The 144,179-nt window shown below is 38.2% G+C and overlaps 3 protein-coding genes across 11 annotated transcripts; 2 read left to right on the plus strand and 1 right to left on the minus strand.

Moving 5' to 3' along the window:
- The first annotated feature begins 11,133 nt into the window (after window positions 1-11,133).
- On the plus strand, window positions 11,134-15,296 carry PSRP5 (plastid-specific 50S ribosomal protein 5). 3 transcript variants are annotated; one of them, XM_039123431.3, is made up of 3 exons: window positions 11,135-11,339; window positions 12,114-12,485; window positions 15,092-15,296. In XM_039123431.3, the coding sequence occupies exons 1-2, from the start codon at window positions 11,228-11,230 to the stop codon at window positions 12,461-12,463; spliced, it is 462 nt and encodes a 153-aa protein (XP_038979359.3). In that variant the 5' UTR covers window positions 11,135-11,227; the 3' UTR covers window positions 12,464-12,485; window positions 15,092-15,296. The 3 variants fall into 3 exon arrangements, with proteins under 3 accessions (XP_038979362.3, XP_038979359.3, XP_038979360.3); XM_039123432.3 differs by lacking the exon at window positions 15,092-15,296 and adding an exon at window positions 14,258-14,276; XM_039123434.3 differs by lacking the exon at window positions 15,092-15,296 and having other exon boundaries at window positions 11,134-11,318; window positions 12,114-12,683.
- A 4,005-nt stretch (window positions 15,297-19,301) lies between these two features.
- TERT (telomerase reverse transcriptase) lies at window positions 19,302-82,458 on the minus strand. 7 transcript variants are annotated; one of them, XM_039119973.3, is made up of 13 exons: window positions 82,042-82,458; window positions 74,383-74,460; window positions 73,847-73,912; window positions 73,569-73,757; window positions 69,746-70,694; window positions 69,573-69,652; window positions 46,737-46,863; window positions 44,574-44,712; window positions 37,707-37,845; window positions 29,223-30,524; window positions 28,047-28,732; window positions 27,651-27,923; window positions 19,302-19,505 (listed from the first exon to the last, which is right to left on the minus strand). In XM_039119973.3, the coding sequence occupies exons 1-13, from the start codon at window positions 82,333-82,335 to the stop codon at window positions 19,436-19,438; spliced, it is 4,392 nt and encodes a 1,463-aa protein (XP_038975901.3). In that variant the 5' UTR covers window positions 82,336-82,458; the 3' UTR covers window positions 19,302-19,435. The 7 variants fall into 7 exon arrangements, with proteins under 7 accessions (XP_038975901.3, XP_038975900.3, XP_038975899.3 ...); XM_039119972.3 differs by lacking the exon at window positions 19,302-19,505 and adding an exon at window positions 19,527-20,012 and having other exon boundaries at window positions 69,573-69,640; XM_039119971.3 differs by lacking the exon at window positions 19,302-19,505 and adding an exon at window positions 19,527-20,012.
- A 41,195-nt stretch (window positions 82,459-123,653) lies between these two features.
- Window positions 123,654-125,075, plus strand: LOC120106871 (uncharacterized). Its single transcript, XM_039119970.3, has one exon. It carries the CDS (start codon window positions 123,654-123,656, stop codon window positions 125,073-125,075), a length of 1,422 nt encoding a protein of 473 aa, XP_038975898.3.
- Window positions 125,076-144,179: the final 19,104 nt, after the last annotated feature.

Raw genomic sequence — 144,179 nt, forward strand, 5'->3', positions numbered from 1 at the left:
ATCAGCGGGATGCTGGGGGCTTCACGGGTGGCTCGCAGGAGGATAGGCTGCACACGGACGCTGTGAAGGAGGCGGTGATCACACAAGTGGCTGGGGAGTCTGATGCGGGTCCGGAAGAAAGGGGCGTTGATCGTTGGTGCTGTGGAGGAGGCTGGAGACGATCACGGGCACAGGAGCGTTGATCGGGTGCGACGCTGCGGACGAGATGGATGGCTGGGAGGAGCGTGAGATGGGCGCAGGTCACGGGTGAATGCTGAAATCTCGGACACGAGGCTGATCGCGGAAGGCTTGGAACATGGGAGAAGCTGATGAATGCCGTGGCTCACTCGCGGAAACGGGAGAATGTAAGCAGGAACCTTGGCTCGGATGTGCGAGAACCCGGAAGAGGTGGACGCTCTGGGATGATGGAGGAAGCTGGGAGATCTAATTGCAGAATTTGGGAAGTTGCTCGGGTGCGCGGAAGAAGAGTCATGGACTTTGTTATGCAGTTAGGAAGATGCGTCCTTTTTAGATGAATTCATACAAAATAATGATATAAATTATAATAAGTGCTAAGGATAAAATATTAATCCTGCAAATGCTAACACCTATTATTTATCATTATTTTGCTAGCATTAGGCTAAGTTAATTGGTACTTAGATCGCACTTTTATGCTCTCATCGGCTGCTGTGACCCCTTTTGTCCTTTGGATCTTCTCCGCTTGATGAATGTAGGCCCTTGGATGTTCCATTGTGCGTTGCCTCCGGATAGTTGCCATGTGTCGCTCGAGTGCAAGTGCACTTGACGAATGGTGAGTTCGATCATACCATGGCAAAGTTGAGCGTGCGCGGCCTGAGTTGTGCATCTTTCTAGACCCAATCTATACTAAATACGCATTATAATTTTAATTTATACTAACCTGTGCCAAACAAAAATATAATATTAACTTAGCAATTTTATCGTTATATGTTAGTAATAATACTAATTTAAGCAGCATGTAGATTGCACTTTTGTGCTCTCATCAAGACATACCTTTCTTCATGCCAAACTTCTATAAGAATATTTTTGTGAACTTACTTTGGCCAATGAAGATTCCTTTTCTTGTTTGTCTTAGTTTGAAGTTCGAGAGAAAAGTTAGTTCATCCATTTTACTCATTTCGAACTCACCTTACATGAGCTTAGTAAAAACTTCATATAAAGCTTCATTAGTAGCACCACAAATAATGTCATCAATATATGCTTGAACAATTACGATATCAAAATTTTTTGATACATAGTTTTATCAATATTACTTTCTATCAAAAAGTTACTTAAACTTTCATATCATGCTCTTGGTGCTTGTTCTAAATCAAATGGTGCTTTATCATGTTTGTAATGAATGTTTTTCAAATATAGGTGGTTATTTTTACATAGAACTTCTTTATAAATATAACCATACAAAAGTACATTCTACACATTCATTTGACAAAATACAAGGCTCATAAAACAGTCAAATAAAAATGGTGATCTTTTTGGCTTCTAATCATGCAAGGATTTCATCAAGATCTATTTTATATTTTTTTGAATCTTTTAGTAACCACCAATTTTTCTTCATTAAGTAAATTTCTAAAAAACTCAATTTTTGTTTCAATTATAAATAAGTTTTTAGATTTTTCAACAAGATTTCAAAATTTTATCCCTCTCAAAATGAATTACTTTATCTTAACCAATTATCATCTTGTTCATTCTTCTTAATGTCTTTTAGATTCAGATTGTTATATGCAAGCAAAAAGATTAACTATATACTTAACATAAGATCTTATTTTAGTGTCTTGAGAATGATCATTAAATGATTATACCTTAAGGATGTTGAATTGCTTACATTCAATATATTTACCTTGTGGAAATTGATCCTCTCCAGAGCAATTCTTTAGCATTAAGGCCCTAATTTCTTTATTAAGCTCACCTGCATCAACAATAACATCTATGTCCTTTCTTGATGAAGGATTATTAGTTTCATCAAGAATAATATGAATAAATTCTTCTATAATTAGAGTTCTATTTATTTGAATACTCAATATGCTTTATTTAATGAGTAATATCCAAAGGTAAACATTCTTATCAGATTTGGTATATTTTTCATTATTGAGAGCATAACATGTATAACTGAAAAACATGAAAGTATGCAACATTTTATTTTCTATTTTTCATGAGTTTATAAGGGATTTTCAAAAAAAAAGGTTCTATTAGAAACCTTATAATATAACAAGCTGTGATGATAGCTATAATCAGAATCAATTTGGCAAATTATTATCACATAGCATTGTCCATCACATTTCTTCAAAGGTTCTATTTTTACTTTTTATAAACCCAATATGCAATGATATTCTTAGGGCAGAAACAATTGTATTCAATATCATTTTCTGTGCAAAATTTTACAAGAAATTGGTTTTCAAAAACTGTGCCATGATACTTCTTTATTTTCACAATTTGCAAATATTTTTCATTTGAAACCTTTTGTAAGTTTGTGCCAATACAGAAAATATTTTAATTTAAGTACCAAGAACAAAACCAACGTTAGCTTTGAGAAATCATCCATAATTACAAAATCAAGAAGTTCTTATGGAGAATTTTCAAAGACTATGTGGTAGAAACAATGTTTTCAGATTTAGAAATGATTCTAGTTTATTTTCCTAAATGACATGCATAGCAAACTTTGGCCTTGCAGAAATTAATATAAGTAACCCAATAACAAGGTCTTTTGAGATTAAGTCCATACTAGTATGAGTTGATTTTATATGCCAAAACTAGTTTCTTTAATCTTGGTATTCATAATGCATATATTTAAAAATATACCAAGTACACATTCTTATGTCTATGATCAATAAAAGATAATATCATGGATAAAAACTCTCAATCAAGCATATAGAGATTCATAGAGTTATTCTAGAAGAATTTATTAACCAAATTATCTATCAATAAGTAAAGCATAATATAGAAAGATGGAGTGATTTGGATATATTTTCTTTTTATACCAAAAATATTACTTATATCGCAAAAATAATTAGTACTTGCAAGTTATGTTTTAATCAACTAATAAAATAATTTCAGTATGAGAGGATGCAAGAATTACTAATTTCATTATTTCTTCTATTTTAGTCACTCTTCTTAATTACATTTTAAGTTTCATTTTTTAACACGTGTCTAGAGCACCCATTATCCGGATAACATCTTTCATCGGAATCTTGGGTAGCTGGATACACCTGCTAAAAAATAATTAGGTTTTTAACTTAGGAACTCAAGCTCTTTTGGATTCTTGCAGGTTAGCCATAATTGTTCTTTTTGGAACCCATATTCTTTTGATAACTATTTTGTTTATTAGTTTGTAGATTTTAGGATTACAAGAAATGTATTTTCGCATACTCTTGTTAAATTTAACAAACATAGATTTAACATAAGTAGATGATGAATTTTTAATTTTCTATTTTTGTTCATTAGGTTCATCAGATTTTTGAAAAATTGTTTTAGGATGACCAGTGGAGGATTTAACATATATGTTATTAAGAAAAATTTTTGTGTACCAAGGTTGATATCCTAATCCAACCTTTTCAAATTCAGCTCTTTGATTATTTATCATTAAGTTCAATTTTTCAGAGCTGATAGTAAACTTTTCAACTATAGGCTTAAATTTGTTAACTTCTTTAGTTAAACTTTCATTGTCTTCTAAAAGCAATTCATTATTTTTCTGAATTATATCATGGCTTTCAGCAAGGGATAGATTTTTCTGATTTAGCTTTTTATTCTTTAATCTAAGCTTCTTATATTCTAAGTATAGTTTATAAAAAGCATCATGAAGTTCAACAAATGTAAATCAGATTGAGTTTCAGCATGTACTTCATCTTTGAATGAGAAATTACTTTGTGTTCTAGTACATACCTTATCTTCATGTGCCACAAAGCATAGATTTTCAATTTCAGTTTGCTGCTCCTCTTCTTCATAGCTAGTTTCAGATTTACTAAAAATATTAGTGTATTCATATTTAACTTCAAGCATATTCTAGATTTTCTTAGCAGTTATGCAAAAAGATATGATATTAAGTTCACTATCATCTAATGCACAATATAGAATATTCATAGCTTTAGCATTTTGTTGATCCATTTTTTTATCATGATTAGGGTTTGCGTGTAGCCCATTGACTATGATACTCCATAAATCATAGTCATGTGCTTGAATGAAAATGCGCATGCGTGCTTTCTAATGCGTATAATTTATGCCATTAAATAGTGGGGGTCTATCAATTAATTGTTCCTCTCCTAGAAAACTATCTATTTGAGTTGTCGTGATCTTTGTCTCTTGATTGCTAGATCAACAATCAATACTAGAGCACGAGGCTCTAATACCACTTGTTGCCCAAGATGACAATCCAAGAAGGGGGTGAATTGGGTTTTCTAATTAAAATTAAATCAGATCAATTCTTTCTTTTATTTTAAGGCTTTTCGATTGAAGCTTGATTCCTAATCTCTTGTAGCCAGCAAGCACACTAGATACTACTAATAGCCTTCCTTTGTGTGGCGCCTTGTGTGGCTACAATAAGACTAGTTAGGTATTTCCTTGGATACTACCAGTAGCCTCCCCTTAGAATAATCCTTAGTTAATCAAACAAGATTCATGACATCCAAGTACACTTAAGATGTAATTGATCTAAAATTAACTTATAGTTGTATGATCAATTTTAATCTATGTGAATGGTATGAATGCAGTGGAAGCTAGGCAAGCTCTAAACAATCACATATAAATCAATAGAAAATAAAACTGAAGCTATCACACAATCAAGCATGAATGTAAGGCATGAAACACAAGAGATAAGGCAATACAAACACAAAGATGTATAGTGGTTCCGTACACCCCAGCACCTACATCCACTTCCCAAGACCTCTCGAGAATTTCACTGTAATCCCTTAGATTACAGCCGGTTGTTTTACAAGCTCACAACCTAACTTATTGTTTTCATGAGATCACAACGAACTCGGTCGGTTTTCATAGGCTCACCGACTAGAACCAACCCGATTGTTTTTACGGGCTCACAATCCAATCCAGTTGGTTTATTCCGGATTACCAACTACAACCTACAATGTTGGTTTTTACTGGCTCACCAACAAACCTTAACCCCTTGATTCAATCCCTTGATTGAATCAAGTTACAAGATATTAGAATAGGAGTTTAAAATAAATACAAACTTCTCAAATAAGCAGATATAATAATATAAACAAATAGACTAAAGAGAAGAAACCCTCAAACAAGGTTTGTAGATGAAAGAACTCGGCTTCTCCTTTACTTGACCCTCTTTTGATTTCGTACTAGGTAGAGGATCACTGAGGCAGCACACAGTTGGAGAGGAAGCTTTGGGATACACTCAGATGCTCTTCTTCTCTCTCTTTTGCTTTAAATAGCTCTTTTGTGCTTTTGGGAGGTTTAATCATCAATAGGCTGACGATTGACTTTTAGGATACAATTTCCAACAAATATAATCTATGGGATCACACATATTAGAAGTATTAATCGATTCGATAGTTGAATTGTGATTTAGAATCACAATAGTTCATAATTGTCAAGTTGATTGATAATTGGTTTAACCCACTAAGAGTTAGTGAGTTGAAGAAGAAAATAATTGCAATTGGATTGCAATTTAATTGAATCAATTAGACTTAATTAATTGAGCTTGATCTTATTAGATAAGGTTCAAGAGTCCTACTTGGAGTAGGACTCCTAGAGTCCTAATTAGATTAGAACTTTAAATTATTAGAGTCCTACTTGGAGTAGAATTTCTAAAGTCTTAATTGGATTAGGACTAAAATTATATGAGTACTAATTGGATTAGGACTCCTAGAGTCCTAATTAATTTTGATCTAATAAACAAGATAACTTGTAGTTAGATTAGGATTGAAGCGTTCAATTGAGTCATGATCTAATTGGGTCCTAATCAGATTAGGACTCTTATGGATAAGGATTGGGCCACCTAATCCTTTTTGGAAAAGGAAGAGTGCACACAAGAGGAGGGGCGTGCGCCCCATCTCTCCTTAGTTCTCTTGTGCAGCACAAAGGGAGGGGCGTACGCCCTTCCTCCTTAGACATAAACTTGGGAGCTCCTAATTTTTAGGAGCTCCACACACCTAAGAAAAGAGGGATAGGGGTTGGCCTCCCAAGCCCTAGTGAATCCCCTTCTTTTCAGCCGCAAGGAACAAGAAAAAAAGGAGGTGTTGGCGACCCTTCTCTAACCTTAATCCTTCTTCCAACCACAAGCAAAAGAAGAAAAGGAAAGGAAGAGACGTGTGGCCTCTTCTTCTCCCTTATTCTTCTTCTTTCTCTCATAAGGATAATCAAAGAGTTGATTTAAAAGAGAGGACTTTAGCCATCAAAAGCTATCTTTGCAAGAGAGCTAGCACCCCGGGGAGATTCAAAAGCTTGAATTGACCCTCTACCTCGTGTGGATACCCATAGAGGCCGGACGTGTGTGCGGCTTCAAGTGAGCCTTTCCACATTACCACGATCATTGTTTGCGGTGATCATCTACCCGCACAAGGTGAAGATCTGATCTTCTAATCTAATGCAATTAATCCTAATCTATCTATGAATGGTTAAAATATGTTCATGCGATGAACGGAGCCGTGCGTACTTCTTTCGCTATGGATCTGATTTTCTGCGGCATGCACAGCACCCCAATAAATCAGTCTATATTAGTGTGCCAGGGTCGACTAGTTATATTTCATGGGTTAGCTCTCGAGATAGCCTAAGTTGAAATTTATTGTCTTTGCCTGCGAGTGTTCAAGGATCGATTCTAGGTGTTCCTGGAGTCGATTCTTCTTATGTAGAGTTTAAAATAGTGAAGTTCCATTTTTCCACATTGAGAGTTACAGAAAGATATTTTCGTGACTTCTTGCAAGCATTATAGTATTGTAAGACCCTGGAACTGGGCCCGGTCTACTTGACCGGCCCAGCCCCAAGTTTTCGGCCTCACGTGTTGCACATGAGGGCGCGGGATGAAGGGAGCCATCCCGAAGAAGCCGGATCCCCTAGTTTTTCTAGGGCTTCTTCCTCCTCTTGTGAGGCCATCCGAAGAAGAGCCGCCAGACCCCATGTCCCCTCCTAGTGTGGGCAATCTTCTTCCTCGTGCAGCCGCCCGAGAGAGAGAGAGAGGGAGCTGTTAAAGCCGATCTTCTTTGATCCGGGTGGTCCTCTCCTTCCATTGCCGCCGGAACCTTCGTCGAGGCTGAGGTAAGGGCTCCTAACTTTCCTCTCCTCCTCTTTTGATACTTAGCCATGGTTTATAGCGGTTTTGGAGCCAGCCAATCGCCGGAGCTTGCTTCAAAAACAGGAGCTCTATTTGTCCCGAGTGCTCCACCACTGGCTTTGACCGCCGCCGCCAGCCGCCGAGGGTGGTGGGGTTTGCTCAGCTGCCTCCTGCCGCCGTCAAGGCTGGCCACCACGGCCGCCCCTGTGTTTGGCCAAGAAGGAAGGAAGGAAGGAAGGGGGGTCACGGATCCCCTGTTTTGGAGAAGAAAAGAGGGGTTTATCTCTCTCCTCTCTCCTCTTTCTCCTCCCTCTCTTTTTCTTTCTCTCTCATGTTGAATCTCCTCTCACTGTTCATGGTGATGATAGATTGACCTCGGTGAAGGGTCTTGATCTCGGGATGTCGGGCACTTCTGCATGGTCGGCCCAAAAAGGATGTTAAGATTTAAGTTTTATATATATATTGTGATAAATTTTAAAAAAAATATAATTTTTGGATATTAGGTTCCGCGAGGGATTTGTGAGATTAATTGGATTTGTTGTAGATCGCATTCGATGTAAGTAATGGACTGCCTTTTCTAAACTCTTCATTTATATAATATTATTTTTGCATCGAATAAATTGTTAATAAATTTATATGTGATTTATGATTTTACGACATGATGATTTGAATGAAAAATAGATATGTGAATTAGAATAATATTTTTCGGACTATTGTTATATTTACTATTCTTACATCGTATATACATATTTAGATTGGATTATAATATATCTATTATGTTACAAAAAGAATTTTGATGTGCATCAGATTTGGAACTCTCAGCCTGACTATATTCTAGACCCTGCCAATTGGAGGTTATGCATTGTCAATTATGGCCCACCACAGGGTATAAGTGTGGTATTCTGGCCCACTCCACAGGGTATAAGTACGGTATTATGGCCTACTCTACAGGATATAAATGTGGTATTCTAGCCCACTCCACAGGGTATAAGTGCGATTCTATTTCTAGCCTAGCCACAAGGTATAAGTGTGGTCGTAGTTAAAGGCTGTTGAGTTGAATGTAATTTGTTTCGAATCGGATTTATAATTATATATATGGATATTTGAAAGATACGGATTTCAATGGATTTGTGTTTAAAAAGAAATTGATTATGTCATTATGTGGATTTATTGTAATTTATATTTATATTTTATGTTATTATATAAATTATATAGTTAAGTCATTTATTATTTACTGTGTTGTTTAGCTCATTATACAATTTTTTGTTGTTTTATATATTCCGAGAACTAACCTATCGGGGTTTCAAAATGGGAGAGCGACCAGAAGGATAGTAGCATAAGCTATTTTGGAATTAGGATTTATTTAGGTTGAACTGTCATCTTGGATAATTATTATGATTGTTAGACATTGCAATGTTTTGTTATTTAAAGAATTAAGTTTTGTATGTTGGTAAATTTATTGTTCCGCTGTATATTTAAAATTGTGGAACTTTATAATTTGAGTTAGTTAATGGAATAAGATTGCATTTTTCTTTAGTTGAATTGTTTTACATATTTGAGATATTTGATTAAGATGCCTTGCATGTTCGTGAGGAGAGTTTTCTACAGGTGTGCGGCGGTTGGCGCGACCCCCGGCTCACGATCTCGGGTCGGGAGCGTGATATGTATACTCCAAGTAACTAATTAATGAACTTTTTACTTAAATATTTTTTATTATCAAAAATCAAACCTTTTGTGTCAACAAATACATTCACATAAAAATACATATAAATAAAATAAAACAAAAAATTTAATATAATATAAAAATGTATGGGGTGTTTGCATAGTAACATTCAACAGTGCTACTTTCGTCACATGTAAACTATTGCCATTCATAATAAGCAATTAAAACACCAAATAACTCTATCTTCATAATTTAATAAGTGTCATCTTATTTGCACCTCGATCTCCTTATATCTTCTAAGCAATTGGTCAGATATGATCAAGACCTCCATAAATCTACAACCTTGTCCATACCTCATTCTAATGTACTACTATTACATGATTGCTCCAAGCCTTTTTAAATGAAACTTGCAGCCTCGAACAATCCCATGCTTCCCTTATGCAGTAGAAATATACTTTAATTAATTTAACAGGACACTTAAGGGAGAAGCAAGAGGTGTGCGCCAGCTATGTGGGAATACGGTCAAAACTGACCGAACGCGTTCAGGCATGAATCCCGATCTGAGTCCAAGAGTAGCAGTTCCGGTCGATCAAAGCAGTCAAAATAAAGCAAGAATCCCTACCCTTTGGATCTGCATTGGGACAAGATAGGAAGAGAAAATTCTTTAGGGCTCGTTTGGTTCACGAGAAGCATTTTTTTCCTTAGAAATATGATTCCTAGAAAGAAAATTCCTAAGAAGAGAATGCCTGGGAATGTACTTTTGGCATGTTTGGTTTAACATGGAAAAGTGACAGATTTTTAGAGTGCTTATATTTGGTTGATCATCCACTTTCCTGTAAAAGTTATGTGTAATTTCTATTATACCCTTAATAAAAGTTAGGTCTTTAATGCTTCTTTAATGCTGAAGGGCTTTTTTGGAAAAAAAATAAAGATGGAGTGATTCCCGCCTCATAGGAAAGTAACTTTCCCATGTTTCTCATGGGAAAGTCTTTCCCATGAAATGTAGGAATCATATTTCCATAGGAATACAATTTTTTCATTTTTCTCCTTTGAAAATTCTAACCAAATAAGAGGCATCTTATTACTTTTCCGTTGACCATACTTTTCTCCCTTCTTTTTTCGCAAACCAAACGAGCCCTTAATCATTGGTCTCGGATTTCTAGTCAAAATGGGACGTTTTGAGGGAATTCAACATTCGGCCACGCCACAACAGAGAAAAAAAAGTGTAGGTAGGAGGAAGAAAAAGCCTAAATTATCAAAATAGTGAAAGCGGAATCCAATATCTGTAGCAGGAAAAAACCAATTGCAATTTTTTATATCCAAAGTCAAGTTATATGTTCCAAACCCAAACCTAATTCCAAATCCACTTTATCCCTACACCAATACATTATATTAGGCCTAAAATCAAAGAACATTGATCATTTTTTGAATTGCTATTAGATTTTATTAGTGCTACTCCAATTCGATCTTGCCCATGAGCAAAGGTTTTTGGTTAGTCTATGGTAGACTGGTAAAAGGATGGGAACGGAAACCATAATTATTTGTTGTTTGATTTACTGTACCAATGTTGACCAAAGCACTACAGTTGCATGCGCTACTAGAGAGCATGAAAGAATCCGGGGGTATTCTTGTAGGCAAAAAGACTCGGAGTTTTCTTTTCACCGTTGACAAGAGAATGCAAAAATAGAAAGTGACATTTTATAAAAGTCCCCTTAGTTGTGGATTTTACAAGAAAAAAATCAGATTCTTTCTTTTCTTTCTTTCTTTGTAGAGAGACACATCTATTAGTGGGTTTCGGATATTTTGCCCCTATGTTTTAAGTTCAAGATGAATTGTAGTCTAAACAAATTTGTATCAAATATTTGGAATATGTATGTTAAATATCTATAGATATATCATGCATTCACTAGATGTATATCAGCTATTGTTGTACTTAGCCCCAGGTCCAAACTCATTTTGAAACCTTCAATTCGTATTTTTCTGCAAAAAAAAAAAAATAAAAGCCAATATTTTCTTGCAAAATCAATAACTAGAGCTGATCTGATGAAGTTACTGTCTGATTTTGAGAGCCAGACATGATCTGATAGCTCCCGGGATCTATTTTTGAGATCTGACTTATATTTAACTCTCACAGAGATATGGTTATCAGACAAATAAGAAAATCTTGACCGTCCATCCGTACTTTCTCTCGGTTACACCATGCCTCGCACTGGTGCGGGACAGCTCGGAAGCTCAAGACCTTAGCCTCACCGGATAAGAAAGCGGCGAAGAGGTTTGTCTGGAAGCCCGCCACGAGTGTACGCAAGAGAAGAGGCGACATGGCTCTCCTCCTCCCTTCTCTCTCCTTCCTTCCTCCCTCTTCTCCTTCTTGTCTCTGGGCTCCTTCTATTCCCATCAAAGCTAATCCATGTAAAATCTCTGGGTGTTTCGGTATTCTGCTACCTCTCGCATTATTAAATTGGTTTGTTTGAGTAAAATTTCTTTAGTTATGCTTTTTTTTTTTTGGTTGATTCTTAATTTGCTTGTGGAATTTCTGTCATACGGATTCTCTTTGGAATCTCCATTATAAGCTTATTCGGGTATTCCTGCAAACACTTGGAAAGCTTTCTACTTTCCCTTTATTTTGAGCTTTTTCTCAGCAAGATTATATCTTGGCTTTCTCTTTCTAGATTCTTTCTTGTAGTTGTACTCATGTATCTGGATATATTTGAAATTTTCGTAGAAATTGATATCTCGAGCCGGTTCTTAGCTTTTTCTTAGTGCCGGTCTTGGTGTCTCTACTTTTTCTTTCTGTTTTCAGTTTTGCTTCTTTGCTGTCGTAACATTTTTATCTGTTTTTCTGCATAATTTTGGTTGTGAAGTTTTGGAAAAACTTTTCTGGTTATAGAAATCAGTTCTTGTGATAATTTTGGCGTCTAAAATATGTACAAATAAATCTGGCTTTTGACATGGTTTCTAGAGGTATCTTATCAGGATTGTTGGTTTTAACATTGAAGGCTCATTTCCTTCTTCATAGGAATGGGGAAATGTGGCTAAACCTCATTACTTGTATTCTGTCCTTTTTCTTTTTGAATTCTCTCCCCCTTTTCCCATGATTTTCTTGCTCTTGCATAAGTTCTAAAGCTTTTAAATTCTGTTGGATGTATCTTAAATATAGACTTAATTTTCTAAATCTTAATAAGGTTTCTATTGTCTATGTTCCAGCATTGAGGTTGCACCAGAAAGGCCTCTTTCAAAGGAGGTCTTTAAATGGAGTCAGCATTCCTGCTCCTTTTCCTTTTGGGGAGAAGAGGTCACTGATCACTCGTGCTTCCTCAGAGACTGATGGAAATGATGGAAGTGAACTTGTTCCACCATCTGAAGGGGCAGCAGAGGCTATATCAGTGGAGAACCTTCCTTTGGAGTCAAAATTGCAGATGATGCTTGAGCAGAAGAGAAGGATGAAGCTGGCCAAGAAGATAAGGCTTCGCAGGAAGAGGCTTGTACGGAAGCGGCGGATGAGGAAGAAGGGCAGATGGCCACCATCGAAGATGAAGAAGAACAAGAATGTCTGATCCATGTTGGATCACCTTGCAGGTTTAGAGCTTCCTTTGCCTTCGCTCATTTTGATTCAATACATTGTTTATTGGCCCAAAACCATGTACATCTTAATGCATTTTGCTTCTTGGTTTTTGTTAACACTTCAATTGATGTAATAGCTCCTCGATGAAATACTTTAAGAGTTGTCATTTAGTTCCAGAATCAATCGTTCAAAAAGTGACGATATTAGATGAAGTTAATGTGCTTATTTTGCATATTATTCTTTATATTTGGTTGAGATTTCCACCTTCCAAGTTGCTTAAAGAAATTTTTCTTCCCATCGCTTTTTGTTTTTATTCTTTCCTTAAGCACAACTAAGTATAATCCTTTTGGTGTGTAATCATGAAGCAAGTTTCTTTCTGTTTTTGACATCTAACAGATTATTTGTTTAGGTGTCCCATGTTGTTGATAGTGACTCCCTGTTTCTATATGTAATCTTAAGATTGAAAGACAATATATATTCATTAAAATCCTAGTAATGTTTGAATTCATTTAATCAAAACCCTTGGTGGTTGTAGTACATTAGCATGTGAAGTTCAGTTGTGTTGAACTGACCACATACAAGATTTTGCAATTTTAATTCTACTTATGAGATTCATCCATCCATTGTTATAAGTATTATTTTTACTTTTAGATTAATCTTTATTTGGAGATCTATTCTTTTGTTGAAGTACATGTGTAGTTGTCTCTATTTCACGTTTTTAGAACGTCTACCACCAGCTTTTGACCTCACCCTGGATCCATAACCTCTTTTTCCCTTTTTTGCCAGGTCACTCAAGAAAGAACAAAATGTGTTATGATCATCTCGAATAAAGTCTTATAATTATTAAATCTTTTTAAAATATTAACAAATTCTTATACTATGATTATCATTTAAAAAGCTCGAAAATAAAGTTTTTGTTTGCTTTAAGTATCTATTTAAAATTAAAAGATTCAACATAGGTGTTTTCCTATTAAATTAATACTATTAGGTCTTTAGACTTCATTTAAAGTAACTTCCATATGCAGTGAAGGCCTACTTCTTTCAGAACACATTCATGTATGTGTGTGTAGAGAGAGAGAGAGAGGGAGAGAGAGAGAGGTAGTAATTAAAGCAGAATGTTCTCCTGTGTACAGACAAGGTTGTTTGTTCCAAAACCTTAAGCTAGAAATTTATCAATTCTTCCTGTGAACAGTAGGGAAAGATACTTCTTGCCTTGACAAATTCTTAATCTTTAAACCTTGTTCTCAACTGTACCAAAAAAGAAGTAAAAGAACAACTTGTCCCCAAATAGTGCAAGGATCAAAATAGGGGTTCATCAGCACCTTTCAGCCAAATCTTAGGGTGAGATATTTTCTCCTTTCTGTTTTGTCCAAAGAAGACATTTTAGTTAAAAATTTCAGAAGAAATAATAAGAAACCTATATAATCAAACATTGGTGTTAGAAAATAGAAAATATTAAACATGTAAGGCTATATTAACAGTAGTTATCTTAGTTGTGTATTGTGAGAATATTCAACACATTAAAATTGTTTTTTTTAAGAAGAAGTCATGATGCTTGTTGAAATGCAGTTTTTACAATGCCCTATATTATATACTTTCAGTTTTATTATAATTTTATAATTTATTAAATTTGTATTAAACATAGCTGCCACTATATCTGCTTAGCGTACGCATTTATGACATGGTAACATACCCCAAACCTTTCCTTCGACAACATCACCCAACACACTTCATACACCTACCCTTCTTACGCAACCTTTTCTTTGAACTCCTGCTATCTCTACAGCTCCTGGGTGGACAGCTGACATTTTGGGCCGTCCTCTGCATCCAAGTGTTGGTGGAGTCTAAACTGTTCAGTTTTGTATCACATAAAAACTATTTGATTTAATGCTCCAAAGGAATATGGTATGTCAAAATACTCTAGTCTAAAGTGGTTTCCATACTCGTTCTTTTGTTATCTATTTTTTGGGTTGTTTTTTTTGTTCTTTAACTCTGTAGAGATCTAGCACCTAACCTCGAATAAAACAACACTCTTCTTTTTCCATTTCTTCCTTTTTTTCCCTTTTTTTCAATTTTTGGGCGGCTACTATTCATTGACTCCAATTTTCTGAAAAAGCTAATTTTAAGGTTCCCAAGATCTCGCGTATGTTGTTTTTTTTCCCTTTTCCTATTACAAATATCCCAATCAATCAGATGGATGTTAAACTACAGAAAACCAGAGGCATGCGGATTAGAAGTGACTTCTTTCATTGTCTCTTTGTGAGGTAAGAAAATGAAGGCCATGCTACAATTTAAAATTTTAAATGGGATTTGCTACTCTTTTCTCCGTCTCACTCTTCTTTCCTTGCAAATCCAAGTTATCACAGTTGTTTATTTCAAGTTCAACACCACTTTTGCTTAATATTGCACAGTGTAGTGGAATGCCTCTAATAATGCTGTGATGGATGTTGAAAATAGAGCAATAGTTTTAGATATCTTTTACTTGATAATTTTGAATTGTTTCTATCATATGTTGTTGTCAATGTGGTGCTTGCTAGTATGTGCTGCGCATATTATTTCATTGGGTTTTAACTGATTCTTGTTTCAAGGGAATTTCAACTCCTTTGTCAAAATGGTATAGGTTGAATCTCCAATTAGATTCTTCGTTCATTTGGTGGTGAAAGGAAGATCGCTTCTTTTGCTAAATTTAGAAATATCTGCAAAACCAGACCAAGGTCGGAGGAATCTGTATCGGGCACCGTACCGGTTCTCCGGTAGGACGACTCGGTACAGGCCATGCCGGAACTATATGGAGAGAGGGCACGACACCGTGGGAGAGAGAAAAAGAGAAAGAGAAGCGAGCAGGGGAGGGAGGGAGGGCTAGCGGACGTTGCGGGGGGCTGGTTGTGCTTTCTGTTACAAACTATTGTCAAGAAGCCAAAAGGCAATACCTCTATTATTTGCTTAGTATGCTGTGATTTGAATGCATATAATGAGAACCATCATAGGGCATCATAATGGGAGAATAGTTAGCAGAGAATTTCTCACCCTTATACAATATAAGTTTATCATCCCCAAATATATGGAACATGGCTGTTACTTTGATTTTATTATAATACTACATAATTATTTGATGGCCTAAGTGCATAATGTCTCATTGTAATAGATTTATGAGAGTGGAGCTTCTTGAAGCTTGTAGGCTAGACATCATTTGGATATAACAAAATAACATATCGCTGTACTATAGCTTCTCTAATGCTATAAGTGCATAGATCCAAAATTAGCCAAAATGGTGCCGGGATCTATATCAGTAGCTACCAATTTAGTACCATACCAACATAGTACACTGCAGCATGCCGGTTCCAAACTAGCATGCCATATTTTTTTTTTCAATTTTTTTATGATTAAATTAAAAGTAATCAGTTTTTTATTCTTTCAATGATGTTAAGTCTAATTTGGTATTTTTTTGATGTTTCTATTATCCCAGTAAATCCTAAATGATGTTTCTTGATATTTTTGAGTTTTTTTTTGCGTTACCACGACATTGTGCTAAAAAATGCTACCTTGGATGCAAAAGTGTGGAAAATCTAGGTCATTAGGTTTGCTACACCCAATTTTTTGCGTTAGTGTCAGTCCGAAACCAAAATATAAGGAAAAAAGTAGTGATCCTAGCTTTGCATACTAGAAGAAGCAATATGAGATATCCTAAAATCCATTAATTAGTGTGTTACAAAATATAAAATGATATAATTAATTACATATATTTAAAGTACAACCTACATATCGGCATCTAAAACCTTATCGACTAGCGATATCTCTCGTAAATATCTGGATTATTAATATAATTAGGAGGTATATCAGCCTATCCCACTAACTAAGCAGCGTTATAGTCCTATACATTCATCTCATTGAGTTTGCACTTTAGGTTATAATTAGTCTCGAATACCTCACTAAAGCTTTGGCACTGAAAGATGTCCTCTAGCTAATAATACGACTGTGGAGAGGCCCATCCGAATATGCCAACAAGAAAATCCGATTTTGTAAGGCGCTTCGGGCTGCATAGTATAGTACCCAATAGAAAACAATGCCTTAGATGCACAATATCCATATTAGTATGAATCATAGGCTACTTGTGGCGGTTGGTAATAGGATCCAACATGCAACTTGGAATCTGATATGTCATGGATCCTACTCCATACAAGGTCATCTATAGCTGCATCGTGCCCTCCTAAATAACCTCAAGGAGTCCGTCTCTTATATACAATTGCATCCTTGTGAGCTTAATTAGCTCATGCATTATAATTCCTATCTTGTGTGGCATACGTAAATGGGGACCCACTAGTGCATCGAAGATCATCTTGTGTCTATCTCAAAATAGTGGTCTTACGTCCCCCACTCCCTCTCTCGCCACTTGATTCATGATCATAAGAAACTGTCATTGCTGCTCTCCCAGATTTCTGAATCTGACTGAACTAACTTTTCCTCCACTCTCTCCATTGGGGTTGCAACTACCTTTTCTTTTCCTTTCAGGCTGCGCTAAGTAGCTACCTACTTTTCCTTCATGCCCCTCTCTGTCTGACTATACTGGAAGGATAGATGTCACCCTTTTGACTGGGTTGACCGAACAGTGTGGTGGCCTCATCTAAGCAAGTTTAGGTTATATCTTTAGGAGGATGTCTTGTATCCGGAGTCATATGATGATCAGCTCTTCAATGATCCCTTTGACTGTGGCTGATCAACTAGAAGCATATATGAAATATTGCGAACTGCCCATTGCTCTGCATCCACCATAAGTTCTCTGGCTACGAAGCTAGTTAGTTATGGAGGGGATCCTAGTTCATCAAGCTTCAGCTCTTACTGGTAGCCTACAAGCCATCTGATCATGGAATCATTCTCATCCTGAACAAAAGCATTATGGATCGAAATCATGTACTTCAGCTACACTTCCTCCAAGATGCACTTCAGCCTCAATCTCATATTGCAGTAAACATATATGAGGTTCTTAAGATGTCTCTATATCAAATGGTTCTGCTTGCTTTGAATGAGGTCAAAGGTGGACTAATTATGCTCACAACCACTCGAGAAGACCATTTAGGAGACGATTCGGATGACTAACCATTTAAGATTTCTCGTCAACAAACTAAGTGAATCCACCATTTAGCTACAAAAGCATCGAAGAAAAGTATATATAATATAATATTATATTAGTAACTATCTAAGGTCAAGTAATAGTTATCATTCATATCTAATATATCTGAATTCATACTTTTCTTACTTACAACAACTGTGGAGACTCCAAAGTTGTCAGTGCCCTCCCTAAATGTTTTCGCTTGTGAAAATGATACGTGTTATAATATATTAATAATTGAAGACATCGGTTAACTTATGCATGTCACTTAAGTTAACTTACTTTTCGTAGACATCGGATCGCGACTTCTGAATCAAGCTCCATTTTGTAGATCATATTATGCAAGATGGTTAGACGTTCCTCATCTATATCGATCCTAAGTAAGGTGTACTAGAACCTCGGGTTTATGTAAAAAGGTGTAGATAGAGTTTGTAATTTTTTTAAATAAAATTATATGAGTACAAGACCAGTCAAATTTTTAATAGTCTTGCTTACCTATTAGATGCAAGTTCTTATCCATTTGATAGTCCCACCACTACTCAATGATGTTGATATAGATTTGCCTTATCTGATACTTTGCCTTAAACCATTGGGCGCACGATCGCATCTAAACTTAAATAAATAAATACAAAATTTGGACCGAGAGTAGTCTTAAATTTTATTTTAACTTTTAAATTTTTTATCCAAAAATATATTTTTAATTTTAAATATTATAGATTTAACAAAAATTAAAAATTTTGGCCCCATATATCTACAACATATCATAATATTATGCCAAAATCAAAAATTTTAGTATAACCTATCTTTATTTTTCAATTTTCTTGATATTTTTTATATTGGAAAAAAAGAAGGAAAGAAATGAGATGGGGAAGAACTACCTTATCTTATTTTAGGTCAAATCCTTCTTTCATCGTCAAAATCATGGATTTTTTTGGTGAAAGAGAGGCGGGAAGGTTTGAAAACGAAAGAGAAGAAAGGTCCGGCTCAGAAAGACTTCTCAAACCTCTCTATTATTGAAAGGGGGAGGGGTGGGACAGAGTAGCTCAGAGTTTGGTACAGGGTGAATTGGATAGTTCGGCCCTCTTTGGCGTACCATGCCCAGACCTTTGACCAGGTCAATCTCAGGTCCAGTTTGTATAATTATAGGCCACAGTCCATGAAACCACCACCAAACAAATTCTGAACTAGCATCAGTTTGCTTAGGACTTACATTTTGTGTGTTGGAAAATGCAAACATACTGGTGTTGGTTTGCTTTTGATTTACCTTTTGTACTGTTAAATTGCATAGATATCCATTATGCAATTTCAATAGATACATGACAGTAGGAAGAAAAAGGGAGGAAAAAAACTGGTAGAACAAGATTTCATAGAGGACACTTCAAAGACTCAAACTTCTTCAAGTTTATAAGATAACAAGAGTTCCCAGATGTATGAATATAAATAGCATAATTTGTATATCCAACCATGATTAGAGGCTGCTTGCTATCAGTTATAAGCAGATATAGCTAATGTCTTCCAGTATATAACAATTGAGGACGAACATACTAACAAATGTGCAAGGCATTAATAAAAGCAAAATAACGTCTTCTAAGTCTGACCAAGTAATCAAACTCAGCGGTGATGTCTGCCAGTATATAACAATTATGCAAGACATTTATAAACAACAAAATAACAGTGTTCTAGGTCCGACCAAGTAATCAAACTCAGAGTACAGATTGTAGCTGGGCTCGTAAAATTAATCTCAATTACCAGATTGACAACCATGTTTACTATCTATAGAAGCACAGTCAGCTTTGCCATCTCCAGTCATTCTGCTGAACCTGTGCATCAACAAGCATTAAGAACCATTTAATACTATCATATGGATCCCAACAGATGACGGGAAAGAGTGGTAAGCTGGCCATAACCAATACAAGAGACTGCCCATCTGAAGTCACACAAAATAAGCTTTGTTAACAAAATAGAACAATCATCATACACTTCAAAGATGCGACTCACAACCAGCAAATTTTTTGTAAAAAAAAAGAATGCTGATATTAGTTCCAAGAAATGAGAGTATAGGATTGTCAAGACAGTTCCAACTGTCTTAATTACTTGTACAGATACTAAATATAAGAATTACCAATTAAACCCAAAAAAGGAAGTTACATCCATTCAAACCTAGAACTTCATTTTCCAAAAAAATGATGAATGGGAATCGTCCACAGCATATCTCAAATGAGATGAAGCCTTATCCATCCCCCCATATGTAGCAATCCTGGTCCTCAACAGTGATAGTAGTTCCTTGTGCCGTGACTGTTTCTTCTTGAGCACACGAATATATGCGGACAATCCAAGCCATATAGTTTCTGTCTTCTTTAGTAGAAGAACAGGATGGATATTGAAGCAAAGCCTCATGTCATACATCCGCTTCTTAATGAACTTGTACATATAACTGATGAATAGGTACCCAGATTATTAGCAAAACGAAAGTATGTTGAAATGCAAAAATGTGGCAAATAAATAAATAAATAAATAAATAAATAATAGTCTCAACAACCAGTTTTATGATTACCAGCATAACTATAAAATATAACTCGTGTTCTTACAGATGAGAGAAAGGTGCAATTCGTGGCTACAAAGCTGAAGGGTCATGCTCTAATCTGGTGGCAACAATATCAGCGTAGCAAAGATCGAAGAGGAATCCCAAGAGTCAATACCTGGGCTCAGATGAAATTGAAGCTTGATGAGAAATTTCTTTCCTTGGATTATTCTCAAACTCTCTACCAAAAGTTCCATCAGTTGCATCAGCGTGTGGAGCAAGGTTCACCGGACCGATCGTACCGGCGAGCACCAGCACCGATACGGTTCCGATTCGGTATCGGCTTGGAACCGGTACCGAACCGGAGTCGCGCGCGCGGCCACGCACGCGCGGACATAAAAAAAAAACAAAACAAAAAAAATGCGACAAAAAAAATGCGTCCGCGCGCGCCCGGGACGCGCGCCGACGCGTCAAATGCCACTCTGTGGCATTTAATGCCCCCACACGGGCGGGCACGGTGCCCCGCGCGGGGAACCGCGCTCGGGCGCGATTCCCTGCTGGGGAATCGCGTGCGGGCGCAGTTCCTACACGGGGAATCACGCGCGGGCGCGCGTTCTCCGCTCGCGCGTCCGCGCATGTTTCCCAAAAAAACAAAAAAAAAACATCCGCGTGCGTCCGCGGACGCGTCAAATGCCACAGAGTGGCATCTGTGGCATTTAATGCCCCCACGCAGGCTGCCAGCCCGCGTGGGCACGGTGCCCCACGCGGGGAACCGCGCTCGAGCGCGATTCCCTGCTGGGGAATCGCGTGCGGCCGCGGTTCCTGCGCGGGGAATCGCGCGCGGGCGCACGTTCTCTGCTCGCGCGTCCACGCACGTTTCCTAAAAAAACAAAAAAAAAATGCGTCCGCGCGAACGCGCGAACGCGTTAAATGCCAAAAGCCACTCTGTAGCATTAAGAGGAGCCCGCGTGGGCGCTCTTCTCCGCGTGCGGGGCGCGCTGCCCCGCACGCCCACCAACGGGGAAAGAGTGGCCGGTACCGGCGGGAACCGGGCCGGTTCGCACCGGTCCAAGTACGGCAGCAATCGATTCCGACCCAGTTTGGGTTGGAACAGTTTTTATACGCTGTACCGTACCGATGCCCGTCGGCACCGGTTCGGTACAGGCTAAACTGACCGGTTCCAATCGGTTCAGCATACCTTGGTGTGGAACAATCTGTTGGTGATTATACAGAGCAATTCTACAAGCTTATGAGTCGTGTGAACTTACAAGAATCTGATGATCAATTGGTGGCCAGATATGTTAGTGGACTGAAATATAATCTCAAAGGCGAGCTGATGATGCATTCGCTTCATTCTCTGGAGGAAGCATATCAAAAGGCATTGAAGGCAGAAGAGAATAAAATGGAGTTCATACCGAAAAGGTGAAAGCTCAAAAGGGGTGAAAAAGAAGGGTAAGAAGTTGGCTCCTATCTCTGAAAAACAAACCCAACATCAGGGTGGAGGGAGTAAGGAGAGTGGGTAGTTTCATTCATCTTCGAACAAATATTTTTGGTGTGGTGAATCTGGGCATAGATCCTATGAATGTCCAAAGAAGAAAGCTGAATTGCATCTCGTGGAAGAAGAAGATGAAGAGCCAATTTATGATGAAGAACCAGAGGCTGATCTTAATAAAGAATATTGTGAAGGTGATTGTGATGCGGAAAGTCTTGTAATCCGGCAAGTGCTGACTATTCAAGAGACTGATAGATGGTCGAGGCATAACACTTTTCGAACCTATTGTCTTTCTTATGGAAAGAAGTGCATCTTGATGATTGATTCGGAAAGTTGTGAGAACATGGTGTCAAAAGTAGTGATAGAAAAGCTGAAGCTTTCTTGTGAACACCATTCAAAGCCTTACAAGGTTTTCTGGTTCAAAAAGGGTGGAGAAATCATGGTGACTCAGAGATGCAAAGTTAAGTTTGCTAGTGGCAAGTATGAAGATGAAATTTATTTTGATGTGCTGCCCATGGATGCCTGTCATTTGCTTCTTCGCAGACCATGGCAGTTTGATAGGAATGCTTATCATAATGGGAGGAAGAACACTTACACTATTATCCATAACAAAGTGAAGTATGTTTTGACCCCTATGAAAGACATTCTAAATAGTGTGCCTTCTTCAAACCAGATCAGCTTATTATCTTACAAGGAATTTGAAGAGTCCTACAAAAAAGATGGTATTGTTTATGCTCTAGTTGCTGCAGAAAAAAGTGAAGAACTTGAAACAGAAGTTCCGGACGAAGTTCGAGGCTTATTGGATAGATTCAAAGGCTTAGCTCCTACTGACCTTCTTGTTGGTTTACCACCACTTCGAGACATTCAGCATCGAATTGATTTCATTCCAGGTGATATTCTTCCTAATTTGCCTCATTATAGAATGTCTCCTAATGAGCATGCTGAATTACAAAGGCAAATCATTGATTTATTGCAAAAGGGATTGATTAGAGAGTCACTTAGTCCTTGTGTTATCCCTGCCCTTTTAACTCCTAAGAAAGATAAAACATGGAGAATGTGTGTTGATAGTAGAGCTATAAACAAGATTACAATCAAGTATAGATTTTTCGTCCCTAGACTTGATGATATGCTGGATGAGTTGGCTGGTGCAAAGATGTTTTCTAAAATTGATTTACGGAGTGGTTATCACCAAATCCGAATTAGAAAAGGTGATGAGTGGAAAACAGCCTTTAAAACCAAAGATGGTTTGTATGAGTGGCTGGTTATGCCATTTGGATTATCAAATGCCCCCAGCACTTTCATGAGGCTTATGACTCAAGTTTTGAAGAACTTCATGGGAAAGTATGTTGTAGTGTATTTTGATGACATCCTGGTTTATAGCAAGGATAGTGTACATCATGTGAATCACCTATCCAATGTTTTCAAAGTGCTCCATGAAAACCAGTTGTATGTGAATCTGAAGAAGTGCTCTTTCATGACTAATAAAGTTGTATTTCTAGGCTATGTTGTTAGTGCAGATGGCATGAAGATGGATGACGAGAAGGTAAAAAAGGCTATTCTTGATTGGCCTACGCCTAGAAATCTAACTAACGTGAGAAGCTTTAATGGTTTGGCATCATTCTAAGGAGATTCATCTGATACTTCAGTACCATTGCTGCTCCAATGATGGACGTTCTAAAGAAGAAGAAATCTCAATGGGCCAATGAGGCTGAAAGAAGTTTCCAAGAGTTGAAGTCTAAACTTGTTGAAGCACGGGTCCTAGCACTACTAGATTTCTCTAAGCCATTCCAAGTGGAGTGTGATGCTTCCAAAGTTGGTATAGGAGCTGTTCTCTTGCAAGGGGAAAGATCTGTTACTTATTTTAGTGAGAAATTCAGTAATGCAAAGCTGAAATATTCAACCTATGACAAGAAGCTATATGCAATTGTTCAAGCCTTGCGGCATTGGGAACATTATCTTATTGGTGTCGAATTTGTGCTCTATTCCGACCATGAAGCTTTGAGATTCTTGAATGGCCAAAAGAAGCTGAATTCTCGCCATGCTGGTTGAGTATCATACCTTGAGAAGTTTTCTTTTGTTCTATCTACACCATAAAGCCGGTTCATCAAACAAAGTTGTTGATGCTTTGAGTCGACAGCATAGTTTGTTGATAACACTCTCTTATGAAATTACTGGCTTTGATCTCTTACCAGATTATTATGTTGCAGATCCATTCTTTAAAAGGATGTTGCAGAATTTGAATAATGAGAAGAGTAAACACTATTTGCTGATCAATGGCTATTTATTCCAAGACAATCAACTTTGTTTGCCAGAGGGATCTTGGAGATTATTTGTTATTGCAGAATTACATGCTGGCGGACTTGGTGGATATTTTGGAAGAGACAAGACTGAAGCTCTTGTGAAGCTGCGATACTTTTGGCCTACCCTGAAGCGTGATATTTCTCGGTTTGTGCAAAATTGTCTTGTATGTCAAAAGGCCAAAGGGGGAGTCCAAAATACTTGTTATTATCAGCCCTTACCAATCCCTAATGCTCCTTGGGAAGACATATTAATGGACTTTGTTCTTCGTTTGCCTAGAACACAGCATGGGTTTGATTGCATTTTTGAGGTGGTGGATCGATTCTCTAAGACGGCTCACTTTATAGCATGTAAGAGCTCTACTGATGCATCTCACATGGCTACTTTGTTTTTCAGAGAACGGTGTTCCAAAGTCCATAACTTGATATCATGATGTAAAGTTTGTTGGTCACTTCTGGAGGATGCTGTGGAAACTTTTGGGAACTCGATTGCAATTCTCCAGTGCTTACTATCCTCAGACTGCGGACAAACTGAAGTAGTGAATAGATCCCTGGGGAACTTGCTGAGAAGCTTAGTGGGAGAGCACCCAAAGAAGTGGGAATTTGTCATTCCTCAAGCTAAATTTGCTTATAATAGTTCAGCCAGTCGATCAACGAAGAAGCCTCCATTCGAAGTTGTCTATGGCAGAAATCCAAGTCATGTTCTTGATCTCTTGCCACTACCAAATCAAACAAGAGTGAGTATGGAAGCTGAATAGTTTGCTGAGCACATAAAGGAGGTCCATAAACAAGTTCGACATCAACTGCAGCAATCTACTCAAATGTACAAGTCACAAGGTGATGTTCATCGAAAGAAGTTAGAGTTCAAGAAAGGAGATTTGGTCATAGTATATTTGAGGAAGGAAAGATTTTCTATAAGTACTTATAATAAGCTGAAACAGAGAAAGTTTGGACCTTATCGGATTTTGAAGAAGTTGGGTCCAAATGCCTACTGAATTGAACTGCCTGAAGGATTTTCAACCAGTCCTACCTTCAACATATGTGATCTTTATCCTTATTATGGAGATAAGGAGAAGATTGTGTTTCAACCGAAAGACTTCGAGTGTCGCCTCTCTAATCCTCCGCATGAGTCTGTTGATGTTTTGAATGTACGTTCTATCACGACTCGGCATAGCACTTATACACAATACTTGGTCCATTAGCAAGGAAAGCCAAATTCTGTGGATGCATGGATTTCAAGTGAGGAGCTCAAGAAACTGGATCATCTGCTTTGGGAAGACCTGAATTCCAACTCGAAGGCGAGTTCTTTTCAAGCTAGGAAGAATGATGCAGGAGCAGCAAGGGTCGACTCATTGCTTTCAAGAGTCGACTCATGTGTAGCGGGGGTTAACTCATTTCTTTCAAGAGTCGACTCATGTGTAGTAGAGGTTGACTCATTGCTTTCATGAGTCGATTCGTATTTAGTGAGTCGTCCTTTGATCCTGGCAGCATGACAAAGTTGGTTTTAAATTAATTCTGGGAACAATATATGGTTAATCAGCTAGCATGCCATATACCATTGGAAAGCTCTACGCCTCTAGTTTCCATGCACCTGATCTCGTGCCATTTGAAAATTCCTAGAGAAAGTTATGGCATTTTTACTACAGCACGTCTGGACTAGCAGCGCCCAGCGAAGTGCATTTAATTTGGTCTTTTTCCAGCACATAGTTTCATTTCTCTAAGTGTCTTTTGGTATTTCTAAATATTGGAACATGTAACAAGACTCCCATCAATGTGTTTCAGCACTGTTTTGTCTTACCTATGCTTGGAGGGATGTTCCAAGATAGCATAAAACTGGTACATGAATGAAATGAAAAACAGAGTTGTTATTTTCAGAATTTCTTTCCAGCAAGCCTTTCTTGCTTTTGTGAGTTGAGTGGCATCCTCCTACCAATCAAGCGCGTGGCTTGGTCGCATCGAGTGGCATCTGCAATTAGTAGCGTCGAGTGGCATCCGCTACCCCTGGTTGAGTGGCATCCCAAGATCATCTTTTTCCTTGGTTGAATCATTTTGGTTTGGCAAAGACTTGCAGGTTTCAGCCTGCATCACTCTCCCTCTCTCTTCCTCCCTTCTTTTCTCCCTCTCCCCCTCCCTCTCCTTATTTTTGGTATAATCCGGAGTAATACAATACGGACCCATACCATACCAAACCTATCACCAGCTAGTACAACCTTTGCTGCTAGTTCCGCAAGCCTTCTTACAAATAACTCTTCAAAATCATATTTGAAATATTGATTTAGAAAATGATTTGCATATGACTGTAAGGAATTAGATGTATAATTTTGATTATAAAATATTATATTTGTTAAATAAGTTATTTTGTATTGTGCATCCATAAATTGTTCAAAGTTTATTTGTTATACTTGCTTGATCTCTTTGATTATGGTTATTGGTTTCTTACTAGGCTTTTAGCTCACTCTTCTTCTGTCTCTTTTTCAAAGCCTGAGGCGTAGGAAGGGATAGATAGAGGTTGGACAATGAGCTTAGAACAAGGTCCGAGACTTGGTTGGGCCAACCTAACATTTATAATTTCATTTAAATCCCTCCTTTATGCGTTGGTTTTGTAGAACTAATTAGACCTTTAAAAAAAATTTGTAGTTATATTGACAAAATTATAGTTTTACCTTGATGTTTAACTTGTCGTTATTTAGTGAATATTGGAAATGGTTATCCTGCCTGTGTTATTGAACTATTGTTAGTTTGGTTGTATTTATGATGTTTGATAGGTTGTCACCTTGCATGCTCGTGGGGCCAGCCCTATATGTATGCGGCGAGCTGTTGCATCCCTCAGTGTGTGCTTTTGGTCAGAGGCATGACAATGACTTTCTTTTCTTTAAATTCATTTAGCAAAAGATATAGCCAACAATTGTTAGATCAGCTTGTTGGCACCTCTCTTAAAGGCTTGCCCTTGGGGGAGAGATCCAGGTTCCAAACCTAGAGGTGGCACATTACCACCATGTTGATTAAAAAAGGAAAAAACAAAAGAAATAAATAACGAATGATAAGAAGCATATAATAACTAAGATTGCATCATTTGCCTCTTTGCAATCATTCTCTTAAAGATCACATAACATCATAGCCATGACACTAGCTAGGAATAGTGAGAAACAACAGAACTTGAGGAATCCCCATCTCCACTGAGCATCATGTCGCCTCAAAAAATTGTTATACCCCGATGAATTTCCCAACCTCTGGTTTACAAAACTCATGAGGTGTGTGCAATTAAAGGTGTGGGATCATTATGCAGGTCTCCATCCAAATGTTGGCTACATATTATGATCAAAACATCTAGTAGAGTTTGGATCATCTCCAATTCAGCACTGAACTGGAGATGTACAGTCTTCCAATCACATCCATCCATCTACAACATGATAGCCGTGATTGCCTGGATTCCATATGGTACATGGGACATTGCACTGCATGCACCATGTGAGGCCCATGCAATTGACTGTCATGCAATACACAGATGGTTGTGACTGCAAAACTGGACTTCTCCAGTTCATCCACAAAGTGGAGAGGATCCTGATTCTCTATGGTGACTTCAGTCATTTTCAGTTATCCCACATTAAACATGCCAAACAGCAGGACCTTCTAAGGAAAAAATTCAAATGGCAGATTTCGAGATTGCTGACAGTTTTTTTTTTCAAGTTGGCTTTTGCATCGTGTTGATCATTTCTTGTAGTGATGAGATTAAATTGCTAGAGGTGGTGATGGGATCCATACCTGAAAGACCACTCAAGTATCTTGAGAAGGTAACTTGCACTAGGATTGATTATGTCCGAAATGCTACAAATATAGCAGTGGAACTTCATTGCACCAAGTAAGAAGGCCTGATATGCATTCAATCTGACAATGGCAGGCGAATTGATGTTGGAGTCGTACAGTATAGGATGGCACTTTATCCGCACATGATCACACAACTTGGCTTTCAGATGATGCATTGGTTTAGCACATGCATTAACTGTAATAGTGGAGCTTATAGTAGTTCTGCAGTACCTATAACACAGTTTTCAAGATTGGTTAAATCTGATAAATGAAACACATGAAATGTTTGAAACAAATTTGCAAAAGGTCCCGGTGACAAGTTGAGTAACAGAAGGGCATATATGACAGATTTACCTTGTGTAATCTGCTTGAATTTCCAGAGTGCGACAGTTGATAAGCAAGCCACTCCAGGGAAGAAATGATATACCATCTTCACCAGTATACACCCTGTTTACCAGATGCCTGTTTTGTCCCAAATCAAAATTCACCCCAAATTTGTTATCATTCATGTAGCAGTTGTATTCTCTGAACCCTCTTCTCAGCCTGTAGAAGAAATTGCTTGCCTGCTCCTTCGAGGTAGATATAAAAAGAATATCATCAGTGAACCTCAACAAAAGATGGTCTAGCAGCAAAGATGAATTCTCATTGTTTGCTCCAGCGACACAAACATTTGCTGCAAGATCATTATGGCGCCAATGCCTCTTATCTATAACCATACCACACTCTTTGCCCAAATCATTTGTACAAGATTGCCCTAAAAAGGTTGCATCATCTTTGACAGGTTTTATGCCATGAAATAATTTTTCATCAACCATAGATTTACCATTCAACAGCCTGTGTGCCTTTTCAAGATATGGAAAAATCACGTTCCTTTCCATGTGACCATAGTAAAATGAACAAAGAAGGGAAGATAACAAACTTCCCTGAGATATGCCAACCTTTTGTAAATAAAAATTCCGCCCAACTTGCAACACATTGCGCTTCAAATGTTCACCAAGAAGACTACAAAGCTCCTTTTTCTTGATCCTTTTATATGTCCCCTAAAATTATCCAGCCAACAAAATATCTCAGATGTAATGAACTTCTTCATCAACAAAAGAAAATGAGTAATTGAGATTATGCAGTACTTGTCATCAGTTGCACGCAGGTATTTCCAATAAGCAATATATTGCATATCAGGTAAAATTATAGGCCTTTTGAAAATTGGTAAGACAATTAATAACACTCAACTAAGGCAAAGGCCAGTAAGAAGACAGGAGGGCATGCGTGTGCTCTTGGATATACCTGTATTTTTATTTTTCTTTAACAGAGCAATGACTCCAGTATAACATATCGATTATATATATATAATTGATATAAAAAGCACGAGAGAAAATTATTCACATGATCATGTATGATGATACTGCAGATATTTTTTTATGATTTTGGACAATAACGATAACTGTCTTAAAATTTGAATACAAGTTTCTTTTGACATTATTTGCTTGAGAGTACTGTAGACAAAAATCAAAAGACGTATTCAAAAAATACCTGATCAATGAAAATGTTGTTGGATGATGACAACCGAATGGAAGTCTCAGAATTTGAGCAACCATTTTCCTTGGTACAAAAATCAGAAGATACTTGGTCATAAAGGGTCCTTATGGACGACTTCTTGCAAACAACCCGTGCCTGTTTTCTCAGTATGTATTCATCATTTCTTATAACACCTCTCATTATACGAATTAGCATATCCAGATCAATGGAGTCGAATGCCTTCAGTACATCAGCAACAACAATGAATACCTCAGGCATCCTTGTTGATCTATTTTTCACTTTACAAAGAAATTGATGTACTTTCTGGTAGACATCATTGTAATCAAACACAGAAGATCCTATTAACTGTGGATGTTCAACCTTTATTATTCTCAGGATCGCATGCAGTTCACGTAGAGCAGAATTCACAGACTTGTAATGAACAGGCCTACTCCTACCGCTCATCTGTTTGCAATGCATTCCTGCTCTTTCCTCCATTGCAGTAAGTTTTAACGAAGATCCATGATTACGAAGCCTTACCTTAGATGGTGCTCTAAGGTTTGCTAAAGGCCGGACACTAATCCCTTTCGGAACATATCTAACCTTTGAAAAACCAAAAGATCTTCCTCTCATTATATGTTCGAAGGTTGCAGGATCAAGTAGGCTGTAGTTCTGGTCATTCAAGTGATTAGTGGATCTTTCAGTTAATATTCTCCACACTGGCTTTGGATAATAAAATACATCATTCTTTCTGGACTCTCTTTCTGTTACGTAAAAGTTGGCAGCAATTATGGGTACCACCATATAAGAAAAGAACCAATGAATCCATCTAAGGAAGAAATTGTTGTGAAGTATCATTATATCACTGGGTTTTCTGATCTCTTTCCATAGGCTTTCACTATTACCAAATCTGAATTCGGCCTTATTATTGCAGCAGTGAGAGTCTCTAACTTTTGATAAAAATGGATAGCATGAAGTTTTCAGTCCATGAATGCATTGTTTCAGCTGAAAGTTTTCAAATCTATGCAAGCTGATAAACTTTGAAATATTTTTCCGTAAGGATCTCCAAGTTGAAGAATTTCCAAGCAGAAATGGAGGAACTATGCTCCGTGCAACAGCCCACACAAAGGAAACCACTTCCTGATGTCTACAATAAGATTCAATTGGATCAAACTTTAGATCAAAAACTTTCGGCAAATGTTCACAAGGCCGCTCTTTTTGCTCAGAATTTTCATGATGCATAACGCTTGATGGGCATTGCAACCTAGAGTAGATTTCCTTGAACATCTTCAGCGACGAAAATGTTCCTTTTCCCACCTGCTTGTGAAAGTTCAGGAAAAAATTTCACAACTATTAAATATTGATCTTTTCTGTTAGTAGCCAACCAGAAAATTGTAAATCACAAGGTAAGAAACTAGCATGGAGGCAATAGAGTAGCATATTATATAGCTCAATCATATGAATTATCAACATGCCCAGCAACCTTTTTCCATCATTAATTAAGTTCCGACCAGAAGAACATGAGCAAAGATGATGATAGGCTAGTAATTCTTTTAATGTTCTAGAAGCTTGTGGGCAGTAAACTGGTGGGAATGGCCTCATGGGGCTGACTGATGCTTAGGTGTTAGGCAAACGCCCAGAGGTCAAGGCAGCCCAAAACCAATAAATTCATAAAAATATATTTAAAAAGAGAAATTTAATAACATAAAATTGGAACACATCAAATAACATATAGTTAGTCAATGAAATACCAACTTGGCAACAATAAATTATTAATAAATTGATCCCACCCTCCATTCATACTCAAACGTGACAGAAAACATTGACATTTGCACCAAAGCAGCTGCTAGATAACACTATTTAGGTGGCCAAGATGGCAATTTTCTGAACGTTGTTAATATTTTGATAAGGTACTTCAGATGACAATGAGGGGGAAAAATCTTTTAACAACTCACAACTTCTATACAAACTAACACTTGACCAAAGAAAAAGAGGAGGAAAGAAATAAACTGGACTAGATTAGATGAAGCTATTATAGGAATTGATTTCAGATTAATATAAAAAGGTATCAAAAAGCCATGTCACAATGTCCATCTTCCTTTCAGATATACATTTGTTTTTAGTACCCAGCATACATATACAATGGCATAGACGAGGACAGCCCATCAACTGGATCTAGGATACATGCGCCCAGACTCCCTAGTTCACCATTGCTTTTGTAAACAATTTCATGTCCATGAAAAGGGAAACGATCCCTAAGTACCACCTAATTGTTTCCATTTGATTTTTCTTTGGGATTCTACACTTTTTGACCCATTGTTGCAATCCACAAACCATTCCCCAGCAAGGTCATTCTGCTGTAATTTCTGTGCTCAAACCATATGATACAGATTCTACAATTACTTTTATAAGCAGCAACAAGAAAAAGAAAATATCAGCAAAAAAGACAAAGGGGTGAAAGAATAAAGCCAAAAAATCAAAAGTACATCTAAAGACAAGGAAATGAATTTGCTTTATTCATGAAAGAAACATCAGTGATTATGTTCCCCGTATTTACCATGTGTCTCCCTTCACTTTAGTTTACCGTATACTATAAATTTAACTTTCTGTACCCCTCATTGCATAACCATCTACCATGTGATGAAGTAAAGAACCTAACCAAGCTCTTAAATGGTTTACTCTTAATTTATACTCCACTAGTGCAACTAATAACAACCAGAGCCATCAAGCTTGTCACAACCATTTAGGAGGCCAGCTTTGTGAAACCCTTCATGCTTACCATCTTTATTAAGGAAACTTATAAAGTGATTGAGATCTTTTCCAAAAAATTTTAATTCTTGTTAGTTTAGATCTTCCTCAGCCTCTCGCCACAAATTCAGGCACCTTCAAAAATTGCAACTTCCTCATGTATTTTGTTCTTGTCTAACTACATCAGCAAATTCTCCATCACTCTGTCCTCAGTTGCTGCCACTGCTATGTCCCTCCATTGTTTTTCCTGTATCCTTGTTTGACCATATACCAATTTCAACACTCATTTCTACCCCCTCCATCATTGTTACTAGGACTTATTTGCCAGCATTATATTTTTCTTATGAATTTTTAAATCATCAAGGTTTAAGTTGGTCGTGTAGCAAACCAAACACACCACCACAATTTGGTGTCAGGTAGAAAAGTGGAGGGTTTATGTTAATAACTCATTGTAGAGAGAAGTGAAGTAATTAAGCCCCTGTAGTACTGGCATCCCGAGATTTATTTCATTGCACTGACTTCAAAACATGCATCTCAACATGCTGTCAATTGCATATCATTGTGAGGCAGGTTTATACTTTCATCTTCTTTGATCTGCCATTCCAATTTATTAGTCGGTCAACTTAATTTCAAGAAAACTCCTCATCAAGGCTGTCTTCATACACTATACATGAAAAACTATATCGAACAGCAAAAGTTGCCTAGTTGGATTATTCTAGAGGATCATTCAGATTTAAACAAACTGGAAACCTACAGTTAGAGGTCGAGAGGGACCAGAAAGAGAGAGAGAGAGAGAGAGAGAGAGAGAGAGAGAGAGAGGGTCCTGATATAACAAAGAATGATACGAGAGGAAGCAGAAACTGCATGCTGGTTTTCTTCAAGTGTTAACCTCTATTCATTTAGCGATCGGTTTATTACTTATTAGAGCAAAAATGATGAATTCATACCCAAAAATGACAACAGGGAAATTGATGTTAACCTTCAAACATAAAATTAGGCCTCGTTAAAGCACATACAGAATAATGTAGTAATGCTACAAAATGGTAACATATTGCACAAACATGATTACCAGTAAGTAAGACATATTCGATCTGCATAACTCAAAAAAATCAGGACATTTAATTGCTAACACATCGGTCCATCATGTATTTTAACAATCCCCAACAGGTTGTCAGTTGATATGTTTGTGATTTAGCTCGAAAAGTGGCTCATTAAGTTTTGCTTTTCTTGGGCCTTAGCAAACATGTCCTCAGCAAACATGTCCTCAGCTCACCTAAGATGAGATGATGTGTGCAGTGCAGAATTACATGTTATCAATCTTGCAAAGAACGAAATAATGTTACACTCTAATATATTCTTAACGGAATAGCGCTTTCTACTTTTCTTGCTATTGACAACTACCATATTTGTTTCGAGCATAATGGTGGGAGTGCTACCTGAGTCAAACTCAGAACCTCCACTTAGCAAAATTGCTGAGGAGGGTAGTTCCAACCAGCATACTGAAGCCCCACAGCCTCTATTAACATATACTTCAAGAAATATAATTTAGTAACACAAGCTGAACATGCAACTTGACTGATGTAAAGCACTTCATATTATAGAATGCTCTTTTGACCTATCATATTTCAACTATTTTCAGCCAAGAAGCCTGTAATATAAAGCGAGATTCAACTTCTACGGGAATTATATATATATCCCTTCTTGAAGAACCTTGGGAACCAAAAAATTATTTGCTTGTATAATTAGCATGCATGATCTCAGGACATTAACTAACACTATCCACAATCAAAATCAATATGAGATGAAACAAGTATCAAATAGATTAGTTCACCAACAAATAGAATATATTTTCCGAGGACTTGTAAACCTTATCCTTGACCCAAGCTTGTGACTGGAAGCCACCTAGGAGCCTAGATGGTCTCGCATATCCACTTGGACCCACCCGCCTATACACCTCGCTTTTCAAAGCCTTTAGGTGAGGCATCTGCTCAAGCACCTAGATAGGCACCTGAATGCCAAGGGCCCTCCTTTGCCCCCAATGGGTGCCTATTCATGGATTTATTTAAGATTCCCTCTTTTTTTTTTGGTACATGAAGATTCCCTCTTGATGCAAAAAGTATCTAGGAGAAAAAAGTCAAGCTATTTATAATGTCTTTCCATGTATACTAATTGATGCTTGAACATGTAATGTTTCTAAAATGTCTTCTTTAAATTACTTAATACAAAAACTATGAAGACTAAGGTGATTAAATTAAAGATTTTATTATCACATAACTAAAGTAGTTGACAACATTACAGTTTATCAACGATGTTATTTGATGTGCTTTTTTACAAACTATAGGTGATTCTATATACGAAAATATGTAATTCTATCAATTTTGAGGAACACTATTCAGGCGTTTGCCTAGCTTCCAATGCATTCTGCCTTGACCTTAAAAGAGGTCGATTCCTAGGACTGCCTAGCCGATTTGGCAACCTTGCTTTGATCTATCACAACAAATTTAGATTCCTCTAGGCACATTGTGTCAAAGCCGAACATATGATCTTATAGTAACATGGTCATCTTTTTTTCAATAACTTATTCCCATTTGTATTTTGCCAATTCAACACCCAAAAGTTAAAACAATCTCTCAAGTAACACCTTTGGCGTTTCAATACCACAAAAAATTATCTCATATCTCCCAACCCGATGTCACCCCTCATCTTTCGATGCTTGGGTAACTCGATAGCCCTCTATGCTATCATCAACCCATTTGTCTGTGCACAAAGGACTAGAGGCTCCTATGGAATCTGTCAGCCCTCTAGGAGGCAGTTGACAATTGTTGTTAGTCCAAGGCTTCTAAAAGTCTTTTTTATTTTAATTTTTTCATACTTTTTCCTTTTCCTTTTCCACTTCTTTTCTCATGTTACTCTTCCTCTTTCACTTCTCATTAGAAAGATCTTTGTCTCTCCTCCCTATCCTCTTTACTACATCTTCATCCATTTTTTTTTTTCTATTTTCCATTTTTCACTATTTTCTCCTAGCTGAAAATTTTTAATGCAAATATGGGATTTCAATTATGAGTTATGAGCATTAGATTTTTCTTTTGAAGACTCATCACATTTTTTCCTTTTTATATATAACTTTTGATAATGTGATATCATTATCACCGTTTACTTCTACATTTGACTTGGCTTATTCCGGCCATTGTTTTGATTAATCTTAACTCCTGTTATGCTATAATTGTGAATTTCATTTTTTTTATATATGATTTGGAAGAAAATGAGAAAACGAGATTGACTGTTTTATTTTTTAACCTTTAATTTATTTGTTTGCCTATCCAAAAGATTGACAGCCTAAGTCACTATGCGATCCACCTAGGTACTTAGGCAATGCTTAAAGAATTAGGTCTCTACCAACTAGGGATTTGCCTAGTTGCCTTGACAACCTTCCTTTTAATATTTCCAATATTAGTTATTTATCAATAGGAACATAGCACATGCAATGCACTTAAGCCTCATAATAAATTATCTAAATATATTTCTTGGCGAACAGTATTAAAAAAATTAAAATGTCGTATAAGTTGAGAAACAATTTGAGGTAGGATCAAATCAAGATCAGCAATTTTTCATCCAACTGAACATGAGTCATCCATATTAGGATTTTGTATGTCTATCCATGCAAGTTTGCATAATAAATGCTTATTTTTAAAAAACATCAGGGGAACGCCACATTTAAATTTCAAATATAGAACGTATCGCTAGGTTGTGTACCAAGGAGAAAGGTGTTAGGGGTGTATCATGAATTTGGACCCAAAAGGCAGCATTTCCACCATATTTTTCAACTAAGAATGTTACCAATTAAGAAAAGAAATTATAGAAAGAGTGAACCTTCAATTGGATTGAAACAAGGATCGCCGAGCCGGTACCGATAGGCGTACTGGTCGGCCACCAGACCGGTTGGGTATCGGTATCACTGGTTCGGCCTCCAAAAGCCCAAAAAAAATTGGCCTGGCCGGTATCGGCTGGTATCGTTTTTCACCACTGTACCGGACCGGTCCGGTACGGGCTGAACCGGCCCATACCGGCCGGTTCAGCATACCATGGATTGAAATCATGCTAGCCTGGTATAGATAGAGTCATTACAACTAGTTACACGATAATTTTATAATCCAAATTGTCTCCCACTAGGAACTTTAGTTTTATTTGTAAGATGCTGGTAACTTAAAGGGGTATAGTCAGTACAGTCATTATCTCCTTGTGAAGCTTATTTTGGGTTTTTGATGTTGCACTAGGATTCAGCCATTGGATGGGTGTGGGTATTCATGGAGATACCTAGCAACCATTAACTACCTTTCCCTTCGTACACACAAAAAAAATCCAGGAACTTATGTGAATCCTTGTTTCCTAATCTTTGATTTCTTTAGACCGCCTTTGCTTTGTAGATAATGCTTCAATCATTATATTGTTGACAACAATCCCATCTTGAATTCCTTGTAAAGCATTGTAGTTCTTGTTACTTTCTTTGAACTCATAATAAAAGTATCTAATTTTATAACCTCCCTACTTGCATGTCAGTAAGGAGAGTGCAGTGGACTCCGAGCATGGATTAGCAAGTTGGTGAGACAAGGTTGTCTTTATGCCTCAAAGAGTAGCTTCATACAAGAGACTCACTTGTGTGGGACATCCATGAGAGAAAGATGGTTGAGTTTCCAACATATAGGTGGGCCAGCATAGAAGTTTATTGTTTTTGGGACTTCTAGGAAGAACATGCATAATTAACAATTTTTTCATCATTTTTGGAAGTCAGGAGGGATGGCCATTACTTTAGACTAACAGTGTCATATTAGGAGTGCAGAGGTGCAATTTCAGTTAATAAGGTTTTCACATGGAAGAGATTCATATTTTTATATAGTTTTAGGATTTATTATATCTTATCTTAAATTTTTATTATGTTTTATTTTCCGAATTTTCATTTTTTGTGATATATTTTATATATGCATTATATTTTTGATGTACCTATTTCTTTTTAGAATTTTATTTATTAACTCTTTGTTTAACGTGCATTGCACATGCCCAATTGCAAGGTCTGAACATAAAGGATTTGTTTTACCGTTTTTTAGATTGTCCAACCAAATCATAAGTGCATCTGCACCATATATCAAGATTATTTGCAACCAGTGTAGAATGGTGTGGATCAAGGTAAGTATCTACATCAGTCCCATAAAAATCATGGAAATCACATAGTTGAAAATAAAGTTAAAATTAGTGATATCAAGACAAGACCTGTAGAAGCATATGAAGCTATTTCTTTTAGAAACAGTCTCTTAGGTTGATGTTTTTGTCTTCCTCTCCACATTCTTACCACCCTTTCATGACCCACTGGAGATTGGTTTGTTTGCTAGCCAGTTTTTGAGGGTTTTTAGAAGTAGGGCTTTTCTCGGTAAGCAAAAGTAAGGCTTTTCAGTTTGTCACTTCCTGCATGTTTACATAAATAGAATGCGAGAGAGGGAGGAGGTGTTACTCCATCTTTTTCAATCAAAAGGTAGCTACTAGAAATAAAATGTATTTTAAGCATATGTGTTGGCTAAAACATATTCTCAACATAAGCGCAACAATGTGCAAAGAAAATTACCACCAGCAAGTTTAAATTATGAAGGATACTTGGAATGGTAACAAACAGAAGCTAACAGAAGAAGTTTTTTATTTGTATATGATGCTCATATAATTTTAGAATATGGTATTTAAAAGTTGCAATGCAAGTCTGCGAACCTCAGATGCTAATCCATTCTCATCCTTGTTATGCTGTCCGAAAGTTGTAACTGGGCAATGTTTTAGCAGCAACTTCTTATGCTGGCACCTCTGAGCATTTCGTATAAGAGCTTTAAGCGAGCCTAAAAGTAAATGATACCTGGTGAACCAACACCATTAAAATATAGGCACATGAAGAAGAAGATGATGATGATGATGATGATGATAATGACGATGTTGATGATGACATGAAGAAGAAGGTTAAGGTAAAAATCTATGGATGCTAGAACTTGAGTGAGCACTGAGCGACCAAGAAAGGTATGCAGAAGCTTGAGAATGAGTTCCAAGAGCCTCTTTCTAAACAACAACTAGCTTGTCAATTGTGTCAGATATGAATCTGAGGCTGCACAGACAAAGAATTTGTCTCACATTTTGAGAAAGATAGGCAGCATCAAAAGATTCATGTTAGCAGCAAGCCACAAGATGCACCAACAAGACCATCATGGACAACTGACTAAAACTATCATTAAGGTCGTCCTACAGTTCTTCATATGCAAAGGCATTAAAAGAAAGTGAGATTACTGACAAGACAGTCAATTCCTCTAAAATATATTATTCCTAAGTGGTTGAAATAGTAAAAAATGATGGAATAATTAATTGTTTGCTTTATGTTCTTCATGACATGCAATATATAATGTTTCTGTATGCATCAAATGAAACTTGTAGAAGTTTTGAGCTTATTAAACTTAGCTCATTCTTTTATATCTTACTCTCTTGGCAGAAGGCACTTCATTACATACCATGATTTCTGATGTCGTAAGAATTTAGGTTGGGCATAGGTTAAGATTTATTTGTCATCCTACACTTTCAGATTTATTTTTAGGATGATTCGAGGAGTTGTGCAGAAAAATGAAGAAACGATCATTTGAATAACTCACATAAGTTGTCGCTAAGTAAGTTAACAGGGTCTTCTTTAAGGTATCCAATTGAGAATTTGCCTTTTCTTATTAGATAAAGGGAAGGAACACAAGGGCTTGCTGTATTCTAAAATATTTATGAAGCAAAAGCGTTTTTAAGTTTAGGAAAATCTTTAGTAATACTGCTAGAATTTACTTTCATTTCCTTTAGAACAATAAACCACCTAAAGATTATTGCGCACTCTGCAATTTTGAATATTTTGTAGTTCTAAAAGGCATAAGTTTATTTAAAACTTCTCTCTAAAGGAGAACAAAATCAGCTCTTACCAAGGTCCACCGTACTTAACTTACAACCGATTTGCCGACTTCATTTAAAACCCCCCAAATAAAAATCTGTGGTTGCGTCTTTTGTTTCTTTCGAAACAGGGGATGCGGCCGCGGCCGCGGCCTCCGCCGTGCCCTTGCGGGTTCCCCCGCCCTCCGCCGGGCTCTGCCGCCCCTCTACGGCTCTCCGATGAAGGCTACAGGTCTCCTCCCTCCCTCTCTTCCCCACGCTCTCTCTCCTTCTCTTCGTCTTCTTCGTCTCTAGCACAGAACCGGCCTATACCGGTTTTCACGGCTCCAGCGTACTGGTAGCTGGCCGGAACCAGTTCATACCAGCCGGTTCGGCATACCATGGCTCTTATAATATGAACGCCAAAGGGAATAACTCTGCCTTCTAAGTTTTACAATCTCGGTACCAGATATTATATCAGTATCTTATCGGTACGGTATTGTCACGCCCCCGGCCCGAGATCGCGAGCCGGGGTCCGCGCCAACTGCCGCACACCCGTAGGAAACTCTCCCTACGAGCATGCAAGGCATCTTAACCAAATCTCAAAAATGTAACTAAAATAATTCAACTAAAATAAATGCAATCTTATTCTATTGACTGACACAAATTATAAAGTCTCACAGTTCTAAATACGCAGCGGAACAATAAAGATAGAACATTAATTTAAATAAAATCTAATCTAAGATAACTTGTGCCATAATTCTTTTATTCGCTCTTCCATATTGTAAAACCCCGGATCAAGCTAATTCTTCGGATCTGTAAAAATAGTAAGAAATCGTATAATGAGCTAGACAGCCCAGTAAGTAATAAACACCTTAACTAGTCAATTCATATAATAACATAAAATATGAATATAAATTACGATGAGTCAGCATAATACATAATCAGCTCATTTTCAAATACAAATTCATTGAAATCCGTATCTTTCAAATATCCATATACATAATTATAAATCTGATTTGAAACAAATCACATTCATCTCAACAGCCTTTAGCTACGACCACACTTATACCCTGTGGCTAGGCCAGAAACAGAACCGCACTTATACCCTGCGGAGTGGGCCAGAATACCGCACTTATACCCTGCGGAGTGGGCCAGAATACCACACTTATACTCTGTGGTGGGGCCAGAATTGCCAATGCATAACCCCCAATTGGCAGGGTTCAGAACATAGTCAGGCTGAGAGTTCTAAATCTAATGCACATCAAAATTCTTTTAGTAACATAATAGATATATCATAATCCGATCTAAACATGCATATACAATGCAAGAATAGTAAATATAACAATAGTCCGAAAAATATTATTCCAGTTCACATATCCATTTTTCATTCAAATCATCATCTCGTAAAATTCATAAATCACATATAAATTCATTAACAATTTATTTAATGCAAAAATAATATTATATAAATGAAGAGTCTAGAAAAGGCAGTTCATTACTTACTTCGAACACGATCCACAACAAATCCAATTAATCCCACAAATTTCTTGCAGAACCTAATATCCAAAAATCATTTTTTTTCTTTTAAAATTCATCACAATATATATAAAACTTAAATTTTAACATTCTCCCAGGACCGACCATGTAGAAGTGTCTAGCGCCTCGGGTTCGGGTTCGAATTCGGGTTCATACCCGTAAACCACCCTCCTCCCTTTATTTTATTATTATTATTTTTTCTTTATCTCTTTCTTTTCTTTTTTTTCTTTTCTTTTTCTTTTCTTTTTTTTTCTTCTTTCTTCTTTTCTCTTTCTTCTTTCTTCATTTCTCTCCCGACTCCCTTCTCCTTCGGCGAAACAGGGGATCCGTCACCCCCTGCCACCCCCTCCTCTTTCCTCTCGATCGAACCCAAGGGCGGCCGCGGCGGCCGGCCTTGACAGCGGCAGGTGGTGGCGGAGCAAGCCCGGCCACCCCCCGGCGGCTGGCGGCGACGAACACGCGGCGGCGACGAGCTTACGGGCCGAAACCCCATTTTGGACCCAAATCTGGCGCTTGGCCGGCTCCAAACCACCCTACACCGTGGCTAAGCATCAAAAGAGGAGGAGAAGAAGGCGAGCGACTCTTACCTCAACCCCGACGAAGACCGGTGGTTCTCTCCTTCTCCGACGGCAATGAAGAAGAAGACCTGAAGCCCTCTCTCTCCCTCTCTCTCTTTCGGCGGCAACACAAAGAAGGAAGAGCTCCCAATACCGGAAGGAAGTCCGGGCTTGGCGGCTCTATCTCGGTAGCCTCAAGGAGAAGGAGAGGAAGCCCTAAAAACAGGGCTTCCTTCTTCTTCGGGATGGAAGGAATCCATCCCGTTGCCTCACGTGCAACGCACGTGAGGCCAAGGCTTGGGACTGGGCCGGTCGAGTGGACCGGACCCAGTTCCAGGTTCTCACAGGTACGGTATGGTACAGTATGATAGACCTCTATATCGATATAGCTCTCTAACCATTTTTCTTAATTTTTTATCTCGATACACCTCGGTATACCTCAGTACGCACCTCGGTACGGTACAAACTGGTATACTATGGTACGGGGCTTGTACCGACTTGAAGGTATGTTTCCTACCGATTTTCTCCCAATACGGTATGTATGCCTGTACCGGATGGTACAGACAGTAGACCATGCTGCCTTCTCTTTCTTCTCCCTTCAATTTATTCTTCCATCCATTTATTCTCCTCCACCTCCAACTCCTCTCACTCTCTCTCTCTCATGAGATTTGATTACTGTGTTCATTTCTTGCAATATAATGCTGAGTAATAGCTTATGGAATCATACAGGCAGCAGCCTGTAGATGTAACATGAGCAGGGGTAGAGGTCATTGACTTATTGACAACTTTAAAAGCACTTAGCTTAGATCAAATAGAATATGATTATCGCACTTATTTGGCAGGACTAAGAAAGTAGATGAAGAAGACTAGATTCCATGGCAAGTCCATGTTCCTGATGTGATCAACGCTACTCCAACTGTGATGGGCCAGTATGCATCAAACATGATGAGTGAAGACTTGGTAACCAAAAAACAAAAAAAAAAAGAAACAGTTGGTTGAAGATTTGTTAGATGAAGAACCAATATATACGGATCTAGTGGAAGAAAATCCAGAAATCGAATGTATGCCAAATTATTTCTCATTGATTTCGTATTAGCACCAGACGTGTGCATAACAAGTCAACTAAATTGACTATATTCTAGTCTAAGTTATGAAATTAAGACAATTTACATAAGCAAGAAAACAATATTAGCTAAGGAAAACAATTTGAAGGAACACTTCCTTACCTAATTTATTTTGCAGAAATAATGATTAATTTATTAAAGCTAGAAGCCTAGAATTGAACAAACAAACAATCAAAAAATGAGGAGAACACTATCTAATCATGTGATATGCCAAAAATATTAGTTTTTTTCTCAGAATGAACTATCTAGAATGCTCTCAAACTTTGTTCCAAGTATGATATCTTGCATCAAGGGAATTAGCTTGCAATATTATGAAAAATGGTTGTATGCTAAGAAGAATGGACATAGTGAAGCGATACAAATACGACACAATACAAATACACCATAACTACAAATCATGAGGAGGATAAGATAAAGCTAGGATATGTCGATGAATATATATACACACACACACACACACATATGTGTGTGTGTCAGTGTGTGTGTGTATTTTATAATGTGTGGCTATATTTTATACATATGTACATACATTTTAGATACATACATATACGTATATACATCACAAAAGCATTCGCAAAGCATAGTATGATATCTAAATAACATAGTCCATATTTTATATGATAGCATCAACTTTTATAAGCTTATAATTTAGTCATCATTCAAATCCAACCCTTGTCCATACTTCATAGTTTAATATTAACTTATGGCTCCAAAATTGATCATTCACTGTTAAAAAGACATTGGAAAAGAAAGAAAATGCCCTTTTCTCATTTTTGGAGGTATCAGAAGTATCTTAGGTTAAGCGGGATGTATCCAGATTGCCTTCTTAATATTAAAAAATAGGATACTTAACCAAACAAGTATCCAAGAAGTATCCAGCAAGCATCAATATCTGATTCATATCTAATATGGATGTGGCATGTGACTTGAAGTATTTGTGCTTCCAGGGTCATATGCACGAACATGATGGCAAAATCAATAATGGCAAAGATTAGATTGAGGTTAGAGGCTTTATAACAAATCAACTAACAAAAGGTGACTAAATTATTGATTTCATGACCGAGACTATTAGAGACAACAATCATAAGCAACTTGTGTAAATTAGACACATTGACGATAAACATTTCAATGAAATCCAAAGGCTGTAATGAAACTATAGCAATGGAGAAGATATATATGGGTGCATGACATGGAGGAAAGGGAAAAGAGAGGAAATATAAGGAAAAAGAAAATATAAAGTTCTGAAGTCCAAACCACTCATGATTTATTAAGCATTGTGTAAGATTTTTTTACAATATTACCTCCTTTCATTATGTACAAGGTCTGCAATCTCAGTATCGAGTACCATACTAGACATTATCAGGTCAGTACAGTAAATATACATCCATATCGAGACGAGTCCTAAAGCATTTTTCTCACTCTGTCATGGTACCACACAAAACTGGACGATCAAGGTTCAGTGCGATACAGTATGCACCACAGTTTTGGATGGTACCAAGCAGTACATTACGGTTTAACTCGATACACGTTGCTATAGACCCAAGGACCGTACCAACCTGAATCATGTTTACATGTTGGTTCCAATTTTGCATAGGTCGGTATGCCTCGAACCAAGCAACTCAGGATGGTTCGGCAAACATAGATTATGTAAATAGTAATTAAACAAATGTACTTTTAATCTTTAGCTATATAAGACTAACATAATAATGTAGCAATGGATGAACAAGAGAACGTAAGTAAACACACTCTTGAGCAAGGTCGGCGAAACTGTTCCGAACCGGGCGGTTCTGACCGTTCCGAGCCGTACCGGTGGCTCATCGGTACAGTTCTGGCAACGAAAACAAGACCTGTTGCCAGAGCTGGAGAAGGAGAAGGAGAAGGAGAAGGAAAAAGAGAGTGAGCAGGGGAGGGAGAGAGAAGGAGAAGTCTGGATGTCGGCGGAGGCCGGTGGAGGCCACAGGGGGCCAGCAGAGGCTGCGGCAGGCGAGGCCACGGCCGGTTCTCCTGTTTCGAACAAAACAGAGGTCCGGCCGCGACTTAAAAAATTTCGAGTTTGCCGACTTTACTTAAAAATTCTGAAATTTTTTAAGCCGTGGCCGGACCACTATTTCGTTCAAAACAGGAGAACCGGTCACGGCCTCCGCCAGCGTCCACCACTGTCCGCCGAACTCCCTCCCTCTCTCCCCCTTCTCTCTCTCTCTTTTTATCTCTCCCACGGTACCGAACCCTCGTCAGTATAGGCCTGGCATGGCCCGTACCGACTCGTACCGCCGGCAAACTGGTACGGTGCCCGATATCGGTTCCTCAGACCTTGCTCTTAAGTCTAAGAGAAACTAAAACTAATGGATCTTCAATAACAAGCAAATAAGCACTATTATAGATGGTTAATAATAGCATGAAATATTCAATTCAAAGACCCAAAGCATAAAAGTAACTTCTAACTAAAAGAAATTAAATCCATGGAATGTTCTACTTACAAGCATTTGGGTTTGATGGCAGAAAAGCCATTGCAACTAATACATGTCACCAAGTTTAGATGTTCATTACGAAACCCAAAAATATGCTTCATAAGAGAAATTGCACCTGAGTTGTTTGGTTTCAACCTGGTCAAGATACCTGAAGACCATGAAAGGTGTATCAAGTAAAAAACACTTAAATCAAAGCCCAATGTTCCCAGTTCCTATGATATAATAAGGCAATTGGATAGTCAAAACTGAAAAAAAAAAGCGCAACAACCACTTGGAGTGAGTCCTATGGTATAATAAGGCAATTGGATAGTCAAACTGAAAAAAAAAAAATCGTAACAACTACTTGGAGATGTGCAGTGGAGACTAAATATGGCCCTATGTGGACATAGTTTCAACAAGATTGACACAAGGAAAGAATTTTGTATGAAAGGAAACTTCAAGACACTTAAAAGTAGAGGCATTCCCTCAGATAGTAAGAGGAGGCTAATTGAGATTTCTAGCAATTTCAAATTGATGACATAGGGCTTTTCCTACATTTTATATGCACGTGACAAGTCTTGCTATCATCTTTTTTTAGTAGTCATCGAGATTTCACCAAATACACATGAAAGAATTGACAAGAGTGATGCAACTTGGGCTGGGTTCAACATGAATCCAGCCATCACAACCCATTCATCAGGTCAAGTTAGGCTAAGGTTTGGTGAACTTGGGTTGGGTAGTTGGGCTTTTGCTCAGAAATCCAAAGCAAACCCCAAGTTGTGTTAGGTTAATGTCAAGCTTAAACTTTACCAAAACCCAACCCTAACCCCACCAAAACCTGAAGAACTCAATCCAAACCAATAAATATATAGAATTTATATTTATGCTTCATAAAATACTTGTATGCTCCATTTGATTATATTTTTCAGCCTCAGTAACTTGTAGAATCATGTAAATGCACACAAATAAGATCAAAAAAATGTCCAAACCTTTCCCCAATATTAAATTACAGATGAAATCCAACCTAATCCAATCCAACCAATCAAATCCTACTCCCACCAAACCCCAGATTAGCTTAAGGCGAGGTTGAGTTAGATTGGAGAAATCCCAACCCAAGGTGGGTTAGGGTTGGGAGATATAGACTTGGGTCGGGTAAGGTTTAGACCTCAACCTAACCCAACCTGCCCGAGTTGTAGTGCTAGTTCATAAATAATGTTGCCATAAACTTTTGTCGATCATAATGATGTTAATTAAAAGAATAAAAAAAAATGGGGAACCTTATTTGGACAAAACCTGTAGTGAAACACCAATGAACTATATGTACCAACAATTTGAAAAGAAAACACCATGTACCCAGCTGTAGGGCAGTAACTACTAAACAAGATTCAAAATCAATACTCTATTGCTATGCTGACTTCTTTACATGGTAATTCAACATGTTAACTAAGTTCTAAATTCAAATAAATTTACGGGACATGCATATCTGCCCCCAGCAACTCCCATATATGAATGCTTGCCCTTTAAAAAGTACAGTCTTGAAAAACTCCAAAACTTGCACATGCATTCTTCCCATCATATTTCTTTCTATTCTGTCATTTTATATTTAGTTTGCTAACTTGAAAATTTGCAAAGCTTGTTCATGGACTATTTGTCCCTCGATGACATATAATCTTCAAAAGTTTCAAGGAAAGTCTCTAAAACTTTGTATCAATAGTTTGTTTACATTTCACTTTGTTGGTGTGAATTTAATATGACATTGCTACTTCTCGTTTGAAGGATGCTACATAACCCCAAAGGCACCTTGAAGTCATTAGATTTTGTAAGCGCACAATTTCCAGATATTTGGATAGGCATATGTGCCATTGAAGTTTTAGACTTTTAGGACAGCACAATTCCAAGTTTTGGTCTTCTGGAATGATATGAATTTTCGAGCAAATAAGCATATCTATGCAGAAATCCCTAAATTTATCCTAGTATATATAGTATGTAAACACATGCTTAAACCTTAAATATAACTATCAATCCTTGTCCACTATACATACAAATACATGCACAAATACCTTAAATCCAAGGGAGGTGCAATTCTAATGTTGGACCATTCGTATATTATGTGCCTGGTGTAAATTAAGGAAGTTGGCGACAAAAGCAATATTGCATTCTGGAAAGGTTACACAAGATAGCATAAAAGGATACCATTTCTTGGGAAAACAGAATAAGATGAAAATGTATTATAAAAGACATAGTTTCTCTTGATTTGAGTGCCCACTGCAACTTTTGGTGAAGCTCGCAGCATCACACAAGAACAGCACTGTGAAGCAATCTGCATGTGCATAAAAAAGGTCAAAGGAGCAATAAATAAAGTAAAATGTGACCCTGAAGATTATAATGTAGGGTATACGTATATCTACCTACAGTTACATAAAGTGTAAATTGTAGTTTTTCAGTAAGCAGTAAAACTGAGTCAAGAAGAATAAATGAACAAAAGTAAGGAATTTAGATAGACCTGAAAAAACCCATCATAGCATATTTTTTATCTTTCATTATCACAATAAGTTGGGTCGGGAAAATTCTAGAGATTCCTTTACATGGTGAGCAAACACATTCACTTTCTGTGCATATACTAACTTTATGAAAGAAAAGCAAAATCACTAGATGTTCATTCCTCTATGACAATGTTCCATTGTCAGAGTTCAAAAATAAGAATTAGAGAAGAGAATTGTATTTTTGCCCGTCTGTTACAAGGTACATGAGCAGTCTTTATATAGACTAGGCGGCTGAGGAAGTTTGGTAAGGCCGACTAAGTTTGGCACAATCAATCACAAATCAATCAAGGTGAAGTTTGGTAAGTCCGACTAAGTTTGGCATAATCAATTAATCAATGAATTCTAACATCCCTCCCTCAAACTCAAGATAGTAAAGTGGCCACCAACTTGAGTTTGAAAACAAGAGATCGAAAGATGCCAGAAGGATGAGCTTTGGTGAAGACGTCCGCAAGCTGATCAGCCGTGGAAATTAGATCACAAATATACCAAAATACTGACGTACTAGATAAAGAGTAGGAGGAGCTGCTGGGGTTTAGAGTAAGACCGCGCCTGCCAAGTTTACCTTTGCCAATCTTCTGACGATACGGTTTGACGCGCTGCTGCTAGGGTATGGAGCGAGACCGCGCCTACCAAGTTTATCCGCCAAGCTTCTGATGGTACGGTTTGATGCGCTGCTGCTGGGGTTTGGAGCGAGACCGCGCCTGCCAAGTATATGCGCCAAGCTTCTGACAGTACGGTTTGACGCGCTGTTGCTGGGGTTTGGAGTGAAACCACGTCTGCCAAGTTTAACCGCCAAGCTTATGACGGTATGGTTTGCGGTGTTGTTGCTGCTGGGATTTGGAGCGGGACCGCATCTGCCAAGTTTATCCGCCAAGCTTATGACGGTACGGTTTGGAGCGCTGCTGCTAAGGTTTGGAGCGAGACCGCGCCTGCCAAGTTTACCCGCCAAGCTTCTGACGGTTTGGTTTGACGTGCTGCTACTAGGGTGTGGAGCGAGACCGTGCCTGCCAAGTTTATCCGCCAAGCTTCTGATGGTATGGTTTGACTCGCTGCTGCCAATAGAGATGGGTTGAGTCACTTCTTTAGTGTTGGACAGATTTTGGATCATGATTTGGAAAAGTGGTTGCCGAAAAGGTCGTCGAAAAGGAGGTTGCCGGTGTCGAAAAAGAGGTTGCCAACAATGGCAAAGCTGTAAATATGTAGTAAGCTCTGCACTTTTTTTTTGGTGGAGGTGGACGACAATGGCAAAGCTATAAATATGTAGTAAACTATGCAATTTTTTTTTTTTGGTGATACAACTTGGGGCTTCAATTATAGCTTTATCGAACCTTTGGTACGTGAGAAGCCTCACAAGCTTGGGTCAGCTTGAAAGAGAGAACGGAAGGGCTGAGAGCATGGTCTGCCGTACCGGTCCGTACCGGCCGGTACGGGTCGGTACGTACCGGTCCGGCCTGGGTCCGGTACCGGATCAGCGTGAAATTCGGTACCGATTTATTGTTGAAGAACCGGTACGAGACCGGTACGGAGCCGGTACGCCACCGGTTCGAAACGGTACGGGACCGGTTCGGAACGGTCCGGGACGCCACCGGTACGCCGACCGGTACCGGTACGGCGGACCTTGGCTGAGAGGATTGGCTCTTCTATTTAAAGCCTTACAAAACCTTTGGCACGTGAGAAGGCGAGAAGCCTCATGGGCTTGGGTCAGCTTGAAAGAGAGAGGACGGAAGGACTGAGAGGCTTGGAGGGGGCAATTACACAGCAACAGAGGCATCGGTCGTGAGGCCCAACAAGACGCACATAGGAAGAGGAACAAGACGCGCGTAGGAAGAGGAGACACAAGAGGTTGTTGAAGACGTGCGTGGGGGCACGGCCGCTCAGAGACGGGACAAAACAACCTTGCTCTGATACCAAGTTGAAAAAAAAAGAATTAGAGAAAAGAATTGTATTTATGTCCGTCTGTTACAATGTACAGGAGCAACCTTTATGTAGACTAGGACGCTGACGAAGTTTGGTAAGGCCGACTAAGTTTGGCACAATCAATCACAAATCAATCAAGATGAAGTTTGGTAAGGCCGACTAAGTTTGGCATAATCAATCAATCAATGAATTCTAACGGTCAGAAATAGAAAACAGAATGGTTTTCTCATCCCAAGGTAGCCATTCTAGGAAATCATCAGGAGCAACTAATTTTGATTCCTATGTTTAATTCTAAATAAATGTCAGTAATCTCAAGTGAATAAACAAACCTCGTAGAATATTTCAATTCGCATAAATATATTTTGAAATTGTTATAATAACATGATGCAATTATTAATCATATAAACATATTGTAATGCACATTATGACAATAAAATAAATATATTATATTATTAATTAAATATTTTTATATTATAACATGCAACATTTAGTATAAAACATATCTATGATATAAGAAAACTCTTAGGGCACGTTTGGTTCGCGGGAAAAGAAGGGAAAAAAGTATGGGCAATGGGAAAGTAAAGAGATGCCTCTTGTTTGATTGGAGTTTTCAAAGGAGAAACGAAAAAGTTGTATTTTCGTGGGAATATGATTTTCACGTTTTATGAAAAAATCTTTTCCATGAGAAACATGAAAAAGTTACTTTTCCGTGAGCCGAAAATCGAAACATTTTTTTTCCCTAAAAAGGCCCTTCAGCTCCTTAAGACCATCCATCGTTCGCGATCCCTCCCCTCAAACTCTCCATCATACTAACTCAAGCCCTAGCACTGTTCATCTTCTTCGGCTCAAAGGAGTTCAATTTCTTGCCAATGCCCTGGTCTACAAGGCGGTCGTCCTTGAATACATTGCCTGCCGTTGCTTTTCTTCGACAAAAGGTTGTTTGTTTTTTTCTTTGATTTCAGATTTTTCTTGCTCTTCTTCTCCCTTCCACTTCCCCTCACCGAGAATCGTGAGAGAGAGAGCCAGCAAGTGCTCAACCTTGGCCGGAACCCTCCCTCCATTGAGCTCCATCCTCATCTTTCGCTGTCTTCTCGCCTTCCACCGCCCATTTCACTGTCTTCTCGCCTTCCGTCGCCCACTTCTCTCCCTTCATCTTCCTCTTCCCTTCATCTTCCTTGTTTCCGAGAGAGAGGGGGGAATCTTCCTCTTCCCCTCCTCTGTTTCTTGTTTCCGAGAGAGAGGGGAATCTTCCTCTTCCCTTCCTCTGTTTCTTGTTTCCGCGAGAGAGAGAGAGAGAGAGAGAGATGCGTTGCAATCGTATCATTGAGTCCCAGTTGTTACAAGTGGTTTTATTTATATTTGTATATTCAATTCTTCTTCTTCTTCTTTTTTCCTGGAATCAAGTAATATACTGGTGCTCATCTGACAAGTTCAATGTTGAAAAGGCATTTTATTTATATTTGTATATACTGACCTTCCTTTGCCCTATGTGAAGCCATACTCATCCCAAAGTTTAAGTCTATGTTTTGCCTTCCTTGCCAGACAAGGTCTGAGATGTTTTTAAGGGCCAATGCTTATTTTATGCAGACTTGGGTATGGGTATCAAATGTAGGTGCATGTTGACATGTTGGATATTTCTATTCTATAGAAATTCTTCTTCCAAACCCATACCCAAGTGTCAAGCCATGTTGTTTCTATTGGCAGAACTATTTGGGTAACCCAGATGTCTAGAAAACATAGACGCAACCTCATTTGGAGAATATTAGATAACTTTATTAAGTGCACGTCTCAATGTCTGGTCGATCCTTCTAAAACCTATATAGTTTGTTTTAAGTATTACATTCATGTATTTTATTTCATGTAAGATTTCAGACCGTTTTTGACCCTTTTTTTTGTTTGCGAATGCTAGGGCTTTCTATCTCAGTATCCGACTCTATACTGGTAGCTTACTGGTATGGATTGGGTTGGTATGTGTCACGACCCCCGCCCTGTTCCCGGCGGGCCGCCGCGACGGTCCTAGGGTGCGGGTAGGCATAAGGCCACCAGCCACCACGTAAAACCCTACTACCTATCAATCATCAATAAATTCTGAAAATTTTGGCATGATGAATGCACAAAATGATCACCTTTCTTATAGTGACCTGTCAGGATTATCTCAATACATACAACAACATTACCTGTCAGAGCAGCAATCACATAACCTGTCACATAACGAACCTGGACAATATATATCAATACATCATCACAGGCATATAACTCAACTGTATAAAAATCTGGTTCCCATTCCATCCATGGTCAAACCTATATCCACAACAGGATCTATGACTGTAACTATACACTATATACAACAGAAGGTTTATAATACACCAAAAGGGTATAAACCTCTATCTACATTATACTATACTATGGAGCAGCACAGCTAGCAGGCAATCTCTAACCCTGCTCCTCTCTATACAATACCTGCCCTGCAATCAAAAACACCAAACTGGGGAGTGAGTATATAAATACTCAGTGAGTGGAGTAGAGAGTACTATGCACATGAGACAAGATATAATCATGGCTCGAGGTGAAATCTCAAGAGCATATGAGCAGTCGTCAAGAATAGGGTACACATAACTCAACATAAGAAATAAGGAGTAAATCATCACAATCTCAATCAACTCATCTGGAGCATATATAGAATAATCAAATAAGTATGTATGATAACATGAATATGCTCAACAGGTCATAGTACTGAATCATATAAATCAGGTGTCAATAGGCTGAATCATCAACAAGACAGCTATCGGGAGGTGGGTTTTACGCCCCAGGCGAACCAGCAACAACTCCCTACTGTCACATGCATATGTAGGATAAGATACCATACCGATAATATAAATGCTAGACAGCTATCGGGAGGTGGGTTTTATGCTCCAGGCGAACCAGCAACAACTCCCCACTATCACATGCATATGCAGAATAAGACACCATACTGATAATATAAATGCTAGACAGCTATCGGAAGGTGGGTTTTACGCCTCAGGCGAACCAGCAACAACTTTCTTGAGGATGATAGTGTTATTTTGATGATTAACAAGCAATTATCTAGAGTATGTTATAAGTTAAATCGATACTTCATTTATAAGTCTATTACTCTCAGTATATTTGGATAAATTGATATAGATACATTTTCATTGTTTATTTGAATGAATCTAACCTTGAGATGCAGCAAAGTGTGGATTGAGTCGACCCAAAGGATGATTGGGTCGACCCCGGCATATCAAGAAAGCATTTGGCACACTTCTGCAAAAATGGCACAAATGAACAGTGAGTTGGGTCGACCCAAGGAAAGCATGAGTCGACCCAAACATCAAGATCCTCAAACAGAAGACAGAAAATGGTTCTCTGGATTTACTGAGAGGGTCGACCCAAGATATAGTTGAGTCGACCCAAGCTTGAGTCGACCCAAACCCTGAGAGGGTCGACCCAAAGGCAAGACAGAACAGAAGACAGAAAAGGTTCTCTGGAAACCCTGTTAGGGTCGACCCAAGAAGAAGTTGAGTCGACCCAACTGAACCTTGAGTCGACCCAAAGAAAAGTTGGGTCGACCCAAGTGAAGGAAGGTTGAATTTCAAAGTTTCTGTGGATTCTGAGAGGGTCGACCCAAGGAATGTTTGAGTCGACCCAAGGACAGGTTGAGCCGACCCAAACACGGGCAGAAGCATAACGGCTAGTTCTGCAGATGTACTTTTTGTCCTTCCAACAGTGAGTAACGACTAGTTTTTGAATTCTAACCATTGGGGCTTGTCCAATGGAGGTAGGAAACTATTTAAAGGGGCACTATTCATCAGATAGAACATCTTTTCCAAAGAATATCAAAGAGTACACAAGAAAGAGAAAGTGCCCTAATCTTCTTCATCCAAGGGCTTCATTCAAGAATCAAAGGAAAGTGGTTGAGCAGATTCAAAGAGTCATCAAGAGCTCCATCCACCCTTAAAGAGAGAAGCATCCTTGACAAAGAAGAGAGAAGTCACTTCAAGCGATAAATACTTTCTAAACTCTTCTTTGTTGATTATATTGTTTCATATGCTCATGTAGGAGTTTAAATCTTCTTCCATTATTTGTTAAACTACTTGTAAAGGTTGGTTGGTTAGCCCGCAAAACCAACGGAATAGGTTGATTGGTGAACCCGGAAAACCAATTGTAAAGGTTCGTTGGTAAGCCCGAAAAACCAACATAGGTTCGTTGGTGAGCCCGTAAAACCAACATAGGTTTTTGGTGAACCCGGAAAACCAAAGTGTAAAGATTTTTGGATTGTGAGCCCGGAAAACAATCCAACTGTAATCCGCGGGATTATAGTGAATTCCCAAGGGGTCGCTTGGGGAGTGGACGTAGGTGCTAAGGAGAGCACCGAACCACTATATTTCTTGTTGTTTGTATTGTGAGTTGTTTAAGTTTACTAACTCATCATTTAACACAAGTAAGATAATTAAAATTAAAAGAAACCAATTCACCCCCCCTCTTGGCTTGTCACCTTGGGCAACAAGTGGTATCAGAGCAAGGTGCTCCAATAGTACTCATTGATCTCACAATCAAGAGTTAAAGATCATGACAACCCAAGTGGGATGTTCTATGAGTGAGGGTCAATCCACAAATAGACCACCTCTATTTAATGGCACAAACTACACATATTGGAAAGCTAGGATGAGGATATTCATTCAAGCTTCAGACTATGAATTATGGTACATCATAACTAGAGGACCTCACACACCCACACTTAATATAGAGGGCACTATCATACCCAAACCAGAAATGGATTGGAATGATAGTGATAGAAGATTGGCACAGTTAAATGCAAAAGCTATAAATGTACTTTATTGCTCATTAGATGTAAGTGAATTTAATAGAATATCTACTTGCATTACTGCTAAAGAAATTTGGGACAAACTTGAGGTCACTCATGAAGGGACCAATCAAGTTAAGAAGTCGAAAATAAACATATTAGTACACAAGTATGAATTGTTTAAAATTGAATCTACTGAGTCCATAACTGATATGTTTACTCGTTTTACTGAAATTATAAATGGGCTTAAGAGTTTGGGAAAGTCTTACACTAACTCTGAATTGGTGCGAAAAATTCTCAGGTCTCTACCAAGAATTTGGGAGGCCAAGGTAACCGCAATTCAGGAAGCTAAGGACCTCAACTCACTGCAATTAGAGGAGCTTCTAGGATCACTCATGACCCATGAGTTGACAATGAGGCAAAATTCATAAGATGAGGTTAAGAGAAGAAAGCCCATTGCCTTAAAGACTACCACCCCTAAACAACTAACTGAATCGGAAGATTCAGATGATGATGATGAATTTGATGAAGAAGGGATGGCTATGCTTGGAAGAAAATTCAGAAAATTTATCAGAGGTAAGAATAGATTTTATAGAAAGAAACCCTTCCTCAAAGGTAGCTCAAGCAAAGAAAAGGGTAAGGACAAAGAAAAGGAAAAAGAAACTCCTATTTGCTATGAGTGTAACAAACCCGGGCATTATAAGATAGATTGCCCAGATTTGAAATGGATGGCAAGAAAACTGAAAAAGAAGAACTTCATGGCTGAATGGAGTGAAAGTGAGGAGTCAAGTTCGGAAGAGGAAGATCATCAAGAGACGGCCCAAATGTGTCATATGGCCAATGACGATGAGGTAGATTCTGAACTTGACTGTGATTTTACTGTTGATGAATTACATGATGCATTCTTAGAACTCGTGGAAGAACATAAGAAACTAATCAATAAAAATAAAGTTCTAAAAGAAGAAAATCAATCTCTTGTCAAAGATAAGTTAAAACTATCTCATAACTATGAAACATTAAGTAGGAAACTTACAAACGAAACTAAGAATCTAATTGCTGAAAATATCAAGTTAAAAGAAGATGCTGAAAAATATAAATCCTTGGTAGATAAGTTTACACTTAGTTCTACCAAACTAAATATGATTCTTGACAGTCAAAAAGCTGTATATGATAAGGCTGGTTTAGGATATAAAACAAATAGGAAACAAAAATTCTTAAAGAACATTTTTGTAAAAGCTAAAAATGAAAATATTACTTGTCATTGCTGCAATAAATTAGGACATAGAGCATATGAATGTAACTATAGAAAGTCCAGTCAAAACAATTTAAGTAATAATCAAAAGATTAAATTCAAGAAAGTTTGGGTTCCAAAAGGAACATCAAGTACTAACCCTAAAGGACCCAACATAGTTTGGGTACCTAAAGCTCTTTCTTGATCTTGATTGCAGGGGTGTCTTGCAGCTGATAAAGTGAAAAAACGATGGTATCTAGATAGCGGCTGTTCAAGACACATGATCGGTGACGTAGATCAATTTGTCACCTTGGAATCAAAGAAGGGTGGAGTAGTAACCTATGGAGACAATGGTAAAGGGCATATCATTGGAAAGGGTAAAATTTTCATTACTCCATCTATTTTTATAGAAAATGTCTTATTAGTTAAGGGATTGAAACATAACCTGCTTAGCATAAGTCAATTTTGTGATAAAGGGTTTAAAGTCACATTTGAAGCATCTGTATGCATAATCACAAATCCTAAAGATAATAGCATTGTACTTGTAGGACAAAGGCAAAGAAATATTTACTTGGTAGATCTTCATGATTTAGGCAAGAAAAATGGATTATGCTTAATTACTAATGAAGAAAAGAAAAATGAAACAAGTTGGCTTTGGCATCGTAGACTAGGACATGCTAGTATGGAATTAATCTCAAAACTAAGGAATTAATAAAGGATGTGCCAAAATTGAATTTTGAAAAGGATAAAATCTGTGGACCATGTTATTTGGAAAAACAAACTAGATCATCTTTCAAATCAAAGAATATAGTATCAACAACTAGGCCTTTTGAACTTATACACATGGATTTATTTGGACCCACTAGAACTGCGAGTCTAGGAGGGAAGAAGTATGGACTAGTTATTATTGATTTTTCAAGATATATATGGGTTTCATTTTTGGCACATAAGAATGAAGCATTTTCAGAATTCTTGAAACTATATAATAATATCATAAATGAAAAGAAACTCACCTTAGTAGCAATTCGAAGTGATCATGGTACTGAATTTGAAAATCAACACTTTGAAGAATTTTGTACTAAAAATGAAATTTCACATCAATTTTCAGCACCTAGAACGCCTCAACAAAATGGGGTTGTTGAAAGAAAAAATAGGACATTAGCAGAAATGGCACGCACGATGTTGTGTGAGTCAAATCTTCCAAAGTACTTTTGGGCTGAAGCTATAAGCACTGCTTGCCATATTCTAAATCGAGTTTTAATACGACCAATAACCAAGAAAACTCCTTATGAACTTTGCAAGAATAAGAAACCAACAGCTAAATATCTTAAAGTATTTGGATGTAGATGTTTCATCTTAAACAATGGCAAGGAGGATCTAAGTAAATTTGATGCCAAGTCAGATGAAGGTATCTTCTTAGGATACTGCACATCTAGCAGGGCATACAGAGTATTCAATAAAAGAACTCTAGTAGTGGAAGAGTCAGTCAATATTATATTTGATGAGTCTGATAGTGAGTCTGCTAGGAAAGAAAATATTGTTGATGATGATACAGGAATTATTGACTTTGAAAAGTTGAATATTAATGACGTGCCAATTCAAGATAAGGGAGATGATTGCGTGCCACCACAATCTCAAAACTTGCCAAACGAATGGAGGTATGCATATGGACACCCTAAAGACTTAATCACTGGTGATCCATCTCAAGGGGTAAGAACTCGATCATCTCTTAGAAATTTAAATGATTATCTTGCTTTTGTTTCACAATTAGAACCTAAGACTTATGAAGAAGCTGAAAAAGATACTAATTGGATAAATGCCATGCAAGAAGAATTAAATCAATTTAAAAGAAGTATTGTATGGACATTAACTGAAAGACCAAAGCATAACTCAGTAATTGGAACAAAATGGATATTTAGAAATAAATTAGATGAAAATGGATTAGTTATAAGAAATAAAGCTAGACTTGTAGCTAAGGGATACAATCAAGAAGAAGGAATAGATTTTGATGAAACATTTGCTCCTGTAGCTAGATTAGAGGCTATTAGATTACTTCTAGCATTTGCATGTTTCATGGATTTCAAATTGTATCAAATGGATGTGAAGAGTGCATTCTTAAATGATTTTATTGAGGAGGAAGTATATGTAGAACAACCTCCTGATTTTGAGAATCATGAATTGCCAAATCATGTGTTTAAACTACATAAGGCATTATATGGATTAAAGCAAGCTCCTAGGGCTTGGTATGATCGATTAAGCAAATTTCTGCTTAATAATGACTTTAGTAGAGGAAATGTAGACAAAACACTATTTCTCAAAAGAAAGGACAAAAATCTATTAGTGGTTCAAATATATGTAGATGACATAATCTTTGGTGCCACAAATGATACTCTTTGCAAAGAATTTGCTGATTTAATGCATGGAGAATTCGAAATGAGTTTGATGGGAGAACTAAGCTTCTTCCTAGGATTACAAATCAAACAAACTAAGGAAGGCATTTTCATTCATCAAACTAAGTACACAAAGGAAATACTAAAGAAGTTTGGGAATGAAAATCATAAGGGAGTAGGCACTCCAATGAATCCTACTAGTAAGCTAAACAAAAGATGAAAAAGGGAAGAGTATTGATATTAAGCTTTATAGAGGACTAATTGGATCCTTGCTCTACCTTACTGCTAGTAGACCAGACATCGTATTTAGTGTAGGAATATGTGCTAGATACCAATCAGATCCTAAGGAGTCACATTTAAGTGCTGTTAAAAGAATCCTTAGATATTTAAGAGGAACTACCAATATAGGATTATGGTACTCAAGAGACTCCTGTCTAGATTTACTTGCATATTCAGATGCTGATTTTGCCGGATGCAAATTAGATAGGAAGAGCACAAGTGGCACATGTCAATTCTTAGGAAATAACTTAGTATCATGGTTTAGCAAAAAGCAGAATTCAGTGGCACTGTCCACAGCTGAAGCTGAATATATAGCTGCTGGTAGTTGTTGTGCTCAAGTACTATGGCTTAAGCAACAACTAGAGGACTATGGAGTTAAGCTAGATAATATTTCTATTAAGTGTGATAATACTAGTGCCATCAATCTTACTAAAAATCCGGTTCAGCACTCTAAAGCCAAACACATAGAAATTCGATATCATTTTATTAGGGATCATGTGCAAAATGGAAACATATGTATTGAGCATATATGCACTGAAAAACAATTAGCCGACATATTCACAAAACCATTGAGTGAAGATAGATTCTGCACACTAAGGAGGGAATTAGGCATATTATCTAGAGTATGTTATAAGTTAAATCGATACTTCATTTATAAGTCTATTACTCTCAGTATATTTGGATAAATTGATATAGATACATTTTCATTGTTTATTTGAATGAATCTAACCTTGAGATGCAGCAAAGTGTGGATTGAGTCGACCCAAAGGATGATTGGGTCGACCCCGGCACATCAAGAAAGCATTTGGCACACTTCTGCAAAAATGGCACAAATGAACAGTGAGTTGGGTCGACCCAAGGAAAGCATGAGTCGACCCAAACATCAAGATCCTCAAACAGAAGACAGAAAATGGTTCTCTGGATTTACTGAGAGGGTCGACCCAAGATATAGTTGAGTCGACCCAAGCTTGAGTCGACCCAAACCCTGAGAGGGTCGAACCAAAGGCAAGACAGAACAGAAGACAGAAAAGGTTCTCTGGAAACCCTGTTAGGGTCGACCCAAGAAGAAGTTGAGTCGACCCAGCTGAACCTTGAGTCGACCCAAAGAAAAGTTGGGTCGACCCAAGTGAAGGAAAGTTGAATTTCAAAGTTTCTGTGGATTCTGAGAGGGTCGACCCAAGGAATGTTTGAGTCGACCCAAGTGAAAGTTGGGTCGACCCAAGGACAGGTTGAGCCGACCCAAACACGGGCAGAAGCATAACGGCTAGTTCTGCAGATGTACTTTTTGTCCTTCCAACAGTGAGTAACGGCTAGTTTTTGAATTCTAACCATTGGGGCTTGTCCAATGGAGGTAAGAAACTATTTAAAGGGGCACTATTCATCAGATAGAACATCTTTTCCAAAGAATATCAAAGAGTACACAAGAAAGAGAAAGTGCCCTAATCTTCTTCATCCAAGGGCTTCATTCAAGAATCAAAGGAAAGTGGTTGAGCAGATTCAAAGAGTCATCAAGAGCTCCATCCACCCTTAAAGAGAGAAGCATCCTTGACAAAGAAGAGAGAAGTCACTTCAAGCGATAAATACTTTCTAAACTCTTCTTTGTTGATTATATTGTTTCATATGCTCATCTAGGAGTTTAAATCTTCTTCCATTATTTGTTAAACTACTTGTAAAGGTTGGTTGGTTAGCCCGCAAAACCAACGGAATAGGTTGATTGGTGAACCCGGAAAACCAATTGTAAAGGTTCGTTGGTAAGCCCGAAAAACCAACATAGGTTCGTTGGTGAGCCCGTAAAACCAACATAGATTTTTGGTGAACCCGGAAAACCAAAGTGTAAAGGTTTTTGGATTGTGAGCCCGGAAAACAATCCAACTGTAATCCGCGGGATTATAGTGAATTTCCAAGGGGTCGCTTGGGGAGTGGACGTAGGTGCTAAGGAGAGCACCGAACCACTATATTTCTTGTTGTTTGTATTGTGAGTTGTTTAAGTTTACTAACTCATCATTTAACACAAGTAAGATAATTAAAATTAAAAGAAACCAATTCACCCCCCCTCTTGGCTTGTCACCTTGGGCAACATTCCTACTGTCACATGCATATGCAGGATAAGACACCACACTGATCATGTAAATGCTGGCCAGTATCCAGAACAGAAATCCATCTCACATCTATATACTAAACGGCACCTCGCGGGAATTCTACATCCGCGGAAAGCCATACTGCACCTCGCGGGGTCTTACTACGCCCGGCGGTAAGCAGAATATAAGTCGTAGGACCGGCCGATCCTACGCCTAGGGTCGTGTCCCCCCTAGGAAGGGACTGGGCTCCGCCCACCCAGAAGGCTACTATGTGCACAAAAGCCGATGTTCAACCCCATCGACTATAGGTGTCCTGTAGATACTGCCAAGCCATGCATGAATGCCATAATACACCCTCCCAATACTCTACTAAAAAGGAGCATAATTAAGACTACCACTCACTCGGCCACGACCCAATCATAACTAACATCAGGGTTGGAAGTGAGGAATCATGGGAGTGCAATGCAACTCAATATACCACTGAAAAGGGCTCTACAAATCTTTGAAATAGAGAAAATGAAATTAATTTACAAAAGAAGTCATTTCACAATTCGGATCCAATTTAACTACTCATAAAGGAGTATAATCAAGACTACCACTCACAAGTCTTTGAAATAGAGGAAATGAAATCAATTTACAAAAGAAGTCATTTCACAATTTGGAACCAATTTAACTACTCATCTACCTCTTGTAATTCCTCTCAATGTTCCCTCAAATGCATGTACAAAATAATCAAGCATGGAGAATCAAGATTATAGAGGAATCTACTACAATATCAATCAATATGCTCAAGTGGAATCAATTCACACTTGGCGACATTCATGAAAATGAATTAAGGATGCTCATAGTGCAAAGTACATGACTCCCACTCACCTGTCAATCTGGCACAGCCCTGATACGCCTCCAAAAATCTACAGCTAGCAGTGGGGAACTTCTTCCTCTTGTTCCCTAGCTTCTTGCCCAACTGATACATGCATTTACAATACATTTAGGTTTGTATCAAGAGCCATAATCTACGTGCCAATTATAATATAGGAAACTTTAATTGATTCAACTCCCCCGTTCCCTAAATCTTTTCTTTTCTTTCTTTTTTTCTTTTTCTATTAATTAACTCACCATTTATATGTATTAGGGACTCCCTTGCATGAGTACAAGGTCCCCTTAGCTTAATCTAGGCTTAATACCCTATTATGGCATAAAATCCCCTATTTTCCCACCCGGATGAACAGTAATCCGGACCGACAGCCGGTTACTTCATCCTGGGTTTGATCCACTTTCCAAACTCCAAATTTGATAAAATTTTTACCTAACATTCTACACTCATAGGAAATTCCAAAAAGATAACATGCATCACTATCGAAGGCCGTTTGACCCCCGAAATAATTCGCCGAAGTTGGAACTTCGACACAGTTTTTCCGTAGTGCTGGAAAAATTTGTCGAAATCCGATTCTTCCTCTTTTAACCACCTCTACAACCCTTATCCAACCCCTCTAGACTACATCCACCCTTTGTATAGCCTAATTTCATCAAAATACTAGGTAGGGATGGATATTTACCTTTTTCTCTTCGGAAAATCGAGGTCTTTGCGTAGAGGAGAAGGAGACCTACACTTTTCCCTTCTGCTGGCAGCGCAACCGGAGCTTCCTTGCACCTCGAATCCCCTCCCTCTTTCTTCTTCTTCTTCTTCTTTTTCTTCTTCTTCTCTTTTTCCCTCTCTCTGTGTTTCCACCGCCTGAGACTTCCCTTCCTCTCTCTCTGTTTCATTCCGTCTGAGACCAACTCAAACCCTCCAATTAAGTCACATCAAGCACTATTCACCCTTTGTTTAATATTATTAAATTTCCATTTTGCCCCTAACACTTCAACATATCTACAACTATGCCATTATCTTTTGATTCCTTCCAATTTTACCCCTTATATCAATTTTAAAGGACTATTCTATCCCTTTTTATATATAAAAAAATTTTTGGGGTTATTACAGTATGGTACACCCTTATATTGACACATAGTATGTTGCTGGAGGTGTGATAACAACTATACCATGTGTCGGTACAATACCTTATTGAGCCCTACACCATACAAATATCTTATTGAGTCGATCCGGTAGGCCAAGGGAGTACAGAAAACCTTGATGAATATCTCAAAACTTTCTAGTGCCAATCCTTTTTTATTCATTTGACTCTTGTGTCAATAGTGACTTTGCAAAGGAACCAGTTAGGAGGCACTCTAGTCATTACTGTCCTTTTGAAGATAATAACAAATTTCCTTGCATACTCTTCCTGAGGTATCATTTGAAATTTTGCTGTCCTGTTCCCAAGCCTTTTCATCTGCTGAAGCACTGCAGATCATGTAATCTAACATTGCTATAGCCACATGATACTTTTGAGTTCCACTATGTACAAGTCCTCCTCAGAAAAATTCCTGCTATAGTAACAAGTAGAAAACAGATTGTTTTATCTGCTCTGCAGAATTGGTTTGTTCACTTTCCCGTTGCAAAGCAATGAGCTAGAGGTCAGGGAAGAAAAGCTCAAGCATTGACAACAGTTTAACCATAAAATAGCCATTGCTTTTGTAAGTCTTCACAAATAGCATCAGATTCTCACCATTGTCACTCAAGTAGTCAAGTAGCATCAGTATTCAGAAAGCCATACACATGTTTCAGAAAGCCATTGCTCTTCATTCATTGAAAAATTCCTTGATAAATCTTGCGAGTTTCCATGGACGGATGGATCTTTCCCATGTGCCTCCAAGGTCTTCTTCTCCCTTTCCCATTTTCTGTATATATTTTAATACTCTCCATTTTTTGTATATCTTTTAGATTTACATGTGCATTCCCTTATTTTGATCAGTCAGAACCAACATATTTGTAGATGATTTAATTATTTATTGTAATACTTTTGGCTTGCTTATGGCAGTTATGGCTCGTTTATCTGTTTCTAAAAAGAAGAAGATGGCAATTACCATTTTGGTGATATACATAGAGATGAGGTTGATGATAATTTCAATGATGGCCAAGATTCTTGAAACCTTGGCACGAGTAAATGTTAGGATTCCTAGAAAAATGGTGTATGTTTTTGATAGAACACTTGATGAGAGGGTGATGAATAGAATAGCTAATCTTAGGCTTATGATAATGGAGACTGATCAGATTTGTATTGATCAACTTAGAATGGATAGGAGGGCATTTTGGAAGCTTTGTGAAATGCTTAAATTGATTAGCAAATTGGAGGGGAATAGAAATTTTCAAATGGAAGAGATGGTTGCAACATTCCTTCACACCCTAGGCCATCACTCAAAAAATAGGGTTATGCAATTGTACTTTCGTAGATCGGGCGAGACAGTAAGTAGGCATTTTAATGCTGTCTTGAATACTATCTTGAGGCTTCATAGATACTTGCTAAAGAATACTGAGCCTGTCACAAAAAGATCAACAGATGAGAAATGGATGTGGTTTCCGGTGAGTTAATATTACATTTAAGATTTTTAAAAGCAATATTTTGGCATATTAAATTGTTAAAAGTACTGATTATTATATTCATACTTGCATTGTAGAATTGTCTAGGTGCATTGAATGGTACCCATATTAGAGTGCGGGTCTCGGAGAAGGACAAACCTAGATATCGGTCGAGAAAGAATGAGATTTCTACAAATGCACTTGGTGTTTGCTCACAAGATATGCAGTTTATTTATGTGCTACCTGGATGGGAGGGGTCAACACATGATAATAGAATCCTTGGGTATGCTATTTCTCGTAGAAATGGATTAAAAGTCCAGCAAGGTAATTTTAAGTCTAATATTGCATCTTTTTTTTACTTGCATGAGTAGGATAGATAATTTTTTCTGATTTCACTTTTTTTGCATGTTTTTGAATGAGTAGGCTATTACTACCTGTGCGATGCTGGGTACACAAATTCTGAAGATTTCTTAACTCCATTTAGAGGTCAAAGATATCACCTCAATGAGTGGAGACATGGTCATCAACCCACTAAACTAGAGGAGCTCTATAAAGATGCGATGAGCAATCCTTAGAAGCAATACTTGGTACCCTATTAAGACAATGTGTAGGATCATTTCTTTATGTTGTTTGCTGCACAACTACATTAGAAAAGAGATGTCTGTAGATCCTATTGAGGCTTTGTACAATGAGGAGTGCTCTCATGGCAGTTTTCCACATCAGCAGGCTGCATATATTGAGTATATTGAGTCATCTGCATCTTGGAATGCATTCAGGGCTAATCTTGCTGCCCATATATTTGAAGAGTGGCAGCATAATACAATTTGAGGAAAGAATTGTGATCTTTGTTGTGTTTAATATTTGGGGCTCTTAACATTTGTATGAACATTATGAGTTATGTTATAATCCTTGTTTAATATTTCCCTTGCTATGTTATAATCTTGTGTTATGTCAAATTCTTACTTAATAGTTCCCTTGTATCCATTCATTTTGATAATACAAATGTAAGATCATGTTGTGAGGTTGTGAATGTATAACTATAATATATAAGATTGTGAATGTATATCTATAATATATGAGATTGTGAATGTAGATATGAGCACCTCAATAGCTGGAGAAGCATCAAAGAGGAAAAAAGAGAACAAAGTGCAACAGAAAATAGGGTTATGTGGAGGATGCAAAGCTTGTTGAGGCATTGGTTGAGTTAGTAACCCGAGGAGGTTGGAGGGGCGATAATGGAACTTTTATGAGTGGGTATTTGCAGCAATTGGAGAGACTAATGGAAGAGAAGCTTCCTGGGTGCGGACTGAAAGCAACACCACATATCGAGTCTCGGGTCAAGCTCTTGAAGAAGCAATACAATGCTATTGCAGAGATGTTGGGACCTAACTACAGTGGATTTGGGTGGGATGACATCAACAAGTGCGTGACCTGTGAGAAGGATACCTTCAAGGAATGGGTTAAGGTAAATTGGCATTATAAATTTGTTTATTTTTTCTTTGAATACCTTTCATACATGTTGTGTTTTTTTTTTTTAATGCAGAGTCACCCAAATGCTCAAGGTATGAGGAACAACCCTTTTCCTCACTTTGAGGACTTGACTAATGTCTTTGGGAGGGATCGTGCTACCGGATGGGAGCTGAAGCACCTGCAGATGCTGTTGAAGAAATAGAGATGGAGGAGCAACAGTATCTATACACCACCAACTATCAATGAGAGCCAAGAAGCGGATAGCAATTTTGTTGGCCAGAATGTCAACATGAATACTCCCCAGACAGCTACTAATACTGAAGTCGCAGGTCCAAGTAGGCCAACCAAAACTAAGAAAGCTAGGCATGAGGCCCTTGAGGTTGTGAGAGATCTAACATCTGAGATGACTAAGATAGTAGGCATGATGGTAGGTGCTGGGGATCATATTGAGAAATTAGCTCAATGTTTTAAGCATGAGTCTAAGACTGCAGATAGAAGAATGGCAGTGGTTCTGAGGTGATGAAGTTGCAAGGTCTTTCTCATTCTGAGATTCTTAAGGTGGGCAGAAAAATTGCAATAGACCCACTGGAGACTGATTACTTTTTCAGTCTTCAAGAGGACTATAGAAGGGCATATGTTTTAACTCTTTGCTCGGAGTTTCAAAGTGGGATGTAGCTAAGTTAGGTAGGGTTTGTGTATCTTTTTGGGATATTATGTATTGGGTAGCTTTTTGGTGTAGGCCTTATTGAGAAATATGGATGCAAACACTGCTTTTGGATCAACTACAAGTTTATATTTTGCACAGAAATTGTTGTTTCTTGCTTCGTATGTTGCTAGGTGCTTACTTGTATGAATTTGGATGGTTACTTTTATGGATAACAATGGTTATTAATATCCTTCTCTTCATGATTTGAATTTTACTAGTGAAGAATGTGATTTTTTTTTTTGATGTTGATTAGGGATCTTATGGTTGAACAAGAATTATCAAAGGAAAAAAAGAAAGGAAAAGAGAAGAAGCCTTCTTGATCTTATATAGGAGGGGCGGGTTTGTGAATCTAAGCATCAAATCAAGGATCCTTATTTGATCCAAAGCATTAAAGACCTAATTTTTATTAAAGGTATAATAGGAATTACATAATTTTTCAGAAAAATGAATAGTCAAAACATAAGCACTCTAAAAATCTGTCACTTTTTCATGGTCAACTAAACATGCCAAAAGTACTTTTCCAAGCATCCTCTTTGTATAAATCTGTTTCTCAGGAATCATAATCCTACGAGAGAAAATGCTTTCCGCGAACCAAACAAGCCCTTAAGGCCAACCCTAACCCAACCCAATTTGGGGTTGAGTTGGGAATTTTTAGCCCAAGCCCAAGCCCAAGAAATATATAAAAACCTCGACCCAACCCCACCCAATGAATAGTTGGGTGGGCAATTCTATGTTGAAACCAACCCATGTTGCACCACTACCACCTTTTTTTTGACATTGGCACTCTCCTATTAAGTGAATTGTCGTCATATTTCACAGGGGCTTTTTTCACTAATTTAGAAATATCATATGCGAGCAGCTTCTTGTGGTGGTTGTTAATAAAAGCTTTTAAAAAGAAATAGCATTCTCCTATGTAAACAGTTGTTATGGTGTTGGTTGAAAAGGGCCTAGTTTTTATTTGTATATTTTATTTTGGCTTTCCCTATGAGAGTGGACTATTATGGTGGTAGCTAGAAGGACCACTTCTCTAAATCTGCAGTTTCTTTTATGTGAACAGGTTGTTATGCTGCCTTATGTTTTTTCTCTATGATTTTTCATCAATGACTGGTGATGTTTCTATCATCCAGGTCACTTTGCAATGTGTTGCCTACAGATTTGTGCTCTTGCTGTCAGCCATGATGAGTGCTCAAATTTCACCATTAATTCTCGACCATGCCCTAGTTTTGTTTACTGCCCTTGGCAGTTCATATAGTAGCAACTACTTGTACTAGTTACCAATTTGCCTTATGTGGAGGTTTAAATTTCATGAAGATTGGCTTTACTAAGTACATATTGTAAGTAGGATGTCCAGTTAACAATTGTTGCAACTCAAGGGTGAGGCAATGATGACAAACCAGCTCACCATGGTTGACCTTATGAACAGCATGCTATTTCAAGCAGCTAATGTGACACAATGACAATGGTAATTGTTCTAAGCAAGATTCGCCATCTCGGTGCTGAACCCCATACCGGTGCCACACTAGCACAATGTCGGTATAGTATGGAATCTTTTCAGTGTATCGAGTGTCAGTACGCCACCCTTACCAGATACAGATACCGAACCGGTACGGTACGCCCCATACCGTCCAGTTCGGGCAGGTACAACAAACCATGGTTCTAAGCCTCTCTCATACTTATTCAATAGACAATTTCAAAGGCATGCTACATCATGAGATGGATCCTATTCAAAAGGTAATGCTCTATTGCTCAATCTTTTACTTTTTATAACCGTGTGTTTGATTATTAACCGCATATATTGCACATGTTCCAAGGGACCATTACACCAACCCATTATCATTAACTATATGCATTGCAATATTGCATTCAAAAGGGGGGTATCAGGCCAACCCATTATCATGTTCTGTTGATAATTAGCTCTCAACGAGTCCATCACAAACATCCTGATGATGCCCCAGCTAGTTATCACCAACCTTGATTATGCATGTATAGATTATTATTACGATTTGCACTGGGTTTAAGTTAAGCTTAGTACTTAGGAAAGTTTTTAATACTTAAGGATATTTTGTCCAATAGTTGTAAAAAGCAGCTAAAATTGTTGAATTTATCCTCCGACCAAATGGCAATGGAGCCTATTCCTGAGAAAATTACCAAATTGCAACCAAATTGCCTTATCCCTCCACCATGGGATAAGTGACTTTCTAGAGAATGAAAATGGCTACTCTCTAAACCCATTCTACAAGAAAAGACAGCCTTAGAAGAGAAAGTATAAACTGAAAGAAAATTTTGAAGGATGCAGGAGTTATTTTGCTTCCTTTTAAAAGTGTTGCACTTGTCATCAATTAAGTATAATAACAAGAATTCCCAAATCCCACCAGCTCTACAAATTTGAGGAAATCCTGGTTTTTGCATGCACTCCTCTATCATTCTTTTCTTGAAATGAACAAATAAGTAAATTTAAATTGATATTATGTTTTCATGTATTCCCAACATTTTATTGCTCAATAATATTCTTGAATGAAAAATTTGAAGCATAACGTCTTAGGTTTCAGGAATTAAACAAATCAATCCAAAAACTCTTGGTTCTTCTAACCATTGAAATAATAAACTCAATGTGAATCTAAACAAAAGAAGTTCATGTGTTACATGGACTTGGATTCATGTGTCAATAGGGAATGTGTCTAGCATCAGATCCTTTGAAATCTAAGAATTTCTTCTTATAAAGCCATGTTCTAGTGTTATAACAATCAAGGTATGCAGAGCCGACCGAACCGACGTACCGATGGGGACCGGTACCGGTTCATGTGGATAGGCGCGCATCCGCATTTTAGCCACGGAGTGGCATTAAATGCCCACGCGGGGCCAAGTGGGCTCACGCTCGAGTATGGTGCCGCGTGGGCTCGCTACCCAGCGTGGGAAACCGCGCACGGGCACGGTTCTCTGCGCGTGGAATCGCGCGCGGGCGCGAGCGATTCCCCGCTCGCGCCCGTGCGGGCGTGCTGCCCCGCACGCGGAAACCTTTTTTTTCTTTTCTTTTTTTTTTCTTTCTTTCGTCTTCCTCCTTCCCGAACTCTCTTCCTCTCCTTTCTTCCCCTCTCTCCTCCTCTCTTCTCCTCTCTTTTCCCCCTTCTCCCGCGAGCAAAGAAGAGGCCGGAACCGTGAGCAAGACGGGTGATCCTCGTCGGCCCGAGGGAGGAGGTCGGCCCGAGGTGACAGGTAGGCTTCTTCTCTTCTTCTTCTTCTCCTCTCTCTCTTCTTCCTCTTCTTCCTCTTCTTTCTTCCTCTTTCTTCCTCTTCTTCCTTTTCTTCTCCGGTGCCGGTACCAGGCTTGTACCGGTTCGCACCAGTACGGGCAAGGAGCCGTTCGGTTATGACCCCCTGTGGAGTCGGAACCAAATTCAATGGCTGTACCATACCGGTGCTAGCCGGTACCGGTACGGTACAGACTGAACGGTCAATTCCGACCAGTTCAGCAGACCCTGATAATAATTTTTATGTCCGGAAAATAGATTCACACCTGGATTTCCTATAGCCTTTGAGATCAGATTTTGAGGACAGATAAAGAAACTTGTTTCCTTTCTTGAATTAATTAGTCAGCCAAACCTAGACACCTTCAAGCAAATGGGAGAGAAAAAACAGAACAAGCAAAGAGGGCAGCTAGAGGAGATAAGATAGATAAGATAGCAGAGAAGAGCTCATTGATGTACTCTATATCTCTTTTGCCAACTTACTTAAGTCAATTAAAACCAATCTTTTGAATCATGAATAAAGCAGATCAACTAGTGTGAGGCCTTGTAACCAAGATATGGTATCACATGTTTTTCACCCTATCATGGAACACCATAAGAAGATAGGGTTGAAAACTCAGTTTCAGTTTCGATTTCGACTGGCTCCATAGAAGGTATATCACTTCAGTGTTGGAAGGTATATCATAAACAAATGACGAATGTAATAAGAATGAATGCAATCCAGATGATCACTACAGAACATCAGTGAAATGCATAACTCGCTAACCAAGTCAAGAGGAAGTATAAGAACGATGCAAGTGCTGGAGCAGAACTTGGATCCTACAACAATGAATTAAGACAGCATCAAAGGCAGCCACTTGTTATGAAATATTCAACCAAGTTTATTAGGCTAACCTTGTCAGAATGGTGATTAAGTATATGCTGGTTCCTGAAGGACCCAATATAATTGGAAAGAAGCTCATCTGGAGGTGATTCTGTTTACAAATTAGTAAATATTTTGATATTGTGCGAAAACACATCAGCAGTCTCTTGCAAGTACATAGATTGAACTTTCAAGTTAGGCATACCAGCATGAGATCCTTTTTCACATTTATCCTCTGACATAGCTCTAGGCAGATGATGGCTGTTTTCCACAGATGGTGAATATCCTTGGTACACCTCTTCACAACGCACAGAATGAGAGTTTAGATTATCAATTGCTTCAGCATCTCCCATTACTACGGATGCAGGAAAACTATTAAGCTCCTGATCCTTCGCATCACATAATTCACTGGCTATGTCATAGATGAATGGCCCTGCTGATTCTACAGGCTGATGATTAAAATTTGCATTACTGTTTTGCTTGAGATTCATCCTGGAAGGCCCTTCATTATTTCCCATTAGAAGATTTTCTCCAGAACAGCTAACCTTGCATTTTCTGTGGCGCTGCCACCTAAACAATCTTCTGTGCTTTCTGGATGTGCTACTGAAGACATGCAAGGAAGACTTTTCGAAAGCATCTGCAATATTAGGATCAATAGCGCTGCATTTGTTCTGTGAGCATGAGGACACTTCTTGTTTATGATGCATCACTTTGGCATGTGAAGAGAAAAGGTTTTCAGTTTTGATTGCTTTACCAGATTTCGTACAATTTTTAAGGCTACATGCAGATTTCTTCTGTTCCAATGCAGATGTTTGACAAATTACATTACAATAATGCTGTCTTATGAAATCCTCAGAGTGAAAATGTGGATTAGTGTTTGATCCATGTTGAATTTTTGTAGAGAAGATATTGGTATCAGTGATCATGCCAGCAGTTTGGTCCCCCAAAATACATTGTAAATCGGTCTGCCTGCTTGTTCTTTGACTACCCTTTGCATGTCTTTTGTGCTTGGCAACTACGATGCCATGACAATCAGAACCTAAGGAATCAACACCCGGTGAGTTATTTGGCTGTAGAACAGAAGATGAGAAATCCATAGTTGGTCCCTCGTCCAAATCATCTCGCCTTCTCTTCAATTTAGGTCCTAACGAATGCTGAAGCATTTCAAACAAATAATGAGGCGAACAGTGTTCTGGTTGATATCTTAAATAATATCTTAGCGGTCTTAGAAGCAATGAATACTGCGATGTAATATGATTAAAAACAGAAACAAATATAGAACAGATGATGATAAGAAATCTAGAAAATTTTTGCTTTTGTTAGTCACATCTACATCTAGCATTCAAATCATTTTCATGCAGCATAACATTGTGATAAATGTTCTGAACCAGAAGGAAAAGATGTGAGAGAGGCACAGCTAATGGAATATTTGTGTTAGCACGTAATCTGAAAAAACACCTCAACATGATTAATTGCAATAGTGCCTATAGAACTCAGAGACATGGACGGAAATGAAAAAGCATTTTAGATAAATGCATTTCTACAGACTGCACATATTGAGTTGCGATATAGTAGGGGTCTAGCCTCAAATAATTCTCGATTCCAATATTAAACATTCATATGCCCTATTTGATCATTTTTTTTCCAATATCGTCTTCTACCAAGAATGTTTAATTCTAAATGAGACCCTCGTGCCATGAAAGTTCGTTTGTAGAAGCTCAATATAACATTGTACTTTTGTTCACAATCCCATGGAAACAACTGTCTTGCCACCACATGTCATTAACTTGGAGTTACACTTAACATAATTGACAGATTTTAACCAGTGCAACAACAAGCAGTTTTGTCTATATCAAGAAATGTGGAACTGTCCCGAACCGTCTGGTACGGGGCATATCGAGCTATGCTGGCGACGATCTAGGACGGTTCCAGCATTTAAGACGGTAAACTGGCAAGTAGGGGAAGAGAAAGAAGGAAAGAGAAAAATAGAGAGAGGGGAGGAGAAAGGGAGAGGGAGAGGGAGAGGGAGAGGGAGGGAGGGCCGCAAGAGGGGCACCGGAGCGGCACCAGAGGGCTGGAGCAGGTGCTCCGCCCTCCAGACCCCTGTTTCTACCGGAGGGGCGCCGAATGGCACCAGAGGCCTCTAGAGGGGGACCAAAGAGTTGGAGCAGGGGCTCCGCCCTCTGGACCCTTGTTTCGAAACAGGGGTCCAGAGGGCGGAGCCACTGCTCTAGCCCTTAGCAGCCCTCCAATGCCCTTGAAGACTTCCGGTGGCCCTCTCTCCCTCTCCCTTCCTCCCCCTCTTTCGAAACAAGGGTCCGGAGAGCGGAGCCCCTAGTCTGGCCCTCTACGGCCCTCCAGTGTCCTCCGAAGGCCTCCGGTGGCTCTGCCTCCCTCTCCCTTCCTCCCCATCTCTCTCTTTTCCTCTCTCTCTCTCTCATTCTCCCTCTCCTGCTCCGTCACCCAACCTGTTGTGTCAGTACCGGCCCAACAAGGAACGGCACGGGGACGTACCAAACCGTGCTGCCGGCCGACCGGTACCGGCACAGTAGACCTTGGTCTGTATTATGGTAGGTACACTTACCAAGTCTGATTTTCCATTTCATAGTGCACCAATTTGGATTTCTTGTTATACCTTACCTGAGATTAAGTGCATTCAGGTGTATGAGCTGGGAAGGAAGCTTCAAAGAGGTTTAGGGTAACAAAGTACATAACCTTAAGCTCCAAAAATAAAATCCTATGGAGATTCTGAAATGGCCATGGAATTCTGTGCAAAACATGAATTCTTCTGTGAACCTGCACAGCATTATGCCTGATCTATAGTGACGACATTTGCAGCTAAATCCAATCTCTCTCTCTAGTCTCTACCCTACAATCATTTGACTTGCACAGATATACAAGGAATCACTTAATATAGGGTTGTGATGCATATTCTTTAGTTTAGTGTTTTTGTTTTTTTTTTTTTTTTCGTGTGTGTGTGTGGTTCCCAATGATTAATTTGTTATGATACTAAAGGGATGCATATTTCTTAAAGTCACTTAGATTTTTTGACTTTCTGCACCTGAGCCTTCAAATCATTAATGTGTTTATGATCTGAAAATTGATTGGTTTAAGTTCCCATAGTTCATGATCAAAAGGACCCATGTGGATCAACCATGTTCAGAAGATCATCAACCCTGGGTATAAGAATCGAATCAAACTTTGATTTGCAAGAATGGCAGCCTATTTCATAATTACAACAATATAAGATTTGCCCAAATTTCATTAGGTACCTGTTTAGTAGTATTGCTATCATAGGCATGGGATATCTTCCAGCATGGATGAAAGGACAGGGGGGAGGATGCAGAAAGGATGGAGAAGTTTACATGATTCGGAATGGCCATCAATTTCAAAATCACAGGATTTTGAAATGCAATCCCCCCACTTCTAATTTTATGACCTTGTTTACTTAGCCAATTCCCACTGCTCCATCGTCATAGAGCACTGCATGGCCACCCGCAGCGAGGGAATTTGTACCTCGAGCGGGGGAGATGTCACAGAAGTACAATAAACAAGCTCTAAGAGTTTGTATAATCCATCGCTATCTTGGATGTGAGTTTAGCATTATCACTGTCTCCCTAATACTAATCCATTGTGTGCTTAGAAATCATTTCATGTATGAAACAATGCAGTATTGCTCCTTATGTGGTTTCATGAGTAAGCTGTAGGGACATGTATCGCGCTTTGCTCTGCCTGGTTCTCAATTCCAGGTTATGTCATTCACTTTTCATATTCAAGTGAGTGAGTCATAGGGGTATCCCAACATTCACATTCATGTGCTTTCAATACACTTCTAACAAATATTTAGAAAGTGATCCAATGTGTCAGGAAGAATTTGAATACAAGAAAAATCCAATCAGGAAAACGTACTAAAAAGGTAAATGACATCCAAAGTTTTTGCATATAGCTGTAACTTCTGAGAATGATTTAGACCAGAATGTATAATTTGTCATGTAAAAAATTTAATTCAGATGACAAGTCATGATTACCAGATTGGACTTGTTCTTCAAGCATAACGACTGCTGATTTTTTGTTAACATTGATGCAGTACACAAGGACTCTGGACGTTGAAGAATTCTATTCAACGGGGTTCCTGAGACTTGATAGTGATTTTTGTTTGCAATCGGTATGAAAATAGATGAAAACTGTAGAAGAAAAGCCATCAATGGATTGCCAATCTGCAGATTTCACAATGTTTTCTTTTAACAAATAAACAACAAGCTCAATTAAACAGAAAAATTAAGGAGCTAAAGATCAAAGAACTTACCCTAGTCAAAAGAAGATCCCAAGCACGAGTATAGAGAAATTCACCAGTGGGGCTGAAACAACTTTGCTAGCAGGCACAAATGAATAATACAATCATATCAAGTTACTTAAACAAAATAAAGATAAAAGCAGCTAAGAGAATCAACAGCCACTATGCAAGCGGATGGAATATCAACAATGACATACATATATCATGCTCTTAGGTACTTTCTCAAAGTACATCAACTGAGAATGACTTCTAAAATCTTGTAAACAAAAAGCAGATGTCCCTGTCATGAGCTCGTGTCACAACATACACCAAATGCTCATATTCCCTTTCTTATTACAACATTGATCACAGCAGAACAGTCAATCATTATGCCAACCCTTATTTTTGGTCATAGACATTTTATGTGTACATGCCATCAAAAGTATTTATGAACAACCACAGTTCATCATGCTGGACTATATGCAGACAACATAGACTCTTATCTCCAATATGTGCAAATGCAAAAGAACACCGCATTCCATTTCATAACTACCAATTCATCAACATACCTTATCATAATTACTGCATAGCACATTGGTGAACTCTTGTGGCTTGTCAATTATCAACTCCATTGTATTTGCAACAATCTGAATATAAAGTAATTCTTTAAGAATGTAAGGAATATGTGTAGATGTTGTCAAATGTGCTAAACAAATGCGTGTATTCACATATATGTATATGTATGCATATCACAATATTTATATACATGTACATGTACATGCAAACATATAGATACTGAATGGTACGGTTAGACTCATCTTTTATATAAAGCATAACAACCACAGCTAGGCCCAGTGAGTGCATAAAAGATTAACAAATGAATGGTGAAGCTCACAGCAGTAGAAAATAGAAACTAACATACAAACAAAACTTAAACTGCCTTAAAACATGAACAAAACAAAATTAAATAAATCCATCTTAATCATTTATTAAATGATTCAGAATACATACGAAAAGAAAATAGAAGATCTCAAAATGATGAAAGAAACACCTTGCTTCAATTAAAAGTTAACAAAAGGCATATATGCAAGTCTACAAAAAGAATATGATCCTATTCTTCATATCATCAACAAAGATCCGATGCAAAAATTAATTGTCAATCCTCTATGGATCATTATGTACAAAAACTAGGATATTGCTAATACATACATAATTATCCTTACATAGTAGGTGTTCTCAAAGTAGGGTTGGGAATTGGGTTGGTTCGAACTAGATACAGGTCACGTTTGATACAGATAGGTCAAAATATGTCAGCCCAAACCTGTCTATTTATGAAACAGGTCAAAAATCCAAACCCAAACCTGACCATTTTATTAAGCAAGTAACTTAAACCGACTTGCGACGGGTTGAATCAAGTTAAACAAGCTAAATGTGTTAAGCATTACCACCCCTAGCTCAAAGAGACTGAAGATTAATCTCTCACAAGGCACACAATACAGTGGGAAGACTGGAAAGAACAATTTAGAAGAGTTCTTTGATTCCAAATTTTCAAGATATTGGCCTTTAAAGGAACATCTAAACTAAGACTTTATATTGGGATGAGAAGGCTGAGGTTTTTTGTCCTTTTGTTAAGACTACAACAACTCTTCACTAGCAACTGTACATTAACATATCTTTGATTTCGTCATTAGGATAATAGAGGGATGCGTGAAACCATGGTTTACCATAGCAAACCATACCACCCCTTATAAGATCTGCCGAACTAAGCCGAACCACCCGGTTCAGGCAGTACCGAGCCGACCCGGTGCGGAACAGCAAAGAGACCGGCCGGAACCTATACTTTTTGGACCGAAAACGGCCAGTTCGATGCTGACTCGGTGCGATCCGGTCGGTTTGCACCAAGTCAACATGATTTCGAACCGAGTTGATTGCCGCCATTGTGGCATGATTGCGGCTACTATGGCATGATTGCGGCTACTGTGGCACTATGGCAATAACGCCACAGTCCACCTGATGCCTTTAAAAGGCACTAAAGGCATTGGAAAGGCCTTCTCTTGCCCTTCCAATGGAATTTGACACAGGCTCCGCCGCTTTTCTTTTCAAAAACTCCATAAACAACACGTACTTAGGCTGTCAGAAGAAAAAGACGAGGCGAAATAAGGTGTGCTTCCTCTCTCCTATCTCCTTCCTTCTTTTGGGAGAAACTTGAAAAAATAGCTAAAAAATTACAAAATAAGAGATCATGTCAACACAAAAAAAGAATAGCTACAAAACCTAAATGCCATAAAGGAAGAAAAGAAGTAACTATAGCAAAGACATCATTAACATTAAATGATATGTGATGATGGCCTATTAAGTCGCCACTTACTGCACCTATAAAAAGTAATGAAGTCATTCATGGATCACGATTAAAGATGTTGTGTTGAATTAAATCAAATAATTTAAAAATTTGAAAACTAAATTAGTCAACGGCCAAGTGGCAAGCATCCGTGCACAAGCAAGGGAGCAAACATGGAAAAATTCCCAAAGAAAGCAAACCATGACAAGTGTCATGCATCCAGCGCAAGAGCAAGCATGGAAAGGCCTCTCGAAGAAGGAAGGAAACGTGGACGGCTAAGATGCAATAAGCCGAAGAATCAAAGGAGCACAAGAAGACACGTCATCAATCCGCGGGAGGGAAATCTTCTTCTTTTGACGTGCCTGAGCCTATATAAAGGGCTCTAGAGATCATTTCAAAGAACAATCAAAATTTTCTCTTCTCCCTATTCCAAGAGTCTAGATAAAAAGGGCTCTAAGGATCATTGGGGAGAAAAGAAATAAAGAAAATTTTTCTTCTCATAATTTTTCTAAGTTTCTTTTGAGGTATCTGCAAGCGTGAACGTGCTCTTCTTTCTTCCCCTGGAGGCGCACTGACGGGAAAGACGTGGTTCTGTATTGAGTCGTCGTATCTCTAGGAGATCTGTGCCAGCAGATCCGTGCATGGGGGGCATAAACTTTCCTGGGACAATGCATCAGCGTGCTTCGATCCACAGGCCATCTTCTCTCTCTTTCTTCATTTTATTATTATATTGTCAAGTTAATTATTTGCTAGTTTATTCTTCTTATTTATTGTTTTTGAATATTAGAAATATTTAATTTATCAATTATATTTGTGCATCTAGGCTAACAATCCAGGAAAGTTTATGTACTGTTAGCACTAGATTTTAGATTGCAATATTTATTATATATTTTGCTGCATAATTATAAATTATTATATTTTAGCTGTTACACATTTATGCTAGCTTTACTTTAGTACTTAATTTTTCAAGCAAAATATTAGATTGCCTAACCTCCAAGAGATTTATTAATACCTCCATTTGGACTCCTCATGAAGTAATTTCCAGATTCCATTCAAACGAAAATTCGGAAATTGGTTAATTCATAGGAGCTAGCTTAATATTGCACTTAGGATAAAATTGAACAATATCTAGTGAAATTATCTATTGAATAACAGTGTCTAAGAAAAACTTGTCAAAAAGGCATATGTGCTTAAGAAAGGCTGGTACTTAAGTGAGCCAAGTGCTCCACCACTGATCTGGAGTTGATCTGGCTGTTATTCTTTGGATTTTTCAACTAGACATTTAAAGTTCAAATTAGATATCAGTGCAATAATTTGACATAAATATTTTTATTTTCATAGGTGTCAAAACTGTGTTAATTAAGTTACAAATCAATGGCTTCCTACATATCTGAAAACCTTAGTGCTAAACTTGAAAAGTTTAATGGTCAAAACTTTAGGAGGTAGTAGAATCAAATGCGGTCCTGGCATAAGAGAAGTTTGATTTTGAATTTAAATTTTCCCTCATGTGGCTGATTAGAAACTTATTTCATGCTCACCTTCCCCATTTGATTTTCAGCATGTGCCCCGCATGGAATAAGTTTGAATTTGAATTTGAATTTTCCCCCAGGCGGTTGATTAAGAAGTAGTTTCAATTATCCCGCCAACAAGCTATGTATGGCACATAAGTCTTAGGTCTATATAAGAGAGTCATAGGCCTTTTGTGAGAAAATATCTTTGATCATTGTATTTGTTTTTTAATGCATTTGAATTTAATCCCAAAATCAGAACTTAAGAATAATGAGAAATGTGAGATATGTGTAGAGGCCAAATTACCTAAAAGATCCTTCTACTCTGTAAGTAGAGATTCTAATCTTCTTAAACTAATACATAGTGATATATGTGACTCAAGAAGAACCTCAAGGGGTAGAAACAAATATTTTATAACTTTCATATATGATCTTTCTAGATACTGTCACCTTTATCTTATCAAAGCTAAAAACGAGATCTTAAATAAATTTAAAGTCTATAAAGCAGAAGCTGAAAACCAACTAGATAAAAAGATTAAAATCTTAATGTCTGATGGAGGAGGTGAATATACCTCATTTGAGCTGACCCAGTTCGGTGAAGAACATGGGATAATGCATGAAGTGACAGCTCCTTATTCACCCCAATCTAATGGAGTAGCTGAGAGAAAGAATAGAACCTTAATGGATATGGTTAACTCTATGTTAATTAGTTCAGGTACACCAGAAAATCTTTAGGGGAAGCACTAGTAACTGCATCTTATATCTTGAATAGAATTTCATTCAAACATAATGATAAAACTCCATATGAAATTTGGAAACATAGAAAACCTAACTTAAAATACTTAAAAGTGTGGGGGTGCTTAGCTAAAGTAAAAATTTCAGAAAATAAAAGAAAGAAAATTGGACCCAAAACAGTAGATGCAATATTTATAGGATATGCAATTGAGAGTAATGCTAATAGATTTTTAGTGTTTAACTCTCAAATAAATAAAATTAATAACAACACCATAATGGAAGCAAGAGATGCAATCTACTTTGAAAGTATATTTCCCTTTAAAACAAGGATAAATGATCAAATAAATACCAATAATAATTTAGGGACTAGTTCTAGCAGAACCAGATTTAGAGAAGAAGAAGAAGAAACTGAATCTAGAAGAAGTAAAAGAACTAGAGTTGAAAAGAACTTTGGAGAAGACTACTACACATTCCTAATAGAAAACTCTCCTACTTCTTTAGAGGATGCCTTGAAATCTCTAGATGCCCCCTTCTGGAAAGAAGCAATAGATAATGAAATGCAATCCATAATACAAAACCACACTTGAAAATTGGTAGACCTACCCCTAGGAAGTAAACCCATTGGCTGTAAATGGATCTTTAAGAAGAAACTTAGGCCAGATGGAACTGTAGACAAATATAAGGCTATGTTAGTAGCCGAAGGTTTTACTCAAAAATCTGGGATTGACTTCTTTGATGTTTATGCCCCTGTAGCTAGAATCACTACCATTAGGATTCTTGTTGCCTTGGCTTCCATTCATAAGCTGGTTATACATCAAATGGATGTTAAAATCGCTTTCTTGAATGGGGACCTAGATGAAGAGATCTACATGAACCAACCCGAAGGTTTCATTGTCCCATATCAAGAAAGAAAAAAAAGGGGTATGTAGGTTGATCAGATCTGCTATAGATAAATGCAATCAAGAAAATGCAAATATGAAAATGAATAGGCACTTGAAAGTGCGCCATAAATCATTGAGATACAAATTAAAGAAAAACTTGATTGCACTAAATTTTGTAAGATCCGAAAGAAATCTAGCTGATCAGCTTACCAAAGGATTGTCTAGAACAGTGGTTCTAGAGTTATCGAGGGGGATGGGGCTAAGCCCATAAGTAAAGTCACCACGGTGGTAACCCAACCTGAAAAGGTTCAATGGGTAGAAACAAGCTAGATAGGTGACTAATGAGGAGCACTATTTATTTTTTCCATCCCTATGGCAATAGTGCTCATAAAAAGCAAGGGTTAGGTTGAGTTTTTACTCTTAATGGATCCGAGACCCATGAGGCAGGGTACCTACTTGCTCGTACCCTTTTTAGGATTCATCTATATGCGTGTAGTCGTGAGGCCGCGACTGTGGAAAGTGGGTTGTTCCCTAATAACACACATGAAGAGATACATGCGCATGGCCGTAAAGCGCAAACCCGCTTCGAGCATGTTCACACTATATTATGTGTGCTGTTGATGAAATCTGAGACATGGATCAAGGTTCAAGGCATAGTCCACCTTAGCTCCACAGAGGTAATCAATTGTCACTAAGTGAAGGTTCAAACCGAAAGGTACCTACATCTATTACATAATATAAGATACTCAGCATTTTATTTTGATTTTTTTTAATTTTATTTTGACTTTAAATTTTTTAAATATTTAATTTATGTGGGAGATTGTTGAATTAAATCAAATAATTTAAAATTTTAAAAACTAAATTAGTCAACGGCCAAGTGGCAAGCATCCGTGCACAAGCAAGGGAGCAAACATGGAAAAATTTCCAAAGAAAGCAAACCATGACAAGTGTCATGCATCCAGCGCAAGAGCAAGCATAGAAAGGCCTCTCGAAGAAGGAAGAAAACGTGGACGGCCAAGATGCAATAAGCCGAAGAATCAAAGGAGCACAAGAAGACACGTCATCAATCCGCGGGAGGGGAATCTTCTTCTTTTGACGTGCCTGAGCCTATATAAAGGGCTCTAGGGATCATTTCAAAGAACAATCAAAATTTTCTCTTGTCCCTATTCCAAGAGTCTAGATAAAAAGGGCTCTAAGGATCATTGGGGAGAAAAGAAATAAAGAAAATTTTTCTTCTCCTCATAATTTTTCTAAGTTTCTTTTGAGGTATCTGCAAGCGTGAACGTGCTCTTCTTTCTTCCCTGGAGGCACACTAATGGGGAAGACATGGTTCTGTATTGGGTCGTCGTATCTATAGGAGATCTGTGCCAGCAGACCCGTGCGATGTACGATGGTGCTCAAAGTTGATGTACGATGTATTTTTCATTCTTATCCTTTTACATTTCTGATATTTTACCAGAACCAACATATTACTTTTTTTTATTTTCAAGATGTCTTCTAATTTTAAAGCATAATTAGCAAAATCATTGAAACCAAGACCATCTTGCTTGGTTGGAAGTCTTGGAACCAATTGTTTGAGTCTTATGAAAGGCAGTGCTGGCAGTGTGTGGATCATGGAAGTGGAGAGGTGGATGTTGATGGTTGAGTGAAGGATCATTCTAGATCACCGAAGGGCAACTTTTCCAAAGGATGGAATTGGCAAAACCATGATTTCAATAATTATTCATACAAACTAATTATTTTGGTGCTGTTTAGCAATAACTATAGTGATATGCAGTCCTCTTACGGTATAAAGCCAATTTTCATGCCCGAAGGACTCCATGCCCTCTTTGTAGAACAGGAGATCAAAGTTACAAGTATAAGACCATTTAAAGATATGCATATATGCACATGCAGACCTTTATACATGTACATGCATGTGTACATGCATACATATGTACATGTGTATGTATGTGTGTAGGCATGCATATTTATTGTGTATATGTAAAAAGATTCACATATCTTTGTGCATATAACATCATAAATGTATTTATTCCTCAAGTTAGGAATCATACAAATATTGAGTGAAGATTATATGTCAGCAGAAAACTTTCTAAACATGAATCGTTACAACGCATATGCAATACATTTTAAAGCAAAGGTACAACAGTCTCCTCTAGTCTAGCACATAATATTATTGCCTAAGAAAAGCATGTTGTGCAACAATCAGTTGCATTAGGACAAATTGAACTTAAGGCGCCTAAAATGGCAGTATTGTAAATTAGGAAAACAAAGAAGAAGCCTGTACATAATCAGGCAATATTATAAGACACCTAAAATGGCAAAATTATAAGCCAGTGGAAGTTCAATGAGCACCCCACTGAAATCAAAGAAGGCAAAACAAGAAAACCAAACTTGACTTCAACTTTCTTAATCAGGGAATCGAAAGACTAAGTGCAGTAATTTTTATCTATTTAAATAAATGAGCCTGTACATCTCAACATTTTTTATCTCAGTCGGCAAATATATATAGTACATAATGAGTTGAAATATGTTTTTTTTCCAACATCATCGGATAAATTCAGAAAATAAATACCAAGACATAAGCTATCTTTCTTTTTCTGATATCAAGGCAGCAGAAAAACTGTACCCAAACTCCACCAAGAATTACAACTTCAATCTGTTTTTAACAATTCAAGATCCATCCGGGCCGTCCGATCAAGTGGATGGGGCAGATCAACGGCCCAGATCACGCCAGGGTTTATGGTATGGAAATCACTAGCTCACCTGGCGCTGTGGCAAGCGGGGGTCGGAGTACACGACAGGCGGCGGCGGCACGCCGCTGGGCACGACGCAGACGGCGCGGGAGAGGAGGTTCCGGTAGTCCGGCGGGTCGTCTCGCCGGAGAAGGTATCCAGAGCCGCCGCAGCCGAGGCAGCGCTGTCCGCGGCACCGGCATTGGGACGGGGACAGTGGCGGCGGATGCGGAAGCAGGGAGAGGATGGTCTCCTCCAGCGACCGGGCACGGTCGCCGTACGCCCGCCGGAGGGCCTCCGGGACTCGGCGCCTCTTTCTCGCCATTTTCTCGGAAGAACGCTCAAGAGGATGGATGGGTGGAACAAAAATCGTACGAGAGTATAGCGCATCGCCTCTTATTTTACAGCGTTTTCTCTGATACCCATCTTAAAATCAAAACCAAAAATTAAATAGTAGAACAATTTGTTCTACTAATAAAGCTCATCAATCTCGCAACTTTAAAAAATTATAAATATATATGCATAAACTAAAAGATAGAGACAATCTATACATTACCGAAAAAATTATTATTGCCGACACTAAATAGAAATATTGGTAATTTTTTTCAGAGATAAAGAATACCGGCGCTTTTTGGAAGCGTCGGAAAATAATGAGCTCCGCCGGCACTTATTAAGGCCCTGTTTGGGGGAGCTGTTGGCAGTAGAGCTGTTGGAAGTAGAACTGTTATAAAAAGCTGTTTGCTGTTTGGTAACTACATTCGTAAAGTGCTGTGGTACTTTGTTTTGTATTTGGTAAACAAACTGAGAAAGTACTTTTGTATGACAAAATTACCATAAAGGACATTGCATAGTATTATACAAGAGAACATAATAAAACATAACATATATTAGTACATAAATATACGATATAGTATAATATTATTGTAATATAAAATAATATTATTATAATATAGCATAATAGTAATATAATTATTAGAGTAAATTAATATTTGGTAATATAACATAATATTAAATTATTTAACATAACATATTAATGTATTATGATATATGTATATATATTATATTTATAGTATAATACAATAATAAAGATATAAAATATTATAATTATTAGTATAAATTAATTTTTCATAATCTAACATAATATTAAATTATTTAAAATAACATATTAATGTATTATAATGTAATGTAATATAATATAATATTTATAGTATAATATAATAATAAAGGTATAAAATATTATAATTATTAGTGTAAATAATTAATAATATTGAAATATATTTATTTATTATCTTATTTATTCATTCATTCATTCATTTATATAAATATTTTTTTATTTATTTATTCTTTTTTTTATTTTTTAAATTTTCTTTTCTTCTCTTTTTTTTCTTTCTTTTTCTTCTTTTTTTTTCCTTTTCTTTTTCTTTTCTTTTTTTCTTCTCTTCTTCTCCTTCCTTCCTCTCCCCCGTTCTTCTTTCTTCTTCTCCTGCGCGGCCGGCGGCACCGGAAGGGGGCCAGGCCGCCGCAGCCGCGGGAGGGGGCCAGGTCGGGGCCGGCAGCGGCCGCGGGAGGGGGCCGGGCCGCGGCCGGCGGCGCCCGCGGCGGTCTCGACGGCCGCGGCTGGCCCCGTGGGAAGTGCCCTCCTCCCGTGAGGCCGTCAGCGCCGGGCGGGCCGTGGCGGATGCGGGAGGGGGGCGGGTCGTGACCGCCGGCGGCCGCAGGAACTCCCTTCTTCTTCCTATTCTTCGGCCCCTCCCACCGTGGGACCTCCTTCTTCTTCGACCCCTTCTTCTTCCTGTTCTTCGGCACCGCCCCTTTCCGTGACGGGTCGTCGCCGGCAGCGGCCGCAGGAAGGGGAAGACGACCTGTCTTCCTCTTCTTCGGCACCTCCCCACCATGGGGGCAGGGGAGAGGGAGGGGTTGCGACGGCGGGGCAGAGGGAGAGGGTGCGGCGGCGGGGGAGAGGGAGTGGGGTTGGGTGGGAGAGGAAGAGACGGTGAGAGAGAGGTTTTTGGGAGGAAATTTTTTTTTTAAATAGGGGTATTTTGGTCAAAAATACAGCTTTCCGAAAAAACTGAAAACAACATTTTTGGAAAGCTCCAAATTGGAGCTTCCCCCCAAAAGCTGTTTTTAGCTTCCCGCAAAAGCTGAAGCAGCTTTTCGAAAAATTTACCAAACACTCTTTTTTAGCTAAAAGTACTTTTGGAGGGCCAGAAAGTGCTTTTTGGCCCTCCAAAAGCTCTCCCAAGCAGGGCCTAAGTCGGAGGCCAAAGCTAGTCTAGCTAATACAATACTTTCTAAAAGCGTCTTCGGAAATCTAAGCTAGACAGCATGACGCTTGCTAAAAGTGGGCCTTCCACCTATGCTAAGCTAGGAGCCTAGGACGACCCTTTCTAAAGCATCATCGGAGGTACCAGCAGGCGATGAAGAGTAGGAGGGCGCAGGCGTGAGGGCCGCCGGGGCGGAGGGAGCGGCTGCAATAGAAGCACTTGCTCACCACCATTATGATGATCTGGCTCACTAGGAGGAAGAGGAGCGCCCCCACACCATAGCCGGTGGCGATGTCCCTCACCACCATTTCTCTAATACTCGAAAATTTCGAGGGCTTACCGTGCTCCGGCACTGTTCGACGGCGAGGCCAAAGGCGATGAGATCGAAGACGAAGATGGTGACTAGGACCAGGGTGGAGGCCATGGATCCGGAGTAGATCTAGGGATCCGGTCGGTCACCGCTCTCTCTGTTTCTCCCACCGGATCTTTCTCCCGCTCTCTCCGTAATAATTCATTTCTTGCCTTTTTCCTTTTTCCTTTGGTTCGTTGGGTGGGCTGATGATTTATGCATCGTTATAAGTAATGTATTAATCATACTATTAATCATCTTTAGAAAGTCATTGATTACCTTTCGATTCTTGTCTGCATATTGTGGAAAAGCTTTGTTTCTGTCAAGGTGCTTTGTGTTTGAAGTAATGCCTCCAAGAGATCGAGGTTTTGTTTATTTTTTGTTGTGCATTAATCACGGTGTACACCGAAGTTAGCGGTCTGTGGAGGATGATACGGAAAAAATAACATCACTTTTGTTGTAATTGGTATTTTCTTTGTCTTGTGATACCACGGCATGGTATTTTGCTCGGTTGAGGTCGAGGTACCTTATGGATCCAAATTCATAAGTCTGAGACGGAGAAGCAGATAACTTTTTTGCAAACTTGTCCAGCAGAAAATATGTATACATTTCAGGAAAAAAAAAGTTGTTTTTTAAAAAATAATTATATGTTGTTATAAAAAAATTAGTTATAAAAATATCAGTTAAAGGCAAAAACGTCGCTAAAAACTGACTCTTTAGCTACGCTTTTTAAGAGCGTCAGCAAATTTTTTTTTTACTCTCATATGGTTGACGTTTTTGCAACGCTTTTAAAAACGTCGGAAAAAAATTACTAATGCTTATAAGCATCAGTAAAGGCCTTAGAAAGTATCGCCAAAGCTTTTTTTTCTTTCTCATCCAACCTCTCCATATATCTTCTTTTTTATCGAATTGTCTATCTCATCTTGTGAAGTCTTCTTTTCCTTCCGAGTCTTTTTTTTTCTATAAGTTTTTCTCTTTTCTAGAATTTTTGCACCTAAGAGTTCATGGAATCTAAGAAGTAATATGTATATAATTTCATATATTAAACAAAGCTAGAAAATTGTGTATCAATATAATGAGCACTATATTCTGAATATTATATATCGATTTACTTAGAGGTATGTGATGGAATTTAAAAAATGATATGTATATAATTTCTTATGTTAAACAAAACTAAAAAACTATAGATCAATACTAATGAGTACTATATTCTGAATATTATATATCGATTTACTTAGAGGTAAGTACTCGCTTATGAGATAATTTTTTTGCTTGGTATATCACCTCACCATATAGTATGCATAGATAAAAAATATATTCTGAAAACTTTGTATCAATCTACTTGGAGGTGTATATTAGATCAATGCTACATATATATCGAATAAGTTTCCAGTATGTATCAAAAAGTCGACGAGTATGTATCATCAGCTATATAGTATGTACCGGTGAATATGATATTATGAAAACTATATATTAATTTGCTCGAAGATATGTATTTGATTGCTAGAAGATGAATTTGCTAAGTATATATTATCTGTCCGTGTAATGTATACTAGTGAACACAATATTCTAAAAATTGTATATCTTTTTACCGAAATATATAAATTGGCTTGCTAAATAACTAATTTGTTTGATTTGTATTACGTAGTCAAGTAGTATATACAGTGATTTTTTTAAAAAAAAATTAATTACAATATTGATAGCTCTATTAGTAGAAAAAAATTATAATTTTTGAATTTTTTTCGATAAATACTAATAAAAATAGGGGTAATTAATGACCGGTCCGTTTATTGCCCGCTCTCTAATATTTAATCCCTATTGACTGGTTGTTTAACAATCGGTCGAGCCACATTTTAATATTTTATTATGAGACGAAAATGCCCCCTACTGATCTCCCAACCCACTAGAGAAGAGAAAGAAAAAAAGGGAGTCGGGCCTGCCACGGCCGCCGCCGGCCACGGCCCGCCCCCTCCCGTGGCCGCGCCGCTGGAAATTCCCCCGCCCCCACCCCCTCCCGAGCTTCCTCCTGCGGCCGTGCCGCCGGGAATGCCCCTGCCCCCACGGTGGGGAGGCGCTGAAGAAGAGGAAGAAGGGCGGTCGTGGCGTCCTGCGGCTGTCACCGGCCATGGCCCGCCTTCCTCCCATGTCCATCGCGGCTCAGCCGCTTTCCGGTGTCGACTGTCTCACGGGAGGAGAAGAATTCTCCGCGGGCCATACGCGGCCGCCGCGGCTGCCACAGCCGCCGGCGACCCGGCCTCCTCCCGCGGCTGCCACAGCCGCCGGCGACCCGGCCTCCTCCCGCGGCCCTCTCCTGCGGCCGCCACGGCCTGACCCCCTTCCGACTCCAGCGGCATCGCAGGAGGAGAAGAAAAAAGAAAAAAGAAGGGAAGAAGAGAAGAAAAAAAAGAAAAAGAAAAGAAAAAAAGAAGAAAAGGAGAGAAAAAGAAGAAAAAAAGAAAAAAATAAATATATATATATATATGAATGAATGAATAAAGAAATAAATAAATAAATAAATAAAGCAGCCGCGGCTGGGCCCCCTTCCGTGGCCGCCACGGCTCGGCTCCCTTATGGCGTCGCCGGCCTCTCAGGAGGAGAAAATAGAAGAAAAAAAAGAAGAAAATAAAAGAAAAAGAAAGAAAAGTAAATAATGAGTGGGTGACAAATAATCTGATTTTTATGATATTGATAGATACAGTAAAAAAAAAAGAAAAAGGAAAGAAAAAGAAAAAAAAGGAAAAGGAAAGAAAAAGAAGAGAAGGAAAGAAAAAGAAGAAAAAAAAAGAAAAAGGAAAGAAAAAGAAAAAAATGAAAAGAAAAAGGAGAAAAGAAAAGAAAAAGAAGAAAAGAAAAGAAAAGAAGAAAAAGGAAAGAAAAAGAGAAAAAAAGAAGAAAAAAGAAAAGAAATGGAAAAAAGAAAAGAAAAGGAAAGAAAAAGGAAGAAAAAGGAAGAAAGAGGAAAGAAAAAGAAGGAAAGAAAAAGGAAGAAAAGGAAAGAAAAAGAAGAGAAGAAAAGAAAAAAAGAAGAAAAGGGAGAGAAAAAGAAGATAGTTAACTTTTTCTATGCTAAATTAAATCTTCTCTGTACGCAGACTTAATTGTGTATAGAAAATACTTAACTGTGTACAGACAACACTTAACACACAGTTAAGTATTCTTTGTACACAATTAAGTTTTCTCTACACATAGATTTAATTGTATATACAGAATACTTAACTATGTACAGAAAACACTTAACTGTGTGCATTACATAGTTAAATGTTCTCTATACATAATTAAGTCTTGTCTGCACATACTTAAATCTTCTTTTTTTTTTCTTTTTCTTTTTTTTTCTTTTTTCTTTTTTCTTTTTTTTATTTTTTCTTTTTCTTTCTTGTTTCTTCTTTTTCTTTCCTTTTCTTTCTTTTTCTTTTTTTTTCTTTTCTTTTTTTCTTTTTTTCTTTTTTTCTTTTTTTCCTTTTTCTTCTTTTTTTATTTTCTTCTTTTTCTTTCCTTCTCTTCTTTTTCTTTCCTTTTTTTCTTTTTCTTTTCTTTTTCTTCTTTTTTTTCTTTTCTTCCACTGTATCTATCAATATCATAAAGATCAGATTATTTGTCACTCACTCATTATTTAATATTTCCTTTCCTTTTCTTTTCTTTTTTTTCTTTTTTTTTTCTTTTCTTCTTTTTTTTTCTTCTTTTTCTTTTCTTTTCTTTCTTTTTTTCCTTTTCTTTTTTCTTCTCTTCTTCTCCTCCTTTCTTATTTATTTATTTACTATTTTATTTCATTGAAAAAGAAAAGAAAAAAAAAAAAGAAAAGAAAAAAAGAAGAAGAAAAAGGAAAGAAAAAGGAAAAGGAAAGAAAAAGGAAGAAAAGGAAAGAAAAGAAGAAAAAGAAAGAACAAGAAGAAAAGAAAAAAGAAGAAGAAAAAGAAAAAAAGAAAAGAAAAACAAGAAAAGAAAAAAAAAGAAAAGAAAAGAAAAGAAGACAGTTAAGTATTCTCTGTACATAGTTAAGTTTTCTATGCATGCAGACTTAATTGTGTATAGAGAATACTTAACTATGTACAGAGAACACTTAACTGTATTCACACAGTTAAGTATTCTCTATACATAATTAAATCTTATCTGCACACAGATTTAACTGTGTATAGTAAAGACTTAACTGCATGCATCACACAGTTAAGTATTATTTGTACACAATTAAATCTTCTTTGCATATACTTAAATTTTCTTTGCACACAGTTAAGTGTTCTCTGTATCACATAGTTAAGTATATGCAGAGAAAACTTAATTGTGTACAGAGAATACTTAACTGTGTGTATCACACAGTTAAGTGTTCTCTATACACAATTGTCTTCTCTGCACACACTTAAATCTTCTTTTTCTTTTCTTTTCTTCTATTTTTTTCTTTTCTTTTCTTTTTTCTTCTTTTTTCTTTTCTTTTTTTCTTTTTCTTTTTTTTTCTTTTTCTTTCCTTTTTCTTCTTTTTCTTTCCTTTTCTTCCCTTTTCTTTTCTTTTCTTCTTTTTCTTTCCTTTTTCTTATTTTTTTTCTTTGCTTCTTTTTCTTTCCTTCTCTTCTTTTTCTTTCCTTTTTCTTCTTCTTTTTTCTTTTTTTCCACTGTATCTATCAATATCCTAAAGATCAGATTATTTGCCACTCACTCATTATTTACTTTTCTTTTCTTTTCTTCTTTTTTTTCTTCTTTTTTTTTCTTCTTTTTTTTTTCCTTTTCTTCTTTTTCTTTTCTTTTCGTTCTTTTTTTCTTTTCTTTTTTCTTCTCTTCTCCTCCTCCTTTCTTATTTATTTATTATTTTATTTCATTGAAATATATTTAGTTATTATCTTATTTATTTATATATTTCTTTATTCGTTCATTCGTGTGTGTGTGTATATTCTTTCCTTTTTTTTCTTTTCTTTTCTTTTTCTTTTTCTTTCCTTTTCTTCTTTTTTTTTCCTTTTTCTTCTTTTCTTTTTTTCTTTTCTTTTTCTTTTCTTTTTTCTTCCCTTCTCCTTCTATCTTCTTTCTTCTCCTCCCGCGAGACCGGTGGCGCTGGAAGGGGGCCGGCCGCGGCAGACCAGGAGGAGGGCGGGCCGTGGCCGACGACGGCCGCAGGATGCCACAGCCACCCTTCTTTCTCTTCTTCGGCACCTCCCCACCGTGGCTAGCGGAGAACACCTCTCCTCCCGCGAGGCCGGTGGTTTCGGAAAGAGGCCAGGCCACGGCGGATGCTGGAGGAGGGCGGGCCGAGGCCGGCGACGGCCGCAGGAGGGGGCTCGTGAGGGGGCAGGGGCATTCCTGGCGACGCGGCCGCGGGAGGGGGTGGGGCTGCAGGAAGGGGCTCAGGAGGGTGCGAGCTAGGGCCGGTGGCAGCCGTGGGAGGGAGCTCAAGCGGGGGCGGGCCGGGGTCGGCGGCGGCCTGCCCATTTTCTTTTTCTTCTGGAAATGGGAGATCAGAAGGGGCAGGGGCATTTTTGAATTTTTTTAAAAAATAAAAGGGCTCAGGGACCGGAAATTAAACTTAGTAGAGATTTTGGACCAAAAATTTTAAGACCGGTCAATGAGGACTTTTTGTTATAGCACGATCTTTTGAAGAATGGAGAATTAATTACCCGACAAAATATGATAAAATAAAAGTCCGTTCTTTCATTTATTTTTTTCTAGTGCCTCGCCCATATAATGTTTGTTCGGATGGGTAAATGGGGCTTGGGAACTCAGTCCAGAAGCCAGTGTTTGTAATTTCCGGTAATCTTCTCTCAGATTTCCCAGTCATTTCAAGTAACCCAAAAGGCAAGCCAACAGGTATAGAGGAGAAGTTGTTGTCTAGATACCGGCATCACCGAGCAAATGACTACCTGCCACCTCAGCCAACCAAGCAAGCCTGTCTGCTTCAATGAAACAGGGGGATTATCATAAAAAAGAAAGAGGCTAGGAATCAAGAAAAAAATCGATGCATGGAAATCTACAAGAAAATCCTTGACCGTACACCCCCATCCACCGAAGATGACGAACATATTCGGATGGTCGATATCCAACCTATTCCTGCTTCTCGAGGTGGATGGGGTGGCGAAGACAGTAAGTGTCTAGTTGAAACCCTCTAGCCGCTGGCCATTGGATTGAGAAGCAGAAAACAACGAATCAAATGAAGAAGAATAAGGGAGTACACGATGAGAAAATGATGGGATGGTGAGGCATACGAATCCAAGAAGTCCGTCCCAGAGCTGTTGCTGGAAACCCTCATAAATGGGCTTCTCGACCAAAGTGCATGTTCTGGCTAGCGATGGCTATCAAAGGCGGAGTGGAATGGGCGCTGAAGATCAAGAGGCGGTTTGGAGATCCAGGGGTCAACGGCTAGAATAAGAATTCGGTGGTGGGTGCAATGCAGGAGAGGCAGCCAGTGGCGAGGATGAAGGTTGGGGGTTTCGGAATGGCCAACTATAGAGGGTGGTGGGGAACGGTTGCTGGCGGCAGTGTGCTGTGGGTCAGGAAGGTGACAACCTCCTTAGTGATTTCAACGTGAAGATCGAGCGACCGCTTCCCTACCCTCACATTGTCAACGGCGTACAATCCCACTTTCATCCCCTCGTGCTCCAGTCGTACCGCACCATTTCGGTTCCACACCGTGATCGCCAAGTTGAAGCTGAGGTCGAGCACGGCATGCCCTGCCTTCTCCAGCTTGTCAATCCGGGTGGTGCTGAGCTTTTGGGGGCCTAAGGCCGTTTTGTCGAGTTGATCCATCTGCATTTGATAATAGTAACAACTAGTTTGTAGTAAATTAGAATGGTGGTTTTAGCCTCACATGACTCTTTCAGCCAGTCTAATGGCAAGAAACATTTTTCAACCTCTTTTTGAAGATATAAACACATGGGAACACTTAAGGAAGACAACAAGAAAAGAAAAGAAAAAAAAGAAGAAGAACAAGTAGCACAAAAAAGGAGAAAGAAAGAAAAGAAAAAACTTCAAGTGCATTTAGTGGGAGCCTAACAATCATATCTTCCACTATCAAAGAGGGTTGGTGAATAGCAGTCAAGTTTATTCAAGACCAACCAACTGCTTCGAGAGCTTCATCAATTCTTTGTCTAATTATCTTTAACGAGATGTAATTTATTTTGTTACATATCTCTCTTATACTCTATTGTAATAAGTTTTAAACTTGGGAGAAAGGTCCATCCAAACTGTGAATTAGATTGTATTGAGCTTAGAAAAGACTTGGCGGTGGTTTTGATTGATTTCTAGTAAAAAACAACTAGGTTAATTGTGAGCCTAGTCAAAATAATCGTTTTGTAATTTTGAAGAGATTATAGTCGAAATTTCTAAGAAGAGTGTCTTGGAGAGTGGACATAGGTGCAATGTTGGGATTGAACCACTATAAATCTATTGTATTTGTAGTGCATGATTTGTGTGCTTTATTCTCTTACATATTACTTACTTATAACTTATATTTCTAATGGCATGTCACAGACACATTATATTTTCATTCTGCTACATTTTAGTTTAAATTTTTGAAAATCCAAGTTCACCCCCCTTTTGGGCTGCATAGTTGGGCAACATAAGTGTTGGAAAGAGGTTCACCCAGGTGTCGAAATCAAAGGGTTCCACGTGTTGGTATCTGGTATATTTGATCCGAGGGTTGGAAAGAGTCTGATGCTGTCATGACATCGTTCCACCTTACCCTGCAATGAAACACATGTCAATTGTTGAATGTAGGAGCGGCCCAATGTATTTGGGGGCCTAAGGCCATTTTGTCTTTGAGGCCTTCCCTGCAGTGAACCAGTTTAAGGCGAACTCATAGGAGGGCCTTTTTTCTTTTCATTTTGTCTTTAAGGCTTTTTCTGTAGTGGGCCTTCTTTGGGCTGGGGCTTTAGGCGATCGCCTAAGTCACCTAAGGATTGGGTTGGCTCTGGTTGAATGTGTCCTCTCTTACAAAAAAAATGGTGGCATGTAGAAAAGAGTTTGGCTTACTAGCCTTACCTTATTAATGAACTATACCATGTTGCTTAAAATTGTTGAATAGAGAGAAGGAGTGTGTCGGTTCCAGCTTCATTTAGAGATGTAGGAGACTAAAATAGAAAAACAAGAAAAAAAATAACAAAAAAAGGATCCACATGGAGTGGGTATTGGGGAGGCAGCATGTGTGACCATACCATCTCAGCGATAGGCAAATGTCTGTGGTCACCTCTCCATCCCAACTTCGGTAAGGTATGAAGCTCACCATGCCGATCAGGTCAGCTAGATTAAGGTGATCCATTATATTTTGCTCCCCGAGAAAGCAGTGTTTCCACATATTTCGTTGAAGCTATTTGGTGAGTTTTCTCTTCCTTTCTTCTAAGTTTTTTCCCCTTCTATTGCCCTTTCTCATCATTTTGTTGGGAGATTGTTGTAGGTGTATCGCAACCATCCTTTTCCCATGTCATCATTTGAGAAAGGGAGGATGTTGCCGATCTAAAATATAATTTTTTTTTGCTCTGCTTCTCCTTTTATTTTTGTCAGAGCATCAAGGGGTTGCCACAATCAAATGATGGCCATCCTCTTCCCATGCTACATCGGTGATAAAGGAAGGGCCATTGTCAGGTGGAGGGTAGCATCAGGGAGGGTTGGTGTTTGAAAAGGGGGAATGAGGGAAGATAGAAGCGTCATAGAGGGCCATTGTTGAAAAGGGGGAACGAGGAAGAGATGGATGCCCATCTGGTGAAGGGGAGGTTCTACCTTTTTATTTAAAAACAAACCCATAGATGACAACTTGTGCAGGCAACCGCATGTACGGTCGACTTATGCACGAGTTGAGGGGGGAGTGTTTGGTGTGGGTAACCACTTTTCTTCCTATCGTACAGTAGTCCACAGAAAGGAGGAGGCTAGGAAGGTGGTGGAAGGAAAGTGTTTTGAGCTGAAGAAGGGGGGCCGGGAAGAGAATTGGAGGAAAAGGTCAATGATGCCAGGTTTCAAAGCGGAGGAGAGTTGAGAGGGAAAAAATATAGGAAAACTTACCTAGAAGGGAGGTCACGGATCCAAAAGAGGGCGATTCCACGATGAAGAAAAGAGTAGCGAAGGTGGTGGAATCAACAAAGAGGGGAATGAAGAGGTCAAAGCTGGTGTCATGCAAGATGGTGGAGGCGCTCTAGTCCACCAGAGATGGAAGAAATCCGTAGAACAGACCTTTTTGGATCTAGGGTTTTTGTTTTTTTAGGGTGGAAGATGGGGTGAGGTACGAGGCTAAGTCTTGGAGCGGTGGAGAGTTGAGAGCAAAAAGAATAAGAAAACTTACCATGAAGAGAGGTCACGAATCTAGAAGGGGGCAACCCCACATTGAAGAAGAGAGTAGAGAAGGCGGTCAAAGCAATAGATGGGGGGAAGAAGGATTGGAGATGGTGTCGTGCAAGGTGGATGAGGGGCTCTACTATGTTAGAGATGGAAGAGCTCCATGGAAGTCAACCTTTCCGCATCTATGGTTTTTCAGTTTTTTTTTTCGGAGGTTGGAATTGTGGTTGGATGTTAGATTTTGTAAAGAGGGCTAGGGTTTTTTGGGTGAAGAAGGTGATGAAACCAGCAGTGGGAGAGATAGAGAGATCGGAGGCTAGCCAGGAGAAAAGATGAGAAAAGGGCGGGGGGTTTCGGCAAGAGGAGACGAAGGGGGTTCAGTAAGAGGGGGAGATCGAGGTGGGAATATGTTAGGAGAGAGAGAGGAAGAGTGAGAGAGGGGAGGGGGAAGATTGATGGTTGCTAGGGCTCGGAGAAGAAAGATGAGAAAAGAGCGGGGGGTGAGGAAAAAAGAGAGGTATAGGGAGAGAAAGAGAGGTTCGAGGCTAGTTGTTGTTGGGAATCCTAGTGGTCGCATGCATATATTTTTAAAAATTTTATAGCAGAAGCATGAATTAAACTATTTAATTCCTATGTATGCTAGAGATCATATCTCTATAATAGAAATAGATCCAGAACTTTAAACATTTATCCTAAACAAGTATGCATGATTCTATGTCTAACGTGTAGTCATGCAGAATTTTAGCAACCTAGTTGATTTCTAATCTTAAATTCTAATGAGATCAGATCTCATACCTTTTTGCTTTGAGGACCTTGATGATGCTTTGATTACCTTGTGTAGCCTCACATGCATCCCGCCTCTACGGATAGTCCACGCGAAGATCTAGGAAGATCCACAACTGCAGGAGTGTTAGCTTGTGTAGAGGTGCTGCAGTGGCTGTTCTTCCTTGAAGCACTCAACTTTTGATTCTTCTTCGAGAGGATGAAGGATGGAGATGAAGGAGAAGAAGGAGGAGAGAGGGCATCTAGCTCTTAGAATTTTTTTAGAATTTAGAACCCTTTCTAAAGGCCATATTTCTCAAACCTTAGGCATGGAGGCCTTTTTATAGCCAAAAGACCCCCCACACCTCACAACTATTTTAGCTAATGAATTTAGTTGATAAAATTTCCAAAAATTCTGATGAACCGACAACTAAGAGATGAACAAATTGTCTTTTAATTTTGCACCATGAATCCCTAAAAATCAGGGGGTTCATGCACCCCAAACGTCATCCGCACGCCACCCTGCTTGATGCACCATGCAGTTCCTACAAATTAGGGATTTGATTCCAAGCTCTTTAGGAAGATTTGAGGTGCCATATTTTTTTGGAAAATAGCCCCATGCCTCCTCTTTTCTCACCCCAAAAATTGGCCAAAAATAAAGAGGGTAGGTGCCAATAATTTTAAGAATAAGGATGAGGTGTCTTTTTTCTCCAAGATCGAAAGCTAGGGTCCTAAAATTTAGAAATTTTTCTTCTTATCAATTTCTGAATTTTTGAACTTAGAATCTTTATTAAATAAGGACTTTTAATAGGCTCGGGTCAAGTCCAATCCAATTGAGTCAAGTCCGATTAATTGGGTCAAGCCTAATCAACTCGGATCGAATCAAATCCAATTAGGTCAAACCCTGATGTAGCCCAAATTGAATCTTATTCAATTTTATTTAACCTAAGCTCAATCATTCAATCAATTGAGTTCATTAGCAATCTAATTGCTAATTAATCCTTCAATAATTTAATAATTATTGTACTGCAACTTTTGCTTCGGGTAATTTATCAATCAAATTGAACGATGTACCCTTGGACGATACTTAATCGTCGATCAGTCATTTGATCAACCTAGAAACTTCTATACGTGTGACCCCATAGGTTCGAACCTAAGCCGGTAGCACAAGAACGACTTTCTGTACTAATTGAAGTGACCATCTAGTAATGGTATTGATAAGTGCGGAATAATGCATATATTAATATCCTTCTCATAGCACTTATCATTATTTTAATATATATATTGTAAAGTTAACCATAAATGTGTTACCGTCATCATTGCATTTTAATAAATTAATTCGAGTTTGATTTAATTATTTATTAATTGAGCCTAATGTATGCAGGTCGAGTCAAGCTCAATAAGATAAAGTCTAAACCTACACTGCATCATTTCACATCCTCCGGAGTCGACTCCAAGAACTTTCCTCCAAAACCCAGTGCTTCCCATTAATTCCCATCTGCACCTAATTCTCTTTCCACACTTTTCAATTATTTGTTTCTCAGATCTCAAAGCATACCATCTAGTTGCACGGATCCCAAAGCCTTATCTTCTTCAAATCTCAGCCAGATGAGCATCCTAGTTTCCTCCCTACCTCAAAACAGAACTCCTCTTCCGATGAGATCAATTCCCAGCCATATCCAATCTTTCATCACCCGCGACGGATTCCTCCCGAGCCTATCCACTGTTAGATGTATGCCCTAGAAGCTAATCTGGCTGACACATTGTTAATTCTAGGGACATAATTTTGTACTTGACTATTTATTATTGAATAAATGAAAGGCATCTTTTTCATTCATATTGTTATTGTGTCTATGAATCGTCCAAGGAATCAATAAGATGATGATGCATATTCTCAAGAGTTGAGAATTTGAGCCATGTATCATTAGTGATTAATTTCTAAACGCTCCTGATCGATGGATCATCACGAGGATGGTGATCGATCCGATGAGATCAGTGCACACATTACTTTTCCTATGGATGGACGAGACTCGAGTCCACGGTGTGGAGACACTGAAGTAATAGTGCAGGTGCTTGTTAGAGAACAAGGGTACTGAGCGTGACCAAGATAAGAAGTCACTTGGATGTCTATCCACTCGTCAGTGACTTGCTTGATGTTGCAGTAGTGTGACTGGTCCTTTGACCTGCGATGCTTCGGCTACTCACAGTGAGGTTATTGTAGTTTGACTGCATATATACATGGTCTCTAGCCATATGGGTCCATGCAGTATAGATTGGCTGCAGTAGGTTCACTGTAGGAGTAGGGTATGCACCTATAAGGAATCTATCGACTTTGATAGATAAGGAGAGATCCTATGTGATTTATAAGACTGAGTTCGTAAGACCTTGGCCGGGGCAGATTGCATAGTGGAGAAAGAGTTCTCCGCTCTTGAACTTAAGTCGAATAAATCTTGACATATGACAGGCAATGGGGTTTGACGAGTTATCCATGACCTCCATCCTGTAGGGATCCACGATAGTAGGACTGTATCACATGATAACTGCACCTAGAGGTTCATCATTTTATTCTGCTGGGTAGCCACTACATGCTGCTAGGTGTCACTGGTGGATGGTGAGACTCACAGAGATTATCTCGATGATCGATAAACCCTGATGAGTAGAGTTGGAATCGTTCCAACCCATTGAAAGGAGTCTTTAATGATATTATGATAGAGATCGCAATATATCTCACTACCAGTCAGAATAGAACCTATGGGGTCACACACACTAGAGGCATTGACTGATCCGATGGTTGAATCATGATTAGGAATCACAAGTAATCAATTCAATTGATAATAAGTTGAAGAAGGAACAAAGAGAATTAATTAATTGGACTTAAAATAAGAGTCCTACTTGGAGTAGGATTCCTAGAGTCCTAATTGGATTAGGACTAGGATTCCTACTTGGACTGGGATTCCTACTTGGACTGAAAATCCTATTTGGAGTAGGACTAGGATTCCTACTTGGAGTAGGATTCCTACAATCCTAATTGGATTAGGAGTTTTGAATTAAATTTGGATTCCTACTTGGAGTAGAATTCCTAGAGTCCTAATCGGATTAGGACTTCGGATTCAAATTAGAGTCTTAATTGGATTAGGACCAAAATTAAATAAGTCCTAATTGGATTAGAATTTCTTAAGTCTTAATTAATTATTAATCTAATGAATCAACAAGACTCCTAATTGGATTAGGATTGAAGGGTTCAATTGAGTCATGGTTCATTAAGTTCTAATTGGATTAGGACTTACCTAGATTAAACCCAAATTGGTTCACCCTTGGTCCAAGCCTAATTAGATTAGGACCTAACCATGAGTGACCTTCCTAATCCTCCTTAAAGGAGGATTAGGTTAACCATGAAGGAGGGGCACACGCCCCTCCTCCTTTTCCTTGCTTGGTGCGGCAAAGAAGAGGGGCCGGCGCCCCTCTTGGAAGTTTATCAAGGAGCTCCTACAAAGTAGGAGCTCCACATGCTATTTAAGAGGAGGCGTGGGGGCTGACCTAGGGCATCATTGAAGCCCTCTCCCTCTCCAATTCGTGGCCCCCTCTCCTCCCCTTTTCTTGGTTCAGCCGCAAGCAAAGGAAGAAAAAGAAAGGTGGCCTCTTCATCCTCCCTTCCTCCTTCCAACGCAAGGAAAAGAAAGAAGGCTGCAGGTTTTTTGTTCCTTTACTATTCTTCATCCTTCTTCTTCCTCCTCTCAAGCACATTCAAGAGTTGAAAGAAAGAGAGGAGATCAACCATCAAAGTTATCTCTGCAAGGAAGCTAGCACCCCGGGGAGATAGAAAGCTTGGATCGGTTTTCTACTTCGTGTGGATACCCGTAGAGGCCGGGCACTTGAATGGCTTCAAGCGAACCTTCATCCAAAACCATGATCATCAGTTTGCGGTGATCATTTACCCACACAAGGTGAAGATCCGATCTTCTAATATTATTTAAAAGTTTTTAATCCTTATCTATCTATGAACGGTTTTTAAACAACGTTCATGCGATGAACGGTTGATCCCGCGCATGCCTTTTCCGCTGCCATCTAAATTTTTTTTTTAATTTTCTGCGGCATGGGCAGGTTCCCAACATCCACAGCTTCAAGTCCAACAAATCTCACACGGTATCTCCCCTGTAATCATCCTTATCCCACGAATCCGTCCACATCCAAAGAACAGAGCCGTTGGCCTGTTCCCAGCTGAATAAAAACCTCAAACCAAATCAATCCCTCATCTCCCCAATCCGTGAACGCGTTCCAGCACCCCACGTATCTTCTCCATGTTCATCTCCTATGCATCCCGGACTCCCAGCTTCAACTGTGTTCATCTTCCCATCGACCCACGCTCCCACGTCATCCATATCATCCCAGACTTTATCCAAGCGTCCAAGATCTTCTCCCATGCGTTGAAGAAGCAGTGATTTCTCCCACCGCATCCAGCTCACGGTTCATCACTTCTTCCCAACCATTTCCCATCATCTGCGGAGGAGATCAAGCCTTCACAGAATCCCTTGTTTCAAGATTTCATCCCGTCCAATGCATCTGTGCCATCCTCTCCTTCCGTTCAGCTCCCGCTAGCCTGGATAAGTTCGAATCCCTTGCATCTCGTTCATTCCATCTTCCCCAACTTTCTGATGAGAACCACTCATATCACAGCCGTATCTCTCTTCCGAATCCATCCAAACACCTTCCCAGTGAGCTCACGGCCAGTTGCAGGTTAGCGCCCCACCGTTCCCAAGCCTCCCCTGCTTCCTTCCCGCAACCGTACGCGTCTTCCCCGCTTCCGTGATTCAAGGTTCATCTCCTCTCCATAATCAAAAATCCCAGCAGATCTTCAACGTCTCAAATCAGTTCGGATTGGTTTTGATCCATCCAGATTCTAAGAACACTTCCCATCTCGTTCGCAATCAGCTTCCACCCGCGATGGATGTTCCTCTGCTCAGCGTCCGGATTATTTTCATCTTCCTTTGATCTAGCCATTCCCTCCTTTCACGAACATCTCCCAACTCGTTCCCAACCGATTGCCTCCACTCCACAGAACAAGACTCATCCCGCATCAAATCTTCGCCGGATCCCCTGTTACAGCAAAACAAAATTTGAGCTTATCTTCACGGGTTGTTCAAGCCATCGGGACCAGAGCTAGCATCTACAACGCCTCCGAAGATCAAGCAACAAATCCTCAGCTCCATCCAGTTTCGATCCATCCTTATCTCTATGGAAAATAGGGGAGAGGAGAGATGGAGCTTGCAGCCTATAAAAGGCCCATGCATGAAATAGGGGAGGGACTTCTGGGGGGTTCGATTCCTCCTCTTCCCCACCAGGGGAGGGGGCTGCTCCCTTTATTCCCTCTTCCCCACCAGGGGAGGGGGCTGCTCCCTTTCTTCCTTCTTCTCCCACTGAGCTCTTCACAGGGAGTTCCCACAAAAGAATAAAAAAAAAGGAGAGGGAGAGAATACTTTGTGATATTTTGGGAATAGAGGGAGTGGGACGAAAGCGGAAGATTTTCATATGAAGATGGGAGCCCGCTGCTGTGCTGCTGCTGTCGTCCACCACTGCATGGAAGCCTAAGCTTTTCACTAGGGCTGGATGCAGCCCTAATAAAGGGACACGGGTTTTATATTTTATTTTATATTCTTGGAGTTGTATGAACTTATTGTTTTTAATGAATATCTTCTTTTATTTCATGTTTAATTTCTGTGATTTTAAATGTGAAGTATATACAACTGTTCTTCATGATCACTAAGTAAATATAAGATAGTCCATGCTTAGGAAAGATGCGATGTACTACCACCTTAGATTAGGGTAGACTTTTCATGCCAACTGAAGATGGATTATGCCTAAATTACTTTTGTGAATTTCTATTCGAATGCTTAATGACTTGTAGCCAATTTGCATATTAATCCAAGAACGAAATAAATTATAAATAACCCTTGTTCCGATGTTAGTGGTGAATTCCTTGCCCTAGGTTCCCTCAAACTGATAACATTTTAATTGCATTTTTTTATTATTAAATTCCTTAGTTTAATTTTTTTTACAAACTCTTTCTTTTAAATATTTTTATTTTTTTAAGAAAAACAACTATGCTCCAATCCCTATGGATCGATACCCGTAATCACTATCCTACTAGATACGTGCTATTGCGTGGTCTTTAAAGTTGACTATCAATTTTTGGCGCCGTTGCCGGGGATTGCTAGCATAGTTGTTTTTCTTTTCATAAAAAAAAAACTTTCAATATATATATATATATATATGTCTAAAATAAAATAAAAATATTTTTTATTATTGTTACTTTCCTTATCTCTTTTTTTTAACTAATTTTTGATTTTTCTTTGGGTATTATTTGATCAGGAATCGAAGAAAAAATTTGGGATGATCAAAAGAGAAACTACTGAAAAAAGAATGCTGTAGAGGTTTGCTTTTAAAAAAAAAAAAAATTTGCTGGGAAAATTTTCTTTGGTAACCTCTAAACCTTTCTTATTTAAATTGATCCCCAGTTTGTTTGAAATTTTGTGGTGATTATTTGATTTTAATTTCAGTAAAAGTGTGAATGCATGCTTGATACACATACACCAATTAATCCGCACATAGTAAGGGCAATCACCCCAACAAGATAAGAACTGGATTTCATCACCAGATTCTTGCCCAAGTTAGGTGAATCAATTCTCACATAGCTATCACTTTAATTAAAATTAATTAGACGTTGGCCCCTAAGGACATTCGAGCTCAATAGGATGAAGATCACCGAAAGTTACACCAATTTCGCTCTGTGGCTCAGTTGATGTCTAGGCAAGTTTTGTCCCTTTAAGGGAGACAGTTCATCTGTTCGAGGCAAGTGGTTTTTAAGTGGGACCTCTGCGAACGCATCGTGACCCCCCCACTTACCTGGGAGCTTATCTGGTCAACTCAGTTCATTAGATCGGATTGGAGGCTTAGGTGCCCTCTTCAAACCAGTTAGGAGCTGTCTATTGATTTTAGGGCAAACATAAGGATTTGGTGTGTTTTTCTTTTATTGCATGCTTGACTGATCAAGTTTTAGTGTATAGGGTGTCATTCCAGATCTCCTGAATTAGTACATTTTGACTTTGATATAGAACAGGCCATAGCAACAGTCAACTCTGTGCCCGACAATCAGCTTCCCACAAATTTTCTTCTTTGGAAAACTCGGCATGAGCCCGGTATGATATAATTAAGGATGCACTGCGTCTGGCTGCAGACGTTAAACTTAGCGCTTGTTGGGAGGTAACCCAATTTTTGTAGTTCGTTTTTGCACATTTTCTTGTCGCATTTTTTTCAGGAGTCCTCATATTACTGATGCAACTAAGGTAAAATGCTTCTATCCTCCATATGCATCATATTTTCGTCCAAAATAAAATAACGTAAAAAAAAATATAATATTAACAATATATATATATATATAAACATTGAGGATAATGTCTGATCTAGGTTGGGGGGTATAGCATTCAAATTTTTGAAGATATTTTTCACATTTTCATATTTTTGAATAAGTTTTTGAAAAAAAAACTAATTTCTATGCTTTATTGTTGAAATGATAAACATACAAAGTATATAAAATCTAAAAAAGCCCAATAACTAGTCAGGAGTAAGTCAATTTGAGCTCTTTTCATTAAAAATTCTTTTAGCGAGTTGTAAGATAATTTTTTACTTTGGAATTTCACAACACGTACGGCCTGCACTTCTAAGGGTTAGGTTCGACATTATGTTGTTAAATCTGGTAGCAACCTTGAGTCTTGATGAATCATTCCTATCTAATTCACTGTTATCCCATAAAAAAAAAGAAGAAAAAAGAAAAAGAAAAAAAAGAGAAGTGAATTCAGTCAGGTACATCGAAAAGGGCTACCTATTGTCAAAGGCCAGCGGGCTTGTATGAGGAACCGAGCATAGGTCCGTAGGGGAGTCTTGATGCCCAACACCTTATGCCATCTGGTGTGGGAGTGTTGACTGAATGCTCGCTACACGAAAGAATCATTACAAGAGTAAAAGTGCATAATTTATTTATAAATACAAAACAAATTAAAAAAAAAGAAAGAGAAAACAATATTGACCTTGAAAAAGATGATAGTGTGAAAGCCGTCGTTGTAAAAATTCGAGTAAACTGGAATATTACAGATAAAACCCATGAGGTATTAAAGTAAACATCCACAACTCTTGAAATCCTGCAAGATAGGATGATTTTGAATCAGTGAATAGGTCTTATCTGATCAATTCTTGGAAACTACTAGCTTTAGCAGTATTTTGGGAAATCTAAAGCCTTAGCTTGTGTATGGTCCAGATATCACCGAGCATCCAAGTATAAATAAGCCTTACAACTCTCTAACAGAAATTTAATGACTTCAACTTAAGTTGCATACTGACCTAGGATTTGGCTTGACTTAGTAATTAAAACTTTGTGTGCTTTTGAAATTTTTGGCATTAATGCATTTGAAATTAGATTTTATAAAGCAATAAAATAAATTCTTTCGACAGCAGTTTGTGGGTATCTGAGCCGGAAACTCTCACGAGATAAAACTCGTCCACTAGGGCCACCTAGGGGTTTAAAGCCTTATTACATACGGTAAATGCAATCGCGATTTCTGCGAAAGTGAGTTAGCTTTTATTTTGCTTGAGGACTAGCAAAATGTAGGTTGGGGGGTGTGATAAGTGCTGAATAATGCATATATTAATATCCTTCTCATAGCACTTATCATTATTTTAATACATATATTTTGTAAAGTTAACCATAAAAGATGTGTTACCCTCATCATTGCATTTTAATAAATTAATTCGAGTTTGATTTAATTATTTATTAATTGAGCCTAATGTATGCAGGTTGAGTCAAGCTCAATAAGATAAAGTCTAAACCTACACTGCATCATTTCACATCCTCCGGAGTCGACTCCAAGAACTTTCCTCCAAAATTCAGTGCTTTCCATTAATTCCCATCTGCACCTAATTCTCTTTCCACACTTTTCAATTATTTGTTTCTCAGATCTCAAAGCATACCATCTAGTTGCACGGATCCCAAAGCCTTATCTTCTTCAAATCTTAGCCGGATGAGCATCCTAGTTTCCTCCCTGCCTCAAAACAGAACTCCTCTTCCGATGAGATCAATTCCCAGCCGTATGCAATCTCTCATCACCCGCGACGGATTCCTCCCGAGCCTATCCACAGCTTCAAGTCCAACAAATCTCGCACAGTATCTCCCCTGTAATCATCCTTATCCCACGAATCCCTCCACGTCCAAAGAACAGAGCCGTTGGCCTGTTCCCAGCTGAATAAAAACCTCAAACCAAATCAATCCCTCATCTCCCCAATCCGTGAACGCGTTCCAGCACCCCACGTATCTTCTCCATGTTCATCTCCCATGCATCCCGAACTCCCAGCTTCAATTGTGTTCATCTTTCCATCGACCCACTCTCCCACGTCATCCGTATCATCCCAGACTTTATCCAAGCGTCCAAGATCTTCTCCCATGCGTTGAAGAAGCAGCGATTTCTCCCACCGCATCCAGCTCACGGTTCATCACTTCTTCCCAACCATTTCCCATCATCTGCGGAGGAGATCAAGCCTTCACAGAATCCCCTGTTTCAAGATTTCATCCCGTCCAATGCATCCGTGCCATCCTCTCCTTCCGTTCAGCTCCCGCTAGCCCGGATAAGTTCGAATCCCTTGCATCTCGTTCATTCCATCTTCTCCAACTTCCGGATGAGAACCACTCGTATCACAGCCGTATCTCTCTTCCGAATCCATCCAAACACCTTCCCAGTGAGCTCACGGCCAGTTGCAGGTTAGCGCCCCACTGTTCCCAAGCCTCCCCTGCTTCCTTCCCGCAACCGTACGCGTCTTCCCTGCTTCCGTGATTCAAGGTTCATCTCCTCTCCATAATCCACAGGCGGAGCAAGTTAATCAAAAATCCCAGCAGATCTTCAACGTTCAGTTCGGATTGGTTTTGATCCATCCAGATTCTAAGAACACTTCCCATCTCGTTCGCAATCAGCTTCCACCCGCGATGGATGTTCCTCTGCTCAGCGTCCGGATTATTTTCATCTTCCTTTGATCCAGCCATTCCCTCCTTTCACGAACATCTCCCAACTCGTTCCCAACCGATTGCCTCCACTCCACAGAACAAGACTCATCCCGCATCAAATCTTCGCCGGATCCCCTGTTACAGCAAAACAAAATTTGAGCTTATCTTCACGGGTTGTTCAAGCCATCGGGACCAGAGCCAGCATCTACAACGCCTCCGAAGATCAAGCAACAAATCCTCAGCTCCATCCAGTTTCGATCCATCCTTATCTCTATGGAAAATAGGGGAGAGGAGAGATGGAGCTTGCAGCCTATAAAAGGCCCATGCATGAAATAGGGGAGGGACTTCTGGGGGGTTCGATTCCTCCTCTTCCCCACTAGGGGAGGGGGCTGCTCCCTTTATTCCCTCTTCCCCACCAGGGGAGGGGGCTGCTCCCTTTCTTCCTTCTTCTCCCACTGAGCTCTTCACAGGGAGTTCCCACAAAAGAATAAAAAAAAAGGAGAGGGAGAGAATACTTTGTGATATTTTGGGAATAGAGGGAGTGGGACGAAAGCGGAAGATTTTCATATGAAGATGGGAGCCCGCTGCTGTGCTGCTGCTGTCGTCCACCACTGCATGGAAGCCTAAGCTTTTCACTAGGGCTGGATGCAGCCCTAATAAAGGGACACGGGTTTTATATTTTATTTTATATTCTTGGAGTTGTATGAACTTATTGTTTTTAATGAATATCTTCTTTTATTTCATGTTTAATTTCTGTGATTTTAAATGTGAAGTGTATACAACTGTTCTTCATGATTACTAAGTAAATATAAGATAGTCCATGCTTAGGGAAGATGCGATGTACTACCACCTTAGATTAGGGTAGACATTTCATGCCAACTGAAGATGGATTATGCCTAAATTACTTTTGTGAATTTCTATTCGAATGCTTAATGGCTTGTAGCCAATTTGCATGTTAATCCAAGAACGAAATAAATTATAAATAACCCTTGTTCCGATGTTAGTGGTGAGTTCCTTGCCCTAGGTTCCCTCAAACTGATAATATTTTAATTGCATTTTTTTATTATTAAATTCCTTAGTTTAATTTTTTTTACAAACTCTTCCTTTTAAATATTTTTATTTTTTTTAAAAAAACAACTATACCCCAATCCCTGTGGATCGATATCCGTAATCACTATCCTACTAGATACGTGCTATTGCGTGGTCTTTAAAGTTGACTATCAGGTATCCGACGTCCGGATAGGTCGAATAATTGCAAAGCAATATTCTGGAACCTTTGGACTATGGTTACTGTAATTAATCCCTATGACTCCAAATGCCTAGGATGACTTCAGAGTTCTGTCAACTCTTTAATCAGTGCATCTAAAATCTATTTCAACTTTACAAATTCTGTGACTCCTCACGAGGATTACCCTGGCCAAGATTTTGCTAAATTGAACACAAGGATATTATCTCCTATCACTATGAGGGGTTATTTCCATCTTGACTCACGTATTGACTTCGCAAGTACTTGACTGCTCCCAGTAGCCTTCCATCACTGAATTAAAAATTCAGATATTCCGGTACCAAAGTACAGTGAGTTGCTTGCAAGTTACTGTGGTGATCTCAGATCTTGGGGATACTTATACCCATATCCATTCGAAACATCTCTCGATAGTAGAGCGTTCCGGAACTGGTCACGTTCAGTGAAGTGTACTCCTATACTTCACCTGTGTGACATATCAGTGTCTCTACACTCCTTAGTTAAAAGGACAACCAACGTATATGGCACACAACGACCTATTCTTAATAATGCTATTGTCCTAGTGATAACATATCGTTTGGTCGCGAACTAGTTTAAGGACTCATAGATAAATCCTCTTTTATTGTTTAGTAGAGTTCTAAGGACTTCATTACATTACTTGAGTTCACAAAGATGCAAAATATATAATGAAACATTGCCAAATAACTTTTATTAATTTTATTAATTCATATACAATTCAATTATCAACAGACTGACAATTATCTTTCAGGATATAATTTCCAACTGTTGTACCATTATAGCAGAAAGAAAGAGTAAGATTTGATTGGGATTTTGATAGGAGGAGACGAAGGAGGTTCGGTAGGAGGGGGAGATCGGGGTGGGAAAATGTTAGGAGAGAGAAGGAAAGCAAGATGGGGGTGGGGGAACATTGGCGGTGGCTATGTTGAGAGGAGGAAGATGAGAAGAGGGCAGGGGTGAGAAAAGAAGCTAGAGCTCTCTCGAATGTTCGAGAGAGCTATGGAGGATGGTGTAAATAGATCGGCTCGAATCTCACAGCGATCCAGTTTTTGTTTTAATCTTTTCCAAAAAAGTGTTATAATTAAATTAGAATTACAACTTATATTTTTGTATTTATTTTAATATTCAATGATTAATAATTTATTTAAATTTAAATGCATATAGTGGTTGGCACGAATCTCAGAGCTATAAGGTTTTATTGTATTTGGTTGCATAGATCTCAGAGCAATATGTTTGCATGGATCTCAAAGCAATCCAACTTTTCATTTATCTTTTTTTAGAAAAAGGATGTTATGTATTTTCTTTCCATGATCATTGTGCTTTTTGCATTAATTTAGATGGATTTTAAGATCTTATACTGAAACCTGTCAAAATAATTAAATTTGAATTAGAAGTCATATTTTCCTATTCATTATAAGATTCATTGATTAATAATTTATTTAAACATAGATGCTGGTTGGCATGAATCTCAAAGCTATATTATTTTAGTCATTCATTGTACGGATCTTTGAAAAAAGATTGTACGGATCTGAAAGCAACCTGCGTTTTTCAAAAAAGTGTTATAATTAATCAATTATAGGTTATGTTTATGTATTTATTTTAAAATGTAGTGCTTTATAATTTATTTAAATTTAAATGCATATGGTGGTTGGTACGACTCTCAAAGCTATAGGGTTTATTGCATTCAGATGTACGGATCTTGGGATATTATGTTTGTACGGATCTCAGAGCGATATTATGTTTTAGCAAGTATAGGAAAATGTTTTGTCCAGATTCAGAATTGTTTGTAGGCGAAAATACCATGCAGTAGTGTTTGACCTATATTGGAGAATTTCCGACTGCTTTTCTATATCTTGCGGTTTACATTACATCGTAAAAATAGGTTCATTTGTCTTTTGATTTTTGTGAATTGTGTATCATATATTTTGGATCGTTTAATGAAATGGTGGAACCTTTTTGGCAATGTATGATGATTGTATCGACTTTCTTTTAGTTTTTCTGCTTTTCTATTTTATTATTATTTTTTCATGGATTGTTTTGTCGATGCATTGCAAATGTAATTGATAATTTTTTGTCAATATTTTTTGAACTATTTCTTGCTATAGATTCATCAATTCAAAATACTTTTTAGCTTAAAAATCAACAAGTATTTTCCATTGGCAATACTATGACAGTGTTTTCCTCTATAAGAGGGAAAAGTTATGAAACTTATTAAGAAATGCATTAAATTGATTAAGCAATGTAACATTTGAACGATTATGTTGCTTTGAGATATATATGTCAAGATACTTCAATATCTTATATGTCCTGAATAAGTAGATTACAATACTTTATTTTTTATAGTATTTTTATTCTTGTTAGTTTCCATAGAATTAATTTATGAATTTTGTGTGTGTCTATATATATATATACACACATACAGATATCTTACCTAGCCTTTTAACAATAAATGCTGGATTTTTAATTGAACATGTTTTTATCACATAAAGGAATAAATTGAGGTTGATTGCTCTTTTTTAGGTTGCCTTACAATCTTGGATTGATTTATCCAACACGGTTGCTGTGTTAGCATATTGTTCTACTTGGTTTTATTCCAATAATTTCCAAAAGTGAAATAAATTTTCCTTTACATTTTTCATGCTTTAGAATTTATTCTATACTTCGTTTATGTGTAGTGAATACCATATTCTACTCTTTCCAATTTGTTGATCTATTTCTTTATGTGATTTTATTAATTTGCTTATATTTATAAAATATCTATAGTAAATAATTGTGCAATTGTTAGACTGTTCTTAATGTAGAAGAAAGAACTTGGACTTTTCAAGACTTTAACTATATATTTCACTTTTAAAATGTATTGTTTTTTTTTTTTTTCACTTACTGGTTATGCACATTTCTTATTCAAACAACAGAATGAATATGATAGAAACATCTAGGCAGTATAGGATAAGAAGAATGAATATTATTGCTCAGTAATGAGCTCGAAGGTTATCAAAAATAAATGATCATTAGAGCAATACTGATGGAATAAAGACATCCATGCATATACATGATCATTCCATGGCAACCAATGAAGGGAATCTGAATATTGTTGCATATGAAAGTTTTAAAATTTGTAACAAAGACAAACTGTCTAATGCTGGAGGAAATGCAAGGATGGCGATTGCAAGAAATAAAAATGTTGTTGTTTACTATACAAGTACAAGATCGATTATAAATAGCAGTTCTCTTGAGAAAGATGTTATATCAGCAGTAAATGAAGGTGTAGTTCATTCTTATAAAAACTTAAAAAATTAACATGTGTGCTTTATAATGTTTATAAAGGTTCAAATTTTTGTGATTTCAGTTGATAAGTGCTTATATGATCGCTGAAGTTATGGCGTATCTTCATCTAAATGTTGGAGTAAGTCCTTCAGCAATAGTGAATTTTTTCCATAGTATTTTTTTTTTTGATTCAGCAATAGTGAATTCCATTATTGTTTTTTTATGGCATAGAAAAATTTAATGAACCGTTAAATCTTGGATTGCTCGAACATCAATATCAATTCTGTGGAGCATTGTTTTGGTATAAAGAGTGTATACGCAAATCACATAACACCTCTAGGCCTATGTTTAGTTTATGTTGCCACGAAGGAAGAGTGGATTTACCATTGCTAGAATAGACTCAGGCTCTTTTAGATGCTTTATTGGATCATGTTGAAGGAAAAAGGGCTTCAAAGTTTTGAGAAAATATTAGAGCATATAATTCAATGTTTGCATTTATATCAATTGGAGCAAAAATTGATAATGAGATTGATAACAAACAAGGACCATATGTATTCTGGATAGATAGCCAAAATCATCGTAGGATGGGTTTGCTCCTTCTAGTTGATGGAGAGAAGCCTAAATGTGCACAACTATATATGTATAATACTAAAAATAAAGTTAGTAATAGAGTGAAAGCATTGAATTCGGATGATGTTTTTTTGGATATAGATCGAGAAATTGTAAAAGGACTATATGCAGATATTTGATCATGAAAACCAAATTGTTAAAGATTTTAGAATGGTCGGTGTAAAACCCTAGAACTGGGCCCGGTCCAAGTGACCGGCCCAGTCCCAAAATCTCAGCCTCACGTGCAATGCACGTGAGGCGACGGGATGGATTTGTTTCCATCCCGAAGAAGAAGGAAGCCCTGTTTTTAGGGCTTCCTCTTCTCCTTGCGGCCACCGAGAAGAGCCGTCGAAAGAGAGAGTGGGGGAGAAAGGGGCCAGTTGGGGTTCTTCTTCTTCCTCTTCTTCTTCTCCTTCTTCTTCATTTCCGTCGGTACGAAGGGGGGGTCTTCTTCTTCTTTTCTGTCGGAGAGGGGGAGGCGCCGGTCTTCGTCGGGGCTGAGGTAAGAATCTCTCACCTTCTTCTCCTTTTCCTCTGATGCTTGGCCACGATGTGTGGTGGGTTGGGGCCGGCCGATCGCCGGATTTGGGTCCAAAACGGCTTGCCCTAGCCGTCGGCGTGTTCGCTGCCGCCAGTCGCCGGGGGTGGCCGGGCTTGCTCCGCCACCTCCTGCCGCTGCCAAGGCCGGCCACCGCGGCCGCCTTGGGTTCGATCGAGAGGAGAAAAGAGGGGGCGGCGACAGGGGGTCATGGGGTCCCCTGTTTCACTGAAGGAGAAGAAGGGAATCGAGAGAGAAAAGAAGAAAGAAGAAAAAGAAAAGAAGGAAAAAGAAAAGAGAAAAGAAGAAAGAATAAAGAGAAAAGAAGAAAGAAGAAAAAGAAAAGAAAAGAAAAAGAAAAGAAAAGAAAAGAAAAAAAAAATAAAAGAAGGGTGGTTTTCGGGTATGAACCCGGATCCGAATCCGAACCCGGGGTGCTAGACACTTCGGCAAGGTCGGCCCTGGGAGAATGTTAAAATTTAGGTTTTATATATATATATATATATTGTGATGAATTTTAAAAGAAAATATGGTTTTTGAATATTAGGTTCTGCGAGAAATTTGCAGAATTAATTGGATTTGTCGTGGATCGCGTTCGCAAGGTAAGTGATGTAACCTCTTTTCTAGATTTATCGGCAAACTATATATATGTTTCACGAATCGAATTATTCGTAATTTCGAATTTGATGCATGAATTATATGTGTATTTTTAGAATATTATATGATTATGATTGAACGTATTTGTTTCTGATTTGAATTGTGTTTAATTGCTCTGACATTGTACCTTTTGGCTTGGAACACTAAACATAATGTAAGAAAAGATTATGACTTGAAATAGATTCAGACTTGCAGTCGGGCTATGTTGAGGACCCTGCCAATGGGGGCTAATACATTGGTACCGCAAGATGAATAGTCGGTGATATGACCCTACCACAGGGAACATGTGGTCATAGTTTCTGGCTGTTGAGTTGAATCCGATAAATTGAAAGAAATTAAGATATGAACGACATTTGGTTTTGATATTGTATGATTTTTCTTATATATAACTGAAATATGAAATAGAGAACAAACTGAACTATCGACCTGGCTATGTTGAGGACCCCGCCAATAGGGGCAGATACGTTGGCAATTGACTGTCCTGAAGGACTCACCGCAAGAAGATTAGTTGGTGTTGATGACCCTGCCACAGAGAACATGTGGTCATAGTCCAGGATCGACATGATAAATTGAATATGTGAAAGAATCTTGAAACCGCGAAAAGAATCTTATGAATTCAAGAAATATTTGACTTATACTTTGGAACTGCATATTTATTTATTTTCCACATATTATTGCTTGACTTATCTAGCTAGAGTGTTCATGACTTACTGGGCTGTCTAGCTCATTATGTTATCTCTTGTTGTTTTACAGATTTTGAGAACTAATCTATTGGGGATTTGTTGACCCCCTAATGGATTTTGATGAATACAAAATACTAGAGTATAATTCCATTTATCTTAACAATTTACTTGAGGATTTCATGTGTTTAATTAAGAATATTGTTAAGAAATGTCTAGGCAAGTTTCCATAATTTTATGAATTTATTGAAGAATTTTTGAGCTGAAGAAAACAGATCAGGGACAGCCGAGACGTCTCCGGGTTGTCTCAGAGACGTCTCTGGCACAAACAGGAAGAACTGGCACGACTGGAGACGTCTCCGGCACCTGCCGAGTCGTCCCCGCAATAGCGGAGTCGACTCTCTCAGTAGCGGAGTCGACTCTCTCAGAGGCGGCAGAAAGGCCGATTTCAAGTGATATGCGCGAGTCGTCTCCACAGTAAGCGGAGTCGTCCCCGCAAGTAAAAAGTAAACCTCCCGAGTCGTCCCCGAGGTAGCGGAGTCGGCTCTCTCAGGGTTTTCCAAAGAATGTCTTTTTCGGTGTTAAGGCAGCGGAGACGTCCCCTGAAAGAGCGGAGTCGACTCTCTCAGAGAATTCCAGAAGATATGTTTTTCGGAGATATAACAGCGGAGTCGACCCCGAAGCAGCGGAGTCGTCCCCATGCAAAAAGCACAAACAAGCCGAGACGTCCCCATAAAGCACCGAGTCGACCCCAAACAACGTCAAAAGTAAAATCTTACAGCCGAGACGTCTCGCGTTGAAGCGGAGACGTCTCCGGAGCGCCTGGGACGCGACTGACACCTTTTTGCAGGATGTTTTGAATTTCAAATCTCTTTAACTTTATCTCCAGCGGCTATATTTGCTTTTTGGGCTATAAAAGGGACCTCTTAAGTGCTTCTCAACAACTTCTCACCAACCCAACACAAGATCATTCAAGAGAGAAGCAAGAGAGAGAGGTTCAAGGGAGTTAGTGCATTCAAGTGAAGAAATCAAGTGCCTTCAAGCTTCCCAACTGATTTCAAGCTCGACTACTCTCTTCCGCTCGGGATTCAAAGCTCACACTCAAGCCAACGCGATCCACATCGAAAGAACCATCATCTCCCACGCTTCCAACGGCTAAAAGGGTTCTTCCGGGTTCTATTGCTTATCATTGTTATATTTGCTTATTTAGAGCTTTTAAATCCTTGTAAAACTTTTTCAATATTGTGCTTGTTCCAGTCAAGGGACTTGGAACAAGGAAAAGGCGTCCCAAGCCTAGGTTAAATTGGGGGTTATAGGGTTCGTTGTTAGCCCAGTGTAAAACAACGAGTTGGGTAGTGCACTCGCAAAACTACCGGATTGTAATCTTGGATTATAGTGGAGATTCCCAAAGGTGCTTTGGGGAGTGGATGTAGGAGCAGTGGAAGCTCCGAACCACTATAAAACCTCGTGTTTGCGATTGACTGTTCTCATCCCTCCATCTTTACTTTAGTTCATACATCTGCGTGTTTTATTTTTTAAATAGTCAAAAAGTTTTAAAACACCCAATTCACCCCCCTCTTGGGTGACCATCTCTGGGCAACAAGTGGTATCAGAGCAGGTGCTCTGTGTATTTCTTGAAAGACCTAACCGTCTTAGCCAAAGATCTAGATGGCAACACCCTTTAACAATGTTCCTGCTGAGGGGCAGGCAACCAATAGACCTCCACTCTTCAATGGGACAAATTATACCTATTGGAAGACTAGAATGAGGATCTTTTTTCAAGCACAAGATTATGCCTTGTGGAGGGTTATAGTCAAGGGACCACAAGAACCATCACACATGGTGAATGGCATTCAAGTTCCCAAACCTGAGGAGGATTGGGATGAGAATGATAATAGGATGGTTCAACTCAATTCTAGAGCCATGAACTCATTATTTTGTGCTCTAGATGTAAATGAGTTTAATAGAGTCTCCACATGTAGTTCCGCTAAGAAAATATGGGATAGGCTTGAAGTTACCCACGAGGGTACAAATCAAGTCAAAGAGTCTAAAGTGAACATTCTTGTTCACAAATATGAGTTGTTTAAGATGGAACCCAATGAAACCATCACATGCATGTTTACACGCTTCATCGATATAATTAATGGTCTAAAGAGTTTGGGTAAATCTTATACTAATCCGGAACTTGTGAGTAAAATTCTCAGGTCTTTGCCGAAAGCATGGGAAGCAAAGGTCACGGCAATCGTAGAAGCCAAAGACCTCAACACCTTGGGACTAGAACAACTATTGGGCTCATTGATGACGCATGAGCTCACAATGAAGCAACATGAAGAAGAGTTGCCAAAGAAGAAGACAATCGCACTCAAGGCTACCTCGAGTGTGTGTGAAGAAGAAAGTAGTGAGAGTGAAGAGGAAAGCGAAGATGAGGATTTGGGTTTAATAGTAAGGAAGTTTAAGAAATTTATGAGAAGAAAGAAACCCTTCCCAAGAAAGAAATTTGGAGGGAGAAATGATTGGGAAAAAGAAAAGGAAAAAGAAAGAGACCCAATCATATGCTATGATTGCAAGAGACCGGGACACATTCGTTCCGAATGCTCTCAACAAAAGAAGTACTTTGGGAAGAAGAAGAAGAAGGCATTAAAGGCAACTTGGGACGATAGTGACACATCCTCCTCCGAGGAAGAGAAGGAAGAGACCGCCAATTTGTGCTTCATGGCGTTCGAAGACGACGAGGTATGTCAAAACTCAACTATAAACTTTACTTTAGAAGAATTGTATGAAGCTTTTCAAGAACTTATGAGTGATTGTAGTATGTTAGGAGCAAAGAATAAAGAATTAAAAGCCTCCAATCTAAAACTAAAGGAAGATATTAAAAATCTATTGATTGAGAAAGAGAGCGTTGAAAATGTTAACACCATTGATCTAGAAAACAAAAATTCAAAACTTAGCATTGAAAATGAAACGGCAAAAACACTAATTAAGGAATTGAATCTAAAAGTTAAATCTCTACTCAATAATAATACCTCACTTGCACAAAATGTTGAATCCCTTAAAAAGGACAAGGAAGAACTAGTTAAAGAAAATTTGAATCTTAAGAATGAGGTACATAAGTACAAACCAATTGTTGAAAAATTTACACAAAGCTCTAAAAAATTAAATCTTATTCTTTCAAATCAAAGAGCTGTTTTTAATAAAGCCGGATTAGGATATAAAACTAACAAGCAACAAAAGTATCTAAAGAATTTCTTTGTGAAAGCAAAAGATGTCAAAACTGAAAAACCTACATGCTTTCATTGTAAAAAAGGTGGACATAAAGCCTACTCTTGTATTCAAAGAAAGATCCAAACTAACAAGAGTACATTTGTAAAAGCTAAAAACATAACTAAAGTATGGGTGCCTAAGGGAACCAACTACACTAACCACGAAGGACCCAAGAAGACTTGGGTACCTAAGAGCCTCACATAATCATTTTGCAGGTATGCCTTGCAGCCGGGAATAAAAAGAGAATGTGGTATCTTGATAGTGGTTGCTCAAGGCATATGACCGGTGATAAGAGTCTCTTCGTCACCTTGAAATCAAAAGAAGGAGGAGTAGTCACATTTGGAGACAATGCTAAAGGTCAAATAATTGGTGTTGGTAAAATCTCCATATCACCCTCCTCTTTTATTGACAATGTATTGTTAGTTAATGGACTAAAACATAATTTATTAAGTATAAGTCAATTTTGTGACAAGGGCTTTAAAGTGTCATTTGAATCATCACTATGCATAATTAGTAGTCCAATTGACAATGAGATCATACTCACAGGACATAGGCATGGAAATGTTTACATGGTAGATCTTGATGATCTCACCATGAAGGATGGCCAATATCTTGTAGCCATGGATCCCAAAGTCAATGAGACTAGTTGGTTATGGCATCGTAGGTTAGGACATGCTAGCATGGATTTAATTTCTAAATTGATTACAAAAGATCTAGTCAAAGGACTACCAAAGATAGATTTTGAAAAGAACAAAATTTATGCTGCATGTCAATTAGGGAAACAAACGAGAAGCTCTTTCAAGCCTAAAAACATAGTCTCAACAACAAAACCCCTAGAACTAATTCACATGGATTTATTTGGACCCACTAGAACTGCTAGTCTAGGGGGTAAGAGATTTGGTCTTGTAATTGTTGATGATTTTTCACGCTTTACATGGGTTTCATTTCTTGCACATAAAGATGAGTCCTTTCCCACTTTTATCAAGTTTCATAATAGAGTTTCGAATGAACTCAATCTTAAACTAAAAGCAATTAGGAGTGATCATGGTACCGAGTTTGAAAATCAGCACTTTGAAAAGTTTTATGACGAAAATGGTATCAATCACAATTTCTCGGCCACTAGGACACCCCAACAAAATGGGGTGGTAAAAGGAAGAATCGCACACTAGCAGATATGGCTCGTACCATGTTGTGCGAATCGGATCTACCAAAATATTTTTGGGCTGAAGCAATAAATACTGCATGTCACATTTTAAACCGTGCATTAGTTAGATCTATTTTAAAGAAAACACCTTATGAGCTAATAAAAAATAAGAAGCCCAATATAAGTTACTTTCATGTGTTCGGTTGTAGGTGTTTTATTTTAAACAATGGAAAGGACAATCTAAGCAAATTTAGTGCTAAATCAGATGAGGGGATCTTCTTAGGTTATTCCTCATCTAGTAGAGTATACAGGGTCTTCAACAAGAGAACTCTCATTGTTGAAGAATCCATTCATGTTGTTTTTGATGAAGCTAATGGAGATTCTTCTAGAAAAGAAGAAGATGGTGATGCAGGTATACTTGAAGACCGAATGAAGAAATTCTCCATACAAGACAAACAACATGAGGATGAGATCAAAGAAGATACAATTCAGCAAGATGAAGAAGATCAACCTCCATTGAGAAATCAAGATCTTCCTAAGGAATGGAGGTATGCACATGGTCATCCAAAGGATCTAATTCTTGGTGATCCCTCACAAGGGGTAAGGACAAGATCCTCTCTAAGAAATACTAGTAATTATCTTGCTTTCGTTTCACAAATAGAGCCTAAATCACTAGAAGAAGCCGAAAAAGATGTTAATTGGATGAATGCTATGCAAGAGGAATTAAACCAATTTGAAAGAAATGAAGTTTGGACTTTAATGAAAAGACCCCCTAATGTTTCAATTATAGGCACCAAATGGGTATATAGAAATAAACTAGATGAAGATGGAGTAGTAATAAGAAACAAAGCTAGGCTAGTGGCCAAAGGCTATAATCAGGAGGAAGGAATAGATTTTGATGAAACTTTTGCTCCTGTTGCTAGGTTAGAGGCTATTAGACTACTTTTGGCATATGCATGCTTCATGGACTTTAAACTCTATCAAATGGATGTAAAAAGTGCATTTCTAAATGGTTATATAATGGAGGAAGTTTATGTAGGACAACCTCCAGGCTTTGAAAACCACTTACATCCAGATTACGTTTATAAATTGCATAAAGCATTGTATGGGCTTAAGCAAGCTCCTAGGGCATGGTATGAAAGATTAAGTAATTTTCTAATTGAAAATAAATTTAAGAGAGGAAATGTAGACAAAACCCTCTTCATTAAAAGAAAAGGAAATGACTTATTGCTTGTGCAAATTTATGTGGATGATATAATTTTTGGTGCTACTAATGATAGTCTCTGTCAAGAGTTTGCCAAGCTTATGCAGGGAGAATTTGAAATGAGCATGATGGGTGAGCTCAACTTCTTCCTTGGGCTACAAATAAAACAATCAGAGGAAGGCATCTTCATCAGTCAATCCAAATATATCAAGAAAATGTTGGAAAAATTCAAGATGAAGGATGCAAAGGAAATTAGCACACCCATGGGCTCAAGTTGCAAGCTTGACAAAGATGAAAAAGGTAAAAGTATAGACTGCAAATTGTACAGAGGTATGATAGGCTCTTTACTTTACCTTACTGCTAGTAGGCCAGATATATTATTCAGTGTTTGCATGTGTGCTAGATACCAAGCAGGTCCTAAGGAATCACACTTGCAAGCTGTTAAAAGAATTTTTAGATATCTAGTAGGGACATCTAATGTAGGCTTATGGTATTCTAAACAATCTGACATAAATTTAATTGCTTATTCCTATGCTGATTTTGCCGGGTGCAAACTCGACAGAAAAAGCACAAGTGGCACATGTCAATTCTTGGGTGCTAATTTGGTTTCTTGGTTTAGCAAGAAACAGAATTCAGTCGCCTTGTCCACAGCTGAGGCTGAGTACATTGCAGCTGGAAGCTGTTGTGCCCAAGTTCTTTGGATTAAGCAACAACTTGAAGACTTCGGTATCAAAATGGACAACATACCAATTAAATGTGATAATACAAGTGCAATCAATTTAACAAAAAATCCTGTCCAACACTCTAAATCAAAGCATATAGAAATTAGGCATCACTTTATTAGGGATCATGTGCTGAAAAATGATGTGATGATTGAATATGTATGTACTGAAAATTAATTGGCCGATATCTTTACAAAGCCCCTTTGTAAAGATAGGTTCAACTTCTTAAGGAATGCTTTGAGCTTGTATGATCCTAGCAAATAAATTCGACTTGTATTGCAATGCTTTGCTACTCAAGCTAGTAATCCACCTCAAGGTCAACATAAGTGAAAGCATGAATCCATCTAAGCTAAATGACGAACTGTTTGACTTTCCGGAGGATGGTTACCCTCCCTTGGACTCTTCATAGAGATATTTTCAGAGCCTATTTCATAGGTATTCGAAATTTGGTCAAACATTTCTCATTTCAACATTAATAATTCAAAAATCATTATCAAACCTCTATAGGATGTATTATTAAGGGGGAGGATCACAAACAAACTCATTCTGTATTCACCAAAAGAAATCATATTGATTAGTGTGATTAAATGAAACAAATTAGAAAAAGATAAAAATCAGTCTGAAATTTTTCAGTGCCGGAGACGTCTCTGGCAAATCGCAGAGACGTCCCCCCGGCGAGACGTCTCGCCTTAGTCGCGGAGACGTCTCGGGGACCGAACGGGGGTTTTTAAAATAAGTCGAAACAGCTCGAGCTGACTCGAGCTATACCTTTCATCCCCGACAAAAACAAAAACCCTAGCCTCCATTTTCTCTCCAACACAAACCCTAGCCTCTTTCTCCTCATTTTCCTAGGTTTTCCATTCAATGGCACCTAAAAGAGCTAGGAGGACTGGTGGGAGGCGTCCTAGGGCAGCGACCGACGGTGAGGAACGGAGGGAAGAGCCTTCCGCGCCGTCTCCTCCGGTTGCTCCGCCAACCATGACCATTTCCTGTGCGAATCGCACAGTAACCACTGGGAGGTACATAGATTTCCATTTTCTAGATAGTGAGGGGTTCTCTATTGGAGAGAGACTCCGTGCCCAAGGGTGGGAATATCTTTGTACACTCAATACTTCAACCTACCCCGGCCTAGTTAGAGAACTATTTAGCAATATGGCCTTAGGGGACTTAGGGTACACTGCATATGTTCGGGGGACGTTGGTAGAAATTAATGAAGATGTCCTATCTAGCGTCTTGCAAATCCCTAAGGACGGTGAGGCTCCGACCTCACATCCCCAAAGGGAAATAGCCCTAAACTTGCTTTTAGGACGAGAGGACTGCGGCCCTCTCGATGTGGTTAACTCCCAAGACCTAAATGGCGAGATGAGACTCCTTTTGAGTATTGTCAACCGAGTCTTATTCCCTAAAACCGGCCGCTTCGATTTTGTTTCGGAGCGAGACCTAGTTATCATGCACCACATCCTACTAGGAATTCCCCTAAACCTCCCTAGATTTATGTTGAACTACATTGCTACATGTCATAGGTATTCTAGGTTTAGCATACCTTATGGGATGATCCTTACCCTACTCTTCAAACATTTCAAAGTACCCATTCCAGAAAATGAGCCTGCAAAACCTTTGAGAAACACCGACTATTATAATGAGAGCACAATGCGTAGAATGGAGTTTCACAAGGTAGATGGGTCATGGGTCAAGGTACCAAAGAGAAAAGCTCAAACCCTAGAGCCTGAGATCCCACTTCAGGAGCCTGACCACCACTCTCCTCCACATAGTCACATGGACTTTCCTGATGTACCCTCCAGCTCAGCTGGACCTTCCACATCCATGCCACCACCACCTCCAGTCAGTGGGCCCTACTCCCTATCAGAAGACTAGATGCGCACTTTAGCATCTGTTATTTGCCAGCAGATGAGAGAGGAGATGAGATCGATGATCTCTACTGAGTTGGCCCCCATCAGAGCTTCACATGAAGGGATTCTACAAGAGCTGTAGGAAATTAGAGCTCAGATAGAAGCTACAGCGCAAGAACTAGTTAGTGTGAATGCCACCCAAGCCTTCAGATCAATTGAGCTACAAGACAGCTTGAGGACCATTTCAAATAGCCTTCAAGAACTGACAAGCCCTGGAGGTAATGTGGGCACTGTGGTTGCCCAACTTCGAGGAAGAATTGAAAGGGCAAGCATTGAATTTGAAGCACTAGTGGCAGCCTTTCAACAGTCCCAGGGGGAGCAGTTCAAAACATTACTAGATTCCATCAATGCATTTATAGATGCAGCTTGTAGGGCTTATGAGCAACGTCGCCGATAAGGGACATTTTGTAGACATCTAGGGATCTTCTTTTGTAAACCCTAGGCTCATTTTGAAACACTTTTTGTATTAGAAATCAATACTTGTAATGATTTCCTCTTTTAACTTTGTAATGACCTCAAAGGTTTACAATGATACATGAATGACACACAATTTCTTTTGAAACCTTGTGTACATTGTTGCTAACTCCGTGTATGTGATTCTGTGATTGTGTATGTGATTCTGTGATTGTGTATGTGATTCTGTGATGTGCCATAAAAATCTCATAACATACCTTAAATGTTCAAATTTGACATAATTTATCAATGCATATAAAACAGGGGGAGAAAAGAGGAGTCTGAAATGAATTCCAAAACAAAGGGGGAGTAAAATGAATGCAGAATTCATTAATAGAAATAACTTGAATATCCTTGAGTGGTTCATGGTAATATGCTGAATTTTACTAGAACTTGAGTTTTAAGTACCTAAGGATAATTTGTCCCCCTCATTGTTGATGACAAAAAGGGGGAGTAGAACCAATATGGATATTGGATATATTGGAATGCAAAATTTATGGTGGAATGCAAAATTGAAGAATTAGAAGAGATAAAATTGAAGAATATTGGCTTTAAGATAATTGCCCTTCTGAAAAAGAAAGGGGGAGTCAAAAAGAACTTAGCTTTCAATTATCTTGAACATCAATATTTCATTTTAACTTGATTCAAATTCAGTTGATATGCTAAAATTGCTTAAGAGCTATTAAGATCAATCTTATGCATAAGGATAGAAATGAAAGTTGACTATTTTGAATTATGCACACTGTATCTAGCTCTAATCAAAACATTATACTTGTACATCTGATCAAATACTGTGTATATATTTAAATTTCGAATTTTGCATATACTCAGTGTTTTGTCATCATCAAAAAGGGAGAGATTGTTGACCTCCTAATGGATTTTGATGAATACAAAACACTAGAGTATAATTCCATTTATCTTAACAATTTACTTGAGGATTTCATGTGTTTAATTAAGAATATTGTTAAGAAATGTCTAGGCAAGTTCCCATAATTTTATGAATTTATTGAAGAATTTTTGAGCTGAAGAAAACAGATCAGGGACAGCCGAGACGTCTCCGGGTTGTCTCAGAGACGTCTCTGGCACAAACAGGAAGAACTGGCACGACTGGAGACGTCCCCGACACCTGCCGAGTCGTCCCCGCGATAGCGGAGTCGACTCTCTCAGTAGCGGAGTCGACTCTCTCAGAGGCGGCAGAAAGGCCGATTTCAAGTGATATGCGCGAGTCGTCTCCACAGTAAGCGGAGTCGTCCCCGCAAGTAAAAAGTAAACCTCCCGAGTCGTCCCCGAGGTAGCGGAGTCGGCTCTCTCAGGGTTTTCCAGAGGATGTCTTTTTCGGTGTTAAGGCAGCGGAGACGTCCCCTGAAAGAGCGGAGTCGACTCTCTCAGAGAATTCCAGAAGACATGTTTTTCGGAGATATAACAGCGGAGTCGACCCCGAAGCAGCGGAGTCGTCCCCATGCAAAAAGCACAAACAAGCCGAGACGTCCCCATCAAGCGCCGAGTCGACCCCAAACAACGTCAAAAGTAAAATCTTACAGCCGAGACGTCTCGCGTTGAAGCGGAGACGTCTCCGGAGCGCCTGGGACGCGACTAACACCTTTTTGCAGGATGTTTTGAATTTCAAATCTCTTTAACTTTATCTCCAACGGCTATATTTGCTTTTTGGGCTATAAAAAGGACCTCTTAAGTGCTTCTCAACAACTTCTCACCAACCCAACACAAGATCATTCAAGAGAGAAGCAAGAGAGAGAGGTTCAAGGGAGTTAGTGCATTCAAGTGAAGAAATCAAGTGCCTTCAAGCTTCCCAACTGATTTCAAGCTCGACTACTCTCTTCCGCTCGGGATTCAAAGCTCACACTCAAGCCAACGCGATCCACATCGGAAGAACCATCATCTCCCACGCTTCCAACGGCTAAAAGGGTTCTTCCGGGTTCTATTGCTTATCATTGTTATATTTGCTTATTTAGAGCTTTTAAATCCTTGTAAAACTTTTTCAATATTGTGCTTGTTCCAGTCAAGGGACTTGGAACAAGGGAAAGGCGTCCCAAGCCTAGGTTAAATTGGGGGTTATAGGGTTCGTTGTTAGCCCGGTGTAAAACAACGAGTTGGGTAGTGCACTCGCAAAACTACCGGACTGTAATCTTGGATTATAGTGGAGATTCCCAAAGGTGCTTGGGGAGTGGATGTAGGAGCAGTGGAAGCTCCGAACCACTATAAAACCTCGTGTTTGCGATTGACTGTTCTCATCCCTCCATCTTTACTTTAGTTCATACATCTGCGTGTTTTATTTTTTAAATAGTCAAAAAGTTTTAAAACACCCAATTCACCCCCCTCTTGGGTGACCATCTCTGGACAACAGGATTCAAATTGGGAAGAGCGACTAGAAGGATTGTGGCACAAGTTATCTTAGATTAGGATTATTTAAGTTGATTTGTTATTATGGACATTTATTATGATTGGTGGACTTTTGTTATTTTAAGAACTAGGTTTCTGCATGTTGGTAAATGATTATTCCGCTGTGTATTTAGACTTGTGAGACCTTATGACTTGAGTTAGTCAATGGAATAAGATTGCATTTATTCAGTTAAATTATTTTAGAATTGCATAATTGAGGTGTTTGGTTTAGATGCCTTGCATGCTCGTGGGGAGAGTTTCCTACGGGTGTGCGGCGGTTGGCGCGACCCCCGGCCCGCAATCTCGGGACGGGGGCGTGACAACTTCAGTGGTATCAAAGCGGACTTGGATAGAATCTAAGACAAAGAATCATACCCGATAGGAGTTTAGGTGGGTAGACACTAGGGACATTGGGACATTAGATGTAAAGAATGTGATGATTATTCTTATAAAAAAAATATTTTAATTCGGTGAGCTTTCTTTTTATGAATTTGCTGTGATTTGATGCATATAGGTCAGGATGCCTCAACGTCGGGCGAAAAAGACTACTATTGGTGCTACGAATGAGACACTGAACCGGCACGCTGACAGCACACCCCAACGGGCTACGAGTATCCCTCAGCAGGAGGGAGTCATGAGCCCTCAAATGGGACAGGAACCGGGCTTAAGCCAGGTTATGCAGACCATGGTGGGCCTCATGCAAATGCAACAGCAGGTGCAACAGCAGTTGCTCCAACAATAAGCACAGTTGCTCCAGACACAGCCTCAACAAGGACGAGGGGAACAGTGTGAACATCGTAGCAGCATAGCTGAATTTAAGAGGTTGGCTCCTCCAGCTTTTCAGGGGACTACAGAACCTTTGGAAGCAGACAATTGGCTTACAGAAATGGAAAAAGCATTTGCTGTCTTAAGATGCCGGGACGATGAAAAACTTTTGTTTGCATCATACATGTTGCAAGGAGAAGCATTTAATTGGTGGCAGATGTTGGAGCATAAATTTGAGCATGATGGGGAACCTCTCACTTGGGATAAATTTCGAAAAGCATTCTATGATAAATATTTTCCTCGGAGTGTAAGGACACAGAAGGAACAAGAATTTATCCATTTGAAGCAAAGGGGCATGACAGTGGCCGAATATGAAGCCAAATTCACAGAACTAGCCAAATTTATTCCGAAATTGGTAGAGGATGAGCAAGACAGAGTGCACAAGTTTGAGATGGGATTGAAGACTGAAATTAGGAAGCAAGTGGTACCCTATGAGTTGACTACCTATGCAGCTGTGGTGAATAAAGCTTTAATCATTGAAAGGGAAGTCAACGAAGCTTTTGCTGAAAGAGAAAGAAACCAAAAGAAAAGAAACAGACCTGCTGAATTTAAAGGGGGAAACAAGAATTTCAAGAATCCAGCTCAGAAGCCAAATAAAGATAGAAATCCCAAAAATGAGAATGGAAAGTGTTCAAGATGTGGCGGTAATCATGAATTTGCAAATTATCCCTGGGTTACAGGTTCTTGTTTTCATTGCGGACAGAAAGGTCATAAAATTGCAGATTGCCCACAAAGAAACGAGATTAAATCTACGTGGGCAATGGAAGGAAGCCAGAGGCCAAAGACTCAAGGAAGGGTGTTCGCACTTACACAGCAGGATGCACAAGCTTCTAATGCAGTGGTGACAGGTACTATTCCCGTATTCGATATTTATGCTTATGTCTTATTTGATCCGGGTGCCACACATTCATTCATATCCTCAAGCTTTATCAAAACACATAATATATTGTGTGAATCTATGACCACTAAGTTCTATGTGGAGACGCCAGTAGGTGGTATGTTGAGCACTGATGTTATATGCAAGGCATGCAAAATTGAAATAATAGATAGAAAATTACCTGTGGATCTAATTGTACTTGATATGCGGGATTTTGATGTCATTCTGGGGATGAATTGGCTTGCTACCTATCATGCCTCAGTGGACTGTCATGGCAAGAGGGTAAATTTTCAAATTCTGGGGGAACCGGCATTCAGTTTCTGTGGGAACCAGGGAACTGCTTTTCCTCATATTATCTCGGCTTTGCAAGCTGGACGAATGTTAAGGAAAGGATGCACAGGTTATCTGGCCTCAGTAATTGATATACAACAAGATGAACTAAAGATAGAGGATATTTCTATAGTGAATGAATTTTCGGACGTCTTTTCCGAGGAGTTATCAGGATTGCCACCGGACAGAGAAATTGAATTCACTATTGATCTTGTACCTGGTTCAGGTTCGATTTCTAAAGCTCCTTATCGAATGGCCCCAGCTGAATTAAAATAATTGAAAGATCAGTTGCAAGATTTACTGGACAAGGGTTTTATACGACCTAGTGTGTCACCTTGGGGAGCTCCAGTGCTCTTTGTGAAAAAGAAAGATGGATGCATGAGACTCTGCATTGACTATAGAGAATTGAATAAAGTGACTATAAAGAACAAGTACCCTTTGCCTCGAATAGATGATTTATTTGACCAGTTGCAAGGTGCACATGTTTTCTCTAAGATTGATCTCCGCATAGGATATCATCAGCTAAAGATCAAAGCGGAAGATGTACCCAAGACTGCATTCAGAACTTGTTATGGACATTATGAATTCTTGGTGATGCCTTTTGGATTGACGAATGCCCCAACAGCTTTTATGGACTTAATGAACAGAATATTTAAATCTTTTCTAGATCGATTTGTGGTGGTGTTCATTGATGACATTTTAATTTATTCAAAAGGAAAAGAAGAACATGAGGAACATTTACGAAGCGTACTTCCACTCTTAAGGAGGGAGAAGCTCTATGCTAAATTAAAGAAGTGTGAGTTTTGGTTGAATGAGATATCGTTTTTGGGGCATATCATATCCGGAGATGGGATTTCTGTGGATCCAGCAAAAGTGGAAGCTGTAGTACAATGGAACAGGCCTACTAATGTTTCTGAGATTCGCAGCTTTCTAGGAATGGCAGGCTATTACAGACGATTTATGGAAGGATTTTCCTCTATAGCTATACCTTTGACTCGCTTAACTCAAAAAGGAGTTAAGTTTGAATGGACTGAAGATTGTGAACGAGGCTTTCAGGAATTAAAGAGGCGATTGGTTACAGCACCTATTCTTACTATACCTACAGGTGATGATGGATTCACAATTTATAGTGATGCTTCAAAAAAGGGACTCGGCTGTGTTTTGATGCAGCACGGTAAAGTAGTAGCCTATGCCTCTAGACAATTAAAATCTTATGAGCAAAATTATCCTACTCATGATTTGGAGTTAGCAGCTGTGATTTTTGCTCTCAAGATTTGGAGACATCATCTTTACGGGGTGCAATGCGAGGTGTTTACAGATCACAAAAGTTTGAAATATATATTTATCCAGAAGGAATTGAATTTGAGACAAAGAAGATGGCTGGAATTGTTGAAGGACTATGATCTAATGATAAATTATCACCCTAGAAAAGCTAACGTTGTTGCAGTTGCCTTGAGCAGAAAGTCAATAGGAAATATGGCTACTTTGATTACTAGCCAACTACATATTTTGGAAGATGTGAGGAAACTTGAACTAGAAATCCGAGTACCTGGCACAAGGACTCAATTGGCTTATATGCAGGTTCAGCCGACACTCATAGAGAGGATCAAGACAGCTCAGGGTAATGACCAGCAGTTATTGAAGATTCGGAAGTCGATAGAAGCAGGAGATATATCTGAATTCAGGATTCATGAGGATGGATCTTTGAGGTATCGGAATAGAATTTGTGTACCTATGGATTTAGAAATCAAACAGAAAATTCTTAAAGAAGCCCATCAGTCTGGATATACAGTGCGCCCAGGAGGAACTAAGATGTATAGAGATTTAAAGGAATTGTATTGGTGGAACAACATGAAAAGAGAAATTGCTCAATTCATGGCACAATGTCTAGTATGTCAGCAGGTTAAAGCTGAACACCAAAGACCTGCAGGACCGCTTCAGCCTCTTGACATTCCAATATGGAAGTGGGAACAAATTTCTATGGATTTTGTAACAGGACTGCCAAAGACTCCCAGTTCTAATGATGCAGTATGGGTGATAGTAGATAGGCTAACCAAATCAGCACACTTTTTACCTATCAAAGTGGGGTTCGGTCTGGAAAGGCTAGCTAAATTATACATTAAAGAAATTGTGAGACTGCACGGTATTCCAGTATCCATTGTGTCGGATCGAGATACTAGATTTGTATCACAATTTTGGAAAAGCTTGCATAAGGCTTTGGGGACAAAATTATGTTTTAGTACTGCCTTTCACCCTCAGACCGATGGTCAGTCTGAGAGGACCATTCAGATTCTCGAGGATATGTTGAGAGCTTGCGTCATAGATATGAAGGGTTCTTGGGATGAGCATCTACCTCTAATAGAGTTTGCATATAATAACAGTTATCAGAGTAGCATACAGATGGTGCCTTATGAAGCCTTATACGGAAGAAAATGTCGTTCGCCAATTTGTTGGGATGATATTGGTGAACGAAGATTGTTGGGCCCTAAACTTGTTCAACAGACAGTTGAGAAAATCCAGCTAATCAGAGATCGCCTTCGGACTGCACAAAGTAGACAGAAGAGTTATGCGGATAATAGAAGACGAGAATTAGAATTTCAAGTTGGTAACCATGTATTTCTTAAAATATCACCTACAAAGGGAGTTGCAAGATTCGGTATTCAAGGAAAATTGAATCCCAGATTTGTTGGTCCATTCGAGATCTTGGAAAGAATTGGTAAAGTGGCTTACAGACTTGCCTTGCCGCCTTCTCTGGCCGGTGTACACAATGTTTTCCATGTCTCGATGTTGAAGAAATATATATCAGACCCAAGTAATGTCACAGAGCTTGAGCCTTTACAAGTTAGAGAAGACCTATCATATAAGGAGCATCCAGTGCAGATAGTGGACAGGAAAGATCAAGTTTTGAGACATCGTATTATACCTTACGTCAAGGTGCAGTGGAGCCATCATACAAAACGAGAAGCTACCTGGGAATTGAAAGATAAAATGAAGCAGAAATACCCTCAACTTTTCAAAACTGCAGGTACGCAAATTTCATGGACGAAATTTTTTTTAGAAGGGTGGGATGTAAAACCCTGGAACTGGGCCCGGTCCAAGTGACCGGCCCAGTCCCAAAATCTCAGCCTCACGTGCAATGCACGTGAGGCGACGGGATGGATTTGTTTCCATCCCGAAGAAGAAGGAAGCCCTGTTTTTAGGGCTTCCTCTCCTCCTTGCGGCCACCGAGAAGAGCCGTCGAAAGAGAGAGTGGGGGAGAAAGGGGCCAGTTGGGGTTCTTCTTCTTCCTCTTCTTCTTCTCCTTCTTCTTCATTTCCGTCGGTACGAAGGGGGGGTCATCTTCTTCTTTTCCGTCGGAGAGGGGGAGGCGCCGGTCTTCGTCGGGGCTGAGGTAAGAATCTCTCACCTTCTTCTCCGTTTCCTCTGATGCTTGGCCACAATGTGTGGTGGGTTGGGGCCGGCTGATCGCCGGATTTGGGTCTAAAACGGCTTGCCCTAGCCGTCGGCGTGTTCGCCACCGCCAGTCGCCGGGGGTGGCCGGGCTTGCTCCGCCACCTCCTGCCGCTGCCAAGGCCGGCCACCGCGGCCGCCTTGGGTTCGATCGAGAGGAGAGAAGAGGGGGCGGCGACAGGGGGTCATGGGGTCCCCTGTTTCACCGAAGGAGAAGAAGGGAATCGGGAGAGAAAAGAAGAAAGAAGAAAAAGAAAAGAAGGAAAAAGAAAAGAGAAAAGAAGAAAGAATAAAGAGAAAAGAAGAAAGAAGAAAAAGAAAAGAAAAGAAAAAGAAAAGAAAAGAAAAGAAAAAAAAAATATAAAAGAAGGGTGGTTTTCGGGTATGAACCCGGATCCGAACCCGAACCCGGGGTGCTAGACACTTCGGCAAGGTCGGCCCTGGGAGAATGTTAAAATTTAGGTTATATATATATATATATATATTGTGATGAATTTTAAAAGAAAATATGGTTTTTGAATATTAGGTTCTGCGAGGGATTTGCGGAATTAATTGGATTTGTCGTGGATCGCGTTCGCAAGGTACGTGATGTAACCTCTTTTCTAGATTTATCGGCAAACTATATATATGTTTCACGAATCGAATTATTCGTAATTTCGAATTTGATGCATGAATTATATGTGTATTTTTAGAATATTATATGATTATGATTGAACGTATTTGCTTCTGATTTGAATTGTGTTTAATTGCTCTGATATTGTACCTTTTGGCTTGGAACACTAAACATAATGTAAGAAAAGATTATGACTTGAAATAGATTCAGACTTGCAGTCGGGCTATGTTGAGGACCCTGCCAATGGGGGCTAATACATTGGTACCGCAAGATGAATAGTCGGTGATATGACCCTACCACAGGAAATATGTGGTCATAGTTTTTGGCTGTTGAGTTGAATCCGATAAATTGAAAGAAATTAAGATATGAACGACATTTGGTTTTGACATTGTATGATTTTTCTTATATATAACTGAAATATGAAATAGAGAACAAACTGAACTATCGACCTGGCTATGTTGAGGACCCCGCCAATGGGGGCAGATACGTTGGCAATTGACTGTCCTGAAGGACTCACCGCAAGAAGATTAGTCGGTGTTGATGACCCTGCCATAGGGAACATGTGGTCATAGTCCAGGATCGACATGATAAATTGAATATGTGAAAGAATCTTGAAACCGCGAAAAGAATCTTATGAATTCAAGAAATATTTGACTTATACTTTGGAACTGCATATTTATTTATTTTCTACATATTATTGCTTGACTTATCTAGCTAGAGTGTTCATGACTTACTGGGCTGTCTAGCTCATTATATTATCTCTTGTTGTTTTACAGATTTCGAGAACTAATCTATTGGGGATTCAAATTGGGAAGAGCGACTAGAAGGATTGTGGCACAAGTTATCTTAGATTAGGGTTATTTAAGTTGATTTGTTATTATGGACATTTATTATGATTGGTGGACTTTTGTTATTTTAAGAACTAGGTTTCTGCATGTTGGTAAATGATTATTCCGCTGCGTATTTAGACTTGTGAGACCTTATGACTTGAGTTAGTCAATGGAATAAGATTGCATTTATTCAGTTAAATTATTTTAGAATTGCATAATTGAGGTGTTTGGTTTAGATGCCTTGCATGCTCGTGGGGAGAGTTTCCTACGGGTGTGCGGCGGTTGGCGCGACCCCCGGCCCGCGATCTCGGGATGGAGGCGTGACAGTTGGAGATTGTTGTAGGCAGTCAGAATTTTTGCTAGTGCAATTAAGATTATTGGGAAGACATCAGAAAGATCGTATGAAGTATTGTGCACCTTCATATTCTAAAATGGCAAGTTCAATTATTGGTGATCTATAGCAGGCAAACCGTCAGCGTGATATTATCGTAGAATATAAAACAGAAGGATTGAAATGCATTAGTAACTTGCATCCTAGCTTAATGGCTATGCAGTATCTGATCTTATTTCCATTTAGTGAGGATGATTTTAGAATTGATATTTTTTTTTTGATACAACAGCGACTCACACTGGATGCATATGAGTACACCTAGAAAGATTAGAAAAAAGAAGTTGACGAAAAGGGAAAAGAATAGACTCGAGACTTTTCTAGAGGAACTCTTTTGAATGATGCGCAGCAAAGGAGGCAATTCAGTCAATAGCACTGTTTGCCTTTCGATAGACATGAGTGACCTAGATGAAAACAAACCTTCCCACGAGCCTGCAGATATCCCAAAGCAGTGGGTGCCGATTGACCCTGAATTCAGTCAAGCACCATGGCCGAGCCACCTTTAAGATAGATACTATCTGCACTTAGAACTAACGTGGCATGGGTGATGCCCTCCCATGCAGCTCTTAGCTTTGCACCGATGACAGACTCGTTAAAGATATGCCGATCCCCAGCTACAGCAAGTCTAGAGTCATGATCTCTAATCGCAGAACCCACTCCTTCTTTGCCTTTATCCTCATAAATGTTGTTATCAAAGTTTACCTTAAGAAAGCCAGGGGTGGGGGCTCCTAGAAGACAAAAATGATCCTGGTCGCTGCATAAGCTAAGTGGGAACCCCTTGAGGCAGCATGCTACTATGAGAGAATTTTATGCTTATAGATTACAACAGAGAATTAATGAAGAAAAAATATTAGTAAGAGGAGGAAGGTTATTTCAACAATATATAGTTGATGTCTATTCATGCATTAAGGAAGAAAGACTAAACTGCACTAGAAGAAATCAAAAAGATCTTAGATTAGAGATTTATCAAGGTATCAAAGATATGGTAGTTAGAGCTAATGTTGATGATAATGCAATTAGAAAAAGAATTATATTGTCATCAAGTTTTACTGCTAGTCCAAGGTACATGATTCAAAATTATTAATATGCAATAGCTATTTGCACATGGCATGGACATCTAGATCTATTCATCACGTTTACATGCGATGCACAATGGCCAGAAATTCATGCTACTTTAATCTAATTTTTGGTAAAAGACCTGACGATAGACCAAACATTGTTAGTAGAGTTTTTAAAATGAAACTTGAAGAATTGATGTTGGATATTATGAGAAAACAACATTTTGGAAAAAATAGTTGCAGGTATGTAGTTGTTTTTTATGATCAAATTTTTCGTATATATATATATATGATTGCAGTTTCTAATATGACTATTTTTAATGTTATTTGCAGCTTTATACACCATAGAATTTCAAAAATGTGGTTTACCACATGTTCATATCTTGCTTTGGTTAGATCCAAAACATAAATATCCAACAACAACGGATATAGATTCTATAATTTGTGCAGAATTATCTGACAAAACTGTCATCCAAATGGATATGAAAATGTTGTGAAGTTTATGATGCATAGTCCATGTAGATTAGACAACCCTAAATCTCCATGTATGATCAAAGGAAAGTGTTCAAACTATTTTTCAAGAAAATTTCAACGTGAAACAATGGTTGATGAAAATAGATTTGCTATTTGCAGGAGAAGGAATGATGGATGATATGTTATGAAAAATAGTATTAAACTTGATAACATATTTGTTGGTCTGCATAATATGGATTTGATTACACATTATCAGGCAAATATAAAAGTTGAATGGTGCAATAAATCAAGGATGATTAAATATTTACTTAAGCATGTAAATAAAGGTGTAGATAGGAAAAGAGCTATTATAGTAGAAAATATCTTAATTAATAGTAACACTGATATGAAGATTATTTTAGTTTGGTATTCATTTTAGAGAACCAATTGTCGAATGATTGGTTGTGCATCTCCCATTTATGAACAAAATTGCCTATCATAGAAGTTAGAGTCTGTCATCCATTCTTGCAAGAAAAGATGTAGAAAAACAATGTTTACGGAATGGATGCAAGCTAATGAAATGTTAGAAGATGCTTGGAACATAATCAATGTAGTATTTTCTACAAAATAGGTGTGGAATTTTAGGCACAAAATTTGGACCTGAAGAAACAAAAAAGATGAATTGGCAGGATTGTTTATATTCATCCTAGTTTCAGTGAATTGTATTATTTAAGAATGCTTTTAAATGTGATGAAAACGAAAGGATCCCTTGCGGGCTGCATGCATGATTTTAAAAATTTTCTAGAAATTAGAGGAATGTGGAGTGATTGATTATAACCCTATTTGATTTTGACGAGCACAAAGCCATTGAGTATATTTTATGTTATACTAATGAATTCAATCCAGTATATCAGGCAAAATTTGTAAGAATCCTCTTTTGAGTACATGTGGAAAACAACTTAAGTCAAAAGCTGAAACTCGAGTCGACTCCGGAGGATTTCGAGTCGACTCCAAGTGTTTCAGACGTTCTGGCACAGGCTCGAGTCGACTCCGGCACACTGCGAGTCGACTCCGACTGAGAACAGACAGCAGGACAGAAAGATAAATCTCAGACCCTGTCACCGAGTCGACTCCTGAAGAATTCGAGTCGACTCCGATGCTTGCCGAGTCGACCCCCGATAGTTCTGAGTCGACTCCAAGGAGTAACAGACAGAAAGACAGAGAAGTTGTTTTTGGACTCTGAGAGCCGAGTCGACTCCAGAAGAACTCGAGTCGACTCCAACGGTTGCCGAGTCGACTCCTAAAAAGGCAAGAGTCGACTCTCAGAGGAATGCAAGACTAAAAGTCAGAGAGCTAACTTCGGTGTCTGAGAGCCGTGTCGACTCCAGCAAAGTCCGAGTCGACTCCGAGGCAGTTCAACTCCAAAGACAGAAGACCAGTATTCAGGCTCTGAGAGCCGAGTCGACTCCAAGAGAATCCGAGTCGACTCGAGGAAGTAAACTCGAAAGAAAGACCTTTGGATTCATGAAAACGAGTCGTCTCTAGAAGGCAGAGTCATTTCCGGATATTGGCGAGTCGACTCCAAGTTTGGCCGAGTCGACTCCAGAACGGGACAGCACTTTATTTCAAATTTTGAACAGTGGGCGAGTCGTCTCCAGTAAAGCATGAGTCGACTCCAGCAACAGGCGAGTCGACTCTAGATCGAGCGAGTCGACTCTGATCCCAACGGACACTATGTCAGGAGTTGCAGATTGTGCAGAACGGCTCTAAAAGTGTGTCTAACGGCTAGTTTTCGATGGGGATTGCTTAAATAGCCAGAGTGAACAGTAATAGACATCAAGAGAGAGACTCCATTCAAAGCAAAAGGGATTTCCACCTACCAAAGCCACTCAAGAGTAAATACAAGAGAAAGAAGGAAGAAGTGCATTGAAGTCCATCCTCCAAACATCTTCCTCGCATTCGAGGCTCCCCTTCTGACAGCAAATCTTCAGCACACTCAAGAGGAGTTGCAGAGTTCGAGAAGCCCCTTACTTCACATCCAAAAATCTGTTTGAGGGCTTCTAACTCTTCTTTATTCATATTGCTTATATTTGCTTTTCAAGAAGCTATCCTTGTACTCTTTTCAAACTGCTTTTCTTACTTGATTCAATCAGAGGATTGAATCAAGCGTGTTAAGGTTGGTTGGTGAGCCGAGGGTAAAACCAACGTGTAAGGGTTTGATTGTGATCCCGGAAAAATAATCGGGTGGTTCTAGTCGGTGAGCCTGTGAAAACCGACTGAGTTCGTTGTGATCTCGTAAAACAACAAGTTGGGTTGTGAGCTTGTAAAACAACCGGCTGTAATCTGAGGAATTATAGTGAACTCCCAAGTGAAGCTTGGGGAGTGGACGTAGGAGCAAGGGTTAGCTCCGAACCACTATAAAATCTCTTGTGTTTGTGATTGTTTCATTGTCTCTTCCATTCCCTTCATTCACTGCATATAGTAAACTAATTAATCCACTTGCAATAAGGTTTAATTAGTTACTCATTAAGTTTTTATTTGCAATAATTACTTAAAACCCAATTCACCCCCCCTCTTGAGTTGTCTTTTTGGGCAACAAGTGGTATCAGAGTCGGAACTCTTCTATCAAAAGAGTAAAAGATCAAAATGACAACCCCATTTGGATCTTCTCATATTGAGGGGCAATCCACCCATAGACCTCCATTCTTCAACGGAACCGACTACTCCTATTGGAAGGCTAGGATGAGGATATTTATCCAAGCTCAAGACTATGAGATTTGGAGCACCATAGTTAATGGACCATACATCCCATCAATTTTTGTAGAGGGTGTTACTATACCCAAACTTGAAAAAGATTGGGATGACAATGATATTAGGAAGGCACAACTAAATGCAAAAGCCATGAATGTGCTTTATTGTGTCTTAGACCGTAATGAATTCAATAGAGTCTCTACCTGCAATTTTGCAAAAGAGATATGGGATAGACTTGAAGTGACCCACGAGGGCACGAATCAAGTAAAAGAATCTAAAATAAACATTCTAGTTCATAAATATGAACTATTTAAGATGGAATCTAATGAAACTATCACTTGCATGTTTCCTAGATTTACTGATATTGTCAATGGCCTAAAAAGCCTTGGCAAAAATTATACTAACAGTGACCTTGTCAAGAAAATTCTTCGATGTTTGCCAAGGTCATGGGAGGCCAAGGTAACGGCAATCCAAGAAGCCAAGGACTTGAACAAGCTTCCACTTGAGGAGCTTCTTGGATCCCTGATGACGCACGAGCTCACAATGAAACAACACAGCGAAGAAGAATCCTCTCATAAGAAAAAGGTAATAGCCCTCAAATCTACTTCTTCAAACAAGGATTTATCTTGCAGTAGCAGCAGCGAAGAAGAAGATAATGAGGGAGATGATGATGAGGCTCTTCTCGTGCGAAAGTTCAGAAAATTTATCAACCGGAAGAAGTCCTTTCATCAGAGGAGAGGTCCCTCAAGTTCCTACAACAAGGATAAAGGTAAGGAAAGGAAAAATGAAGGAATCAGATGCTATGAATGCAAGAAGCCGGGACATTTCAAAGTTGACTGTCCCTTGCTTAAGAAGGGCAGCAAATATAAGAAAAAGAAAGTCCTCGTCTCCACTTTGTCGGACTCCGATTCATCATCATCATCATCGGATGAGGAACAAGAGGAAAATGCCAACTTCTGCTTCATGGCGAATGAAAATGAGGTAACATCTGAAACGCATTTAGATTTTACCTTTGATGAATTGTATGATGTGTTTAATGAATTAATGGATGAATATAAGACAATAAATCTTAAGAATAAAGAGCTAAAACTAACCAATCAATCTCACTTCCATAAATACGATAAATTAATTAAGGATAAGGATTTTATCATTAAAGAAAATTTAGAACTTAAAACAAGCAACCAAATGCTAATTCAAAAAACTAATACCTTAATTAAAGATAACGAAAAACTAACCAAGGAAATTTCAGAACTTAAAAACGATAAACAAACTATAAGAGATAATCTCTGATGACCCAAAGATTGATTTAAAGATTGATTTTGATGATCACAAAACCTTGAAGTTTAAATACTAATGTGTGTGTTGCAAGAAGAAAAATAATTTGTTTTGCAAGGAACATAGCAAGTTGGATAAACACAAGAAGGCCTCAAAAGCTCTCAAGAAGAGTTGGAAGAAAGCTACACTTCATTGGCCCAAGTTTCAAGTTCAAAGGATTCAAGTTGGAGGAGCAAATTCAAAGAAAAATTCAAAAGAATAGTCCTCGAGTCGACTCCTGGAAGTTTAGAGTCGACTCTGGCACTCTGGAGTTTCAAGAAATAGTGCTCGAGTCGACTCCGATACTCTACGAGTCGATTCCGACTGAGAACAAACAAAAAGACAGAAAGTTGATTTTCAGCGCTACAGTACTCGAGCCGACTCCTACTTCAGCGTTACAGTGCGGAGTCGACTCCCAGCTACAGTGCCGACAGACTACTATTCACAAGTGACTCCTGTTTCAGCCGAGTCGACTCCTACTTCAGCCGAGTCGACTCCAGCACGTTGGGAGGCATAACGGCTAGTTTTTTCTTAATTCCAACGGCTCTATTTTTGTCTCTAACGGCTAGATTTTTGTTTCCACTCCCTCTAAAGCTATAAAATCAAGAGGAGAGCTAGGAAAGACGGGATGGAAGTGGGAGAAAACACTTAGGAAAGAGATCTCAAAGAAAAATCTCCCAAAAGCACAAAAGGGCCATTCAAAGCAAAATAGAGAGAAGAAGAGCATCCGAGTGAATCCCAAAGCTTCCTCTCCAACTGTGTGCTGCCTCAGTGATCCTCTACCTCGTGCGAAATCAGAAGAGGGTCAAGTAAAGAAGAAGCCGAGTTTCCTCATCTACACAACTTGTTTGAGGGCTTCTCTTTACTCTATTTGTTTATATTGTTATATTTGCTTGTTTAAGAAGCTTTGATTTGTTTTAAATTCTTGTTCTAATATCTTGTAACTTGATTCAATCAAGGGATTGAATCAAGGGGTTAAGGTTTGTTGGTGAGCCGAAGGGAAAACCAACGTTGTAAGGTTGTGGTTGGTGAGCCTTTGGGAAAACCAACTGGGTTGATTGTGAATCCGAAAAACAATCGTTGTAAGGTTGTCGTTGGTGAGCCTTTGGAAAAACCAACTGGGTTTGATTGTGAACCCGAAAAAACAATCGGTTGGTTCTAGTCGGTGAGCCTGTGAAAACCGACCGAGTTCGTTGTGATCTCGCAAAACAACAAGTTGGGTTGTGAGCTTGTAAAACAATCGGCTGTAATCTGAGGGATTATAGTGAAATTCCCAAGAGGTTTTGAGGAGTGGATGTAGGTGCTGGGGTGCACCGAACCACTATACATCTTTGTGTTTGTGATGCCTTATCTCTTGTATTTCATGCCTTACATTCATACTTGATTGTGTAATATCTCTAGCTTTGTTTTCTATAGAGTTCTAAGTGATTGTTTAGAATTTGCTTAGCTTCCTCTCCATTCTTACCATACACATAGATTAAAATTGATAATACAACTATAAGTTAATTTTAGATCAATTGCACCCTAAAGCCATAGTATAATTGCTCTAGCTTAATTTTCCACTACTTTACTTGTAATTGCCTAGAGCTTAAGTAAATAACATCTTATCATTCCGCTGTATTCAATTCAAAGTAAAAATTAGGTAACATAATTTTTAGAAAACCCAATTCACCCCCCCTCTTGGGTTGTCACCTTGGGCAACAAGTGGTATCAGAGCAGGTGCTCTTCTATTAATTATAGTCTTAACCGACTAGAGCTAAAGATTATGACAACCCCACATAATACATTATTTGCCGAGGGACTTTCCATAAACAGACCTCCACCTTTTGATGGAACTTACTATATTCAATGGAAAGCTAGAATGAAAATTTTTGTTCAATCACAAAACTATAAAATATGGAATATCATTATAAATGGCCCTCACACACTCTCTCAAGCTGTCAATGAAAAAGACCTAGCACAATTGAATGCTAATGCTATGAACATTCTATATTGTGCTATCCATGAATCTATATTTCATAAGATTTCTGCATGCTTATCTGCTAAAGAAATCTGGGATACTTTAAGAAATATTTATGATAAATCTCAGATTAGCTCACATGTGCTTCAATTGCATACTAACAATCAGACTGCAGAATCTTCCACATTAGCCGAGTCGACTCCCAGTTTGTCCGAGTCGACTCCTAGAGAAAAACAGTCTGAAAGGCAGAGACTCAATCTTGGAGATCCTGTGAACGAGTCGACTCCAAGTATTTCAGAGTCGACTCCCAAGTTAGCCGAGTCGACTCCAACAAGGCCCGAGTTGACTCCGAGGCAGAACAGTTCAAAAGACAGAGAATCATCTTTTAGGCCTCTGAGAGCGAGACGTCTCCCGAAGATCTCGAGTTGACTCTCAAGTCAGTCGAGTCGACTCCAAGTAAACCCGAGTCGACTCGAGGAAGAAAGAACAACAAAAAAATTCAAAAGCTTCCTAAAGACAAAGAAGAAGAGGAAGCTAGATGAAAGAAAGAAAGAGATAAAAAGGAAGAAAGCCTTGACCAAGGAAGAGTCAAACAAGAAAATGAAAGCTAGGAGCAACAATGATGATATTAGCTCCAAAGAACTACAAGAGGTAACTAACTTGTGCTTCATGGCACAAGAAGATAAGGTAAAATCTGAATCTATCTTTATATCAAATGATTCTCAAGAAGAATTCTCTTATGATGAATTATTAAATGCTTTTCATGATTTGTATGGTGAATATAGAAAATTAGCTATAAAGAATAAAAATCTTAAGAAACTAAATCTGAAAATTTCAAAAGAAAGAAATTCTAGTGATGAAATACAAGATAAACTAAATTCTGAAAATGAAAGCTTAAGGTTAAATTTAGAACAATTGATTCAAAAAAATCAGAGTTTAATTAAAGAAAATCAAAACTTAAGTAAAGAAATTAACCAATTAAAATCTTTTATTAACAAATTCACTGTAAGTTCAGAAAGATTAAAAATGATGTTTGAAAGCCAATATGTTGCTTATGATAAATCAAAACTTGGCTTGACTCCTTTACTTAACAATAAATCTCTAGAGAAAAAGGTTATCAATTCACCAAGCAAACCATTAAATAAGATAACTTATTTCAAACATGAAAAGAATGGGCATAACAACTTTACCTATCGTTCTAACATAATTAAATCAAGTGGTAAAGTTATTACAATTAAATAAATTTGGGTTCCAAAAGGAACCATATGTCCTAACTCTCAAGGACCCAAGCAAGCTTGGGTACCCAAAATGAAAATATGAGGATGTAGATGTAGGTGTGCCAAGATACCCATGGAACAAATAGAACTTTCATACAAATGGGTGTTCTAGACACGTCAAAAAAATGAAACTTAAAATATACTTATGAAAAGTAATTAAAAAATAATAATAATGAAATCAGTAACCCTTGCATCTCATCATTATTTTTGCTTTAGTATTTGATTAAAATATGAATTGCAAGTATTGATCAATTTTGTGATATAGAAAATACTTTTGAAAATATAATCAAATCACTTCATTTTATAGTATATTTTACTCACTATTGGATAAGTTGCTAAATGATTAATCAATTTATTAAGAATAACTCTATGAATTCTCTATATGCTTGATTGAGAGTTTTTATCCATGGCATTATTGTTTATCAATCATAGATATGAAAATGTGTACTTGGTATACCTTTGAATATATGCACTATGAATACCAAGATTAAAGAAACCATCTTTGGCATATAAAATCAACTCATGCTAGTATGTACTTAATCTCAAAAGACCTTGCCATTGGCTTACTTAGAGTATCTTCTGAAAGGTCAAAGTTTACTATGCATGTTAACTAAGAAAACAAACAAAAATTAATTTCTAAATCTAAAGATGTTGTTTCCATTACTAAGTTTTCAAAAGCTTACATTAGTTTTGTTCTTGGCACTCAAATTGAAATATTTTCTACATTGGCACAAACTCACAAAAAGGGTTCAAATGAAAAAGGTTTGCAAACTATGAAAATAAAGAAGTATCATGGCATAGTTTGGAAAACCAATTTTGTATTAAGCTGTGCACAGAAAGTAATATTGAATACAATTGTTTCTGCACCAAGAACACCATAAGTAAAATAGGATTAATAGAATCCTTGAAGAAATGAAAAAGGCAATGTTGTATGATAGTCATCTACTTAAATGATTTTTTTTTAAAAGCTATCATCATTGCTTGTCATATATATGGTTTCTATTAGATCTATTTTTTGATGAAAACTCCTTTTGATCTTCTGAAAAATAAAAAATGATCTATTGCATATCTTTCATATTTTTCAGTAGTATATGTTATGCTTGATATAATCTTTTGAAAATAATGCCAAATCAGATAAAGATATTTCTATCTTTGGATATCATTCATCAAGCAATGCATATAGAACATTCAATGAAAAGATTCTAGTTGTAGAAATATCAATTCATTATATTCTTTATGAGACTAATGATTTATTATCAAGATACTAAAATCAAATTATATATGTATATGGTTAATCTTTTACATATAACAATCTGAAAACTTGTTAATAATTAGAACCAAATTGAGTTTTTCAAAAATGCACTTAATGAAGAAAAATTGATAACTACTAAAAGACTAAATCAAGAAAAGATGAAATAGATCTTGATGAAATTCTTGCATGATTAGAAGTAAAGATCACCATTATCATTTGCTTGCTTTATGAGCTTTATATTCTGTCAAATGAATGTGTAGAATGCACTCCTATGTGGTTATTTCATTAAAAAAGATCTATGTAAAATAACCACCTTATTTGAAAACACTCATTACAAATATGATAAAGCAATATGTGATTTGGAACAAGCATCAAAAACATGATATATAAAAGCTTGAGTAACCTTTTGATAAAAAGTAATAATGATAAATCTATACATTAAAAAAGAAGAATTTGTGATATCTTGCTTGCTCAAAGCATACATTGATGGCATCATCTTTGGTTCTACTAATGAAGATTTATATGGAGATTTTACTAAGCTCATGCAAAGTGAGTTTGAAATATGTGTAATGAATGAATTAACATTTTTTCTCGAACTCCAAATTAAGATAAACAAGGAAGGGGATCTTCATTGACCAAAGTTAGTCCACAAGAAAACTCTTATAGAAGATTGGCATGAAGAAGGTATGTCTATGACCCCATCTTGTAGAATTTGAAAAGGATGAGCAATGTAGATCTATTGTTTTAAAGCTGTATTGAAGCATGATAGAATAATTATTTTATCATACAGCTAGTAGACCAGATTGTATGCTCATTATGTGCCCTTGTGCAAGACTTCAATCTAACTCTAATGAATCATATTTTATTGATAACAAATGAATCATAATCTGAATTTTGATAGAAATAATTGTTTAAGGCAATTTGATCAAAACTTAGCTAGCATGCCTTATTGATAATTATCTTAAGCAAATAGAATCTAAGCTAAATTGATTTTGAAAATAAGAAATTGATTTGATCTTGATGAATCTTTCTATTGCCTCACATGCTTGTCCTTGAACCATCTTGGTTAATGAAACTATCTCTTTAGTTCAAGTGATATGTACTTGCTTATATTTAGGCAATCTCTTGAGTAAAGTGACTCAACATTCAACTATTGTCATATCTTATATTGACTCATCTAGTTAAAAATATGTTGGATGAATGTTTTGTATCTTGAAGAAACTAATGACTTTCTTTCAAGAAAGAAAAGGAGTTTGTTAATAATGCAGGATCCTTGAGCAAGAAAATGAGAGATTTCAACTTGAAGGACACCTCTACGTAAGATACAATATACATTCACATGCAAACAAGAGAGAGGACCTTCTTCAGCTAAAAGTTTACACATAAGAAATCTAGTAGGTATTTGACTTGAAGAATGCAGAATGTATCGGTAATTTTAGATACCTCTCTCATAAATTAGCTGAGCAAAGTCAATAACTTAAATCTTATTATGGCATGATTAAAATCTTTAATTATTAATCTTTTGATATCATGTCCATATATGTATTAATTGATTTATGCTTTTAGAAATTGTTTCATGGTTTGCTCAAACTAAAATATTTCTTTGACTATATCATAACCATGAAATACACAAGTATATGCTTAAAATGTTGATTTAAAATGACTTGTGAGAAGCTATGAATTCTTGAGCATAATGAAAATGTTGTTTGCATGATATACATCTATATGATACATAAGATTATTTCTTTATTCTGCTCTTTCATGTAAATTACTTGAGAATAATAAAAAGAGAGAGAGATAAAGAAAAGAAAATGGATATTATTCAAGAGAAGTAAAATCTAAGTAAAGGCAAATACTCCAATCTTAAGGAAAAGCAAAACAAGCATAATACATTCGGCACATTTGTGAGACTTGTGTGAGCATTCTTTTGGAAGGAATAAAATTCGTAATTAATTACGCTTAAACAGGGAGAGTTTGAAGTGAACTTTTTAACCTTTCTATATTGCTCATCACAGGAATGGTGCCAATGGGGAGGCTAGTGGTAGTACCCGGCACTATTTGACCCAACTATTCGGTGTAGGGCATATTAGGGACGGCACAAGAGGGAGGCTAGTGGTAGTACCTCGTGCCCCTTCCAACTCCACCGGATAGGGAGCAAATAGAGTATAGAGCATAAGAAAGTAAAAATGAAAGACAAAGTAAATGAAAGTATATAAGAAGAATCAAGTCAAATTTTTTAATCACTTGAAAACACACTTTAAGGATGAAATCAGTCCAAGATTATATTTAAATAGGGGGAGTTTATTTGAAAAGAATTGATTTTGATCATTGACATGCTTGTTCTTAATATTTTAATGCATGACTTAACACATAATATATTTTGCATGTGGCATGATGTTTTGAATTATGGGTTCTCAATATTTTGTAATGCTCCATACTTGGATAATTTGATTGAATATTTGAAATACTATATGAAGTTATTTTATGGTATTATTGAAAAGAAATTTTAGATTTGTTGTTCACAATCATCTTTGAAATATGAAAGTTGAATAAATTTGTAAAAAAGAGAAGAGGAGTATATCTCTATTTACGCAAAATGAATTGATTTTGTTTTATCTTTCAACTTGCCTAACTTTGGTATATAATGTTCTAATTCATACCACAACTCAACATAAATACAAATATTCTGAATATGCTCTTATATGTTTGAAATATGTGTTTTCAATCGTAATGATTTAAGATGAGCTACAATGTGGAAAATACATATCTCAAATTATGATTTTGAAAGCCTCTATTGAAAATCTTTATGAAATTCAGAATCTGATTTTGTATAAAAGCTTAAACTCAATATGATTTCTAAATAAAAACTACAGTTTAAGAAAAATAGAATAATTCTGATGCCTTGATTGTTTGCCCCGATACGCATCTGAAACATATCATTTCTTATCTTTAAAGTGTACTAATATTGGTCTAAATGATGTGTCTTTCGATGATCTTGATTGCAAACAAATATTTTTAAATATATTATTTTATTTTGATATTGAAAAGATTTATTGTGCTTCATGTATACATTGTTGAAAAACTATGATTAAGAAATTGAGTTCTATAAATATATATACCTCAATGATCATCTATATGTTTTTCTCTCCTACATTCTTAAAGACTTCCATCAAAATATATATATAAAGTGAATGATCTTAAAGCTAGAAATATTTCAGCTCACTCAAATGATTCTTAAAAGAAAGAAAATGTAAATGCTTTTGAAAGAAATTGAGCTTCAAATGAATCATTTTCTGATTAATATTTCTATACATTTTCTCTAAGATTAAGAGAAAGCATAACTTGTTCTTGAAGGATTAGAAAGAGTAATTGCTACAAATTTTGAATAATTCTAGATCACTCTACATTCTCGATATCATAGAATTTCAGTTCTATTCATGCTTGTCATCAAAATCTGAAATTCAACAAAGAAAAGAATGATTAAAGAAGAATGCATCTTTTGAGGGGGAGCTTTAGATATTCAATCTAAATGCAAAAGGTTACATCCATTTGATGAATATCTTGAATGTTTTATGGATTGATTTTGATAAACCTCCTTGTGTTGCCATTATTTGTCTTAATTCTATAAAGTTCGTCTTATCTCAAACATTAAGCTTTATAGAAATATACTCTCATTAGTGTAAGCTGTGCTGAAACTTATAGAAAAATATATTTTCGAGATTGACAATTTTATTGAACATTATCTTCAAATTCTAAACTCTTAAATGGAACGATCAATTAAGGAGGAGAAAGAAAATTTCAGAAGAAAAGATCATATGGAACCTAATCGCATAAATCCATAACTAAAGGAGAGAGAAAGAATACTAAATGAAAAGTGATCCTAATACTCTCCAATATGTATCATCTGAAATTTAATCTGAAAATCTTTACGATACACCTTGAGGCTTGTTATTTGGTTAGTATATCTTATGCATCAATCATGAACCAAATTGCAATTCAAATAGTTGATCTTAAGAGCCTCTAATTTAATGAAA

Source organism: Phoenix dactylifera, chromosome 2, assembly GCF_051530095.1.
Source record: "Phoenix dactylifera cultivar Ajwa chromosome 2, Ajwa_hap1_PhDact_Kaust_v1.1, whole genome shotgun sequence".
Lineage (NCBI taxonomy): Eukaryota > Viridiplantae > Streptophyta > Magnoliopsida > Arecales > Arecaceae > Phoenix > Phoenix dactylifera.

Coding starts and splice junctions, on each gene's coding strand:
- PSRP5 (XM_039123431.3), top strand. CDS start 11,228: ATGGCTCTCCTCCTCCCTTCTCTCTCCTTCCTTCCTCCCTCTTCTCCT. Junction 11,340..12,113: donor TAAAATCTCTGGGTGTTTCG/GTATTCTGCTAC, acceptor TCTATGTTCCAG/CATTGAGGTTGCACCAGAAA.
- TERT (XM_039119971.3), bottom strand. CDS start 82,335: ATGGCGAGAAAGAGGCGCCGAGTCCCGGAGGCCCTCCGGCGGGCGTAC. Junction 74,461..82,041: donor CCCGCTTGCCACAGCGCCAG/GTGAGCTAGTGA, acceptor CTTTATATTCAG/ATTGTTGCAAATACAATGGA. Junction 46,864..69,572: donor TTAATCACCATTCTGACAAG/GTTAGCCTAATA, acceptor ATGCACATGCAG/ATTGCTTCACAGTGCTGTTC.
- LOC120106871 (XM_039119970.3), top strand. CDS start 123,654: ATGGAAAAAGCATTTGCTGTCTTAAGATGCCGGGACGATGAAAAACTT.